This window comes from Mobula hypostoma, chromosome X1, assembly GCF_963921235.1.
Source record: "Mobula hypostoma chromosome X1, sMobHyp1.1, whole genome shotgun sequence".
Taxonomy (NCBI): domain Eukaryota; kingdom Metazoa; phylum Chordata; class Chondrichthyes; order Myliobatiformes; family Myliobatidae; genus Mobula; species Mobula hypostoma.
Window position 1 is genome coordinate 24,614,848 of NC_086128.1, and position 117,018 is coordinate 24,731,865.

General features: G+C 45.8%; 1 protein-coding gene across 2 annotated transcripts; it reads left to right on the forward strand.

Moving 5' to 3' along the window:
• The first annotated feature begins 414 nt into the window (after positions 1-414).
• On the forward strand, positions 415-72,877 carry LOC134340463 (activin receptor type-1B-like). 2 transcript variants are annotated; one of them, XM_063037757.1, is made up of 9 exons: positions 415-613; positions 46,600-46,830; positions 49,888-50,133; positions 53,677-53,907; positions 54,655-54,822; positions 58,283-58,439; positions 62,499-62,623; positions 63,938-64,068; positions 64,676-72,877. In XM_063037757.1, the coding sequence occupies exons 1-9, from the start codon at positions 553-555 to the stop codon at positions 64,799-64,801; spliced, it is 1,476 nt and encodes a 491-aa protein (XP_062893827.1). In that variant the 5' UTR covers positions 415-552; the 3' UTR covers positions 64,802-72,877. The 2 variants fall into 2 exon arrangements, with proteins under 2 accessions (XP_062893827.1, XP_062893828.1); XM_063037758.1 differs by lacking the exon at positions 46,600-46,830.
• Positions 72,878-117,018: the final 44,141 nt, after the last annotated feature.

Sequence of the window (117,018 nt, forward strand, 5' to 3'; positions counted from 1 at the left end):
TTGTGACTCCACTCATGAAAAGATGAAATTAAAATGAAAAGGGAAACTTGTTGAGAAAAAGCAATATCCTTAGCTTTTGTAAACATAACAGTAGTTCTAATATCTAGCTCTTTTTGTCTGCCCATAGACGCTGCCTGAGCTGTCCAGGATTTCCTGTTTTTATCTCAGACTTCGGCAATCTGCACTGTTTATGCTTTCATATTATTGTTTCCGTAATGCGCAAAAATTGCGAAGAAGCAACTTGCGCATATGAAAGTCTATGCGCACACTGTCGCCCCCGCATCGCCTCCCCCAATTTTTTCCCACAGTCTCTGAACGTAGCGGCGGTGAAAGGGTTAAGATGAAAGATCCGCTCTAAAGCCGCCTCCTCTCCCGAGCACTGCCTCTCGCTGGCTATTTGTGAATGCATCGGAGGAGAGGGAGAGGGAGAGGGCGGAGTAATCCCTTTTGTAGATTTCACTCAGTGAGACGGTTCCGTATCTGGTTAATTTCAACCTACCTCTGGTCAATTTCATCCACGCTGCATCTCTCAGGCAATGGAAAGCTGCAGGAATGGCTAAAACGTACCAGTTATGTGTGGTCTTTTTGCTCCTGAACATTAGGACCGGAGCGGGTGAGTACTACCGGAGTTCACCTGCTGTTAGAAGCAGGGCGTTCGGTTTTATTTTATTTATTTATATATATATATAATGTTTAAGCGACTAAAATGTTTATTTACATCGCTACCGTCGCAACATGGCGCCCGGAGTTGGATACAATGTTGTCACAAGGACTGATCGTTTCACTGGCAATATCTCGTGATCTAAACCTTAATAAGAAACAAAAACAATTTGTAGCCGAGATTTCAATGGATTCATTCTAGTCGGTAACTCGTGTACTAGTTGACGGCTTTCAAGCTCTTATTTACATTTTGAAAAATAATTTCGCTTTCTTTTTGTGTATATCTTGCCCTCGTTTTGGCCTTCAGATCCTTTTCTGCCCTATGTATCGATTATTGGTGATACTGGGCATTTAGTTTATTGATCCGACTTTTTACAACCCCCACACCCTCTCTCTCCCTCCGCTGCCTTTCACATGTTAACAAAAGCGACAGGTACTAGAACCAGTGGCTTTGGCTGGCCTAGTTTAGGTCCCGATCTCAGCGAGCGTCTCATCAAACCCTGTTCGCTCACCATTTCTGCGTAAGCCACTTTTCCAATGATCATAAAACAGGTTGCTGATTTTAATATAGTTCTGAATTTAACGAGTTAAGGAGGCACCCGATAAACTTGACTCGGAAGAGAGGGGACGAGGAAATTATTACACCAATCTCTTTACTGGAAGCCTCGCTTCAGTGCATGCGTTTCTCGCTCTCTTCTCCCCCCCCCCCCTCACTTTCTCACTTTCTCTCTCCCCCCCCCCCACCCCCATCCTGAATTTGTAGTGAGTGTCCTGGTCTGACCCCGGACACTTTGTACTTGGTTGAGTAAATTTGTAATGATTTTGAATTGTAAACTCTCCCCTTCCTCCTGTCTATCTCGTCTCCCCATTATAAAGCAAGTGATGTTGGGGCGTGATAATTCCAGAGCTGTGGCTGCCGTTCTTTTGTTTATGAACACGGGCGGCGAGTATCTGGTTTCAGGGTGGGATGGTGTTATGCAGGATCTGATGGTCTCGCTTGTGGCTTCGTTCGGCAGCCAGAAACCCAGAGTTTTTATATCTAAGGATAAAGCGGTTTCGGCCTGGACGTGGAATGAAGAGGTCAGTTGGACTGTCCCAGCTGAAACAGTAACCCAACCGAGACCAGGGTGGGGAGCTGTACGTCACACAGGCCCACTGCGGGGGAAGACGCCTCCGGTTTTTGCCATTGGTTGTAGAGACAGCACCCGTTTAATATTGTCAGGATGGGGAGGGTGAGTTGGATTGATAAGAGGGGGGTGTGTTTTGTTCATGCCTTGGGTTTGCAATTGAACGGCAAGAGGATGAAACCGCTCCTCCAGTGTTCAGGCATTTAAAGCCAGGCTCCCGTTAACATTGCTAACTTTCCGATCAACCTCGCTGCCCGGTTCTCGGAGGTGTACAGGATCCCATTCTCTTGAGGTGCAGTATCTGTGTAAATCGCTGCCTGGGTGGGTCCTGTCCTTCACGCGATGCTGTTACCTGGATCTCGTTGTGAGTCCAGCCACACACCTTCGTGGTATGGAGTCAACTGAAAGTGAAGGCTTGCATCTTGTTGAATCACAAGTTCGTCACGAACCTGAAGAAGCCTGGCTGTGAATAGATGGGATCTGAGTACCGGCATTTGTACACCACATTTTTCTTCTTAAGCACTTCACGGGAAAGCAGTTTTGATGATGATGTTTGATGAGCTACATGGGACGTGAGCAAAAATAGAGGTCAGGAGGTGAAAGTGGAGGAAGAAGCAGTTAATGTTTCAGGTCGATGATAAAAGGATCTCCACCCGAAACATCAACTGGCCATTTTCCTCCACAGATGCTGCCCAACCTGCAGAATTCCTCCAACGTCCTGTTTGTTGCTGCAGGTTCAAACATCTGTAGTCTTTTGTGTCTCCAGTCTTTTGGATCAATGGCCTTTGTGTCATACAGCACAGCGAAGTTATGATACAACTTCATGAAACACTGGTCAGACCACAGCTGGAGTAGTGTACAGTTCTGCTCACCACACTATAGGAGGGATGAGAATGCAGAGGAGATTCCCCAGGATGTTGCCCGGGATGGAGTCTTTCAGCTCTGAGGAGAGACTGGGTCTGTTCTCCCTGGAGCAGAAGAGGCCAAGAGGGGTACACATTCAGGAGGGGCATAGATGTACTGGATAGACAGAGATCTTCCCCATGGCCGATTGTCCAACACCAGAGAGCATTGTTTTTGGGGAAGTAGTAAGGGGTTTAGAGGGGACTTGAGACAGAATTTTTTTTTGCCCCCCTGAGGGTGGGTGGAATCTAGAACACAGTGCTTCAGGTGGAGGTCAGTGCTTCTGCAAAATTTAAGACATATTTAGATGAGTAGAGGGGCTTCCTTGGTTATGGATGACCTGACTTGTGCAAATTCTCCCACACACTTTCAAGCTAGCAATAATAATAAAATGTTTCATGCTATTAATGATAATATGAAATCTGTTTTGTGGCTGTAGTACAGTGCAAGAGAAAGTAATTCCTTTAAGTTACAATATAAATAGTGCAAAAGAAGAATAGTGAGGTAGTGTTCATGGGCTGCTCAGAAATCAGATAGTAGAGGAGAAGAAGCTGTTCCTAAAGTATTGAGTGTTGGTTCTCCTGTACCTCCTTCCTGATGCTAATAACGAGAAGAGAGCATGTCCTGGGTAGTGAGGGTTCTTAATAATGGATGCTACCTTCTGAGGCACTGCCTTTTGAAAATGTCTCGATAGTGGGGAGCGTTGCCCGTGATGGAGCTTGTTGAGTCTGCAACCTCTTGTGATCCTGTGCAATGGAGCCTCCGTACTAGGTATGACGCGATACGATAAGGGTAACTGTAGAGAATGTACACTTCTGACTTGCGGAGACATGAGCTTGCCGAGAGTTCTCAGGAATGGGACTCTCGCGTAACTCAGAAAGCTATGGGCTGTGTGCAGGAAAATGGGAATAGTGCAGGTGGCCTGACTCCAATGTTTTCATTGTTGGATTTGCTGGTGTTCAGATGCTGAAGGCTAAGGAAAGGATCCTACCCGGTGGAGACTAGGCAGCTGAATGCACAGTCACCAAGGAGCCTGACTTTGGAGGTAGTGACAGAAATGGGGGACGAGATGAGCGCCTGATGACTGCGGGTGCAGCTGAGACCTTTATCCTGGAAGAGTGCTGGCAGCTGCTGTGCAATTCTTCCTTCTGGAGTTCTTGCTAGATATCTGTTTGTTCTTCTGAACTTCGTGCTCTGCTTGCTGGCCTTTATTTTTGCAGGGGTGCTGCTGCTTTTCTTCCCAGTCCCGGCACCACTGGATCCTGTCGAATTTGTCAGTGGAGGGGAATGCAGCTTCAGGCCATCGTAGCAATGATGGTGACACCACTTGTCGATTGTTGTCACAATACACTCTCTTTTCCCTCCTCCAGTTTTCTATCCAAAACAAAACTCGGGATGAGATTCCAAAACACTGTGAGTGCCACCTTGAAATACAGTTTCCTTTTGAGAGTTTGAATTGAATTCCATGCAGCACTGTTTGAAGTAAATTTAGAGTCCTTGAAAGTGAGTGTATAGGCTGTGGAATTAGTTGAGTGTTGGGGTGAGTGCAGTTATCCACGCTGGTTAGGGTTGAAAGGTAATGACTGTTCCTGAACCTAGCAGTCAGAAGAGAGTTGCAGTAAATAAATAAATAAACAGTGCAAAGGAGGAATAGTGTGGTAGTGTTCATGGGTACATTGTCCGTTCAGAACTCTGATGGCAGAGGGGAAGAAGCTGATGCTAAAATATTGAGTGTAGGTCTCCAGGCTCTTGTACCTCTTTCCTGATGCTGGTAGTGGGAGGAGGGCATGTCCTGGGAGGTGGTGGTCCTTGATGATGGATGCTGCTTTCTTGTGGCAGTGCTCCATGTAGATGTGCTCAGTGGAGGAAAGGGCTTTTCCTGTGATAATCTGGCTGTATCCACCACTTTTTGTTTTTTCTGTTCTTGGGCAAAGAGTCTATTCTACATTAATCTTTGTTTATTTTAAACTATTAATATATCCTCCTCTTCCCCTCTGACTATTATTACTCTTGAATTCATCCTCTCAATGTTCTACTATTGTTGCCACTCCTTGCAGTAGCCGGTCCTCCCTAGTGTAATCTTTCTTGATGCTATTCTGAGAGACAGCACAAGGTTGGAAGGATGCGACCTGCTAATGTTCTGTCAGATGTTCTTGAGCAGCTTAAATAGACGCAGCGTAAACGCTTGATCTGCGTACCATTATCCTTTCTTGAAATCCTAGTGTCAGCCGAGTGACAAGATTACTTGTTGCAAGCGTCAAGATAACCAAGCCCTGCAATTAATTACACCAGGAGATTCTCTCTGTATACTTTGTTCATCTAAAATTTCCCTCCACTTTTGCTCGTTTTCTTTTAAACTGGTTGGCATCTCCTCAAAAGAGGGGACCTGGCAAGCAAGTCAGTGAAATTATTTTCTGGCACGTAACAATGTTGCTTTAGAAATCAACAAAGGTTGCGTGTTCTTTATTAATTAGTACCTTCCCTGTTAAGGCATTTATTTTTTTTCTCTCTGGTTGTACAGAGTTAGGAAAAATTAATGCACCCTGGCCCTTTATCAGTAATACATAGCTATATCTAACCCATTGATCTGATCCTGATACCTGATCATTCGACCCGTAGCAAGTTCTTGTACTTTGTCCTGAATTGATTTGGAAATGCTACTGGTCACCAAAGTATCACCATAAATTGAGGTTTCCAAACACCTGATGCTTGAAAGCAAAAGAGCTTTGTTTACTACTGACGTCCAAGGGAATCAGAATCAGGCTTATTATCACTGATATAATATATTGTATGTCATAAAATTAGAGCAATACATAAAATATACTTTAAATTACAATATGAAATAAGTGATGCAAAATATTGAGGTGGTGGTCGCGGCTTCATTAACCATTTAGAAATCTGATGACAGCAGGGAAGAGACTGTCCCTAAACGTTGACTCTGTTGAATCAGTCAGTGGAGAATGCAGCTCAAGTCATCAGAGCAGTGAAGAGCATGACCCAGTTCATCCGGCACTTTGTCACACTAAATTCTTTTTCTTCAATGTTCATTCCCTTTTGAGACCTGAATCTGGAGAAGAGACTAATTGCCCAAGGTGATTGAGACTGGAAGGGGGAGGGGTGTGGGCCTCATTTATCCTGCAACTTTTCAAAACCCTTCCAAAGGAATCCACAGTCAATGTTGCAATGGGTGAAACACAGCCAATATGTACACCACAAACAGATCATGTGTGCTTCAGTAACATTGGCTGAGTGTTAAAATATTGGCCAGAACACTTCCCGGTTGTCTTTTGGAATGGTGTCAATGAGTTTTTATATATGCCTGAGAGGGTAGACAGCTCCAATCGGAAACAAAGGAGATTCTGCAGATGTTGGAAATCCAGAGCAATGCTGGAGGCAGTTAGCAGGTCAGGCAGCATCTGTAAGGGATGAAGAGTTGCCGTTTTGGGAAAGGAAGGAAGTGTGATAAAACCAGAATAAGAAGGTGCGGGGGAGGGAAAGAAGTACAAGGTGGCAGGTGATAGGTGAGACCAGCAGAGGGGGACGGTAGGTGGGTTGGGGGAGGGGATGAAGTGAGAAGCTGGGAGATGATGGGCGGAAAAGGTAAAGTTGAAGATGGAATCTGATGGGAGAGGACAGTGGACCATCGGAGAAAGGGGAGGAGGGGCACCAGAGGGAGTTGATAAAGCAGGTGAGGAGAAGGTGTGATAGTCCCAATGTAATGTCTCCTCTGGAAAACAGGAGTTCTGATGCAACTAATTACACCATGGTCTCCCCCTGTCTCCCATGAGCACTTAACTTGAAGACTACCTCGGTCAGACAAGAGAGCTGTTAGAAGAGAATGAGGGGGTGGGCGAGTGTGTAATGAGTGTAGTATGAAGGGTTAATGCTTAAACAGACTCCCAGGTTGAGCAGTATTTATGAATCCAGTTGGACGTTGGATTTCCAAAGGTTCTGATTTAGCCTGGATAACAATGCTACTGTTCAGATTAAAGTCTTCCGGTGCATTGGGTATAAAATCGGTGAAGGACATTGGAGTCACTTGCCCGCAAGAAAGAAGCTTTCTAGCTGCTGTTGGGCAATTGAAATGCTGATGCTAAGATGTGTTAGCAATCTGATACCAGAATTCCATGCAGCATGCGATGTCTTGTGGTTGGTCCAGTGCTTGCAAAGTAATGGAACCTCCTTGGTTATTTGTTTAATTACATCCAAAATGAAGATTTCTGAAATGTGATAACCCTGTCATATGATTCCCTTAACCTCCAGCCGCTCTAGCTAATCTTTGCGCTTCACCCAATATCACCAAAAATAAGTCATTGTTTTTTTTCATTGTTAAAGAAAATAAAGCTACTTTATTTTTTGGTGAGCCTGCTTTGGTGAGCTTGGAGTGTGTGGTAGAAATGCAGGCTTTACCTTGTGGCAAGACAATGAGTAACAAAGCATGAAATGCCAACATGTGCCCCTCTCTGTTAGGTTTGCCCACGCAGGGGCTGAGGAGTAGTCATTTTCAGCAGAAATTCTGATTGATTCCTTGCCTTGTTGGGGCACCGATACCACCTGCTCGCACTCTGCGGACATGATACTCACTCTCCACTTTCTGGCCTTCCCTCTGGAAAGGGGGGCAGTACCTGGATCCTATTTGTCGGTGCCTCATTGGCTGGCCAATATGGACGCTACATTCTCCAATGGAACAAGTGAGGCAGTCCATTCCCACTCTTAGAGCTCACTGCTGTTTGGTGGGGATAGAGAAATAATTCATTTTCCCAGCACAAAGCATCACTTTGTCCTTCCCTAACTTCCTCTGAGAACATGAAGTTGCCTTAAACCACTGCATTCCTCTGGCATGAACCTGTGATCCACCAGGAACCAGTGATCCCTGCCCTTCTCAACACTTCTGAGACCTGGACCACCTACATAGTGGTATCTCTTTGGTACTTTGAGATGCCTAATATGTCCGCTTCCCTCACTAGATTCCATGATCTATTTGCGTCTTCTATCAGATTTCATCATCTGCAGCCCTTCGTCTCCTCCACCTATCATCTCCCAGCCTCCTCTCCCTCCTCACTTGGATCCACCTATTGCCTGCCACCTCTTGCCTCACTCATTCCCTCACCCCTCTATCTTGACTATCACCCCTCAGTCCAGATGAAGGGTCTCGTCCCGAAATGTCAGCTGTCCGTTTCCTTGTGTTGGTGCTGCCTGACCTGCTGAGTTCCTCCAGCGTCTTGGTTTTAGCTATTGGCTGCCCAATTTGTTCATGTACCAGAGTCCTGAAGCAGACCCTCTATTTTGAGCTCTGTTGTGGAAAGATCTAACAAGACAAAGGGGTGATGATGTGTTTGAAGCCTCCTCAAATATTGCAATACCCCCACTGACTCCTGGAATTCTTTGACCCATGGCGACTTAAAAGTGGCGAAGAGGTGATTCATATGGAACCGAGAACCTCTAGGCAGTGTATCTCTGTGTAAGTGGCAGAACAAGTGGGCCATCTTGCCAATTACCTGCTCCCTTTCCTATCTCATAAGGCTACTTTTGGCTCTTCTGTGGATCTTGAGAATCTGCTTAAGGGTAACATGGGTTAGTTGGTCTACCTGTTTTCTATCTAATTTATGCTCAACACAAGCCTTCAAGCCCTATATCAGGTCATCCTGTCCTGCATCTTGCTCATGATTCAAGATATTATCCTCAATAAATCCTAATGGTTATGGAAGTTTAATAAATATTCTCCTATGGTCCTCATCTCAACATTCCATTAGTTTGCTGTTGGGCTCCATGGAACCCATTCAAAGAAAACATCAAACACCCTATGCGTAAAAAAAGAACAAATCGCACAAACCAAAAAATGAGTGGATAACACACAGAATATTAAACATCAAACCGGAGAGCCCTTCAAACAGTCTAGGAATGTTCAGTGTAGTTCAGTTCAGTTCAATTTAGTGCTATGTTGTTCATTGACTGTAGGCCACAGAAACAGTCTGCCCCAATCAAAATTGTGCAAAATAGCAATTCTTTAAAAAAAAAGAGTAACCAGACACCAGGAATACACATGAAGTGCAAAGTCCTCTTAAAAATGAATCTAACCCACTAACCTCGCTGATCAATTGTCCAAGACCCATGACTCCTTCCGGCAGCAGCAGGGGGTGGGGAGAGAGAGAGAGATATCTATCAAACTTGGGCAAGTGGCGCTGAACACCCAGTCGCCTGGTGCTCTCGTCCTCATTGATTTCAATCTTGCTTGACGCTTTAATCAGCAAGTTGGTGGAAGTTTCTTTATTCTTTGGAGCACAGAAGGTTGAGAGGGGACTTGATAGAGGTGTTTAAAATTATGAGGGCGATTGATAGACTTCATGTGGATAGGCTTTTTCCATTGAGAGTAGGGGAGACTCAAACAAGAGGACATGAGTTGAGAGTTAAAGACAAAAGTTTAGGGGTAACATGAGGGGGAACTTCTTTACTCAGAGAGTGGTAGCTGTGTGGAAAGAGCTTCCAGCAGAAGTGGTTGAGGCAGGTTCGATGTTGTCATTTAAAGTTCAATTGGAGAGCTATATGGTTAGGAAAGGTATGGAGGGTTATGGACCGAGTGCAGGTTGGTGGGACTAGGTAAGAGTAGGAGTTCGGCACGGACTAGAAGGGCTGAGATGGCCTGTTTCCATGCTGTAATTGTTATATGGTTAATTGGGACCAGTCATAGGTTTGAGCAACGCCATTGGGCCACACATTCTGTTCTCAAATTCCCTCAGAGACAGCAAGTGAGCCAGATCACTCAGCCCAAAAATACAGTATCCCTATTAGAGTTCAATTGGGATTGTTTCTTTGGGTGACATGGTAGTTTAGCCAATGAGGTTGTACATTCTCCATGTGATGTATGAGTTCGTAGGTTAATTGGTCACGAGTGTAATTGGGTGCCGTGGGCTTGTTGAGCTGAAAGGGCCTGTGACTGTGCTGTATCTCTGTAAATCTATAAATTTAGCTACGTTAGAATTAGCTCCTTTATGTACATTATTAATACAGAAGACTAAATAGTTAAAACCTGGGCAGATCAGCTGTGATTGTGTTAAATGGCAGGGGAAGCTTGAGGGGATGAATGGCCTGCTACTTTCTTGTGTTCTTTTGTTCCCCACATTGCATGCATTTGTTTCTACAGCATCTTTCATAACATTAACAGCTGTGTTAGTATGACGGATGATGTACGAGGGGTGATTGATAAGTTTGTGGCCTAAGGTAGAAGGAGTCAATTTTTGAAAAAATGTGCTAGACATTTATTTTTCCTACATTTACACACTTGGTCCAACAGTCATGGAGCATACGGATCCCTTTTTTGTAGAAGTCAGCGTCTTGGACCTCCAGAAAGTAGTCCACAGCAGGGGTGATTGATGAGTTATTAACTTCAAACTTTCTGCATTTTCACTCAGAGTTGAACTGCATGTGCATGTAACGAGAGCTGTATAACTCATCTCCTTCTACCCACGGCCACAAACTTATCAATCACCCCTGCTGTGTACCACCTGGAGGTCCAAGACACTCTCGTTACATGCGCGTGCAGTTCAACTCTTTGAGTGATAATGCAGAAAGTTTGAAGTTAATAACTCATCTCCTTCTACCTTAGGCCACAAACTTATCAATCACCCCTGCTGCGGACCACTTCTACAAAGAAGGGATCCGTATGCTCCACGACCGCTGGACTAAGTGTGTACATGTAGGAGGGGACTATGTTGAAAAATAAATGTGCTAGGTTTTCTAAAATTGACGCCTTCTAACTTAGTCCGTGAACTTATCAATCACCCCTCGTATAAAATGAAATCAAGGTGGCTGGGTTACTCAGCAGCATCTGTGGAGAGCAGTACCTATTTGGATCAAACACCCTTCATCAGAATTAGAGAACGTTGGGGGGAGGTGAAAAGATCACAAAGGACTGTGACATGGCGTGAGGGGTGAGATGGGAAGGATAAAGGAAAGAGAAAAGACATGAATCGAGAGGAGATATAAATGTCAGTGGAAGTTGTTGGAACTCCCAGAAGGCTGAAATATGCCCTGTTGAAACATGAGGAACTTTTTTTTGAGCTTTTTGCTTGTCTCATCATCGCTCCTTTTTGGCTGATATGCTTTTGCAAAAGCTGCCTGACTGGAGATATATTTCCTGACATTTTTGTTTAATGCGCTGTTGACAGTGAAGCAGCCCCCCTTCCCTTCAAACTTGACATCCCACCATTCTCCCACCAAAGTCCCCCAGTAATAGGAACAAAGGGAATTCACAACATAGTCACAGTTTTTGTTTCAGCATAACATGGGTGCTTTAGAATTTTTCAGAATATATTTGCTGTGCTAGATTGTTTTATTAAATGATGTCATTGGTTGTATAATTCCACCACCCCCTTTACCTTCACCCTCTGGTCTGAAGTACATTGTGCCTGAGGGGGATCAGTGGGGGTGAGGGAACAACTGTTAATGTTTGTCTGCTGGTTGATGAAGTGCTTACTTGTCCTGTCTATGTGAAATCTCCAGGCTAGGGTTGGAAGTTCTCACTTGGTTAGTGTGTGCTGGGTGTGGTCTGTCAACCTACTGTAAATGAAGTGCTGATTGTTCTCTGTGTGACCTTTGTAGACTTGTCATTGTGGCTTTGTTGGAGTTTGGGATCAACAAACAGAATTAAAGAGCTGGGGTGACCAAAAACATGTCTCCACGCCAAAAAAAATACTGTTTTAGATGGGTTCATCAATTCCAAGAGTCTCCCACGTTCTGTCGGATTAAAAAGTGTTTTTTTACTTAGTCTAGGATTACCTAGTCTAGGAAAAAGGTCAATAAACATTTTGTGTGGGATGCAGTCTAAACAGGAAACATCTCAGTGGTGGTCTGCTCTTCCCAGAAAGTGATAACTAAAAACTTGCTGTTGAATGTTTTAATATGTTCAGAATCGGGAAGTTTATTAGATTTGACATGTATTGTGGAATTTGTTTTATGGCAGCAGACCAGTGCAAGACATACTTATTACTATAAGTCTTCAGTGTGTATATATCTATATCTAAAAGAGACAAAAGTACTGAGGTGGTGTTCATGGACTGTTCTGAAATCTGATGGTAGAGGGGAAGAAGCTGGTACTAAAATATTGAGTGTCTTCATGCTCCTGCACTGCCTCCTGATGGTAGTAATGAGAAGAGGGTAGGTCATGGATGGTGATGGATGCCACCTTCTCGAGGCATGAAGGTGTCCTCGGTGGTGGGGAGTCTGGTGTCCATGATGGAGCTGGCTGAGTCTACAGTCCTCTGCAGCTTTTTCCAATCCTGTGCAGAGGCCCCTTATCTGAGTAGCCAGGGCGTCAAAGGTTATGGTGAGAAGGTGGGGGAGTGGGACTAAATGGGAGAATGGATCAGCTCATGATCAAATGGCAGAGCAGACTCGATGGGCCGAATGGCCAACTTCTGCTCCTTTGTTTTATGGTCTTACGACAGCTGGTGATGGAATCAGTCAGAATGCTCTCCATGGTACATCTGTAGAAATTTGCTAGTGTCCTTAGTGCCACACCAAATCTCCTCAAACTCCTAATGAAGTAAAGCCAGAGGCACGGGCAGGCTTTCTTTATGATTGCCCTTGTTCCACCCTTGTTCTCAAGACTTGTAGTTACAACTGTCCCACCTCCAACCCACCCCAGAAATTCTTTCAGCTCCTCCAACCTTTCCAGATTTCTGTTCTTTAATTCTGGACATGTCCCAGGTTTTAATTGGTGTCCATGCCTCCAGCCACTGCAGTCCTAAGCTCTCTGGAATTCCCTGCAGCATTCTTGCCCTTTTTCTTCCTTTTAAGATTACTCCACTTTTTGCTTTGAGATGCCATTTTAATATCTCCAACTTCAAGTGCCGTGAGAACCCTTCAGTCCGCTGAAGGAGAAAGTGGTTTTGGCGCTTTGAATGTGCACCTGGGTGTTGACAGGTAACTTAGTTGGTTCATCTGGTGGTGGTGGTGATTGTACAGAAAGGAAGGTCTTAAAGGTGGTCTGCGGTGATAATGGTGTAATACCGATGATTAGTGATGTGTTGGTTTAGCTGGTGTCCCACTTCTGGAAACAGACACATCTAGGAATTGGGGCCCATTGTGTCCATTCTAACCATCAACCACCCAATTTGCACTTACTCCATGGTACTAACTCCATTTCTTCCTCCCCACATTCCCATCAATTCACCCAGATTCTACCAATCACTTGTATACAGTACTAGGGGACACTTTACAGCAGGAAATTAACCTGCTGATCCACACATCTTTGGAATATGAGAGGAAACTGGAGCACCTGGGGGAAACGCACACAGTCACAGGGAGAGCGTGCAAACCCCACATAGACTGCTCCTGAGGTCAAAACCTGAGGCTCCACTGTCCCAATATGAATGGGGAAAGGGAATGGAAGGGTAGGGGCTGGATGTTGACTATTCAAAGTTCCTAGTAAGCATATTATCAAAATGTGCATATCAAGTTCAAGTTTACCGTCATGTAACTGTACATATATACAACCAACAAAACAGAGTTCCTCCGGACCACCGTGCACTCACAACATATATCACACACAGTGCATAAATCAAAATATTACCACAAATAAGTTAATAAAATATAATTCAAAATACATGGAGCACAGATAAACAGTATACAGTTAAACAGCCCACTGACCTAATCATTAGTCTCACAACCTGAGGGATGAAGCTGCTACCCAGTCTGCCAGTCCTAGTCCTGATGTTTCTGTACCTCCTTCTGATGGTAGTGGGTCAAAGAGATTGTGGGATGGGTGGTGAAGACCCTCAACAACGCTCCTGGTAGAAGTCACAAATCGGGGGAGGGATCTTGCAGTCCGATGCCTTGCACCTTCTGTCCCACACAATGATGCAGCCAAAGAGGAGACTCTTGATGGTGCTCCTGTAGAAAATTGTTAGAATAGGGGAGCCTTGCACACCTCAGTCTCATCAGAAAGTGTAGGCACTGCTGTGCTGCCTTGACCAGTGAGGAGGTGTTGTGGGTCGAGGTTAGATCGTTCGTTATGTGCACACCGAGGAACTCTGTGCTGTTCGCACTCTCCACAGCAGAGCCATTGATATGCAATGGAGAGGGAAGTGATTGACCTGTGCCTTCCTGAAGTCCACAATCATCTCTATTGTCTTGTCCACATTGAGACTCAGATTGTTGTTCTCACACCATTCGACAAGCCTCTCTACCTCCTCTCTGTATGTCAACTCATCATTGATGTTGATGAGACCAACCTCTGTAGTATCATCTGCGAACTTGATGATGCGATTACCATATCGGATAGATTATAATACCCTAGCCTGAGATTTTTTTTTGCAGGTGTTTACAGGAAAAAATGTGATTGAATTTTCTGAAAAACCACAAATAACCAAATATTTAGAGTATTGTGAACAGTTTTTGGCCCCATATCTAGAGCATAGGACATAGAAATCTATAGCACATTACAGGACCTTTAGCCCACAATGTTGTGCCGACCATGTGACCTACTCTAGAAGCGGCCTAGATTTACCTTATCGCATAGCCCTCCATTTTTCTAAGCTCCATTTACCTATCTAAGATTCTCTTAAAATACCCCATTGTATCTGCCTCTACCACTATCGCTGGCAGTGCATTCTACGCACCCATCACTCTCTGTGTGGAAAAACTTGCCACTAACATCCCCTCTGTACCTATTTCCAAGCACCTTAAAACTGCCCCTTTGTGTTAGCCATTTCAGCCCTGGGAAAAAAGCCTCTAGCTATCTAAGAAAGGGTGTACTTGCATTTCAGCGGGTTCAGAGAATGTTTACAAGAATGATTCCGGGAATGAAAGGTTTAACGTGAGAAGAGTTTGATGGCTCTGGGCCTGTACTCGCTGGAGTTTAGAAGGATGTAGGGGGATCTTATTGAAATCTACTGAATATTGAAAGGCCCAGATAGAGTGGATGTGAAGAGAATGTTTCTAATAGTGGGGAGTCTAGGAGCAGAGGGCATAACCTCAGAATAGAGGGACAGATGAGGTGTATTTCTTTAGCCAGATCTATGGAATTCATTGCCACAAATGGCTGTGGAGGCCAAGTCATTTGGGTATATTTGAAGCTGAGGTTGATAGATTCTTGATTGGTAAGGGCATGAAAGGTTATGGGGAAAAGGCAGGAGAATGGGGTTGAGAGGAAAAATAAATCAGTCCTGATGGAATGGAAGAGCACTTGAGGGGCTGAATGGCCTAACTCTGCTCCCATGTCTTATGGTCTAAACAGACAAAGACTGACAAATGCCTAATGTGCAAAAGAAGACAAATGGCGCAAATAGAAATAATACTGAGAACACAAGTTGTCAAGAGTCCTTGAAAGTGAGTCTCTAGGTCACACAATTAGTTCAGAGTAGTGGTGTATGAAGTTAACCACTTGTGCTGGGTAGCCAGAATAATGCATATGGTCCTGCAGTTCAGAAGGCTCTGTGGGAATCTTTGACCTTGATCAACCTGGGGCACTCAGTGCATCTCAGTCTGAAATGTCGATAGTTTATTTTCCTCTGTCAATGCTGTTTGACCTGTTGAGTTCCTACAGCATCTTTTTACGTGTTGCTCTAGATTTCCAATATCTGTAGAATATTTTGTGTCTCTGTGCATCTGTTGGCCGAGTCATATGGGATCTGGCTCGCTCCCTTCCCACCCACACTCTCCTGAAGTGGAGGGACCTTCAGAGCCATTGACAGACAGCTTGCTGCTCTTAAGTTGTTTAATATATCTGATGGTTAGAACTGGCAAAAACATTGTTTTGATTGAATTATTGGAGAAAAAGAGTTGTGTAAAGGCTTCGACATTTAAAAACTTTGAAGTAATACAGTACAAGTAAATGAGGTCTGCAGCTTTGTGTAAAACTGAGGATCAGAAAGTGACATACTTCAGTCCCTCTGGGCTCAATTTCTGGACTTAGTGGTGAGTTCCAGGGACTGTGTGGTGATCAGGGGAGTAGAAGCATGCGCTGAGTGAGCTTGTGAGGAGCAGATAGTCATCAGGGAGTCCAGCGTGAGGAGCCTCACTTTCACTTTTAAAAAATGATATTTAAATTCCTTTAGATATCCTGACTTGATATAAGTGGTGCAAAATTCATTTTACAGCTAATAAATGATGTGTGCAGCCAATTTATAACAAGTACCTGATGACAATTGGATAAATTAATATTTTTAAGGTCGGTCAGTGATTTTAGATACGGGCCAAGACAATGGGATGAATTCCATTATTTTGCATCCACAGGGACTTTTGTTTAGCATGTCACTCAAAAGGCAGCACTTCCAAAGGTGCAGTGCCCTAACACCATCTGACTCTGAAGTGAAATTGCCAACCATGGAGCCATAGCTGATGCATCTGGTCAATAAATGTATGGCTGCAACACACCAAGGCAGTCAATATTTGCAATTACTCCACTAAATCTGTTTGAATGTGCGATCACAGATCAAAGCAAGGCCAGGCCGGCAGCTTTCTGTCATTTCACCAGTGGGTCTTCCTGTAGTTTACACAGTGAACAGTAGGGCACTGAGGAACGTGGTAGAGCAGAGGGATTTGGGAACACAGGTCCATAATTCCTTGAAAGTGGCGTCACGGGTAGATGGGGTCATAAAGAGACCTTTTGGCACATTGGCCTTCATAAAGCGAAGCACTGAGTCCAGGAGATGGGATGTTATGTTGAATTTGTGTAAGATGTTGGTGAGGCCTAATTAAAAGAATTGTGTGGAGGTCTGGTCACCAACCCACAGACAAGATGTCAATATGATTGAAAGAGTAAACATCCTTGTAAATTTCCTTTGTACAAGGAGAAGTGAGAAATCCTCACTGATGTCTTACACAACTTCATACTGTAACATCCCAACTTCTGTACTCAATACAACACACATCAAAGTTGCTGGTGAACGCAGCAGGCCAGACAGCATCTCTAGGAAGAGGTACAGTCGACGTTTCAGGCCGAGACCCTTCGTCAGGACTAACTGAAGGAAGAGCATACCCCGTTTGCCAGCTCTTGGCTCCATCCCTCCCCCTCCTGTCTTCTCCTATCATTTTGGATCTCCCGCTCCCCCTCCCACTTTTAAATCTCTTAATAGCTCTTCCTTCAGTTAGTCCTGACGAAGGGTCTCGGCCTGAAACGTCGACTGTACCTCTTCCTAGAGATGCTGCCTGGCCTGCTGCGTTCACCAGCAACTTTGATGTGTGTTGCTTGAATTTCCAGCATCTGCAGAATTCCTCGTGTTCTGTACTCAATACTTTGACTTTCAAAGACCAATGTGTCAAAAACTCACTTTACGACCTGTGACATCATCTTCAAGGAATTATGGATCTGTATCACCAGATCCCTCTGTTCAACTGCACTCCTCAGTGCCCTACTGTTCACTGTGTGTAATATAGGAGGAACCATTGGTGAAATAATAGAAGGCAGCCAGAGAAGAATCTCTGATCTCTCCCCACATTCAAATTTGTACTGTACCTAGTGAAGTTCTGACTGCTGTTGTCTTGTTGTTTTCAAGTTGTTACGTGGTCCTGATACAGGGTCTTGATCCAAAAAGTCGACAACATTCCTCTCACAGCAGATTGTGTGTTGCTCCAGGTTCCAACATCTACAGTCTCTTTAGTTTCCCTTCTTCCCCATCTACGTAACCTGTTATGGCCTTCCAAGATCTCTGCCTTCCTCCAACTCTGAACTCTTGACTATCCTTAAATTTGATCACAGCACTGGTGGCTGTGCTTTCAGTTGCGTTGTAATTCCACCCCCCACCACCCATTCCCTTACTGAAAGAGCCACTCTGCTTCCCTCACTCTCTGTTACTGAGCTTTTAATCCTCTCTTCTAGTTTCCCTATCTGACTCGGTGTCAAGTGTTCTGTGACACTCCCATGAAGCATCCTGGGGAATTTTCTACATTTAAGGGCCAATATAGAAAATCATTTATCATTACTGTATAGAACAGAATGGGCTGACTGGCCCTTTGACGTAAATGCTATGTAGTCAAAGCCAAGAAGAAATTTGCAGTCCAACAGCAGAGTGTCTCTTTAGCGTAGGGTGATAAATCCATTAATGTTAAAAAGCAGCTTCTGAGCACGAACTTAACTGTGAACCTTGTTAACTGCCTGGAGCCAAAGTGCTGGTGGAATTTCCAAATTCTGCTTTGGAGGAGTCTAATCCTTTAAAAACCCAGGCTAGGTTAATGTGCAAAGGAAAGAACTGTTTATTGTTGTGTAATCCTCTTGATATTACTGACTACCCTAATTTTAAAAAAATGTAGTCATATCCAGGAATTGGTGTTTGGGAGTAGACTGGCTGCTATAGCAACTAGTATTGCTGATGTGCCAGCTGTTGAAAGTGTGGGAGCAGCCGGAATTTCTCAACTGCATGTTTACGTATTTGCGCTCTGCTCACCATTTCCTGTTCTGCTCCAAGTGTTGCCAACTCTTGCCCAGAGGCCTCAGATGCTTTAGCAGGTTGAATAATTGTGTTTCGTGTCTTGGCAGCTACAGCAGTGGTGAAGGGGCTTCAGCTACACCTAGTCTTATTATTTGACCCCTGCCCTTCCTCTAACCAATGAACTGTGCATCTTTATTTTCCAGTCAGAGGTCAATTGGCAAGGGGGATGTTAACTCTCCAAACTGGCTGTCTTCCTGGAGGTTTCGCGTGGCTTCTAAGAAGTTGCCACCATGTCCTCCCATTGCCTGTTGGCAGGAGCCCCAGCATCCTTGTTATCCAGCCTTCTTAATTATGGCTTGTTAATAAAGTTGTGGACTTCACCCATCAACTCTGATTGTCTTTGTAATCAAAGTTTTTGGAGGAAAGTTAAGGGGGGGATAGGGTCGGGGGGAAAGAACCATAATTTTTGTTGTACAAGTAACCCAAAAGAATCAATCAGTCATTAAAACAGTGTCCTGGGGATGTGGCCGAGGAGGAGCATTTGGGTTGGTATTCTCTCACCCCCACCCATTGCCCAGATCTTGGGGATTATTGTTACTCAACTGAAACTGGCACCAAACCAAGCAAGTTCCAGTTGGGGCTTGTATTTGTCCCATCACTATACTGGACTTGCTGTGGCCATCCAGGCCACCATAGACTTGGTGATCAGTTGGGTCACAAAAACATTGAGTAACCCTCCACTCAAGTGGATTACTTGAGCCCTTTTGAAATTTGGCTCCTTCCCTTTTTAAAAAAAAATTCTTGGGTGCCTTCATCTACTGGGGTTCGTGGAGTAACACTGAGGCACAGAAGGCTGTGGTTTCAAACCCTGCACCAGAAACACATCCTCAAAAATATCTAGGCTGTACTAGGCAGTGCTGCTGCACTACCACAGGTGAGGGTCCTACCTTTGGAATGAAATGTTAAACTGTGTCCTGGCCAATATCAATCACCCAGTGTCACAAAGATGTCTGATTCTTCCTGTCATGATGTGAGCAGGATCTTTCTGTGTTGCTTGCTTTGGGTCACTTGCGTCCTTGCAGCAGGGCATCCTAAGGTTGTGAAATGTGCTATTCAAACACAAATCTGCCTCTTTCCCTTCCTGAAAGGAAACCTAGATGAATCTTCGCTCCATGTTGATGCCTTTTGTTAATCTGAATAAATTTGAGCTACTCAGAGAGGAGGTCACTGCCGTCAGCTGTTTAATTGGTCAGAAATTTTAATTCGAGATATGTAGTGCTTTACTTTAGATCTCTGTGGCTGTATTTGAAGAGGAAGGGGTTACTTTCCTAACACTTCCATCTTTTGTGGCCGCTTTGCCAGAGGTGATTTACTACTTACCTGACATCAACACCTCTATCAGTCAACACTGGAATTTTTGCCAAGACTGACTTCAAAGCCCGCAACGGCCTGTATCTTGCTGGCATGTGTACTCTGCAAGAGTCTGGCATTCCATCAGTCTCTTCAAAAACTTTTCACCTACTTCTTATTAATCTTCTAATTCTAGTTTTGTGCAGTCAGCCTCTGCCTAGAAAACAAGTTGCAATCAGGCCATCAGTTAACAGTGGAGGGATAAGGGACTGCAGGAGCTCGGCAGGTCGAGCAGTGTCTGTGGGGATGGGTGGCAGGAATTGTCAAAGTTTTGTCTACATACACTCCTAAAGTGGGGTTTTGACCAGCTGCATGACTGCCTGGTGTGGAGGCTCCAATGCACAGGATTGCAAGAGGGTTGTAGACTCAGCCAACTTATCACGGGCATATCCCTCCCACCATCAAGGCCATCCTTAAAAGGCTGTGCCTCAAAAAGGCAGCATTCACCATTAAAAGCCCTCTGCATCCAGGCAAGCCCTCTCCTCATTACTACCATCAGGGAGGAAATACAGGAGTCTGAAGGCCCACACTCACATGTTTTATGACCAGCTTCTTCCCCTCTGCCATCAGATTTCTGAACGGTCCATGGATACTATCTTGTTGTTTGTCTTTTGCACTATTTATTTATTTGTTTTTAAAATTGGGTTAGTAATATCAAGAGGATTACACAACAATACACACTACTTTCCTTTGCACATGAATTCAAGTAATTTCATGACGTACCGTATATCAGTGATAGTAAACCTCAGTTTTAGATTCTAACAATTCCGTTCCTTCCATAAATGGTGCTCAACCCGCTGAGTTGCTCTAGCAGATTGCTTCTTGCTCCAATTTACTGTGCCTGATCTGAGTTTTTTTAAAAATTGCGTAAAGTGATACTTCTGGAGATAGCACTTTCTATCTGCACAGCCATTGGTTCAAGTGACCTTGAGATGAGTTCCATATTTCTTCTGGTGTTTGGGTTCTGATGTTCTTGGGGTTTGGATTTGGATTCTGTGCGGAGAGTAGTTATGGATTTTGTTCACCTGTTCTTGTATTCTGCAGTTGGTTTTGGCAGAGGTAGATGGAGGGGAAGGGGGAGGAGAAAGGTGTCGAGACAGCACACTGGAGCCTGATTGAAGGCAGTAGGGACCAGAAATGTTTAGCATCTTTGTCCTTTTGTCAGTGGGGGAGGGGAGGAAAGAAGCATTTCCTCGTTTGGTGTGTGCTTACAGCTTTTCAATTTGGAGCTGACTGATGCTGAAATCCACGATGTTGTTTCTCCTCTGTCTCTCCTCCCCTACCCCCCACCCCCCAAATCTTCCCAACGCTTAACCCAACTGGCCAAGCGAGTAACGGAAAGATGCTTCTATAGCGCCCTTTATGGCCGATGTCTCAGATCATTATCGTACAGTGCCCAGGTTTAAGGTAGTAAAGCATCTCCCACAAGTACCAGTGTAATATTGACCAGATATGGAATCTTTATTTTGGGTGATTATGGTCGAAGGGTCTGTGCTTTCAGAAGGAAACGTACCTGGGTTTAACACCACCGTTGCTATTCAGTGAAGACTGTGACAGATACTTGGTGGTGAGATGAAGGTGCAGAGGTCTCTTACTGTGAAGAGCAGCACTGTTTTGGCAACATGTGGACTGAGAATGAGAGGAGAGAAGGCTTTCTTCCGTACAGGTTTTCTTGTGTACTGGGTTAAGGGATTAGACTTCATTGTCTAATCTGACCTGGTTGTATTGGCACACATGCCTTTGGTGGCCAGTGCCCCCAGGGGCATTTGGGTGGCAGCCATGTGGTAAAGGTCAGGGAGGGATGAGCCATGCGCTTGGGGTGGTGATGATCAGTCACAGTGAGGTCAAGGTCATGTCAAGTTCAAGAGATGATTGCTGCTGCTTTTATGAATGCCTTGCAGCTGACAGACCGCCCCACCTACCAAATCAGATCTTATTCATTTTATAACTTGTGGTGATGAGATTTGAGCTTGTTGAATTGCATGCCGTGGTTTCCCTGAGGTGATGGAGTTACATTGAAGGCTTCAACAATAGGGCAGACACTTCGCTCTCAATTGAAGCATTGTCACAGGTAAACAGCACCCATCATCCAAGACCCCCACTGTGCAGGCCAAGCCACCTTCTTGCTTCTACCACTGGGTAGACCCCTCCAGGTTCAGGAACAGTTATTACCCTACAACCATCAGGCTCCTTAACCGGCGTGGATAACTTCACTCACTGCTACTCTGAACTGGTTCTACGACCTACAGACCCACTTTCAAAGACTCTTTGCAACTCGTGTTCTCAGTATAATTTTCTTTGCAGTTTGTCTTTTACACATTGGTTCGTCCATCTGTTTATAGTTATTTGTAAAATTCTATTGTATTTCCTGTAAATACCTGCAAGGAAAATCATCTCAATATGGTAGCATACTTCATATGTATTTTTTAATTAGTTTACTTTGAAATTATCTCCTTAATATCCCTGCATTAAGTACCATGGGGAAATGAATGTTCAATGGTTTTGTTTTTGAATCTGACTGAAACTCTATGATTTCTTGCTTCAGTCTTCCTTCTCCGATACTCACTCCCCTTCTCATAGCACCTTCCCACACAAACACAGGTGATGCAATATGCCCTCTTTTCACCAGTTTCTTTCCCAATGTCCTATAATCTGAGCTACCTTTCCAAGTAAAGCAGAAACTCACTTGCTCTGCTTAGTTGGTGCTCTACACTCGGTGTGTACTACATGCATTGTGGAGCCTCCAAGCAGGTGGGCTGACAATTTTGCAGAACAGCTCAGTTCTCATGCAACACCAGGCCATTCTCTCTTACTGCTGCCATTGGAAGGAGATGCAGGAACCTTCGGTCCCACACTTCATCAAAGGCACATCCCTCCCGAGGAACAGTTGTTATTACCCTTCAACCATTGGGTTCCGGAACCAGTGTGGATAACTTTACTCAGTTCAACACTGAACCGATTCACAACCTATGGACTCCCTTTCAAGGACTCCACAACTTTTGATGTAATACTATTTATTACTTATTGTTTTTTTTGTACTTGCATTTTGTCTTTTGCATATTGGTTGTTTGTCCATCTTTGTGTATAGTTTTTCATTGATTCTATTGTATTCCTTTGTATCTACTGTAAATGCCTGCAAAAAATTAATCTCAGGATAGTACATTGTGACATATTGTGCACATACGTTGATAAAAGTTTACTTTGAACTGCTGGAAGATCTCAGTGGGACAGGCAGCATCGCTAGAAGGAAATAGACAGTTGCTGTTTTGGGTGAAGACCCTTCATTTAGACTAGTGTGTCTTGCCCCTTGTATTGGGGCAGAAGAAGCAGACTTCCTTTGCCTAATTTGATGTACTCTCCTAGTTCTGGCTTCAGGAGCATATGTTATCATCATCTTCCTCCTCCTCCATTTACTGACTGTGCCTTCAGTTGCCTTGATGTCCCTGGGCTTGAGCCTTTGTAGTTCCTTCTGCAAACATTCTGCTGTCCTCATCTTCCCCATTCTCCCTTTGGAATTGATAGGGACAAGGATTTTGGTCACTTGTCTATAGATGCCTCCTGAAGTAGCCCAAATAGCATTCTCAATCAATGTTTCTGTGAAACACTTCAGGTTGCTTCCCACCCCCCTGTGTGAAAGGCAATAAGTCAAATTGAGTTGCTTGTGAGATCTCTCTTTGAATTGCACTCCCAGTCAGCAGATCCTTGGCCTTTGACCCAAAGTGATGTTGACGGGCAACAAAAGGAACAAGAGCAGTTAATTGGGTTTAAAGGTCATTAGTTTGGCAAGCTACTTATTGAGGGGGTCTGGCGTGTCATGGCCCCGACCTTGTAACTGCTTTTCTGTCTGTCGTTTAGCTGCAGAGGTGGGTACTTTTCAATCATCTGGACCCCTGCCATTCCAATTAAAGCCCAGTAGTTGTAGGCTCTGCTCTTCCTTGGCTAACACCGAAGCACTTTGTACACAGTGTTCTGCATCTGAAGAGCATTCCTACACTGTGAAGTACAGGCTCATCCAAGAACCTGGTGTCTCTCCAATTTCACTGCTCTGGGCAGGCGAGCTTCTCTCTTTTTTTTGGTTGTTCTGAAGGTTTTGGGCGAAGTGCAGCAGAGGGTGTGTGGGAGACTTTCCACGTAGATCTGTTCTATGCACCTGTCTGCTTTAATTACATATATTTTTAATTGTAGCTTCATAGTGGGTGTGGGGGAAAAATAAAATACCTTAAATGATTTGATCTGAGGGAAGAAGAGAGTGGTATAATTATAGACTGGCCTTTTGAGTCTTTGGCACTTTGGCAAAAACTTAATTGCCTCTGGGGTCATCAAGTGCAAACATGTTGGGAGATCCCACACTTGGACTCTTGGTGCTGAGCACAGTTCATCTCTCCATATGGGTATGGGGTGGGGGGAGGCGAAGAGTGGGGAAATAGGGGCAATGGAGAAAATGCAAAGGCAGTTTCCAAAACTGACAGCAAGAACTTCAGAGTGGTGCTAATTGGGATGGGGGAAGAGGCAGGGTTCTGGAACAGAAGAAGTAACTAGATGTATCTCTATTGAAGCCAAGACGAGACTAGTAATCATTGATAATTCTTGAAGAAAGTTGAGGAGAAGTAATTTTACCCAGAGAGTAAGAATGTGTAGACTCTCATCCACAAGGAGCAGTTGAAACTAATGGGTGATGAAGTGCGATACAGGAGAAATGAATTGGTGGAGCCAAACAATCCGCTTCTTGAATGCCTGGCTATGGGATAACATTGGCTAGGACACAAGCTTCTTGCTGCTTAGTAATCCAGAGGCTGGCATTGCACACCTGGTTTGTCACCTTGGCAGGATTGAGAAATTGGAAGATGAATCTGCAGGGTAAACATTGCTAGCAGAATCTAGGAGGAAGTAGATGTGTGTAGATGTGGAGTAAATCTGAGAGGGGTGCATCTGTGTGTGTGTGTCCACCCTCCCCCACTCTCTCCCTCATGCGTGTCCCTGTCTGTCCTTTTGACCCTCTCTCTCTTTCACTCCCTCCCCAATGAAACTGATTCCAAAGGGTTCTCAGTGAATCTTTTTTCCCCTCTTATTACAGCAGGATATCAGCCACTTCTGTCCGACTAGGCAGAGCCAACACCATTGCTATGGCAACTGTCTAGTAGGCTCTTCTCAGCTGTTGCCATAATTGTGCTGTTTAGCCCATCCCTTTGCAGTGAGGAGTCGGCAATGCTACAAAAGCCCTTTGCAAACCCCTGCTTGCTCCGAAACGGAATTTTTCTGAAGGGCATTTATTTTGTGTGTTTTTTAATTTCTGGTCAAAACTGAATAAAGGAAGGCTTTATCTGCTTGTCAACTGGGTGCTTTTTAATTCTCTGCTCTGCCTACAGGTGATCCCCAAAATTGCTTTTTGGCACAGGGCACAGTTTTATGCCACTGCTGTGTGGCCCTGGGGTGGACATTGGAGCTGGCCAAAGCTCTATTGGTGCATGTAACCCTGACCATAGAAGTACCAGGCAATGCCAGTCTCCAAAAAGAGAGGGTAGAACCATTTACCCATGACATTACATATGCCAAGTCCCTCACCATCAACATCTGGAGGGATGGGGTCACATCTGCACTGTGGCTGTAAGAGGAGGTCAGAGGGTGGGGACCCTGTGGTGAGTGATTCCCCTCCTGACACCCCAAGGCATTTTCATCTACAAAGTACATGTCAGGAGTGTGATGGGAACACACTCCATTGGCCTGGGTGAGTGCAGCTCCCACAACATTCGAGAAGTTCGATGCCATCCAGGACAAAGCAGCTTGTTCAAATGACACCCCATCCACTCTGTCCCTCCCCCACCTGCAGCAGTGCACACTGTATGCAAAATACACTGCATCACAGTAACTCACCCAGGCTACCCTGACAGCACCTCCCAAACCCCACCGCCTCGATCACCCAGAATGACAAGGGCGGCAGGTGTATGTGAATACTACCACCCACAGGTTCCCTTCCAAGCCACATAACTGTCCTGACCTGGGAACATATGGCTGTTGCTTCACTGTCACTGGGTCTAAACCCTGGAACTCCTTCTCCCACAGTACTGTGGTAGCACCCTCACCATAAAGACTTGTCACCTTCACCTTCTCAGGGAAACGGGATTTGTATGAGATTACACAGTGCAGAACTAGTCCATTTTGGCGATTATGTTCCACTCAAAGCCCCCTCCCATCTTTCCCTATCTAAATTTAACAGCCTGGCCCATTCCTATCTCCTGCTCCCTGTATTCTTGCCTACCCTTCCCTTAAATCAAAGTTCAAATTAAATTTATTATCGAAGTACATGTATGCCACTACATACTACCTTGAGGTTCCTTTTCTTGCAGGCATTTACAGGAAAATAAAGAAATACTATAGAATTTATGAAAAACTATGCATAAGCAAAGACTGACAAACAACCAATGTGCAAAAGAAGACAGACTGTGCAAATAGAAAAATAAATGATACTGAGAACTTGAGTTGTAGAGTCCTTGAAAGTGAGTCTGTAGGCAGTGGAATGAGTTGAGATGAGTGAAGTTATCCACACTGCTTCAGGAGCTTGATGGTTGAAGGGTAATAACTGTTCCTGAACCTGGTGGTGTGGGATCGAAGGACCTTGTATATCCTGCCTGATGGTAGGGAGTGAGAAGCAAGCATGACTTGGGTGATGGCTTCCTGATTGCTGCTTTTTTTATTGTGGCTGTGCTCCATGGTAAGGAGGGCTTTGCCCGTGAAGGGTCGGACTGTATCCAGCACTTCCTTTGACTTTTCTGTTCCTGGGCATTGGTGTTCCAGTGCTGTGAGGCAACCAGTTAGGATGCTCTCCACTGCATCCACAGAAATTTGTCAAAGTTTTAGGTGACATGCTGAATCTACTTAGAGGTACTGTTGTGCCTTTTTTGTGTGTGTGTGATGACGCTTGCATGCTGCTCCCAAGGCAGAACCTCTGATATGATAACGCTAAGGAATTTGAAGTTACCAATTCCACCTCTGATCCTCTAATGGGGTCTGGCTCATGGGCATCCACTTTCTTCCTCCTGTAGTCGGTAATCAGCTTCAGCTTTTTGGTTTTGTTGACGTTATGTATGAGGTTGTTGCTGTGGCAGTATTTTGAATCTCCCTCAATTTTTCATAATTTGTAACATGTTTAAAAAAAAAGCTGGTATTGCGTGTGAGAGTGAGTTTCATAGTTGTATTGCTCTGTGTGTAGAGTTTCCCCTGAATTCGCCAATGGACTTATCAGCGGTGGTCCTGTAGAGACATTTCCCTCTGGTTCTACTCATTCCTTTTCTCTCCACTTAGTTTTACAGCCTTCTGTTGGGTCACCCACCCCCTCCCCTCTCTCTGGGATGGTTATTAAATGGTGACCTTGACAATGATACCCAAAGTGAACTTGAAAAGAGTTCATGGTGAATACTGAGTGTGCAGTCAATACTAGGCCAGCACAGAATGTTGAGTAGAATTTGGGTGATGTTCAGTGAAGCTTCAAAGGGGAAAAACCTTGCAGCTTTGTGCGTAATTTTTTTGCCTGTTGCAATATTTCTGCCCTGTGGGTGTGCCCGCTGCCACACTGGTCCACCTTCATGCCTCCTGTTTGCTTCCTGCCCACAGTTCGAGCCTTGACTCACTAGGAGTGGTTAACATTCGCCTTGGTGCAATGTGAATTTTTGAGCAGGGTTTTCAGTTACTAGCCTCTTTTTTTTAAATGTCACTTCACCCAGCCGGTTCTGGGAACATGCCTGAATTGTGCATACTGAGCAAGCCTTCTGAGCTGAAGTCAGTTTCTCTGGAATGATTTGAAGGTCTGAAGGAGGTCTAACTGCCTGTCTGCCACGCCAGCCACCATGTCCGGCTGGGATCCCATTCCTCTCTCTCCTAGTAAACTTTAGAAAATTAACATGTGGGGCGGAGGGGGAGGCAAACAACCTTTTCAAAGTCTCATGATTTCGCACAAACCTGTTTGCAGAAGGGTTTGTCATTGCTTAAGCTGCTAAGATGTGTTCCAACAGGATTGTGTTGTCGGTACTAGCAAACAATGAGTGCTTTCCTTGTCTGCCAGCAACCAAATGCCATGAATATTCTTATCACAAACGAGAAAATCTGCAGATGCTGGAGATCTAAGCAACACACACAAAATGAGCTTCCCGTAATGCCACCCCTCCCCGCCATTCCTAATCCTCTTCTCCGTCTCTCACCATAGCTCCTTGCCTGCCCATCACCTCCCTCTGGTGCTCCTCCCCTTTTTTCTTTCTTCCATGGCCTTCTGTCCTCTTCCATTAAATTTTCCCCTTCTCCAGCCCTGTATCTCTTTCACCAATCAACTTCCCAGCTCTCTCCTTCACCTCTCCCCTCCCAGTTTCACCTGTCACCTTGTGTTTCTTCCTCCCCTCCCTTCTAACTCTGACTGCTCGTCGTCTTTTCTCCAGTCCTGCTGAAGGGTCTCAGCCCGAAACGTGGACTATACTCTTTTCCATAGTTGCTGCCTGGCCTGCTGAGTTCCTCCAGCATTTTGTGTGTGCTCCATGAATATTCCCGCCTGCCTTCCCCAGGTATTCCGGCTGAATTTCCACACTGGCTGATCTACTGTGGCCTTGCAGCACAATTCCGCCACGTTGGTATTTATCTGGCCTATCTCTTACGGGCCATTGCTTAGGAGAAAGTTGCTTTGCAACATCGCAAGCTTAATTCAGTGCGGTTTCTCGTGATTGATTCCGTCTTTTACTCTGAGCTCCTCTTATCGCAGGTCAGATCGGCAGGGAGCAGCTTGTTTATTTTTGTTCCCCACATGATTGCACGATGTGAAGTCTGAGTCTGCTATTGTTTCTGTTTAGTGCCACCAACTGAGGAGGAGCAAGTGGATTCACAGGACCTTTTTAAGTAGCCATTGGCTATGTGTGAAGAACACATACAAAATACTGGAGAAACTCAGCAGGTCAGGCAGCATCCATACAGCGGAATAAGCAGTCGATGCTTTGGGCCAAGACCCTTCATTAGGGCCCTGCATTGTGTCTCCAGGTTGTGGGGAGGTTATTGAGCTCGATGATTTCCCACTGCTGGTCAGTGTGTGACCTGAATTTCTCACCCACAGAGTTGAGTTCATCTGCTGAATTCCTCTGGATTCCTTTTGGCACCTTGTGTACATGAGGTGGCATTTTTGCCATTTCCTTAGCATTTGTCTGTTTCTTATGAGGCTGATGGAAAGTGTGCTTTCGAGCCGGATTTGAACTTGGGACCGTACGCCTCAAAGTCCAGTGCTGATGCCACTACACCACGGTCCAGCTAATGCAAACTCTTGTGCTTGCCTGATTTTTTTTTACACATTGTCCTCATTTGGGGTGCAGTGGAAGGGTTCATAAGCTGGCTGCTGTTGTGATGAGCTGCAATGTTGTGGCATAAATAGGGCAGAGAGTAGAAAACTATTTCCTGTGGCAGATGTATCTAAAACTAGAGGCCGTGGGTTTACAGAGAGAGGAGAAAGATTTAAATCAGGGGTGCCCAACCTGGGGTTCACAGACCCCTCGGTAAAAGGTAAGGCTCTGTGGCATAAGAAAAGGTTTGGAACCCCTGATTTAAATGGAACGTGATGGGGACTATATTTACCCTCCCAGAGGGTGGTTGGAATCTGAAATGCAGTACCTGTGGGGGTGTGGAGGCAAGGACTCTCAAAGAAGCAGGACCTTTGGCCTAACTCATCTTTGTTGACCAAGTTGTCTACTTGAGCTAGTAGCATTTCCCTATGTTTGGCCCATATCCCCTAAACCTTTCCTATTGTGTACCTATCCAAGTGTGTTTTAGATTGTACCCACTTCTGCCACCTCCTCTAGCTGCATATTTCATATGCTCACCACTCCCTGCGTGGAAGGAGTTACCCCTCAGGCCCCCTTTAAATCTCCACCTCTCACCTTCAATCTCTGCCTTACTTCTGCCCATCATGGCTTATAAACCTCTGTAAGGTCATCTCTCAGCCTCTTTTCCTTTGCCCCAAGGAACACAGTCCCAGCCAATCCAATTTCTCCTTCTAACTTGGGCCTTCTAGGCCTGCTGCGATCCCTGGTATCTGAGTGGGCATCAAGACAAAGAAGGCCACAGACTAATTGCTCATAAATGGGTTTGGTGTAGATGGATCAAAGAGCCTGCTTCTGAGCTATGTCACTCTATGACTCTCTGTATGGCTATTACTGGTTTATTCTGCATGGTGTGAGACTTTGTGGGTTTATTCGGCCTCCAGGTTGGTGGTTTTGGGTCACAGGGTGTGGAAGCTTCTCATGGCTTTAAGGCCTGTTGTTGCCTTTGTGTAGGGCCTCAGAGGAAAGGGGGAGAGCTGGAAGTACATAGGACATGAATTGGCAGGTGTAAAGAGAAAAGGTTAACAGTTCAGATGGAATCCCCTTTTCTTTTTAAAGAGTTGAGACCAGTCTAATGCTTGTTCCCATTGTTCCTCACTCTCTTCATTTCCAGTGATGGGGCCTGACCTTAACTTGAACCAAGTCCTGCTCACTTTTCATTCCTGTGTCCTCTGATCAATGATCCCATGCCACCTATTCCCAAAGTTCATATTCCTGGGTGGTATCATCTGCTCCTACCTCCAGAGCCTCCGTCAAGAAGACATGTCCTGAAATTCATGCTCTAGCCACAGCACCCTTTGCTGTTTTCATTCTGTGTCTAGGCTCAAGTCTCTGGATTTCCCTCATTAAGCTTGTCCTCTACTACTTTAAATGCAGCTCTTTCACCAATACATTTCTGATTTTAAGCTTCTCTGTAAAGCCTTGGGGAAGGAATGTTGGTTTTGAATTTTGATCTGTTCCTTTGTGCTAATGCAATGAGTTCTTTTCAACACAGCAAGAATTAAAAAAAAGTAATTGCAATCCAGATGTTCACAAGTTTCATTTTGTTCCAGATTTATAAATTGTGAGAAAGCTGGCTTTGCTAATCTATTCTTAACCAGAATTCCATCCATATGCTACCTCTGCTTTTGCTCAAGTGTGTGACTCTGAGCCCCCTCCCTTGGACGTGTGTGCGCGTGTGTGTGTGTTAGTGTAAGCCCAGTATAGCCAATGGTATTGTTGTATGGTTAGGGAATGTGCTCCAATCAAGGAAAGCCAATTAAGTTAGCATCTTGAGTAAAGGGAGGCAAATGCTGGGATCTGGAGCAAGAAATCTTGGGGTCCAGGTCCATAGATCCCTCAAAGTTGCTGTGTGAGTTGAAAGGGTGGTTAAGAAGGTGTATGGTGTGTTGGCTTTCATTAGTTGGGGGACTGAGTTCAGAGCCGTGTTGAGCCACACTCAGATTACTGTGTTCAGTTCTGGTAACCCCGTTACAGGAAGGGTGTGGAAGCCATAGAGAGGATGCAGAGGCGATTTACCAGGATGCTGCCTGGATTAGAGAGCGTGTCTTATGAGGACAGGTTGAGTGAACTGGGGCTTTTCTCTCTGGAGTGAATGAGGATGAGATAGATCGAGTGGACAACCAGAGACTTTTTCATAGGGCAGGAGTGGCTAATATGAGGGGGCATAATTTTAAGGTGATTGGAGGAAAGTATAGTGGGAAGTCAGGGGTAAATATTTTCTTTTACACAAAGTGCTGGCTACTTGGAGTGCCCTGCCAGGGTTGGTGGTAGAGGTAGGTAAACTGGGAAAATTTAAGAAACTCTTAGATCGGCACACAGAAGATAGAAAAATGGAGGGCTGTGTAGGAGGGAAGGGATAGATTGGTCTTGAAGTAGGTTGTAAGGTCAGCAGAGCATCATGGGCCGAAGGGCCTGTACTGTACTGTTCCATTTTCGAAACCAACTGGGAAAAACCCTTGAGTAGCTTGTACAAATTCAGATTTAATTTCAAAACGATTGTCCGTGTGGGATCTTGGCAAACAACAAATGTGTGTAAATGATTGAGATCAGTGAAGTTGCATTGGAAAGGTAACACAAATGTTTAAAGGGAAGAAGGTAGGTGTGCCAGTGCCCTCAGTGGGAAGTAGGAATAAAGCAAAAAACATTGGTCGCAGAAGCAAACAAGATGGGAGCAGGCTCGCGCAACGGTTCTGAAAAGTCAGTCGTAGGGCATGGAAACAGGCCCTTCAGCCCAACTGATCCATGCTGACCAGGATTCCCATCTAACCTTGTCCTATTTCCCCATGTTTGGCCCTTGTCCCTCTTTCCTATCCATGTACCTGTCCAAGTACCTTTCAAATGTTAATGTACCTTCCTCTGGCAGCTCATTCCATTACTGACCCGCCTCTGGGGGTGGGGGGGTGGGAAACTGCCCCCTCCCCCAGCTGCTTATTAAATCTGTTCTCTCACCTTAAACCTATGCCCTCCTAGTTTTTAATACCCTAACCCCCCAGAAAAAATGTGTGCATTCACCCTATCAATACCCTCATGATTTTATACACATCCATAGGGCCACCCCTGAGTCTCCCTACACGCCAATGGATAAAGTGGCAACCTTTCTCCATAACTCAGTCCCTCAAGTCCCAGCAGTTCCTCTACACTACTTCCAGCTTAATGGCATCTTTTTATAGCAGGTTGACCAAAACAGAGCACAGTATTTCAAACGTGGCCTCGGCAATGTCTTGTAAAATCGCACCATGACGTCCCATATTGTGTACTTAATGTCCTGATTACTGAAGGCCAGTGTGCCTAAAGCCGCCTTCACCATCCTGTGACACCACTTCAGAGAACCTCCTAGGTCCCTCTCTTCTACAATACTCCCCTGGACCTTCTATTCACTGTGAAAGTCCCACCCTCATATGGGCAAAGGCCAATGCTGAATCTTTCACCTCTCACTCAAATGTCCACCCACTCGTCTGCAGTTCAATGGATGGCAGCAAGGGAATGCGTGCCTAACGTGAGCAGTATTGGGGCGTTGGTGAAAATATGAAGGTTTTTGCTTCCAATCTGTATCAAGAGATTTCTCTTGTTTTCTTCTCTCTTCCCTCCTTCTCCCTTTCCCCTTGCTGGTCTGTGCATAAGTGCAAAATGAACACAGAAGTGTTATTGTTGCCTATTGCTAGCTACTACAGCTGCATGTCCCTCCTGTGTCCTTGTCCAACTCTCGTCTCAGCCCTTCGCGCCTCCCTTTCTACTGGCTGCCTCCCTTCTGCTCTTTCAGTTCAGATGAAGGGTCTTGAGATGAAATGTCAACCGTCTATTTTACTCCACAAATACTGCTCAAATCAAGGAGTTCCTCTGCTTCAGATTCCAACATCTAGTCTCTTGCATCTCCACTTTGTTATGTAGTCGCTGACTGGGCCCGAGGTATAAGAAGGCATCTGCTAATAGAGCTAGTAACACTGGACAACAATTTTTTTGGAAGTTTTGGTTTCTCAGAATTTTTTTTGTGTTTATGATAGATTGCTTGAAGCTGTACACAAATATAATTTCAGACTACTTGTATCACGTAGGAATTTGGAGAAACCAAAAATTAACTGTTAATTGAATATAATGCATTTAATTGTATAACAGTGCTGACACTTTGCAATAGTTCAACTAAGCTAAAAATGCTTTGTTGATGATTTTTGTTTCTACTCAATGTCTGAGGCTTCTCGCTTAAGTGTCCAACAATAATCAGCCAGCATTGATGGATTCCAGTTGCCCTGATACTGTTTCTCCATGACCGCAATGTCATGGTGAAAACGTTCACCATGTTCGTCACTGACAGCACCAAGATTTGCAGGGAAGAAGTCTAAGTGGGAAGGCAGAAAACGAATCTTTAGTGACACGTTGCACTTCACGGTTTTGTGTGCTTAGAGCATGTTGTCAACCAGCAGCACGTAGTTTGATGCTCTGTAGTTGCCAATTTTCAAAACTCTCAACAACATCCTTGAATGACTTCCATGAGATTTTCTCCAGTCCCAGTAGAAGTTCTTTGAATTGCCTGACATCGATGACCATTTTGATTTATGGACCAGCAAAAATGCCTGCCTTAATCTTGACATCAGTTATTTTGATTGAATTATGGATTGAAATAACAAATATAGGTGATACAAAAAAAAATGGTGTGTGATAGGGAAATTTCGTGGTGACTTTCATGATCAGCAACCCAAATTACATAAGGTACTTCCTGAATACTTTTGGGTGTAAAATCTTTGTTGTCCGGTGATAGCAGTGAAGTGTTTTGACTGCTGTGCGAGGTTTATGGTTACCATAGCAGGCACACTTACACCAGCTGATGGTTGCAGACCCCTTCCGATGCTGGGCTGGATTGACTTTGCTGGACCCGAGGTGCCGAGCTGATTGGTTGGATGAGAGGGAAGTGCATTAGACACTTGATGCCAGAGGGCATTTAGCATCAGTGACCAAAGCTGCATTTCTGCTCTCTTGATGCTCTTTGTAAGCGACTAGGGAGTGAGCGATCACTGCAGTATACAGACACTTAGGATGAATTACACCCTTTAATGTAGAGCTGTGTGCTAATGAGTGGTTGTGAACATGTCCGTCTATATGGTGCCTTCAGCCTTGAAGCACGTCACTTGCATCCAATTAATTCGCGAGCTGCAAGACTTTGAGGCAGCATTTTGCAACAAGCAGGGGCTGGAGGAGTGGTTAACTGGTGTTGGACACAGCAATGTTGCCAGGGCACTGGCTAATGTGTGGTGCCTTCAGCTGCACCCCCACCCCTCCCTGCTCCTCCTGTGCAGGGGCAGATGCCCTGTAGTATACATAGGAGCCATGGCTTGAGTTATATTGCAGGGAGAAGTTTAACGCACACTCCTTTGGAATGAGCAACGTGAATGATGGCTGATATTGTTTGAGATGGCAGCGCCGCGGACTCGGCCAGCTTCATCGTGGGTACAAGTCTCAAAGAGGAGAAAATCTGCAAATGCTGGAAATCCGAGCAACAAGTACAAAATGCTAGAGGAACTTAGCAGGCCTCCTTGCTGGTGATCAACACTGGTGCACCTCAGTGGTGTGTGCTTAGCCCACTGCTCTACTCTCTGTATACACATGACTGTGTGGCTAGGCATAGCTCAAATACCATCTATAAACTTGCTGACGATACAACCATTGTTGGTAGAATCTCAAATGGTGACAAGGGGACGTACATGAGCAAGATGTACCAGCCAGTTGAGTGGTGCTGCAGCAACAACCTTGCACTCAAGGTCAGCAAGACCAAAGAGCTGATTGTGGATTTCAGGAAAGGTAAGGCGAGGGAACACAAACCAATCCTCATAGAGGGATCAGACGGATTCTGGCCAGGCAGCATTTATGAAAAGGAGTAAAGTGTCAATGTTTTGGGCTGAGACCCTTCACCAGCCTGGCCTGCTGAATTCTTCCAATATTTTGTGTGTTGCCTTGGGCGCAGGCCTCTCTGTCAATGAGGAAATATTCAAAAGGCGATGCCTCAGGAAGATATGCCTGCTTCTCATTACTGCCTTCGGAGAGACGAGGTACAGGACCCACACTCAACGTTTCAGGAACAGCTTCTCTGCATCAGATTTCTAAATGATCCATGAACACCTCATGCATTTATTTGCTATTATTAGAATATGGATATAGTTATTGTAATAATGAGGGTGGGTTGAACGAGCTAGAGCTTTTCTTTTGGAGCAAAGCAGGATGAGGTGTGCAAGATGAAAGGCATAGATCAAGCGAATTGCCAGGGACCTTTTCCCAGAATGGAGATGCTTAATACAAGGGGGAATAATTTTAGTGTGATGGAGGAAAGTATAGAGGGGGTGTCAGACACGAGTTTTTTTTTTAACACATAGAATGGTGGGTTCGTGGAACACCCTGCCAGGGTGGTGATAGAAACATACATTTAGAGACATTTAAGAAAGTCTTAGATAAGCATGTGGATGATAGAAAAATAGAGGGTTATGTAGGAGGGAAGGGTTAGATTGATCTTAGAATAAGTTAAAAGGCTGTCACAACATTGTGGGCCAAAGGGCCTGTACAATGTTGTTATATTCTGTGTGACTTGTAATAATTCTTTCTTTCATTGTACTGCTGCCACAAAACAACAAATTTCACAACATATATCAGTGATAATAAACCTGATTCTGCTCACCGCCTCTTTGCAAAGGTCTCTTTTAGCACGGCTACCATGGGATGTTGATGGTGTGTCAGTGAGGCATTCTGTACACAATGTGGGATCTCTAATTATAAACCACTTAACTGTAAGTGGTGTTCTGCCACGTGCTGTGCTCCTAAACACATGAATAGTGCATCACTTATAGATTTTTTTTTATTAATGTTTTGTCAGGGACTAGAATATTTTCAAGTGTTGCTGTCTACACTGAGTACTTTGCTGGTCGGCTGTACGGTGTGAGAAGCACTACTGTAATATTGTGACCACAAATGCTGTTCACTTGTTTGTCCTTCCACTGCCATCTCCACCTTTTTCCAAGGCATCTGATACCTGAGAACACTGGAGTAGTACCAAGATCGTTCTCTCCGCTGGTATAATCAGTGTACGTGAGAGCCAGCAAGCCCTGGGTGATAATCGCGTCAGTACAAGTTGCCTTGGTGCCCCAATCAATTTCTGCAAAGTCGGTGTGTGAAATTAGAAAAGCTAAATTCTTTGCTGATTTGCAAGTAGTTTTAAGCCTTGAACCTGTCCCGCCGAGAATGTGTCTGGCCTACTTTCTGCCAAAGGACGTGGCGCTTCTGTGAGATGTAATCCTGGCTTTAGTGAAAGAGGAACCAGTGCAAACCTGCACCAGTCACAAGGCCAGCAAATTCACAGGTTAATTGGCTCTTTGAGACTCCACTGACTAAGCCCCCAGCAAATTTACTCTTGCATTAAATTTCCTCACAGACTTTGGTGAATGGACAGAAATTGTGTGCTTTCTTCCTAGTCAGAAGGTTTTTGAGTTCAAGTGCCACTCCAGAGACCATTATGTTACCTTTCCCTGTGCTCCCGGTGCAGGGCTGAGGGAGGCGGAGGCTGCGTCTTTCAGCTGGACTGCTTTGAGGTTTTGTTTGGCTTCTCGGGTGGACGTACTTGATCCCACAGCACTTTAGAGAAGAGTAGAGCAGTTATCCCTGACCCATTATTTATCCAACTGTCATCATTTAAGAGACTTTCTGGTCATCCGTCTATTTGTCAGAGCATGTTTTTCACAAATGGCTACCGTATTTCCTCCATTGTAAGTGACTACATGTTAAAAAGAATTAATTGACAATGAAATGCATTGGCACATCCTGAGTTTGTGAAAAGTGCTCTATGTGCAGCTTCCTTTACCAAGAGCTGCCTAATGGGGAGAGTCCAAAGTAAAGGAAGTATACAGTTACCTTATAATTTTAAAGTCAGCTGTTTTTTTTCCCTTGCTCATCCTGAATGGGAGAGAGTGCACGTGCTTGCCCTCCTACGTGCACGTACCACACGCTTGCTTGCTTAATGATTTCTACAGGATTCTGGTATCTGTCCAAGGCCACTCCCAATTCTTGTTTTCTTCAGTAAGTGCCAGTGCACTTGTCAAGTTGATCTGGAAAAGCTGTGTGGGTGTTGTTGCCGTCAGAGATTGCGTCTAATGTAGGGAGTGCGCATGCGCACAAGCACTCACTTTGCCAACAGTCAGGTGTGCGATTCCTGCCTTTCTGGTGTTTCGGCCAATGGACTAAGTTTAAAGGTTCTCAAATAAATTCTTGGGCTTCTAGCCAGGTACAGGTATCAATTTTAACCGATGTTTCGATGACAAACTCTGCTATCTTCAGCAGGGTTGATGCCTGGGTACGTCTAGTCTGGTGGTATTTGTACTCCGTTGTTTGTCCCTCCTGATTGCTTAGTCCTCATCCAATCAGGTTTCCACTCTCCCACCTTGTTTACAATAGAATTCCAGTCCTTTCTTGGGGCGAGACCTTCATCTTTCTTAAAATTCTTTTCCTCTCGTTTTATTTCAATGGCTGCCTTTACCAGGCGGTCCCAAAAGCCATTGGAAAGGCACAATAATTCTGTGCCGTCGAAGTCAATCCTAGGCCATCACGAATTGTGTTCTGCTACCCCCTATTTCTCCAGGGAATGCAAATGGACACACCTCCTGTGCTCCTTGGTGCGGATTTTCACCGTGCATCCTGTCTGGCCAATATACACTGCTCCGCATTCACAGGGAATCCTGTAAACGCCAGCCGTCCTGAGTCCCAGGTCATTAAAAGTCCTCATTATCACCTCCTTTACTTATCAACACTAGTAACCTTTGTGTGCCTGCTTATCTCCCTCCAGGAGCTGTCTCCACCCTGCACCCTCCTCTTTTTCCCACCTTGCTCCAAATGCTCTCACATTTTTGTTTCCCTTTGCCTCTGTCTATCCTTCACCTGCCATTGTCTCCCACACTTCACCTCTCCCCAACTCTTCCCCCCGCCCCCAAACCAAGCGCAACCCACCCATCATTTTGAACCCCTCCTCAGCCTGCCACTCACTCTGGGCTCCTGACTCACCAGTCCCCCTCTCCTCTATAACTGGACATCTCCCCTCTCCAGGTCTGGCCTGAAATGTCAATAATTCGATGCTGTAGAAGCCACTGTGTTCCTCCAGCAGAGTGTTTGGTTAGCCTCAGCGCTGTACTGCTGAGCGGAAGAGATTCCTGGCCAGTGCGCATGGGATTCTGCAGGTGCTGGAAATCTGGAGCAACACACACAAAATGCAGGAGGAACTTGGCGGGTCAGGCAGCATTTTTGGAGGGAAATGGGCAGTGGGCATTTCAGTCTGAACCCCTTAATCTAGCATTTTTTTCTGTCTGATCTTGGCAAGGTAGTGGTCAGTCTGCCAAGATCTGCACTACCTTGTCTGCTGGGATTGGCGTGGAGAGCAGTACTTTCAGTGGGGTAGGGGGTGAGTGAGAGGGAGTGGTGAAGTCAAAACAGTAAATCTGTCATTGGCAGCAAAAGATGAAAATGGGGTGGCTGGTGTGATTTAAGTGCAGACTATATGACAGGGGTACCCTGAACTTGCTGTCCAATATTTGGACTATTTTGGACTTGCCAATGTGCACTGTTGCCCAATATGCAGAGAAGAAGGAGGACTTCAATCTCTGAAGTTATTACAACTGCATCTACTTTACTAAAGTTTCCAGTTCCCTGAAGCTGAATCCCATTGATGGGTTTTGCATGAGATTTCTAATCTTTCGTTGCTCTGCCCACTCTTTTTCCCCCCCCCTCCCCCAGTTCAGGATGAGACTAGTCTATTCTGTCATTATTCTTTGTCTTCCTCTCCACACAACCTATTAGTGCACTTACCTAACAGCTGCCTGTTGCTCTTGGGTGTGGAGTGCTTGGTTTTCATTACAGCGTCCCTGGGCCTTTTTGGTGAGGGGTGGATGCCAGACTTTCACCACTTGTTGTGTAAGCGACGCTTGGCATCAGCCCTGACCTTTGAGGTAGAACTAGCCTCTGGTCGGGAGGTTGCGCCTCTCAAGCTATGCAAAATTACGAGGAGTAAATACAAGGAGGCTTTTCCCACCGAAGTTGGGTGAGGCGAGAACGAGAGGACATAGTGAAAGGTGAAATATTTAAGGGGATCCTGAGGGGATCGTCTTCACAGAGGGTGGTGAGGGTGTGGAACAGGCTGACAGCAGATGTGGTGGATGCAGGTTTGATTTCAACATTTAAGAGGTATTTGGATATGTACAAGGACGGGAGGGAATGGAGGCTTATGCTCCAGGTGTGCGTTGATGGGACTGGGCAGACTAATAGTTTGGCACATACTAAATGAGCTGAAGAGCCTGTTTTTGTGCTGTCGTGCTCTATGCCTCTCATGATCTGACATCATGCGAAGCTATCGATTTCGGTAATCCCATAGTGTTCTGGAGCTTGCATCGTTCTGTCTCTCGTCTCTGCGATCAGGGAGCAAAGTGCACATTTATCGTCAACGTGCAAAGGAGCATGGGAGTATTTTAATGCCTGCCTTTAAAAACCTTTTTCCTTAGGGGACCGTTCCCTCCTTTGCCGCACTTATTTACTGACTGCAGAAGAGAAAGGAGCTGAGCCTCCTGCCTGCTCGGCCATTTGCCATTCTTCGCCGCTCTTCACTCTCCGGTCTCCGTAGTACGGCGCAGAGGTGTGACAAAGGAAGATATGGCTTCTTGACTTCTTGGCTTTGGCTAGCAAAAAAATCTAACTAGTTCGTTGACATTTGTAGAGCGTTGTGATTCTGCACCAGTGCCGGTTTCAAAAGAGAGAGCTTGTGTTTCTGTTGCGTCTTTTTTTTTTGGTCAGAACACAGAGCGGCACAGATCAGAAACAGGCCCTTTGGCCCATCAAGTCTGCGACAAATTAAATCTCCTGCTGGGGTGTGATTCATTTCCCAGCATTCCCCATCAAAAGCCTCCTAAACACCACTATTGCATCTGTTTGCACCACTGCACCCAGCAATACATTCCAGGGACCCACCACTTTGTGCATTTTAGATTGAGGACACTCAGTCCTCGTTTATTGTCATTTAGAAATGCATGCATTTAAAAAAAATGATACAACGTTCCTCCAGAATGATATCACAAGAAAACACAGGACAAACCAAGACTAAAACTGACAAAACCATATAATTATAACATATAGTTACAACAGTGCAAAGCAATACCGTAATTTGATAAAGAACAGACCATGGGCACGGTAAAAAACAAGTCTCAAAGTCCCGATAGCCTCATCATCTCACGCAGGCGGCAGAAGGGAGAAACTCTCCCTGCCATGAACCTCCAAGCGCCGCCAACTTGCTGATGCAGCACCATTGGAAGCACCCGGCCGCAGCGGACTCTGAGTCTGTCCGAAAACTTCGAGCCTGCGACCAACCCCTCCGACACAGCCTCTCCGAGCACCATTTTAAAAACAAACCTTGCCCCACACATCTGTCCCTTCCTTAAGTTTGTTAGTAAGGTTATTATATTTGGGGCGGGGGGGTGGTGGTAGAGGGGATAAGCTTCCGATTACTTATTAAAAGCTCCCAATGGCGTGCGATTCAAATAGCCTCTGACAACCAAGTCCAGCTCCTTCATGTGTGACTTAGCTACTAAGCTCGGCGGAACCATTTCTACTGACAGGAGAAGGGGCACAGGTGGGTTACTGCCACCTTAAAACCATTCACTTTGAGCAGATGGGGGGTTTGTCAGCTCATCTAGAAGGAAAACTCTGATCTCAAACCTCTGCTGCCTTGTGGTTCATGGGGAAGGCCTCAGGAATAAACCCCAAGGGAAAATTGGGAGCTGTGGTCCTTAAGGCAGTCCTGCGTTGAGTTCTGTGCTGACTGGCAACTCCTGTAATGCCGCAGGTGCAAAACTGTAATGTCTTCCCCTCATCCCCCATGCATGCTCTATTATACTTTTTTAACCTGGGTGAAAAAAAGATCCTGGTTGTCTACTCAATCTATTTTTTTTTAAAAACGGTAAAATTCCTCTCTGCACCAATTTGGTGTATCAGGCAGCAACCTTGTTTAGTGTTTGTCTGTTTTATGAAGCCGAGTTGCTAGCTGAACACTCAACCCAGCACAGATGGAAAGCGTTCAAGGAGCCAGCCAGCTTCGAACCTGGGACCTCTTATTCTGAAGTCCCGGTGTGCATACCACCAGCACAGACTCGATCTTACTTTCATAAGCTTCTATCAGGTCTCTCCTTAGCCTCCAATGCTCCAGAGAAAACTGGAAATTGCCCAACTTGCTGTTTGTGCACTAGCACTCTAAACCAGCCAGCATACTGGTGAACATCTACACCCTTTCCAAAACCTCCACATCCTTGCTGGAATAGGGCAACCAGAACTACACGTGCTATCACGAAGGGACAGATGCCAGTCAGGACACTGGGTGGTTAGCTCCTTGGCTCTACGTACAAGTGTGGAGTGCTGTGTGATTTTGTTTACTTGTGAGGGCAAAAGGGACTTCTGTTTCATCACAATAAAGTTGTGCTTTTTGGCAGTGTGGCATTCCCTCTGTGCTGCATCGAGTGTATCACGGGCAGTTCTACGGCATGAGACTTGGACCTATGAAATGAAAACAGAAACACCCAGCCAACCCTGTTTCTTTCTCCACAGGTACTGCCTCACCAGCTGAGTGTTCTCCAACACATTATTTTGTTTTCATTTCAAATATCCAAAATTGTTTGCTTTTAAAAATTTCACTTAGACTTGTACCTATGACCTGAGCTAAATTGTTACTGTTTGTAATTCCCCAGCGCCAGTATATTGAAGTATATAAAGTTATGAACAGCATAAGCTCGCATCTCCCTCGCCCCCTCCCGAGTGGAAATGTTAAATAGTAGCATAGCTTTAAAGTGAGAGGTAGGTGGGGGGTTAAAGAAGATTTGAGGTACTTGGAATCTGCTGCCAGGGGAAGTGGAGGAAATAGCTATGAAAACAAACCAGGCTTGGGTATAGATCTGAAAACCCAAAGTCTACTTTGAACGATATTTCCCTCAACTTGTGTAATATTGCTGGTTTCCCTGTCTGCAGTGCCCTAAATAAACTCCGATTTTAAGCCCTATATTGGTATCTATGGATACTCTCACTATAGGGAGGTTATTTTGTACCCACGTACTCTTCAAAAACTAGTTTACTGCTCTGTCTCTGCAGTGAGATTTAACTGCCAGTGCCCACTGCTTGGCGATGGTCCCTCCCCACCAAGGAGATACTTCCATCTAACAAAGTAATTTAAACAGTTTATTTTATTTTTAATGATACATGTTTAAATTCAGACACATAGTTCTTAACATATATTTCGCACTCGGAGTATTTCTCATTTATAAAAGATTTGCAAATTACAAAATATTTATAAACTGCAAAGGATTTCCAAACACGGGTACAATTCTAACGAACCAGAAGAACATACCAATGAGTTGCAGACCAGCGAGTCATCTGTCGCAGAATCGGAAGGTTGAGGAATGAATTGTAGTTCCCCTTTCTGTCACTCCTGTCTTTCTGTTGTTTTATTTGTCATTCCTAACAATCCCCAACGTTTATACTATTTTCTACTAGATGACATAATCTGTTTTCCAGACACCAATGCTGGGGCAAAGTAACTCACGCAGATGGTCTTAAAAGCATCTGGTGACAGAGATCTCAAACATCCACAATTAATGTTGACCCCGAGTCCACAAATATCCCAACTCGTAACTATATTTGATGTGCCGAGTGACATAACCCCATTATCTTGTGTTTGGCTCATGGAGACGAGGAATCCTGGTCACTTCACTTTACAAAGCTCTGATGTGCTGTGTCGTATGACGTGAGCGATCATGGTCTTTCCATGACATTGATAGTTCTCGGCAAAGTTTTGCACAGAAGTGGTTTGCCATTACCACCTTTTATAAATTATTATAAATTACTATGATTACACTGCACATTTAGACAGAGACGTAACGTAAAGATTTTTACTCGTGTATGTGAAGGATGTAAGAAATAAAGTCAATTCGATTCTTCTGGGCAGTGTCTTTACACTGCTCTTCAGAGATTGTCTGCCTGGCGTCAGTGGTCGCATAACCAGGACTTGTGGTATGCGCCAGCTGCTCGTGCAACCATTCTAAACCTGCTCCCGTGGCTTCACATAACGCTGATCGAGGGCTAAGCAGGTGCTACACCTTCTCCAAGGATGACCTGCAGGCTAATGGAGGGAAGGAGCGCCTTGCACTTCCTCCGATAAAGACGTATCTCCACCCTGCCACCATTAAATTGCCTGCCGTGGGCTATCAGGCTGTACTTTTAACTTCAAGCTGACAGCTGCTTGCAAGTTACATTAAGAACTGGAGCCTGGTTCTTGCTTACCACAAAAAGCTGAGCAAAGAATATTTGTTAAAAGATTAACTTTATCACCAACAACTCTGACCCTTTGGAAAGGTCATTCTGCTGTGCTAGAAAGCTGAGTTTATCAGTAAGCCTCTTGGGCCTGGAAAGCAAATATCCATCAGACTTGCACAATGTTTTATTTTTTGTCATGTAATTTGTTAATTTAAGATCATATGATTTTTTTAATTGCCCATGTCTGTAATGTTCTGTGCGGCTGCTTCAAAAAATCTAATCTTTATGGCATTTATGTCCTTGGTTTGTCTGCCCGTGGTAATAACCTGGAACTTCAACTTGAGTTTAAATTGGTATGGTTGCCATAGACATGGTGAGCCCCTATCAGCTCCCCCACAGTGACAAAAGAAAGGAGTTAAGTAGATAGGAGGTGGGTGAAAAAATTGTAACCCTGCCTATTATCCAGTCCTGCTGAATGGATGTTAAAATCTGGAATGTTGGAATGTGATCCAGCCTTTCCCACTCTCGTAGAGTTATATAGCATGGGAACAGGCCCTTTGGCCCAACTGGTCCATACCGTACCAACCAAGGTGCCCCTCTAAGCCAGTCCCATTTGTCCACGTTTGGCCCATATTCCTCTAAACCTTTCCTATTAATGTGTTCATCTAAACATCTTTTAAATTTTGTTATTGTATCCACCTCAGCCACGTTCTCTGGCAGCTCATTCCCTATACTGACCACCCTCTAGGTGGAAAAGTTGCCCCTGTAGGTCCTTTTTAAATCTTTCACCGCTCACCTCAAACCTTTGCCCTTTAGTTCTTGTTCCCTTTCTCTGGGGGGGGGGGGGCCACTGTGTGTATTCACCCTGTCTGAGGCTCTCATGATTTTTATATGCCACTGTAAGATTACCCCTCTTCTCTCCGAAGCTCCAAAGAATAAAGTCCCAGCCTGCCTGTAAAGCTCTCCCGGACTTCAAGAACTGGCAGTATTCTCATAAATCCTTTTTACATTCTTTCCAACTTAATGATATCTTTTCTATAGCTATGTAACCTAAAGTGCACACAATAGTCCAACTGTGGCCTCACCAAATGCAACGCAACATCCCAACTCCTGTACTCAATGCCCTGACTGAAGGACAGCATGTCGAAAGCAACTATCATCACCCTGTCTACTTCTCATGCTACTTTCAGGGAACGATGTACTCTTCGGTCCCCCTGTTCTACAACGCTCCCCAGTGCTCTGCCATTCACTGTGAAAGTCCTAACCTGGGGAGGGTTTGCAAAATGCAACGCCTCACACTTAACCGAATTGAACACTATTTGGCAATCCTCGGCCTTCTTACTCAACTGATCAAGGTCCCCCCTGTAATACTTGCTAACGATATCTCGTATATCTTGACTTACCCCACCCCGTTTGGGTTCAAGAACCAGCTGGAGGTGGGGGCTGAGTGGGGGAAGGGTAGTCATGGCTGGAGCTGTATCTCGCCCCTCATATCAGATGCTCAAGACCATGTCAAATGCAAATGCTGTACTGCTCCCCAGGAAAACCGGTCTGGCAGCCTTTTCCTGTTGTGTCCAACTTCGGATACAGCAAGTCTGAACCGCGCAGTCTTTGGCCCAGTGCATATTGCAGAACCCCTCCGTGTTAATGCTTAATGCTTGAGTGCTTAGCTGTCAACAGGCAGGATGTGTAATCAGTTGGCTTTTATTTTGAGCCCAGAAGGAACTTGCATTGCCAAATAGCAGCCACGATCCTGCCATAGAAAACAAAGTTGTGTGGAGTGTCAGTGATGAAGTCTCCCAAGGAGCCAATGAGATGAGGTGTTATTTACTTAACTTTTGTCACGATTCAGGTGTAGGATCTCTTGTAATTCTCTCTCCTTAGGAGGACCTGTAAGTGCCTCGGGCCTCCAATGGTCAGTTAGATTGAGGCTGTTCTGGGTCTCGAGAGACAGAAGTTGGTATCATTCAACAGTGCCACCAGCCTAAGTTTTGTGAGCACCGGAGGGGAGTGGTGCACGGTTACCCTGGGGGTAGGGGTGGGGGGCAGGTGGTGAGAGGGAGTGGAAGGCATAAGAAAGGCAAAAGGCAAGTGTATGTGAGTCAGCCGGGCTTCATCTGTGGTGTGCCTCAGATTCTTGAAGCTGTCCAGCACAGAAACAGGCCCTTCAGCCCATCAAGTCCATACAGACCACCAGAAACATCAATTCCACACAAATTCTCCCCACTTTCCCATCAGCTCTCCCAGACTCTACAGTTTACAGCGGCCAACCTCACATGCCTTCTGGATGTGGGAGGGAACCAGAGCACCGGGAGTGGGAGTGTTGGTGAGAAGTCCACACGGTCACAGGGAGAAAGAATGTGCACACTCCACACAAACTGTGCCCGAAGTCGGCATTGAACCAGGTTCTCGGCCCTTATGCTCTACCCGCTGCACTGCCATAAATCCAGCCTGGTTTGGGGCTGCTGCGACTCCAGATCTCCCAGTGCCCGTGATCAGAGAGCCTGTGTCAGGAGGGTACACAACCTCGTGGTGGTTCAGACTAAGTTGCTTCTCATGCTTCAGCGCGAAAGCAGTTTCTGCCTCCTGTGGTGCAACACGGCAATTTCCGCGCATGCATGCCGCAGGGTGGGATTGGCATGTGTGGGGCTCTGTGCTATCTGGGTGCAATCAGCTGGGCCATGCTCATTGCTCTTGGGAGAGTTGCAGCTATGTTTCCTGGGGCACTGCGGAGAGCTCCAACAACCGGCACTCCTCCAGAAATTATTTGCCCTCGGAGACACGAGAGACTGCAGATGCTGGAATCTGGAGCAGCACGCAAGGGCCACAGTTTGGGGTCCAGGGGAAGGGTCTCACTTCAAAATGGCGACTGACCATTTCCTTCCATAGACACTGCCTGATCTGCTGGTCCCCCCAGCTTTCAACATGATGTTCAATTATTTGCCCTTGCTCCCTGTCAACTGTATCCATTCATCTTAATAGTGTTGCCTTTGGCTAAATGTTGCCATGTGACAAGGCTTGGGAACAGCACTGTGACGCATGGGAGCCGAATTGTGTTTTTCACCTTTACAATGACATTTGACCCAAAATGGCATCTCTGGCCTTGGTGGAAATTGATTCAGGTTGGAGTCGCATTTGGCGTAGACGACCAGAGTCTGTCGCCCATGGAGGTTGTCCCTCAAACTAGGGGTTATAGGTTAAAGGTGAAAAGGGACAGGTTTATAGGGGACCTGAAGGGTAAATCTTTCACATAAAGGATAGCTGGTATCTGGAAAAACCTGCCAGGCAGGTGTAGAGACAAGAACAGTAGTATTCAAGAGAAATCTGGACAATGGGAGGGCATAGAGGCAAATGGGATTAGTATAGATAGGGATGCTGGTCAGCATAGATCCCATGGGCCAAAGGGCCTGTTTCTATGTTGTACAACTCTGTGACTCTGTAATTCACCTAGGACAAGTCTAAAAGCTTCTTTTTTCTTCTTTTAAGCGTTGAAGTGCTTTTGTAAGAATTGTGTGAAGGAAAACCAAACTTGTGAGACAGATGGGGCATGCCTGGCTTCCCGCTCCAGAATTGGGGGTGTTGAGCATGAGATCAGACTGTGTGTGTCCCAACGAGACTTGGTCGCGCCCATCTACTGCCGGAGCGACAAAAAGTATGTGACCACCATCTGCTGTTTCAAGGACTTCTGCAACAACCGGGAGATACCTCCTCCAGAAGGTGAGTACCAGGGCGGCTACTGCTCATTAATCCCCAGCCTGACCTGCCCCTACCCCTCACTCTTTTTCCACTCCCCAGGTTTGGCCTGCAGTGAAACCTGACTTACACTAGGGCCCCTGCACTGGCAACACCTCTTTCTCCATGCTAACCTAGTTACATCAGCCCCAGAGGCTGAAAGATGTCATGTTGGGGTGGCTGGGTGGGGGATATGGAAAGGGTTTTGAGTGTTATCAGTTCCTGAGGGCATTTGTCATGGCAGTCTGCCAGGTTGACGTTTGAGTGCTCTCTGGGAGAATCTTGGTTAGCTGGACCTGCCTAGTTCTCCAGACATCAGGGCCAATCGGAGACTTCCTTTGGCCCAACCTATGAGGTGACAGGTTTAATGTGCTGCCAGTGCTCCATCTCACTTTGTGCCCCAAGCAAACTGGATCTCTGCATGAAAGTTGCCAAGTGGAGTGAATGGGAGCCTCGGTCGCCTCTTTGCTGTGACCATGCTGTGCGCAAAATGGCTGCTGAGCTTCGCACAATAACAGCAAATGCGCTACAAAGTGCTGCGTTGACCACAAAGCACTCTGGGAATCCCCGGAGACGCAAGGCGCTAAATAAAGGCACCCTCACTTCTTATCCCTGCCCTTTCCTGAGCTGTATTTTAGGAGTAACCATCTGCATTGGTGTGGAGGGACGGAATTCTTTCTTTATCCCCCTCTGAAGCAAACAGGCCGAAACTGTAATGATTCAGTCTCTAGACCTGACGTAAAATATGATGCGTGTTCTCTCTCCAAGGTCCTTAAAAGCAGGCAGGTCGAACGGATTTTTCTCAGGTCGTTGACCAAGTTTGGTTGGCTCTGTTGGACCTTGAGAGGACTGCTGTTATGGGCCTGGTTTAAGTTTATCTCACACTTGCATCAACTTTCTGGTTTGATGTTCACTGGTTATGCTGTTCTGACATGGACCAATACAGCAACGAATGATCTAGACCATTGGACCATCTCAATAGAGATTCTGAATCCAGTCCATTTTTTCTCTGGCTGCTTTGAGGGGGGAGGCGTGGGGGTTGCAGGTTGAATAAAACTATAATTGGTGGGTCAGCCGCGGATGAGTGAGTCTGGGTCCCTTGTTGGAGTGGTTGTTTGAGGTAGCCTGCTCCAGCTGCTCGCCTATTTTATTTAGAGAGAGAGAGTACGGTAACAGACCCCTCTGGTTAAATGAGCCTGCGCCACCCAATTGCAATAATGTGACTAATTAACCTACTAACCCATACGTCTTTGGAATGTGGGAGGAAACCGGAGCGCCCGGAGGAAGAACATACAAACTCTGCAGATAGTGGCATGAATTGAACCTGAGTGGCTGGTGCTGTAATAATTTCATGCTAGCTATGGTGCTACCATACCGTCCTCTGTCCTTGTGCATTGTGTTGAGGTTTTAAACCTGAACTCCTCTCTCCCTCCCCTCCCCCCCCCCGCCCCACCGCCACCATCCCCTAGATTTGGGGCCTGTCGGTGGTCTCAGCATAAAGTTCCCCGTCAGCTCCCTATCACTGTCCATGAATTGACTGGCATCGAGAGAGTGGGGTAGGAGCAGATGGACTTAAAGAGTGCAAAACACTGTGTGCTATTCCTCATCGAAGCTTTTCTCTTTGTCCTGCTCGGAGCACGCAGCCAGCAAGCTGCCTACATTGAACGAACACTAAGCCCGTGCTGCTGCTGTGTTTTGCAATCGCAGCGCCCCCCCTCCCCCCCCCATGTCACCCTCCAGAGTGCCGAGCTTGTCCGCTTTCAGCCTGAGGGTGCACACCTTTCTGTCTCCTCTGCTGAGCCACTCCCTGTGAATGAGGCACTACCAAGCCCCAGCAGGCATCTATTGCAGCTCTGCGACACTTCTTGTCTGCTGAAGTCCACCTCATTTCCCCCACCCTCTGCTGACTGCCTTGATGTGGAACAAATGCGACAGGGGGCTATTTGACTTTAATTGCTTCACGGCCAAGCCTGACCTCTTTTCAATGGAGAGCTGTCTGATTTTTTTTTCTTTCAAATCTCATTTTTCCCAGTTACTGGAACACACTTGGAACACAGGCCCTTTGGCCCATGGTGTCTGTGCTGAATGTGATGCCAAATTAAGTGAAGTCTTTTTCTTCCTGCAGATGATCCATATCCATCATTCCCTGCATATCCATGTGCCAAGCTGAAGGCTTCTTAAACATCATTATCACATCTGCATCCACCACCACCCTGGGCACCCACCACTCTGTGTGTAAAGAAAAAGGGATTTCCCTTTCGTCTTAAATGCCTGTCCTCTAGTATTTGACAATTCTACCCTAGGAAAAAGATTCTGGCAGTCTGCCCTTGAGTTTCATAAATTATCTGGTCTCCCTTCAGATTCCGATAATTCAGGGAAAACGTCTCAAGTTTCTCCAAACTCAACTTGTAGCTCTGCCCTCTAATACAGGCAGCATCTTGGTGAATCTCTTCTGCACCCTCTCCATGGTCTACATGTCCTTCCTGTAGTTGGGTGACCAGACCTTCACGCAATACTGACCAAAGCTGCTATGTGACTTCCTTACTCTTGTACTCAGTGCCCCAACCAGTGAAGGCAAGCATGCCATGGACCACCTTTACCACACTGTCCACAGGTAGAGGGCTATGCTCAGGAAGAAAAGTTGGCAAGTTAACTTTCCATATTGCTACTTGGCTGAATGAGATGTTTTGTTGGTTGGAACTTGGGACAGTAGGTAAACAAGCCATACCTTCTTTGGATTCCAGTAGATGCAGAAACCTGCTTTACTTGGAGTCCCCCAGTCCGACTTCTTCATACCTATGGTGGTCTTGAGTTAGTGGGAGCAACTTTTCAGTGCGAGTGTAGGAATGCTGACAGTGTGAGAGCTTGGCTTTGTATGTTTTAAGAGCTGAATGTGGAAATGGTGGAATTGGGTTATTTTTGATCTTGAACTTGCCTTGGCCAAGGTTGGAGAGGAAGATGGCCAGTTGCAAACCAAGAGTGTTTTCTTTTCGTATGGAAGTGTTGTAGTCAACTAACGGGTTTCCTCCTTTTCTCCACCAGGTCAGAAGAGTGATTTAGATGGCTGGGGCCCCGTGGAGCTGGCGGCTGTGATAGCTGGCCCAGTGTTCCTTTTGTGTGTGGTGCTGATGGTGGCAGTGTTCCTGTGCCATTACCACCACCAGCGAGCCTACCATGACCGCAACCAGCTGGACATGGAGGAGCCTTCCTGCGATCACATGTACATCTCCGAGGGGAAGTCGCTGAAGGACCTCATGTTTGATATGACTACCTCTGGATCCGGATCTGGTAAGTGTCCAAATAGGGGTGGGGGGGTGGGCTGTCTTGGCCTCTCTTAATCCCTGCTGCAGGTTCCCGTTCCAGAATAGTTACTAAATAGTTTACCTACCCAGCTATTGATTTCTCTAGCGAGACAGCAGAGACTGAAGATGCTGGAATCCAGAGCAACACGCAGTCTGCTGATGGAACTCTGATACAAATCTTGCCCGTCCAGACTTTCCTCTTAACAACCTTTGCCCAGGGATCAAGTCGAGTAAACCTTCTCTGAACTGCCTCTGGCAAGCATGTAACATTGCACATTTAATAGTAATTTAAAATTTAAACACTCAAATTTACTAGTTGTCTTGTTCATCCACTGGTCCCACCCCGCTGCTTTTGTCAACCAATTCCCCACCCAGCCACAGAGCTCACTGTGACTCTGAATTTTACCGCCCAGTTAGCTTGAGATGTAGAAAGGAAAGGTTGTCTGTGCTGATCCTATTCACCCCATTACTTGCCCCTCTGTACCAGTGTAGAAGACCCCTCATTAGAACTACTGGGGAGGGGCTGCTGTAACAGAGGTAATGCTTTTTAAGTAAGGTGTAAAACTGAAGTCCCATCATGGTGGCAAGATGCCATGACGCAGACTGACCATCTCTCTGGTATCCTGGCCAATACTAGTCCCTCAGTATCACCAAAGATAATGTAGTCATTATCACATTCCTATTGTGAGATCTTGCTGTCTGTGAATTGGCTGCTCGGTCTCCTATGTTACAACAGTGACCATACCCCAAGTACTTTATTGACTGTAATAGGATTTTGAGGTTCTATTACATCATCCTTCTATAGACGCACAGTGAAGAGTATCCTGACTGGTTGTATCATGGCCTGACATGGAAACACCAATGTCCAGGAATGGAAACGCATACAAAAAGTGGTGGACATAACCCAGTCCATTACAGGCAAAGCCCTTCTCACCAATGAGCACATATACAAGGAGCACTGCCACAAGAAAGCAGCATCCATTATCCAGGACCTCCACCATCCAGGCCGTGCTCTCTTCTTGCTACTGCCATCAGGAAGAAGATACAAGAGCCTTGGGTCCCACACCACCAGGTTCGGGAACAGTTATAACCCTGCAACCATCAGGCTTCTGAACCAACGTGGATAACTACTTTCACCAGAACTCTGAACTGGTTCCACATCCTTTTGAGGACTTGCGTTCTCAGTATCATTATTTTTATTTGCAGAATTTGTCGTCTTCAGAAGGACGCAGGCTGTAAAAATAGGGGACAAGCTCTCCTCTACAATCACTCTGAGCACCGGTGCCCCACAAGGCTGTGTACTCAGCCCCCTACTGTACTCACTGTACACCCATGATTGTGTAGCCAAGTTTCCATCGAACTCAATATATAAATTTGCTGATGACACAACAATTGTAGGCCGTATCTCGGGTATTGATGAGTTTGAGTACAGAGAGGAAATTAGGAACCTGGTGGCATGGTGCGAAAACAATAACATGTCCCTCAACATCAGCAAGACGAAGGAATTGGTTGTTGACTTCAGAAGGAGGCGGACCGCACGACCCAATTTACATAGGTGGTGCGCAAGTGGAACAGGTCAAAAGCTTTAATTTCCTCGGGGTCAATATCACAAATGACCTGACTTGGTCCAACCAAGCAGAGTTCACTGCCGAGAAGGCCCACCAGCGTCTTCACTTCCTGAGAAAACTAAAGAAATTTGGCCTGTCCCCTAAAACCCTCACTAATTTTTATAGATGTACCGTAGAAAGCATTCTTCTAGGGTGCATCACAACCTGGTATGGAAGTTGTCCTGTCCAAGACTGAAAGAAACTGCAGAAGATCGTGAACACGGCGCAGCACATCACACAAACCAATCTTCCGTCTGTGGACTCACTTTACACCGCACGCTGTCGGAGCAGTGCTGCCAGGATAATCAAGGACACGACCCACCCAGCCAACAGACTTTTCGTCCCTCTTTCCTCCGGGAGAAGGCTCAGGAGCTTGACGACTCGTACGGCCAGATTTGGGAACAGCTTCTTTCCGACTGTGACAAGACAGCTGAACGGATCCTGACTCGGATCTGGGCCATACCCTCCAAATATCCGGACCTGCCTCTCGGTTTTTTTGCACTACCTTACTTCCCATTTTTCTATTTTCTATTTATGATTTATAATTTAAATTTTTAATATTTACTAATTTTAACTATTTTTAATATTTAATATTTGTAATGCAGGGAGTGTGAAGCGCAAAATCAAATATCGCTGTGATGATTGTACATTCTAGTACCAATTGTTTGGTGACAATAAACTATAAGTCTTTTGTTTGCTGGTCTTTGTTTATGAAGAGGTTTTTCATAAATTCTATTGTACTTTATTTTTCTGTGAATGCCTGCAAGAAAATGAATCTCAAGGTAGTATGTGATGACATGTACATAATTTGATCATAAATGTACTTTGACTTTGTGCTTGAAACACCTTTTTCTTTTTTTTAAAGAAAAGGGGGGGGCGTCAAAGGTTATAGGGAGAAGGCAGGAGAATGGGGTTGAGAGGGATAATAAATCAGCCATGATGGAATGGTGGAGCAGACTGAGTGATCTGAATGATCTAACCCTGCTCCTTTATCTCACGGTCTTATGGTGAAGGGCTTGTTGAGTCCTTGCGCAAAGCTCAGTAAAAATGCAGCCATGCAACATTCCCTATTTCTGCAATGCTACCCAAGTCTAGTGTCTGCTCCCTCGTTTCTGGGTGGTTGGTAGGTAGGTGGGTGGGTCCCATGGGTTTGTGGCGTCCCATACTGCTGTGTGATCAGATCTATCCCAGTTATGAAAAGGTGCCTCTGTCACACGGCTTCCATCGGCGCCAGTTCTCCACTCTTCCCTTCTCCCTTTTAACCCCCACAATGTTTCCAGCTCCCAGTCCCTCTTGGCTCTGCTGACACTTGTCATTGCCCCTGCAGTAGCCCAGTCTTTTGCATGCAAAAGTAGATGGTGAATGTGGTTGGCCATTTGCTCATGGGGTGATGTCCCTATTGTCAAGGTTATGCTCGTATGCGCAAGTCCACGTGTGCACAGGTACAATGGAAAAACTTGTGCAGCAGCACCACGACTACATGGTACCAGATAAGCAGCAGTCACAAGAAAAGATTATACATAACTTTTACAAGAAGGAACTAATTGGGACAAAAAAAGGCAAAGTGATTGAAGTGTTGCCAAATTGATTCAGTGATTATGGTTGTGCCAGTTGGTTCAAGAACAGAATGGCTGAAGGAAGGTAACTGTCTTGAATCTGCCATTGTGGGGCTTCCAGACTTCTGCACCAGCTGCCCGATGGGAGCTGTGAAAGGATGGCATTGCCCAGATGATGGGGATCTTTGGGTGTCACCTTCCTGAGGCGGCAGCACCTGTAGATACTCCTGATGGTGAGGAGGCCTGAGCCTGTGATATATTGGGCAGAGTCCATAACTCTCAGGTGATTCGCTTGTGTCCATGTGTACGATGACATGTAAGTGCACATTGATTGTTGATGATGTCTACTGTTCGTTCTCCCTGCAGGCTTGCCTTTGTTTGTGCAGCGTACCATTGCGAGGACCATAGTCCTTCAGGAAATAATTGGCAAAGGGCGCTTCGGGGAAGTGTGGCGTGGGAAATGGAGGGGTGGCGACGTGGCTGTCAAGATATTCTCCTCCCGGGAAGAACGCTCCTGGTTCCGGGAAGCTGAGATCTACCAGACAGTCATGTTGCGTCACGAGAACATTCTGGGCTTCATCGCAGCAGACAATAAAGGTATGGTGGCTTATTTTCCCATTTACTTTGTGTTGGCCAATAGTTTGGTTTGGGTGATGTGTGTGTGTATGTATGTTTGCGTGTGCGCATGCTAATGACTAGGACTGTGCTCCCACAACACTCAGGTCAGATCCTTGTGCAATGCAGGGTCATAGACAAAATGGATTGAGTGGTGTAGAAAGAAGGCTCTGAGTTTCAGTGGCGTGTGGGATGGTATTTCAGTTAAACAGTCTTATTTTTTTCCATGGATTCCATGGATTTTGCAATGGCAGAGTGTTTGCTTCAACAGTTATTCTTTGCCTTTCTCAATAGCCTTTAATGTAAATTACATCCTGAGATATCTCATCGCAGTATTCCCTAACACAACTTGACTCCAAGAAGTGTGGCTGTTAGGCCTTGTTGGTTTGAAGACTTGGTAATGGGGAAGGAGGAGGAAAGAACCAATTTCGAGCCTGAAATCCAGAGTTGGAGACCCAGGCAGCTGTAGGCATGACCCCCAATAGTAGACCAATCAGAAAAACTGCCGAGTTGTATCCGCATTTGTGGCATGAGCACGTTTGGAAGCTGTAACTTTTAGTGCCTGCATCCATGTCTCTGATATAAACGGTAGAAAGTTGAGAGCCTGTTCCCCGTGGCACACCACTGGCTCCATTTTGGAAGCGAGGCGACTGGTGTTCTCTCCATGCTGCTGTGTCGCCTTTTTATTTCTTGTTGTGCTGCTTTCAATTTAACCTTCTCCATCCACAGATAATGGTACGTGGACACAGCTGTGGCTTGTGTCGGACTATCACGAGCATGGCTCTCTCTTTGATTACCTGAACAAGTATACGGTCACTGTGGAAGGGCTCATCAAGCTGGCACTCTCTGCGGTCAGTGGACTGGCTCACCTGCACATGGAAATCGTGGGCACTCAGGGTAAGGGCGTGATGTGCTTTTAACAATGATTCTACCTCTGTGAATCAGCTCCATAAGTCTGCGTACTTCTACCTGATACTGTTTTATTAGTGTTGAGCCGAAGCTTTGAGATGGGTGTGACCCGGTGAATGTGCCATTAAGCTAGGGGTGCAGCAAAAATATTCAAGCCTGCTTTGGAGGAGAATGTTCAGAACAATATTGGGATCCCATAGAAACCAACACAATTCTAACGGGATTAGATGTTGGAAGGATGTTCCTGGTGGTTGGGGGGGGGGGGTGGTGAGGGTACCGGTGAAGAACAGGGTCAGGCCACGGAAAGGATAAAGGGTAAATCAGTTTCAAATATTTATTCCCCTGGAGTGTGGTGAACCAGTGCAATTCTCCACCACAGAAAGCAGTTGAATTGCAGGAACTATTATTCAGAAGGAGTTGGATATTGAAGGTCCGTTTTATTTATAACATGTACATCAAAACATACGGTGAAATGCGTCATTTGCATCAAATTAAAGCAACAGGGATTGTGCTGGGGGCAGCCCGCAAGTTTTGCCACTCTTCTGGCACCAATGTAGCATGCCCACAATTCACTAACTCCAACATGTATGTCTTTGGAAAATGGGAGGAAACCACGTGGTCAAGGGGAGAACGTATAAACTCCTTATAGACAGCGGGGGTGGGGGGGATTAAACTCTGATCTTACAGTTGGTAGTACACTAACCGCTATGTTACCATGCTCGGGGCTGGAAAGGTTAAGGGATACAGGGAGAATGGTGGAACAGGGGACTGAGAGTGGAGACAGGAGAGACTGCAGATGATGGAATCTAGATTAGCAAACAGACAGCTAGAAGGAACGTGGATTCAAGTGGGTTGGTTGGCATTCTAGGGTGAGAGACTGCATTAGGACTGAGAGCGAAGAGGGGGAGATGGACAGTATATAGAGATGAGAGGGAGAGGCTGGCCGGTGACAAGTGGATCCAGGTGAGGAAGAAGGTGATGGGGCTGGAGGAGAGAGGGGTGGAGTTGGGAGACAGTGGGCAGTAGGTAAAGAAGCAAGGGATGGGTGTGTTGTGGGGGGGTGGGTGGCACGGTAGCTTAGTGGTTTAGAGCAGCCAGCTGTAAGATCGTGGTTCAGTTCCTGTAACTCACTGTAAGAAGTTTCTGTGTTCTCCCCGTGACTGTGTGGGTGTCCACTGGGTGCTCTCGTTTCTTCCCACATTGCAAAGATGTAAGGTACACTTTCTCTATAGCTGCTACACTTTATTCTTCATTGTCATTGTTTTATCTTGTTCTTATCTCAATGCAGTGTAATGATTTGATCTGTATGAACAGTATGCAAAACTAGCTTTTCACTGTACCTTGATACATGCAGCAATAATAAGTCAATTTAGCTAGACCAATACTTTTAAAGATATTGCTGTTGTCCATTATTGGCAGCCAAAGCTGTGATCTCAGGAATTCCATTCCTTGATTTCCCAGTCTTTCTGAGATCTTTTTCAACCCTTCCTATTTGACTTGAACCTAATATCACCTGCTGGTTCCTGGTTTTTCTTGCGTGGCTCTGTGTCAAATTTTATTGAATACTACTGTGAAGCACTCTGGGATCTTTTACGCATTTGAAAGGTGCTATAGAAATACTAATTCTTTGGTTGCCATGGTACCACTGGCTGTGGCTCTGGAATCATAGCTGGAGTGGTGAAAAGTGACTGCGGCAACAGGCTTGTAACCAGCTTTTGCAACAGGGTAAAAGTATTTTCTCTCGTGCTCAGTGGTATACACGCAGAAAGAACTTCACAACACTACTGAGGGATGACTGTTTTGCACCTCCACAGCTAATCCGTGCTAAGACTAGTATCATGGAGCCCAACCATCATCATCAGTGACCTTTCTTCCATCATGGGCTCGGAAGTGATGATTCCATCCTGTTCAGTTCTTTTCACAGCTCAGTAAATGAAACACCCCTGTCTGTCAGCAGCAAGATTCAGATGATGTTCAGATACTGGCTGATATGTGGCTTGTAACATTGCACCTCCATCCAAACGTCAAATCACCTGCCCTTTGCACTCAAGGGTACTATCATTGTCAAGTGCCTTCGTTCCATCTACTACAAAAGGTGGGCCTTCCCGGTGGCCACTTATTTTAATCCTACTTCCTATTCTCATTCTGACATGTCAGCCTGTGGCCTTCTCTACTGCCGCAATGTGGCCACTGTCGGGTTGGAGGAGCAACACCTCATGTTCCGTCTGGGTAGCCTCCAACCTAATGGTAGGAACATCGATTTCTCTAACTTCTAGTGATTTTTTTTTCCCTCCATCCGCTTCTCTCTTTTTCAATTCTCCATTCTGGTGCCCCTCTTCCTTCCCTTTCTCCCATGGCTCACTCTCCTCTCTTACCAGATTCCTTCTCCTTCAGTGCTTTATCTCCTCCAACTATTACTCCCAGCTTCTCACTTAATCCCCCTTTCTCCCCCCCCCACCTGTTTTCACCCATCACCTGCCAGCTTGTACTCCTTCCTTCTTATTCTGGCTTCTTCCCCCTTCCTTTCCAGTCCTGAGGAAGGGCCTCAGCCCGAAATGGCAACTATTGATTTCGCTCCATAGATGCTGCCTGACCTGAGCTCCCCCGCCTTTTGTGTGTTGCTCTGGATTTCCAGCATCTGCAGGATCTCCTGTGTTTATTGCATTGTTATCACAAGGTCACACCATCAAGTCACTCAGTTCAAGCCAGCCACCAACTACCCATCAACAGTAAACAACGTCACTGAGTGCAGGAGAGCTTCCTGGTACCTTTCGCAGGGGTGTTCACGGACAGAATTGGACACTGCCGCATGCTGGCAAATGTTTTGTCATCGGCAGTGGAAGGCAGGGTGGCCAGTGGTGGAATGATGTAAACCAAGAGTAAACACAGGGCCAATCCTTGGAGGAAGACAGTAAGCTCAGGCTTGTCAGTTGCAGAACAGAGTAGGGATCACATGGACCAAGCTCCAATGGATGAGTATCTGGAAAATGCAAAAATGGACTTGAGGTTGGACTTGAAGTCCAGAGGTGATTGGGGGGGGGGTGGTGAGGGTCAGGATGTGAAGGTCACTGGGTAAGGTTTCTGCTTGTGCAGTGTAGGGCACCTGTGTGGAACATGTGTAATCACAGGCCGTTCAGCCCAAATGTTCTGTGCTATACTATGCTTCAGAGCCAATGAAATTTCTTCTGAAGTATCGACACATTGGGCACAGGGTTGCCTCCTTGTGCACAGCAAGCCCACACAAACGACATCGTGATAGCCAGACAGTCTGTTTAGGTGGAGAGACAGAGTGGTCCAGAGATGGGGGCGGAGTGTGTGGGGTGACAAATACTCCTACCCTCCATTCCTCTCTCTCCTCCCCCCCCCCCCCGCCGCGTCTCGCATAGTGAACGTGTGGATTTTAGTTTTTGCATGCACTCCCATTTCAGAGCTAGCTTTGTCTTTGCAGGCAAACCAGGGATTGCCCATCGTGACCTGAAGTCCAAAAACATCCTGGTGAAGAAGAATGGCATGTGTGCGATAGCAGACCTGGGCCTGGCTGTCAGGCATGACTCGCTGACCGACACCATTGACATTGCCCCCAATCAGCGAGTGGGCACAAAACGGTAACTAATTCCCTATCGTTTTCACTTCCTCCTCCCCGTTCACCATAAGAAGTTTCAGTACTTGATTTAAATGGGCGGGGGGGGGGGGGAATAATTCTCTTTATTGGTGTCATAAAGCAGGTTTCTGTAGCAAAGTACATACATTCACAGGTTGAACACCAGTTGTGGCTGGCATGACAAGTCATGCCATGTGGTTTGTGTGCCAGCTTGGTGGACAGTAAAGCCAAAATTGTGGTAGTTCGGGTGGCAGAAATTCCCCCTCACTGAAATTGCGAATCCCTACCAAAAGATATGATCACAGAATAGGTATTTGCTCTTGTGGAATTTATGTGAGCACAAAATACCCAGCTTAGATATGTGCCCACAAAACACCCAAACTCAGAGTGGTGAGAGTGTGGAGTGAGCTGCCAGTGGAAGTTAGGGTTAGTTCGGAGGTGAGAGGGCTATAGAGGGCTGTGGTCCAGGTACAGGTTGATGGGACTAGGCAGAATAATAGTTCAGCACAATGGGCAGAAGGGCTTGTTTCTCCATGACTCTAAATAAATACAAACTGCCAAGGAAACAACGGTTTTTGTCAAGAGTTGAACAAAATTGTGATGCAGATGGTTCTCATAGAGCACAAACTCGTTAGTGTGATAAAATGCCAATGTTGTTACATTGTCCTCTATAATTTTTGTGGGAAGGGGCTGGTAAAATCCTTATCACTCAACTTCCAATGCCTTGTGTCTGTGAAAGGTCAGCGGATGGCAAAAGAGAAGTCCCGTCACATCGTAAATTCCCGAGATGAAGTTTGCTTGGTTGGGCCCATGTCTGAGAAACTCCAGCCCTGTGTAAAGGCATGGCAGTTACTAATGTACTTATCTGCAACGGCTTCTGAGTGAGTTCAGCCTCGTCAGGTGATTCTATCCTGACTTTTGGGTGTGGGAGTTTATTCTGGCTGAATTGCTTTGGAATAGGTGTAGCCCTTTTCCACTTCTCTGTGGAAAAAGAAAAATGGAGGATTAAGTCTGAATGAGGTCTTTAAATAATGAAACAAGGGGAATGTAGAGACAATGATCCTGCTTTTGAGGGAGTCCACAACCAGAAGCAGTTAACAGTTGGCTATTGTGGAGAATGTGATCCGTCATCCAGGCTTGTTTAGCTGCACGCCGCCTTTTGGGGAGACATTCTTCAGCTGCCATTTGCATACAGTCCTTCAGGTTTGACCACAAGAAGGACACATCTAAGTACAAGGAATTGGACCAACAAATAAGAGCAGAACGTGCAAAAGCTGGAGAACAATGGTTTATCCAACGGTGTGAAAAGATAGAGACCATGGACATGTTGCATCATTCAAGGGATATGCATAGGGAGATTGCAGAGATGACCAACAGGAACAAGAAACAATCAAGGACGGGCATTATTCAAGACAAGGACGGGAACATACTCATAGAATGACAAGGTGGAAAGTAGATGGATGGAATACATTAGGGAATTGTGCTATGATGCTAGAAATGATTAAGTGAGTGAGAAGAACACAGAAGGTTTGGAAATTTTGGTAGCGGAAGTAAGAGCAGCCATTGGAAAGTTTTAAAAACTGGTAAAGCTTGTGGTGTAGATGGTATTACAGCCGAAATGTTGAAATGCCTTGGCGACTCGGAGGTTGAGGAGATCACGAGGCTTTGCAATACAATCTACTCAACAGGGAAGTGGCCAGCAGTTTTTGTGGTGTCAGAGTTTGTCATGATCCTAAAGAAAAGAGCGAGCACACAATGCTTAGACTTTAGAACTATAAGTCTTATAAGTCATGCCTCCAAGATCTTGTTATTAATACTTCTAAGCAGAATAAAAAGGACAGTTCTTAATGAAATTAATGAGTGCCAGAGCGGATTTATACCAGGTAAGGGTACCCGTGAAGGGATTTTTTCAATTTGCGAATGATTGTGGAACGAGGTCTAGAAAAAAAAGACATTTACATGTGCTTCCTGGGTTACGAAAAAGCTTTTGACCGAGTCCATCACGAACAGCTGGTCAATTGCCTGAACTCACTGGGGCTGGATGGGAAAGATGTTCGACTGATTGCGAGTCTGTACTGGCATCAGAAGGCAGTAATAAGAACTAGTGGTGGGAATTCACCGGAAGTTGAGATCCAAAAAGGGGTTCGCCAGGGCTGCGTTATCTCCCCTTTATTATTTAACATTTACTCAGAGGTAATCTTCAGGGTGTTGAACGATGAAGCTGGTATCCAAATTGGTGGAGTGACGGTGAATAACTTGAGGTATGCAGATGATTCAGTGTTGTTAGCCGAGACTGAGGACGAGTTACTCAGAATAGTAGATAAGATGAATGCTGAAGGATAACGATTTGGAATGAAAATAAACGCTGCAAAGACGAAGATGATGGTAGTATCACGGAAGAAAGAAGTCCCCAAAATCAATATCAAAATTAACGGCGTAGGCATAGAGCAAGTCAAGAAGTTTGTGTACTTGGGACAGATGGTCACAGAGGATGGGAAATGTGATACAGAAATTAGACGAAGAATTGAGATTGCAAGATCAACGTTTTGGAGCCTGAGTGACATGCTGTGTGGCAAGAGGTTGGACTTTGGGCTGTGTTGTAGAATTTGGAAATGCTACGTCTGGAGCAGTCTGTTGTATGGAGTCAAATCGTGGACCTTATGCAAGGAAGCGGAACGACGACTGGAGGCATTTGAAATGTGGTGTTTAAGGAGAATGCAGAAAATTAGATGGGTGGTGTAGGTCAGTAACATGGAAGTGTTGAAGAGAGTGAGGAGAGAAAAGGAGTTGCTGAAGAATGTGCAGAAAAGGAAGCTGGAATATGCTGGACACTTGTTAAGAGGTGGTGGGCTGCAGAAATTGTTATTGGGTGGAATGATAGAAGGAAAGAGGGAACGAGGAAGGCAGCAAACCACTTGGTACGATAATGTGAGGCAATGGACTGGGTTGGGTTATGCTGAGGCCAGAAAAAGAGCGCAAGGTCGAAGAAGATGGAGGTGCATAGCCGCCAACCACGGATTCAGGACGGCACCCACTGACTGACTGACTATTGTGGAGAATTCTGGACCAACCTTTTTCTAGTCGGAATATTTAGCAGTGTTTTTTGCATACTGCAACAGAGAGGGATCAAATTTGGCCCATCTGATGGGATTGATGATGAGGGGCATTGATCATGTGGATAGTCAGAGGCTTTTTCCCAGGGCTGAAATGGTTAGCACGAGAGGGCACAGTTTTAAGGTGCTTGGCAGTAGGTACAGAGGAGATGTCAGGGGTAAGTTTTTTTTACACAGAGAGTGGTGAGTGTATGGAATGGGCTGCCGGTGATGGTAGTGGAGGTGGATACGATAGGGTCTTTTAAGAGACTCCTGGACAGGTACATGGAGCTCAGAAAAATAGAGGGCTATGGGCATCCCTGGGTAATTTCTCAGGGAAGGACATGTTCGGCACAGCTTTGCAGGCCGAAGGGCCTGTATTGTGCTGTAGGTTTTCTTTGTTTCTAACTGTATCCATGCTAGCTCCCAACAGCACAGAAGCCGACCCTTCAGCCCAAATGGTCTGATCATATCGGTCCCATTTCCCTCTCTTCCTTTCCCTAAACCTCTCCCCTCTCTCATGTCCATCAACCTCCCCTTTTGATTCTCTCTTTGCCATTGGGGACGATCTGCAATGGCCAATTTAACCCACCCAGATGTGCGTATTTGGGATGGGGGAGGAAATGGGAACACCCAGGGGCAGGGTAACCTCGCAAAGTCATGGCAAATATACAAACTCCACACAGACAGCGCCCAAGGTCGGGATCGAACCTGGGTCTCGGGAGTGTGAGGTTGAGCAGGCAGATGATCTTTATGGAGACACAAAAGAGACTGCAGATGCTGGAAAATTGGGAGCAGCGCACAAAATGCTGGAGGCTTCTGCCCTCTTTCCACTCCTGATGAAGGATGTCGACTGTTCATTTTCCTCCATAGATGCTGCCTGACCTGCTGAGTTCCTCCAGCGTTGCGTGTGTGTTGCTCTTTGTTTTGTGATTCTGCCTTTCAACTAACCTGTGTTTTCTCTTTTGAAGGTACATGGCTCCTGAAGTACTGGATGAGACAATCAATATGCAACATTTTGATTCCTTCAAATGTGCTGACATTTACGCCCTGGGGCTGGTGTATTGGGAGATTGCCCGGAGGTGCTCTGCTGGAGGTACTTCACTGCAAGCTGTCGCGCCCCCTCCCCCTGCCCTTCTCTCCCTTCCCCTCCTCGTCTTCTGATTTGGCAGATTGTAGGCCTGCTTGCCAGGCCGTCAGCACCAGGAGTTTGGTGCACAGCGCTCTAGGCCGCAGTACTCCATTGTCAGATTTGTGCAGCAGAAATCAGTGGTTGAAGCTTACTCCACATTTGAGCTCATTCAGCCCCTTCAATCTTTTCGGCCGTTTAGTCAGATTATATCTGATCTCTATCTAGACTCCCAGCTTCCTGCCTTTTGGTTTTATACTCTTCAGCCCCTGGTCTAACAAAGAGCTCCCAAAGCGTTTGGCAAGAGGTGCCTATTTTTCAGAAAGCCTGGTTCTGGTATTGCATTGACGCTGTCCCGAATTATGTTTTGACTCAGACCTGGGTCCGTGGCTGTGACTGCAATTATCCTGTTTCATTATGGGTAACCCTTGTGGTGTTCCAGTCGGGTCTTTGCCTTGCAATGGGGAGGATAGGAATGGTGCTGCTGACCTTGAAGCTTACCCCTATTACTTGGCATTAACGTTGGCAACCTTCAGGATTGGCCTTGACCCTAGAGCAGGGATTCCCAGCCTGGGGTCTATGAGGGCCTTGCTTAATGGCATTGGTCCATGGTGTAAAGGTCGGGAACCCTTTGCCCTCGAGGAACTTGGGCAGTTGTTCAAAGACCAAATGGTCGTCCAAGTTGATCAACCAAGGACCAGGGGAGAAATGGTCTTTAGTTTCACCTTGTTCTAGGAAGGGCGTCATTTAAGCTGGAAAGAGTGCAGAGAGGAATTATGAGGATGTTGCCAGGACCTGAGGGGCTGGGCCATGGGGAGAGGCTGGGCGGGCAAGGACTGAAGATGACCTTGCAGAGGTGTATAACATCACAAGGGGCATAAATAGGGTGAATGCACAGTCTTTTTCAAAGCTTTATTTGTCATGTGTGTGTCGAAGTGTACATTGAACTGCATTAATTGCATCAAATCAAGTCTGAGGATTTTACTGGGCAAGTGTCACCAAACTTCTGGCGTCAACCTAATATGCACACAATTCACTAACCCTAACTGTACATCTTTGGACTGTGGTGGGAGTGGGTGGGGAACTGAAGCACCTGAGAGAAACACTGTCACAGGGAGAACGTACAAACTCCTTTCAGACAGCAGCCAGGATCAAACCCCAATCTTACCGCTGGCGCTGTAAACCAATTACACTAACTGCTACACAGCCAGGGTTGGGAAATCAGCGTTGGATTCTAGAATCTACAGCTTTTGCCTTATCAAGTTAACTTTTTGAATCCAGGGGCCCACGAGGATTACCAGCTGCCATACTTTGACCTTGTGCCCTCTGACCCCTCCATTGAGGAAATGAGGAAGGTTGTCTGTGAACAGAACCGAAGGCCAAGCATCCCTAACATTTGGCACAGCGGTGAGGTAAGCATGCTAGGAGGGATTCCATTCTCTGGGAAGTCCTTGGAATCCTAAACACCTTGGTTCTTGGAAAGGCATATGTAGCTGTTCATTAATGTAACCCAAGAGGCCATTTTGACAGCCAAGGCATCTCACAACAATGAGCTCTTTTCCATTCCTGAGAACAGCCCTTAATAATATAGCAATGAGATTAATACGCACAAGACTCTTATCTGCGGTGGAATTGGAGGGAAGGGTTGCTCTTCAAAAGCAGGCAATCTGCCATGACCTTCTCCACAGCACTTATTGGGGATGGAGTCTATCAAGTGAGATGTACAGTACAGATCACATTCTCTCCTTTCCTCGTCACTCCCACTACCCCCCCCCATCCCACAACTATGATTTCCCTGCCATCAATCAATTAGTTTGTGGGATCTTTGTGTGGCAGTTCTCTTGTGCAGTCTCTAAGTGGGCTAACTGAGGTGGGATGTAGATGTTTACCGTGTCTGTGAGCTCCTGGGAAAGGCCAAGGGGAGGGGGCAATGGGGCACCCTGTTGGCATGCGTAATTGGAAGCTGGTATTTGCATGCGATGACGTCTCTTCCCTTTATCTACCCATCTCTGAAACCAGGCGTTACGAGTCATGACCAGGATCATGCGGGAATGCTGGTATGCCAACGGAGCAGCCAGGCTGACTGCTCTCCGCATCAAGAAAGCATTGTCACAGCTAAGCATCCAAGAAGATGTGAAAATGTAAGGATGGGGTGTGGGAAGCAGGGAAACATGGCACTGGAATTAAACCAACACCATCCTCCACCTGGCAAAACGGCTGCAGAGCAATGTCTACCTCACAACTTAGAGCCGATCTGCTGAAGTGTTGACTGGAAGCATATCCTGTTTTCTTAAGGGAGAAGGGGGTGAGAATGAGGTGCAAACTAACACTACACTGAGTATTAGAAACTTGTTGTATATCAAATTTAGTACGAAATTGGTGGTATTCAAAATGAGGGACAAGTACTCCCTAGTGCAGGGGGAATGTAGAACTGCTCGTGACTAAAAATTGGCATCTGCATGTTTGATTCTGAGCGAATCCTGCAAATAGTTGGCTTGTTTTGAAATTGCAACTTGCCCTTTTAAGCAGTGGGTGCCCCTGAGTTCTGTTTTTAAATTTTACTTTAGTCATTTTTTAAAAATGAATTTTAAGGTTCATGTAAGAAATGGAGAAGATTACTTCCTCGTTTTTTTTAACTGTGTATATAAAACCAAGTCGAGTTGCCAGGTAGGAGAGAAAGGAGAAGCAGTTATTGAAACTGAGCCTCTTGTGTTGCTTATTTTAATTGGTTTTCAGGTGGTTGTATAATACAGGTTGACTTTGTACCAAGAACAATCTTTAATCTTTGGTGCAGCAGGGAGGACTGATCTGGCAGTGTTGATGATACATGGAGTCAATGCATCCAGGTTTTTTTGTTGTTGTTAGATTAACTGGGATTGGCTGTGTGACTGTCCAGGCTGAAGATAAGAATCTGATGCCATTGCGCAAACAGGGCTTCTGGGGTGGAGCAGAGTTGACCTTTTCATATCCTGCTTTTGAAAATTTTTACAAAATTGCAGGATTAGCTCCCTTCACATTCAAAAAAAGATCTCTGCACTGTCGTCAATGTGGTTCAAAGTAACATTTGGCACCATTAAGTGTAGGTGCTGAGCCATCCCAAAGGTTGCCTGGCCATACTGTGCCAATTTACGAAGGGGATCAGTTTGAAGTCATGGATGGGGTAGAGCTGCTGTCTCAATCTCAATGTAGACCTCTGCTGCTCTCTGCGTGGAGTTCGCATGTTCCTGGTGTGTGTGTGTGTTTCCCCCACATTGCAAAGGCACGCAGGTCAGCAGGTTGATTGGCCAGTGTAAATTGCCCCTAGTGTGTGGAGGGTGGGGTTTTGCTGGGAATGTTGAGGTGAATAAAATGGGATTGGTGTAAATGGTTGCTTGATGGTCAGCATGGACTCAATGGGCTGAAGGGCCTGCCTCTGTGTTGTATGACTCTGACAGAGCTATTAGCTTGTATGACTAAACTGAAATTAAGCTAATACCTCAGGCAGATAGTCATACAACACAGAAACAGGCCTTTGGCCCACTGAATTCTCACCAACTATAAAGTACCCATTTACTCAATGTATTAGTACCAAAATGCTTCATAGATGAACAGCAGCTCCTGGGCAGATGTTAGAGACTGAATGATTTAAAGAGAAAGTTGGGACATTTATTTCTCTCTGAGTTTCCCATATCGAGCAAGAGATGCTGTTGAAAGCGTTTCTGTGACACTACTGACGATCTGGCTGTTGGCATAAAGGTTCTTGCACTAAGGAAGCCACCAGTGTGGAGCTGTTGGTGGGTCAGGGCCTGAGCCACAGTCCTCAAATGGTGGGGTGGGTTGCTACTGACTCCCAAGTGGCAAGATGCTGCTGTATGTCCCCGAGTCCCCGCAGTGGAACTGGTCTGTTCGTGTTGCACCAGAGGGCATGTGGGGGCATCTCATGGAAACAGGGCAAAATAAAGGGTTTTCTCTCCCCTCTTGCCCACATTGAGCGATGGAAGGTGAAGGTATTGAAGGTTTGCCAATTACTTGTAGATAAGGCCCGTCAGCTTGCTTGGGGCCCTGGTTCGAGAGTAAGCACTCCACCACCTAAGCCCTCTTGTGTTCCATCGGCTCTCCAGATATGTGCCCAAGGAGGTAGATTCCCCCTTCTCCAGGACTTCTGTGCTTGAGTCTCCAGAAATGAGGTTTAGATCTTGGTTTCTCTTCTCTGGGGCCCCCCCCCCCCCCCAGAGCTGCAATCTAGCTTTTTTTTATTTGTTGCGTAACTGACCCAACAACTTTTTAAAAAATTTGTTTTATGGTTTTAACTGGCTGCTCTTAATATGCAAAATCTGGAGGTGGGGGTGAGATTGCGGGAAGATGCTGGTTAAAATGTGACGTGGCAATTTCGCAACTCCAGCATGTGTGGTGGAGGAGGAGGAGGAAGTGGCAAACAGGTTTTTTTTCTCTCCCCCTCTGCTTGCGACTCCGAGCTTTTTTATTGTCGTCTTGTTTGTGCACCCTTTTGGGCTCGCTCCAAATGTGAAGTATGACTGACAAATAAAGTGTGAGGCTTGGCTGTGCTGTTAGCTTCAGGCAACTTGCCAGTGACACCCATGGGAGGCAGTCAGTGTAGCACACACTCCTGGCACCAGAGGGTGCTGTTTGATGGACTTGGGACACTGAGTTGCCTCCGCTTCAAACCCCCTCCCCGAGCTGAATTTTGCTATTTGGAACAAACTGATTTTAATCGTGTTTCTCTTCCTCCCCGTTGTCTCTGCCTTCTGACACATGGTAACCTTAGCAACAGCTTTCCCAGCCCTCTCCTTAACACTTGTTCAAATGCCAGCACTTTGCTCCACGGGGCAGGATAAAGAGACTGAGCCAAGATGATGTCTCCTGCAAAGGTGACAACACAATCTCATTGTTTATTCTTTGTTTCCTCTGGCACTACATCTTTGACAAACACTGGCTCAAACATGCAACATTTTGATCCACAACACACTGACTGAGCTGCACCTAGTCTTTTTTTTTGCTTTCTTATTTCTATCAATCACTTGGGCTTGAAGAGGCTGTCCATCTCGGAGACACTACAGAATTAAGGCTGTGGTCAGGCAATCTTTTGGTTTTGGTAAGAGGGTATGACTTCTGATCAAATCAGCTTTTGTGTAAATTTGGGTCTTGACTTTAAAATGTGAGGGTCTTGTGTCCATGTCAAGTCCCTCTTGCAACTCTCTCACCAGGGCTTTGTTAGGGGAGGAAGGTCTCCAGTTAAATAAAATTACCTGGCAAACAGCGATGGGTGTAAACATGGTGGGATGTGTTTTAACAATCCGCCCCCCCCAAAAAAAACTGTTATAGCCAATCAAGCAGCGTTGATTACATGCCTCCTCTTTGGTTTACACGCACACACAGCAATTTTGCCACCTCAGTAGCTTTTAAGCTCTTTTGCAGATGGTACAAAGACTCCCTGCTGAACCTGGCCTGGCACTGAATACCTACTTGGAATGAAACGGGATGCCAAAATAGATTGGCATGTACTGCAAGTGGGAATCTCTTTTATTGTACTCGAACTACTGATTTCCTGACCCATCCCCAATCCCTATTTTTAAAAAAAAATTACCTCACGGTATGCAAATAGAAATTGTTACAATTGTAAATACTTTTGTTTTGATGTGAATCTTGATATTCTCGAGCTTGTATTTTGAATTTGACTTGCTAGGTATGTTTGTAACTAACTGCTGTTGTATAAACAAATGGCTTCATCTCTGGATATTTTTTTGTATGGGGCCTCTGTGCTGTTGTGGCTGGTGACGGTATTTGTAAATCTGTTTCTACACGCTGCTAATACAATTTCAAATGCTGCAGTCTCAAACAAGGATCCACTGTGCAAACAACTGGCTGATTTCTTGTTGGGCATGTTCACTGGTGTCCAGGCTACTGGACACTTGCCTTCGGTCCAGTGTTCCTTAATTTCTATAGGAGAGGCTACGGTCATCCTGAAGTACAGCTACACTCCCAGGAATCAATCCCCACATCCCAAACTCTCCCAGTGAGCCCATTCCCTCTGCCCATACACTCCTGAGGAATTGCTTCCACTACCCCATTCGTTTTCCCCCATGCCCTGTACTACCCGGGGGGGGGGGGGCCATACACTCCCTCCACCATTCTGTACATTGCCAGGGGCTCAGTTCATGCACTCCTGAAGAGTTAATGTGTCTCATCGACTCACTTCTACTCCAGGCTATTCAGTCAATCAAGCTGGCTCTGGATTCCATGGGATTCTGGTTGATCCAGTCCTGTCTCATGTCACTCCACCAATCTACACTCCCAGTGATCAATCCCACCATCCCATACACTCCCGGGAGATCATTCCCCTGCCCTGTACCCTCTCAGGAAGCTTGTTTTCCCTCCTGCCTCCCCCCCCCCACCATGTACCCTTCCAGGGGAGCTTGTTTCCTCCCTGCCCCATACCCTCCTGTATACTCTACCCTGTTGCACATTTGTACTCTGCCTCCACTGCCCACCCACCCCTCTGCACATCCGTGCACCCTCTCCATGTCCTCAAAATCCCTTAACATCCAAAGAACCCTATAGGCAGTGGATAACTCTTTGGGGTAGAGACTCCATTTGACTCGTTCCTTCCCACTCCCCAAGACATTTCTCTCCAACCCTTTACCTCAACACCTAAGCTCGACTCAATCCCAGTGATTGGTTTTCCCAGCCCCTCCCTGTTAGTCAATTTTGCCGTGCTCCTGTTGCCCTTTCCATTCCGGAGGGGATCACTTTCCCCAGCTCTTCCTGCAGACTCTCATCCTGCTGCCATCACTTCCACAAGGGGCCAAGTATTTCAGAAGAAAGCCAGCATCCTCTGCAGCCCCTGAGATGGAGGCTTGATCTTTTGATTGGCCACTCCCATTGCTGAAAAGGGTTCAAGTTCACAGCTGTTTATATTAAAAAACAATCTGAGCAGAAAAAAGTCGAGTGCCAATGTGTTCAGAGTGCCCCCTATTAGCTTGTATGTATGTGTGTGCAGTGTTTACACGGCCTCTTCATTGAATTTTTGAAGTGCTATTCATGGGTGAATCCTGGTAGCCTGCCTAAGCTTTTTATGCTTGCAGGGTTGGGGGAACATATCCTATCAAGACTTAACTCTTGTCCCCATGTAATGTGGGACAGTGAAAGAGAACCCAGGTCTCCTCTTTCACACACTGTCTTCCCTAACCCCCTCCCCCCCGCCATGTAGCTTGGTCCACCCGTGTGTCATCCCCTCACCTCAATTGTGGCTGCGATCTGACTTGGAAGGTGTGAGGTTCAATGTGTACTGGGGTAGCCAGTTCTAATTGACCTGGGAGATAAACTAAAGCAGAGGGAGGAGCATTTGGAAAGGTAGTTGCATTTGTATGGAACCTTCCATTACCTCAGTGCAGAAATAGCTGTGAAATGGGATTGCTGTTGTAATGATGTGAAAACAGTGAATTTGCTCTTGGCCACCTACAGTAAGGTGCACAGTCAATGAATTGGCCATGCTGAAGCTTGTGGTGGGTGACAATTGGCCTGAACACTGGGAAGAACTGTCCTGCTCTGAAACAGCCCAATGTGATTAACCACAATGTCCACTTGAAAGGGTAGATGGAGTCCGAGTTTAACTTGCTCTTTGTACGGCCTGGTTTAAGGTCCAAGCCTGTGGTGTGCGGCCTAAGCAGGATTCAAACAATCACAGAATGGTTAAACTCACTCAATTCTACTTACAGGTACCCCTGTTTGACACATGACAGTGGTAAGCAAGACCACCATCTTGCTCTTTACTAGTTGCTGGTAATCTGGTTTGATAGCAGCAACGTGGTCGTCAATGTACCCAACTCAACTAAGGTTTTGGCCCATCCCACTGTGTCTCAGAACTAACTGGTGTATTTTGATTCATGTATTACAATCTTCACAGTTTATGATCAGACTTGCAAAGTGTGTACATATTGGGAGAAATAAAGATGAAATTTTTTGTTTGTTTTTTTTTATTGTTGTTGTTGAGCCGTTTATTGTAAAATCATCACCGAATCATTCTGCGCTGCGTAGGATACAAGAACATAAGGAAATGAAGCAAGAGTATGCCCTTGTGCTTGCTCTCCTATCCAGTAAGGTCACTGTTGGTCTTTTACCTCAACACTAATTTCACTTCCCCTGACACTTAACTGCCCTCTTTCACCACTCTGTGCTGAAGAAATGCTCTCTTGAGACTGACTCATTGGTTGAGATACTGCCAGCCAGGGGAAACATTGTCCCTGCATTTACCCTATCAGAATATTGTACAAGAATGAGAGGAGATCTCAGCCTGGGCCTATGCTCCCTAAAGTTTCCTCACAAACAGCCTGCCTTTGCAGGAATCAATTTGTTGAGCCTTTGCTGCACCCCATTGGTAGACCAGCCAAAATGTCTCACCAGGACCTGATTATAAATAGCACAAGATGTCTGTTCTTGCTATAAAGTGTTACTGCACAGAAACAAGCCCTTTGGCCCAACTCATCCACACCAACAAAGTTGTCTGGCTAGACTTGTCCCATAAGCCAGTGAGCCCGACTTTAGTGGTTAGCAAGATGTCAGAGATAATGTTTCGGAGTACATGATAAAAAGGGCAAAGTCAGCATGGTTTCCTCGAGGAATTCTCTGAGGAAGAAGTTGACAGGATAGAGAAAGGAGAGTCAGTGAATGTTGCGTACTTGAATTTTTTTTCAGATGGTCTTTGACAAGCTGCCACATAGGAGGCTGCTTCACAAGATGAGAGCCCACATTATTACAAGAAAGATGTGAGCTTGGTCAGAAGATTGCCATCTGCCAGTCAGCCAAAGCATGGGTATAAAGGGGGCCTTTTCTGATTGGCTGCTGGTAACTAGTGGTGTTCTACAGGGTCTGCTACTTTTCACATTGTATGTTATTGATCTGGATGAAGCAATTGATGGCCTTGTGGTTGAGTTTGTGGATGATACAAAGATAGGTGAAGGGGCAGGTAATGTTGAGTAAACAGGGTGTCTGCAGAAGAATTTGGAGAGGGTGGGGAGAATGGGCAAAGAAGTGGCAGATGGAATATAGTGCAGGGAAGTGTATGGTCTTGCAGTTTGGTAGAAGGAATAAAGGCATAAACTATTTTCTAAATGAGGAGAAAATTCAAAAATCTGAGGTGCAAAGGGACTTGGGAGTCTTCGTGCACAAGGCCCTGAAGGTTAACTTGCAGGTTGAGTCAGTGGTAAGGAAGGCAAACGCAATGTTAGCATTCATTTTGAGATGACTAGAATATAAGAGCAAGGATATGCTGGAGTTTAGAAGGATTGCCGGGGTGGGGGGTGCGCGTGTAATCTCATTGAAACCTACAGAATATTGAAAGGCCTGTGTCGAGTGGGCTAGGAGAGGATTTTTCCTATAGTGGGAGAATCTGGGACCAGAGGGTGCAATCTCAGATTAGAAGGATGTCCTTTTAGAACAGAGATTAGGTAGAATTTCTTTAGCCAGAGGTTGGTGAATCTGTGGAATTCATTGCAACATACAGCTGTGGAGGCCAACTTGTTGGGTATATTTAAAGTGGATATTGATAGATTCTTGATTTTTTTTTATGTTTTAATAGGGTTCAGGGGGAAAAATAAATCAGCCGTGATTAAATGGCAGAGGAAACTCAATGGGCCAATGGCCTAATCCTGCTATGTTTTTTGAATATAATTGAAATTGCCTTCCTCTAGCAGCTCATTCCATATACCCACCACCTTCTGTGGAAAAAGTTCCCTTTAAAATCTTTCCCTTGTCTCCTTAAATCAGTGCCCTCTAGTTTTAGTCTCCCCTACCCTGCAAAAAGGGCTGTGACTGTCAGGTAATGCCCACCCCACCACTGAGCACATCAACGTGAAATGCAGTTGCAAGAAAGCAGCATCTATCATCGAGGAACTCCACTACCCAGGACATGCTGTCATCAAAAAGAAGGTACAGGAGCCACAGGACCAGGTTCAGGAACAGTTATTAGCCCGCAACCATCAGGCTCTTGAACCAGTGGGGATAACTTCACTCAGCCCATCATTAAACTGTTCCCACAACCTATGGACTCGCGTTCAAGGATTCTTCACCTCATGTTCTCGATATTTATTGCTTATTTATTTATTACTATTACTTCTTGTGTTTGTGTCTTGCACACTGGTTAAACGCCCACAATGGTGCAGTCTTTCATTAGTTTTATTATGGATTTATTGAGTACGCCCTCCAGAAAATAAGTCTCAGGGTTGTCTATGGTGACATACATGTACTTTAATAATAAATTTACTTTGAACTTTAAATCTGTTTTGTACTCTTTCTAGTTTAATGAGTGACCAGAACTGTGCAAACTACTCCATATGTGGCCCTAGCAACATTTCGTACAGCTGTAACATGATGTCTTCATTCCTGTACTTTACATCCAGACCAATGAAGGCAAGCACGTCTGTCACCTTTTTCACCACCCTGTCTACCTGTGTTATTGCTTTCAAGGGGTTATGTACTTGAAATGCTGGATCTCTGTTCTACAACACTTTTACTTTGCAAGTACTGGTTTGTCTTACTAAAATGCAACACATCAGATTTATCTGAGTTAAGTTCCATCTGCCACTCCAGGATCTATTGACCCAATTGATCTAGATTGTGTTGTAAACTTAGTTAACCTTCTTCACTGTCCAACACACCATCAGTTTTCATCTGATCCACAAACTGGGGAAATAACAGGTAGGGTAGACAAAGGAGAGTCAGTGGATGTTGTTTACTTGGATTTTCAGAAAGACTTCTGACAAGGTGCCATATATGAGGCTGCTAAACAAGATAAGAGCCCATGGTGTTACTGGTGTTTCTAGCATGGATAGAGCATTGTCTGACTGGCCGAAGGCAAAGAGTGGGAATGAAGGGAGATTTATCTTGTTGGCTGCCAGTGACTAGTGGTGTTCCACAGGGGTCAATGTTGGGAACGCTTCTTTTCACATTATATGTCAATGATTTGGATGATGAAATTGATGGCTTTGTGGCCAAGTTTGCTGACAGTACAAAGATAGGTGGAGGGGCCGATAGTGTTTAGGAAGCAGGTAGCCTGCAGAAGGATTTAAGACAGAGTAGCAGAATGGGTAAAAAGCAGCAAGTAGCATATAATGCAGGGAAGTGTATGGTCATGCACTTTAGTAAAAGGAGTAAAAACATCGTCTATTTTCTAAATGAGAGATTTCAGAAATCAAAAGTGCAAAGGATTTGGGAGTCTTGTGCAGGATTCCCTAAAGGTTAACTTGTAGGTTGAGTCGGTGGTAAGGAAGGCAAATGCAATATTAGCATTCTTTTTGGGAGGACTAGAATATAAAAGCAAGGATTTGATGCTGAGCTCTATAAGGCACTGGTTGAGCCCTCACTTGGAGTATTGTGAGCAGTTTTGTGCCCCTTAGCTAAGAATGAGGCCCTTTGTTAAGAAGAGTTAACCAATTTCACGACACATGCTGGTGATAATAAACCTGATTCTGAATTCTGGACATTGGAGAGGGTCCAGAGGAGATTTATGAGGTCTATAGTGGAATAGGACCAGAGGGCCTCAGAATATAAGGACGACCCTTATAAAGAGGAATTTCCTTAGCCAGAGGATGATGAATCGGTGGAATTCATTGCTGTGGAGGCCACGCTATTGGGTTTATTTAAGTAAGGGCATCAAAGGTTACAAGGAGTATGGGGTTGAGAGGGATAATAAATCAGCCATGATAGAATGGCCTAATTCTGCTCCTATGATAACCTACTAATCATGTCTGCTACATCCTCATCCAAATCATTAATATGTGAGAAAGCCTCCTGTAGTAGATATACAGTTTGTCATCTTGTCTGCTTGCTGAACCTGTGTAAAGGCCACCCAATACCTAGGAACTTCTAAACTGCCACCGTTTTTAAAAATATCTTCACATTCTTTTTGGAGAATTGGAGCTTATTTTCCACTTTTTAAATGAAATTGGGAATTTTTTTTGTTCCACCTAACTTGCTGATTTCCTCCTGAGTGCCCTCTGAACCCTTCTTCCAGCCCAGGCTGCCAAAATCAGATTTGCTGAAGGCCTTTAATCTCATCACTACAAGACAGTGTCCTGAGCCCCAACCATCTTCAGCTGCTTCATCAGTGACCTTCCTACGAACAGAAGCGAGATGTTTACTGGTGACTGTGGAGTTGTGTCCTCTTTGATGTGATGCCATTCAGACAAGGGCTCATGGGCAGTGGCTGTTGGTTTGAAATGATATCACCATCATAGAGTCTCTCACCATTCACAGCCTGAGCTAGGGATGGACTGGCAGTCACACAAATGCAGTGGCTACAAGAGCAGGTCAGTGCAATCACTCAAGTCGTGTATGATGTTTGCTTCAGGAAGCTGTGGAGGCCAATCTGAGATCCACATATTGTGAGGGGCTTCCTGACCTCCCAATCTCGCCTCCTTCGCCACTTGCTAATCCCCACAGGACTTAATCCAGGATGTTAGAGTGGATTGCTTTAATGGAAATTGCCTGTGTGTGACTTTGTTTAACATACGGAGACCATAAGACAGAGCAGAATTAGGCCATTCAGCCCATCGAGTCTGCTCCGCCATTCCATCATGGCTGATCCCAGATCCCACTCAACCCCATACACCTGTCTTCTCACCAAATCCTCTGATGCCCTGACCGATCAGGAAACAATCAACTTCTGCCTTAAGTATACCCACGGACTTGGTCTCCTCCACAGGTTCTGGAATAGATATTACCCTAAACAGAGTATATTACCCTATATCCATCTGGCTCCTGAACTGGCACAGATAACTTCACTCACCTCAATTCTGAACTGACTCGACAACCTACAAGTCTAGACTCAATTTCAAGGACTTTACAACTCATGTTCTCAGTATTATTTTCCCAAAAAACAGAAGCAGAACCACACACACGTGCACTCAGTTGAGAGAAACAAGGCAGGTTGTCTGTGCTAAACCCAATGTAAGCAGTTCTTTACCAAGAATCTGTCGAGACAAAGATAGTGCTTGCATTTTAGTGTGTCTTACAACTATTTATGTATGCATCCTTTGTTTCTGAATAGAGGTGGCAGTGGGTGTGTTGGGAATCCTTACTCTGGCTAAACTGGGTTGAGAACCAAACAAACTGTCCTGACCTATCAATGAGTGAGTTCTACGTGGGCAAGGAAAAGCAACGTTGCTGATTTGTTACTCAGACATGTTCCTACCCATCCCTTCTGTTCTCCCCTTCTTTCCTCCGGCACTGACTGGAGCTAGGGCTCAAAACAGTTGTCTGTAAATTAGTTTCCCAAAGGAGAATCTGTCCAATTCACGTGGAGGCAGACAGACTTGACCAAGTGAGACACACGTTTCTGCAAGTTCATTGCCTCCCAGCACCAAACAGCAATGAGACAGGCAGAGAATGGGAGGGATATAGACCACGTGCAGGCAGAGGGATTGGTTTAGTTAGGTGTCAGAGAGTCATGGAGTACTACAGCACAGAAACAGGCCCTTCAGACCCTCTAGTCTGTCCCAAACTGTTACTTTGCCTGGTCCCATTGACCTGCACCTGGACCACAGCCCTCCATACTCATCCCATCATGTACTTATCCAAACGTCATTGGTGTAACTTGTTCAATGCAACACTATGAGCTGAAGGGCCTGTTTCTGTGCTATACACTCCCATGTTCTGTGAAATCTGAAGCAGAAAATCCTCTCGCCTCATCCACTTTTTAACAGCCATGGGCCATTAGAGATTAGTCCCGAAAAGAACATAGAACATTACATCATGTACAGGCCCTTCAGCCCACGATGTTGTGCTCACCTTTTGACCTACTCCAAGATCAATCTAACCCTTCCCTCTGACATAGTCCTCCATTTTCTATCATCCATGTGCTTATCTAAAAGTTTCATAAATGTCTCTTCCCACCCCGGTCATTCCCTCTTCTCCCCTCTCCCATTGGGAAGAGACGAAAGCTTGACAATGAACACCACTGGGCTCATGGACAGCTTTTATCCCACTGTTGTACAACTCTTGAACAGACCTCTCAAATGTGAACGATGAAATCTTGATCTCACAATCTACCTCGTTATGGCCCTTGTACTTTGTTCATTAACCAGCACTGCTCTTTCTCTATAACCGTAACACTATATTTTGCACCTATTTTCCTTTTACCATCTCGACGTACTTGTGTACAGAATGACTTGTCTGGAAGACACGTAAGCTACTGGGTTTCACTGGATCTCAGTTCAAGTGACAAGAATAGACCAATGCCAACACCAGAATCTCTGAATGGATAAGACTGGGTGGTGTTATGTGGCCGGGAAGGGGTAGTTACGTGCATACTACTGAAGGTGCATAAGATGATGAGAGGCATTGATCATGTGGATAGTCAGAGGCTTTTACCCCAGGGCTGAAATGGCTAGCACGAGAGGGCACAGTTTTAAGGTGCTTGGAAGTAGGTACAGAGGAGATGTCAGGGGTAAGTTTTTTACGCAGAGAGTGGTGAGTGCGTGGAATGGGCTGCCGGTGATGGTGGTGGAGTTGGATACGATAGGGTCTTTTAAGAGATTCCTGGACAGGTACATGGAGCTTAGAAAAATAGAGAGTAACCCTAGGTAATTTCTCAGATAAGGACATGTTTGGCACAGCTTTGTGGGCCAAAGGGCCTGTATTGTGCTGTAGGTTTTCTATGTTTCTGTCCTAGTTAAGAGCTTGCTCCCTTGCACGTGTGATGTGTTGCGACTGGAGAGACTGCGGTACGGATGGCAGGGGAGATGGGGATGGTGAAATCTGTGCAGAGGTATCACTGTGATGAGTGGGGAAAGGAGGGGCAATTAAGGACAATGGGGGGTGGTGTAGTGAAAGATTATTCGGTTCTGGAAAAGTGAAGCAGGAAAGAGGAAGGGAATTCAGGATACATGGGAATCTAAACCACCTGGGAGAGATTTAACAAAGAAGAGAACAGGATAAGCTGATCGGGAGGGTAAACTCACTAAAGATGAGGTTCTGCTCAGTGTAGAGGCTGTGGAAAGACGGGAGAGCTGGTATCTCATGGGTGAGCGTTAATGCTTCCCATAGATATAGTTGGGGGAATCGAGAAGTCCTGACGGATTTGGCGCCAACAGCTATTGCTACTTTATTTCACAAGGGTGAAGGGTGAAACAGACCAAAATGCACAGTGTAAACACAATAGATTCTGCAGGCACTGGAAATCCAGAGTAACACAAACAAAATTCTGGAGGAACTCAGCAGGTCAGGCAGCATCTATGGAAAGGTATAAAGAATTGACAATTCCACGTTAAGGGTCTCGGCTTGAAATGTCAACTGTTTATTCCTCTCCATAGATGCTGCCCGACATGCTGAGTTCCTCCAGCATTTTGCGTGTGTCACTAAAATGCACAGTTTTACTTTATACTTCACTCAGTCTGGGTACTAGGAAGCAAACATATGGTTGAAGTTTGACAGCTTTTCTTTGCCTGTTCAGCTTGAGTCACTGTGGAGAGTGTGAAATGAACAATTGTGACTGATGATTTCATCAGGAATTACTGGCTGCTCTGGAGAGATTTTGATGGCATGCAAAGGTTTATGAATAAATTAAGTCAAATCAAGTTTATTGTCATCTTACTATATACATGCATACTGTCAAACGAGACAATGTTTCTCCAGATCAGGATGTAAAGCACTGTAGTTCACATAACACACATATAGCACACAATAACTTACGAAAGCAATAAATGAATTATGCATATATAAACAAAGTAAAGTGCATACATTAAATATTGTAGGGTACAATATAAACTATCCTGCGACACTACGAATGCAATGCAGCAGGGAGTTCAGAAGCCTAATGACCTGAGGGAAGAAGCTGTTTCCCATCCTGACCGTTCTTGTCTTTATGCATCGGAGTCTCCTGCCTGATGGTAGAAAGTCAAAGAGGATGCTGGATGGACGGGTGGGATCCTTGATAATACTAAGGGCCCTGTATGCGTAGTGCTCTTGATAAATGACCCTGATGGATGGTAGGGAGACCCCTGTGATTCTCTTGGGTGTTCTCACAGTCCTCTGTAGGGACTTTCAGTCCGATGCTCTGCTGCCCCCAGACCAGAAGGAGATGCAACTTGTCAGGGTGCTCTCAATGGTGCTCCTGTAAAATTCAGTTAAGACTTTGGGGGAGGTGGGGACTCACTTGCTTCAATCTCCTCAGGAAATGGAGGCACTGCTATGCCTTCTTGTTCAGGGAGCTGCTATTAAGGGACCAGGTGAGGTAATCTGTGATGTGAACTCCCAGGAACTTGGTGCACTTAACTCTCTCTATGGAGGAGCCATGTACTCACAGAGGAAAATGGCTCCTCTGCACCTTCCTAAAGTCCACAATCATTTCCTTGGTCTTCCCCATGTTCAGGCTTAGGTTGCTCTTCTCACACCGGTCCACCAGCCGCTCCACTTCCTCTCTGTACTCCGACTCACCATCATTGTTGATGAGGCCAACCACTCTTGCGTCATCTACCAACCTGATGACACAGTTTGAGCTGGATCCTGCGACACAGTCATGCGTCAGCAGTGTGCAAAGCAGTGGGCTAAGCACACAGCCTGGGGGGGGGGTGGGTGCAGTGTTCAGTGTAATGGGACAAGGGACATTGCTGCCCACACAGACTGATTGTGGCCTTTCTGTTAAGAAGTCCAGTATCCAATTGCAGAGGGCAGTGTTGAGACCCAGCAAGGATAGTTTCCCCACCAGATTCTGGGGTATGATGGTGTTGAATGTCGAACTGAAGTCTATAAACAGCAGTCTGGCATATGAGACCACATTTTCCAGGTGGGACAGGACAGAGCAGAGGGCAGAGGTTATTGCATTGTCAATGAATCGATTTGAGCAATCAGTGAACTGGAAAGCATCCAATATAGCCATGAGAAAGGCTTTAATGTGCTCCATGACCAGCTGCTGAAAGCATGTCATAATGGTTGATGCTAAAGCCACCGGACAATAGTCATTTAGGCAGGTTACTGTCACCTTCTTTGGCATTGGAATGATGGTTGCCACCTTGAAAACCGAGAAGACAATGGACTGTTCCAGAGAGATGCTGAATATATTCGTCAGCACCTCAGTTAGCTGGGCTGCACAGTCTTTCAGAACCCGATCTGGTATGTTATCGGGCCCTGGAGCTCTGTGTGGATTGACTCTGGCCAGGGTCTTCCTCACCTCAGCTTCAGCAGACAGAGCTTAGCCATAAAATCACAAATGCCATCGTCTGAAATCTGATGAGGATAAACTACCACCCACATTGCCATAGGAGATGCTTACCATTCCTTATTGATCTGTGTATCAGAAGAGGAATTAAGTTCAAGTTCCCAACAAAAAACACTGCAGTAAAAAGCTTTTGGTCCAAGAACTTGCCTCTTTCAAGAAGTTAATATAGCTTGGAACATGGAGGATGTGCTTAGTTCAAGGCCTAGTGTTCAGGCTCCTGTCATTGGCAAATCCAGGGTCAATACCAAGTTCAAAGGCCAAAGGTCGATTGGAAGTCCTGAAGTCAAAAGCTGATTGCTGAAGCCCTGAGCCCACTGTGAGTCTGCTGGGGAAGATGAAGCCCAGTGTCTGTGTATCTGTGAGTCCACTGGAGGCTGGAGTCCAGAGATGGCCTGTCCTGGGGTTGGAGGACTGTGTGCGTGTGTGGGTGGCAAGAATGGGGCTTGTTTGCTGCTGTTGCTTTGTTGTTTGTTGTGTCGAGCATTGTGGGCATGCGCAGCCCTAGGCGTGTTGGTTGTTAACACAAACAGATTTCACTGTATGTGATTTAAAATATGAATCTGAATCCCCACTCACTCCAACAGCACAGTCATGAGTTTATAGAATGCATACTGTAGAATGGGCACTGCTATATTTTCCAACATGAGAATATGATGCTGAAAGATTTTCCTTCATATATTTGATATGGGTCTCACTGCCAGCATTTATTGCCCATCCATAATTGCCCTTTAGAAGGTGAGGGTGAATCAGCATCTTGAACCATTGTGGTCCTTCTGGTGAAGGTGTTCTCACAGAGCTGTTGGGGAGGGAATTCCAGGACTTAGACCCAGTGAGGATAAAGGAATGGTGATATATTTCCAAGTCATGCTGGTGTGAGGCAGTTACCGCCCTTGTCTTTTTAAAGGAAGGTTTCAGTTTTGGGAGGTGCTGCTGCAGCAGTCGTCTGGGTGACGGTGGTGCAGTTTGCAGGTGGATGGCGTGCCGATTGAGTAGATGAAGTTGAGCTGCTCGGGAGTCATCGGAGCTGCACTCACCCAGGCCAGTGAGGAGTGTTCCAGCACACTCCTGATTTGTGCCTTGCAGATGGTGGAAAGGTCTTGGGATTTCAGGAGGGTGAGTCACTGAAGGGTCCCCAGTCATCTTGCACTCCACGCCACCGGACCCTGAACCCATCTGTCAAATACCATGTGGTGGCTGCCCATGCATCAGCCTCCCTGAGCGCAGAGGGACTTAGGAGTCCTCATGCAAGACTCCCATAAGGTTCATTTACAGGTTGAGTCTGTGGTAAAGAAGCCAAATGTAACGTTGGCATTTATTTCAAGGGGAATAGAATATAAAAACAAGGAGATAATGCTGAGGCACTACAAGAAACTAGTCAGGCTGCTCTTGGAGTATTGTCAACAGTTTTGTGTCCCATATCTCAGAAAGGATGCATTGCCATTGGAGAGAGTCAGAGAAGTTCATGAGGATGATTCCGGGAATGAAGGGGTTAACATGAGGAGTGTTTGGCAGCCTTGGGCCTGAACTCACTGGAATTTAGAATAATGCGTAGGGATCTCATTGAAACCTACTGAATGTTGAAAGGACTAGATAGGGTGGATATGGAGGAAATGTTTCCTATGGTGGGGGTATTCAGAACTAGCAGGCACGGCCTCAGAATTGGGGGGCGACCCTTTAGAAGAGGTAAGGAGGAATTTTTTTTAGCCAAAGAGTAGCAGATCCCTCCACAGTACCTTCCACAGAGTTCGACCGAATCAAGGAATTCTGTTGGAAAATGAGTGGCGTTAGCTCCTTCACTTATGACATTGAAGGAATAGTATTCCTTCATGATTCCAGGGAAGCGTCTAATGCATGTGAAGTTTATTTTTCACATCATTTCATTGAGAGGAACCAAGATAGAATTCCTTGAGAACAGTTCTGCAGGATTATCAAATGTTGGGTAGATGAAATCAATACATTCTTCCGTAGTTTTTGCTGGCAGAATCATATCTTCAGGTAATTCGATTTCATCGTTTTCATTTTTCTCAATCTTGTCTTCTCCAACATCCAATAAGAACTCAGAATAACGTCCTTCTCCCTCACTCAATCGCATGTTTCTCTTCAATTGAAACTTGATGAAGCTTCTCCATAAGTAGGATTTTTTTATGCATGAATTCTCCACATCAGCATCATTTCCTTGTTTCACAACTGCTAGAAGCTGACGGAAATCGCCACAGCAAAATGGTTAAAATACCCCCGAAGGCCTCATTCTTGCTGCATACGTCACGAAGAGTCCAGTCCATGGCTTCGAAGCTCTCCCTCCTAATCATGGGGCACTCATCCCAGACAATAAGCCTCGCATTTCAGAGTAAATTTGCAGTATTGGTGTTTTTATCGGTGTTACAAAGGGCATCTTCATTGACTTTGAGGGGTATCTTGAATCTTGAATGCGCTGTCCTACCACCAGGCATCAATGTTGCTGCAATACCGGATGATGCTACAGCAATAGCAACACCTCCGTTTCCCCTAACTTTAGCGAGGATCAAGTTGATGATAAATGTCTTGCCCATTCCTCCTCGTGCATCAACGAAAATCATTGAAGAGAGATTCCTTTCCAAGCAGTTGCGCACATATTTATATACTTCTCTTTGCTCATTATTCAATAGAGGGTCCTTCTGTGAAATAAATTCCTGCTGTTTGTCTCTGTTGTATTGCAGTTCACGCAATAATTCCAGATTGCCAGCACTTTGAGTAATTGTACTACTTCTTGGTGTCGGCAAGTTATATTCTTCAAGCGTTTTGCCCAAGGTCTCAAGTTTCTCTTGAAAATACAGAAGAGCTTGTCCCTGATGCCCCTCATCGATCATGATGTTAGGATCATTGATAGTTCTCCTCTCCATTGGTAAGAAATCTTCAGACATTGCATTCTTGAACCGGTTCCATAATTGCTGTGGATTGTTGATTGCAGTGTTTGTTAGCAAGACGACAAACAAATCTCTCATTGCTCTGGGCATTCTTGTTCTCTCTGCTTCTTCCATAGTTTGCTGCCAATGATCGTCAGCTTGCAACAATCCTCTCTCTCTGCAGACGTCTTTGAGTAACGGAAGGATATCTCCATCATGTGTTTTCAATGATTCGAAAGATACTGGTCCCTTCATGTGATGAAGAAGTCGTCTCAAATAGTAGAGGTCACCACTTCGTGGAGAAATGGTGTACACTCGACCCAGAACATTTGCTTCAAAAATGCCGGAGTACTCCTCCACTCTTTTCCCCATTCTCCTTCTTTCCCATCTCTTATTAGTCCACGTGTAGAATCTGGGAATATCTGCATAGTACAGGGTTCTTGCAAATGGATCACGAGTGCAAAGATCCATGAATTCCGTTAAAGTGGTTCTTGTCATATCATTATTCAGTTGCACAGCAGTATTATCTCGAAAGAATACTTGACGCTGTTGGGGAAGGTGCACATGAAGGCAAACAACAGCTGGTTCCCTCTCGTGAATTGGAAATCCAAGTATCAATCCGACAGCTTCAGAGGGCCCGATATATCTGCCTGTCAAATACTGTGAGATTTCGTCTTCTCTATTCACTCCAAAAATTGCCCAATCACTCCCCTTCATGGTGTACTTGATGACGTATTTGATGGACTTGACAGATGAGTCTATTTCTACATTTAGATGACAATTTTGGAGACGTGCATGCCTCTCCTCCTCTGTCTCTTCTTCTCTCATCTTTTTTGTCCTGACTCTTTGATCCTGGAATCGTATGGCTCTGGCCTCATCCGATTCTTGTTCTCTCCCTCTCCTTGCCACTTCTCGACGACGTTTGGCGTAATCTCTTGACCATAATGTCCCCCTTCTCTGTCCACGTGGCATAATTAGGCTTACCATATTTTTTTGCCTTAATGCTGGATAGAAGATATGAAGCAGTAACACCAAAGCCTCCAGGATGCTGATTCATCTTGATGATGTGGTTGGCGCTCTCCTAGATGGACGTGATATAGTCACCGCTGTCCTTTGACTGCAGCAAAGGGTTTGATGGGTGTTTCAAAGTACTTCATTACAATAAGATTTAATTATCTCTTATTGATGGGTTGCGGTTTGATCTGTCCCAATCCTGCACATGCTGATGGTGATTAGCAGAATGTGACAGCTCAAAATAGAGCTGCCCTGCCGTTTTGCTGTGGTTGGTGTCGCTGCTGAGGCTGGCCGTGCGCATGCGTCGTGGTGTTGCGTCACAGTTTCCATGAAAGCTGGAATCGGGTGTGGAAAGCGAGGCCTGTTGACGAGTGAGCAATTTTATACGAATATAACCCTGACCTTTGCATGCATTCTGTAAGTTAGCGCATTTGAAGTCCATTAAGTCTGTTTGGGCTAATTTTAGTAATGTATAGATTTTTGCATCTATATTTACTCAGAGGATGGACACAGAGTCTGTAGATGTGAGGCAAAACAGCAGCAAAGTTATGGACCTAATGCAGATTACAGTGGAGGAGGTGTTTGCTGTCTTGAGGCAAATTAGGGTGGACAAATCCCCAGGTCTGACTAGGTGTTCCCTTGGACCCTGTGGGAGGAAAGTGCAGAAATTTCAGGGGCTCTAGCAGAGATATTTAAAACATCCTGAGCCACAGGCGGGGTGCCGGAGTACTGGAGGATAGCTGTTTAAGAAAGGCTCTAAGAATAAGCCAGAAAATTATAGGCTGGTGAGCCTGACATCAGTATTGGGAAAGTTATTGGAAGATATTCTAAGGGAACAGATATATATTTAAATAGGCAGGGACTGATTGGGGATAGTCAACATGGCTTTGTGCATGATAAGTCGTGTCTAATCAATTGTAGATTTTTTCGAAGGCAAGGCAGTGGATATTGTCTACATGAACCTTAGTAAGGCCTTTGACAAGGTCCCGCATGGGAGGCTGGTCGAGAAGGTTCATAGAAACATAGAAAACCTACGGCAAAATACAGGCCCTTCGGCCCACAATGTGGTGCCGAACATGTACTTACTTTAGAAATTACCTAGGGTTACCCAGTCGCTTGGCATTCAAGATGAGATAGTAAATTGCATTAGGCATTCGCTACGCAGAAGAAGCCAGAGAACGGTAGCAGGTGGAAGCCTGTGACTAGTGTTGAGCCTTCATAAATCCAAGTACTGAGTACAAAAGTTGGGATGTTATGTTGAAGTCATATAAGACGTTGGTGAGGCTTAATTTGGAGTATTGTGCCCCATATAGGTCACCTACCTACAGGAAAGATACCAAATAAGATTGAAAGAGTGCAGAGAAAATTTACAAGGATGTTGCCGGGACTTGAAGACCTGAGTTACAAGGTAAGGTTGAATAGGTTAGGGCTTTATTTCCTAGAACGTAAAAGATAGAGGGGAGATTTGAGAGAGGTATATAAAATTATGAGGGTAGGGTAAATGCAAGCAGGTTTTTTCCACTGAGGTTGGGTGGGCCTAGAACTAGAGGTCATGGGTTAAAGGTGAAAGTGAATGTTTAAGGGGAACATGAGGGGGAACTTCTTCACTCAGAGGGCGATGAGAGTGTTGAATGAGCTGCCAGCGCAAGTGGTGGATGTAGGATTTATTTCAACATTTAAGAGAGATTTGGATAGGTACATGGATGGGAGGGGTATGGAGGGCTATGGTTCAGCTGCAGGTCGATGCATGTAGGCAGTTTAATGGTTTGGCATGAACGAGATGGGCTAAAGAGCCTTTTCCTGTTCTATCACTCTATGACTATGACTCACCTCACAGTTATCATTAAGCTCCATCTGCCATTCCTTGGCCTACTTGGATGTACTTCTTGTGTCAGTTGGTAAAATTCCATCTTCCACAGAACATACTGATACAATTCTACTCTGGCATCATAGAGAGCGTCCTCACATCAACCATTACTGTCTTCATTACTGGTTCAGTGCAGCATCCTCTCACGATATATGAAAACTCCAGTGAACTGTCAGGTCAACAGAAAAGGTTATTGGCTGCAATCTACCATCACTGCAGGACTTGTATTTGTCCAGGACAAAGGGGCAGGATAAATCATTGTGGACACTACCCACCCAACAAACTGCCTTTTCCAAAAACTCCCTACTGGAAAGCACTATAGGGCTATTAAAACACAAACTTCACACCATCTTAAAAGTTTCTTCCCCCAGGCAGTTAATCTGATCAACCATTCCAACTAGTCCCCCACACCCTCTATTATCTCAGTCAACTGCACTGTAAACACTTTAAACCATTTTTTAATAATGTTGTTTACGTTGTAAATACTGTACATGGTATTTAATGTATTTATGCACATTTTAGTCCATATCTGTACTTTAACATCTAACTTTTACATAATACTTTATTCTTTATAATTGTTGAATGTTGTTGTTTTTTGTTGTGTATTGCTCCCTGGCCAACACACTACAGCAAATTCCTGATACATAATAATATTAATAATAATAAAAAATACTTTATTGATCCTGAGTGGGAAATTCTTTCGTTACAGCAGCAACATTTAGAATACACTTTGCAGTGTGCAGACTTAACTAATAACAACGTACAGAATAATAATGTACACAATAATGTACCAATGTGCAATAATATGCAGTAATAATGTACAAAATAATAAAGCAGAGACCGTTGTACTATGATGTGAGTTCTCCTTATTGCACAGAGATGAACTGTTGTATATGTTTATTGCATTTGGTAGGAAAGATTTTCTGTAACGATCCTTGTGACAGCGGGGCTGAATGAGTTTGTTTGAAAAGGTGCTCCACTGCTTATTCAGTAGGTCATGGAGAGGATGTGCCAGACTGTCCATAATGGATAACAGTTTGTTTAGTGACCTCCTCTCCAACACTAACTAAACAGAGTCCGTATTGTAGCCAAGGACGGATCCAACCTTTTTGATGAGTTTATTTCGTCTTTTTGCGTCACCAGCACCGATGCTGCTCCCTCAACGTAAAGCCGCAAAGAAGACTGCTCTCTACAACAGAATGGTAAAAGATCTCCAACATCCTGCTGCAGACATTGAAGGATCTCAGCTTCCTTAGAAAATCGAGTCTGCTCATCCCTTTCTCGTAAACAGCTTTGGTGTTGGCTTTCCGGTCAAGTCTGTTGTTGAGGTGAACACCCAAGTTTTCGTAGAAGTTTTCGGACTAGCGAGACTGTTGTGAATGATAATGTGAAAACCTGGCTTCAGCTAGGTGGGCAATGGTGTTTGCAATGCAGAGAAACCTGACCCATTTTCACACTCCCGACCCCAAACTCCTGAAGCACACATTCCATTCCGAGCTCAATGAAGGATGAGATTGGCAACCTATGTCCCAAACGTCTCACGTGTGCTGGAGGTAACTATGTCCCAAAGCGTTGGGTCAAATATTGGGCACTGCATAATAGATAAACACATTGACAGACGATTCCATAGTGCAAGTGCAGTAAAACACACTCCTTGGGGAATTTGTTAATTCCTCACTCAGATTTAAATTCAGTTTCATTTATCATGAGTACATCGAACACACAGTGAAATACGTCATTTGAGTTAACAACCAACACAACCAAGGGTGTGCAAGTGTTACTAGACATTCCAGTGCCAAAATAGCTGGCCCACAATGCTTAGCAAAACAGCACAGAACAGAACACGACAAAACAGAACCCAACAAGCATCAAAACAACAACAGCAAAACAAGCCCTGTTCCTCCTTCTCTGCCACCAACCTTCCACCCAGACACACACATGGACAGTCCTCCGATTCCAGGACAGGCCCTCAGTCTCCAGGCCTCTGCCATTAGACTTCAACTTCTGGACTTAACCTTTGTGTTTCTCTTTGTGACTTTTATAAATGGATGAGGAAGTAGAAGGGTGGGTTAGTAAGTTTGTTGATGATACAAAAGTTAGGGGTGTTGTGGATAGTCCGGAGGGTTGTCAAAGGTTACAGCGGGCCTTCGATAGGATGCAGAACTAGGCTGAGAAGTGGCAGATGGAGTTCAACCCAGATAAGTGTGAAGTGGTTCATTTTGGTAGGTCAAATTTGAAGACAGAATATACTATTAATGGTAAGACTCTTGGCAGTGTGGAGGATCAAAGGGATCTTGGGGTCTGTGTCCATAGGACACTCAAAGCTGCTGCGCAGGTTCACAGTGTTGTTAAGAAGGCATATGGTGTGTTGGCATTCATCAACCGTGGGACTGAGTTCAAGAGCCGAGAGGTAATGTTACAGCTATACAAGACCCTGGTCAGACCCCACTTGGAGTACTGTGTTCAGTTCTGGTCACCTCACTACAGGAAGGGTGTGGACACTATAGAGAGAGTGCAGAGGAGATTTACAAGGATGTTGCCTGGATTGGAGAGCGTACCTTATGAGAATAGGTTGAGTGAACTTGGCCTTTTCTCCTTGGCGTAACGAAGGATGAGAGGTGACCTGATAGAGGTGTATAAGAGGTGTATTGATCATGTGGATAACCAGAGGCTTTTTCCCAGGGCTGAAAAGGCTAACATGAGGGAGCACGGTTTTAAGGTGCTTGGAAGTAGGTATAGAGGAGATGTCAGGGGTAAGTTTTTCACGCAGAGAGAGGTGAGTGCGTGGAATGCACTGCTAGCAGCGGTGGTGGAGGCAGATACAATATGTTTTTTTAAGGGACTTTTAGATAGGTACATGGAGCTTAGAAAAATAGAGGGCTGTGTGGTAGGGAAACTCTAGGCAGTTTCTAGAGTAGGTTACATAGTCAGCACAATACTGTGGGCTGATTTCAATGTTCTATATTCCACCTTTGGTATTGACCCCTGAACTAGCCAATGACAGATTCCAAACACCAGGGTTGACCTCTGAATGCTCCAACTCACCAGTCCTCAGGCCTCCTTGTGCCTCCTCCTTGCATGGACAACTGATCCAGGGAAGCCACGGATGTCACCCATACACATTGCTGGCGTTCGAGCATGGAGCGAAGCAGCATTGCCCACATTGCTGGTCTGGAGTGCGGAGCAAAGGCCGAGACTGGAGATGTCCTTCGTCACCTATCTACGTTGCTGGATTTCGAACTCGAAGCACAAAGTGGAGATCTGACCTGTAATCCCTCCACATCATTGTCCTTAAACCCTAATCTGACCTCTAACGCCCCTCTCTGTCCCCAAAACCACTTCTACAAACTTTTTTAAAAAAAAAGTAACTAATCTCTACACCAGTTGCACTTCAGAGAGTGAGGGGCATGAATCTGCAAACATGATCTAAGTATCTTGGGGAATAATGCGTGAGCAAACTCCTCATTCCACCCACATCTCTCCATAACTATAGAGTCTGTAAACTCTGGACTATTGTTGTTTCCTGAGGCAAGTAGCTGTAATGAATTGACCAACAGGACTTCCTTTATCAATTACAAATTTTAAAAGACATTGAGACAGGTACATGGATATTAACGATCTGGAAGAGGGGACCGAGTGTAGTGTATCTAAGTTTGCTGATGACACTAAACTGAGTGGGAAAGCAAATTGTGCAGTCGATACAGAGAGCCTGCAGAGAGATAGGTGTCTGTTAGTCTCGTGAGACCATGGAAGGTTTCCAGGGTGCAGGCCTGGGCAAGGTTGTATGGAAGACCAGCAGTTGCCCATGCTGCAAATCTCCCCTCTCCATGCCACCGATGTTGTCTAAGGGAAGGGCATTAGGACCCATACAGTTTGGCACCGGTGTCGTCGCAGAGCAATGTGTGGTTAAGTGCCTTGCTCAAGGACACAACACGCTGCCTCAGCTGAGTCGCGAACTAGCGACCTTCAAATCACTAGACCGACGCCTTAACTATTTGGCCACATGCCAACACAAGATACAGATAAGTTAAATGAGTGGGCAAGGGCCTGGCAGATGGAGTACACTGTTGGTAAATGTGAGGTCATCCACTTTGGGAGGGAAAATGAAAGAGCAGATTATTATTTAAATAGTAAAAAATTGCAGCACGCTGCTGTGCAGAATGACTTGGGAGTGCTTGTGCATGAATCACAAAAAGTTGGTTTGCAGGTGTAGCAATTTAGAAGAATGCAGTAGGTTAGTCAGGCAGGATTTTCCTTTCAGGAAACCATGCTGGCTTTGGCCTATCTCGTCATGTACCTCCAGGTACTCCATAGTCTCATCCCTAACAATTGCTTCCAACAACTTCCCAACCACTGATGTCAGGCTAACAGGTCTATAGTTTCCTTTCTGCTGCCTCCCACCCTTCTTAAATAGCAGATCACATTGCAATTTTCCAGTCATCCGGTACTGTGCCATTTACCCAGATAGAGTAAATGCAAGCAGTTTTTCTCCACTGAGAGGTGAATGAGAGGTCATAGGATAAGGGTGAAAGGTGAACTATTTAAGGAAAACCTGAGGGAGAACTTCTTTCACTCAGAGGGTGGTGCGAGCTGACAGCGGAAGTTGTGGATGTGGGTTCGGTTTCAACACTTAAGACAAGTTTAGATAAGTACATGAATGGGCGGGGTATGCAGGACTATGTTTCGGGTACAAGTCGAGGGGACCAGGCCGAATAACAACCTGGCATGGCCTGGATGGGCCAAAGGGCTTGTTTTTGTGCTGTAGCTTATGACATAGCAAAGCTAATACTACATTCTGTTCTTAGGCATGACACTTAATCATATCACAATGGCTGTGATTACACTTCAGGTATGTAGCCAGGTCATGCAACAGGCAGAACTGAAATTCAGTGTCTCTTTAAAAAGCTTGTTCAGGAACACTCTCTGTTAAAAGAAAACTGGTGAGATTAAAAGCTTAACCTGAACATTTGATGGCTATATGGAGCGTTCCAAAGTCTAAATTGACAGAATCTCCCTCTGTTACAGAAAGCAGCAATTTTATTGCCCGAGGGGAATGCTGATTTGGATAAGTGATCTCTGTCTCCTCCCCATGGCTTGCTGAGTAAGGGCACCATTCTGGTGAAGCCACTGTACACTTCGATCACTGAGTGTGAAAGAAGCAGCTCAGAACATTGCAGCAGTGGGTGGGGGAGAGAGGGTGGGCTGCCTTGGTGGTTGTAACTGACTTGCTGCAGCCTCGGCGTGAGGCGCCACAGTGGTGCAGCAGGCAGATCCCTAGAGACCCAGGTTCGACCCCGATCTCGGGATATCCAGCACTGTTCATGTGCACGGTCCCACTATGACCACGTGGGTTTCTTCCTTGTCTGGTGCTCCGGTTTCATAGAACACAACAGCACAGTACAACTGCTTCTTTCCTCCCACATCCTAATAATGCGCAGGCTAGCGGGTTAACTGGTTCTCATTAAGTTGTCCCTGTAGTGTATATAGGGTAGCTTGAGCAAGCTAAGGTTTTTCTCTCCAGAGAGTAGGAGGATAAGAGGTGACTTGATAGAGGTGTGCAAGATGATCAGAGGCATAGATGGAGTGGACAGCCAGAGACTTCCTCCCAGGGCAAAAATGGCTTATACAAGGGGGCATAATTTTAAAGTGATGGGAAGAAAGTATAGCGGGGGGGGGCTATCAGAAGTAAGGTTTTTACACAGAGTGGTGGTTGCGTGGAATGTGCTGCCAGGATTGGTGGGAAAGGCAGATACATTTAAGTACATTTAAGTACATTTAAGAAACTCTTAGATAGGTACATGGATGATGGAAAAATGGAGGGCTATGTAGGAGGGAGGGTTAGATTGATCTAAGGGTCGGCACAACATGATGGGCCGAAGGGCCTGAACTGTGCTGCAATGTTCTGTGTTCTGTGGTCTACAGTGGGTAGTGAGTGATAGAACTCAGAATCAAATAAATGGATACAGGTCCTTTCTGCCCAACTCATCCATGTCTTCCTGAAACAGTCCCAATTGCCCACATTTGACCCATTTCCCTCAAAACCTTTCCTATCCAAAAGTCTTTTAAACATCCTAACTTTTGAGTGGCAGGGTGGAGATACATCTCTGCCAAAGGAGATGTAAGGCACTCCTTCCCTCTGCTAGCCTGCAGGTCACCCTTGGGAAAGGTGCAGCACCTGCTTAGCCCCTGATCAGGGTCACGTGAAGCCATGGGAGCAGCTGGTGCATATCACAATTCCTGGTTATGTGACCACTGACGCCAGGCAGACAATCTCTGAAGAGAATCGATAATGTCTGCGGTCACCCGTCTTGTAAAGACACTGCCCAGAAGAAGGCAATGGCAAACCACTCTGTAGAAAAATTTGCCAAGAATAACCATGATCATGAGACCATGATCGCCCACACCATACGAGACGGCGCAAAATGATGATGCTGAACTGTAACCACCTAAACCACTTTCTCTGGCAGCTCTCTCTGCATGAAAAAACTGCCCCTCAGGCTCCCTTTAAATCGTTCTCCTCTCATCTTAAACCTGTGCCCTCCAGTTTTAGACTCCCCTACCTTGGAGAACATCCACCTTATCTACGTCCCTCATGACTTTATAAACCTCTGTATGGTAAAAGCAACACTCACAACACGCTGGAGGAACTCAGCAGGTCGGGCAGCATCCGTGGAAAAGATCAGTCGACGATACGGGCCGGAACCCTTCATCAGGACTGTAGGGGGAAGGGGAAGGGGCAGAGACTCTATAAAGAAGGTGGGGGGAGGGTGGGAAGGAGAAGGCTGGTGGGTTCCAGTTGAGGGGAGGAGGTAAAACCGAGTGGTACGGGGTGTGGGAATTATGAGTTTAGTGGCTGAGGATGGGAGGTCTCCGGAGTTGATAAGGGTGGTGATGCTATGGGAGTCAATGGTTTGATGTTTTTTGGTGGTCACCCTGCACTGTCCTTCGCTCCAGAGAAAGAATTTATACAATAAGTGATATAATATTTATTGATGTATATAACATAATTATATTATATAATTAATGATAGATTTTATATGTAACTCTCAGTTCGGCTAGCGGCTTAACCTAGGGGATGATAGCCTCTGGCCCGGCCAAACTTAAGAAATCTTGTTTGTGTGGATGCTGTGCGATGTGTCCCATTACAAACCAGTACCGCGAAATAACAAACAGTACACAATATGCAATTAAACGACTGAGCTTTATAATTCTTAATTTGACTCTATGGTTAGTAAAGAAACAAAAAAAGAAAAGGGCCCATTCTCATAAAACAGTCTAATGTGCAATGTTGGAGCTCACTGATAAGGCTGCTCGTCCACCATCAATCTCCTCCGATCGTCGCTAACCTTCGAACCCTTGCTCCCAGTCCACTCCATCCAGTGGTCTACCAACTCTCTCCATTCATGTCTTCTCTCCTCATCTCTCCCCAGCAAAAGACCACGAATTCCCAGCTCCCAGACAGACACACAAGAAAGAACAACATCCCACTCATTGGCTAACATGCTCTCTTATCTCTAGTTGTAACCCAAACATTGCTGCTACAGAGAAACCATTACCTCAGCAGTGGAACATTACAGAGAAGCCATTACATTAGCAGTGAAACCCTTACGGCATGTTACACATATGTTTCTTCTTCTAATTTATAGTATATTTTATGTATTGTATTGTACTGCTGCTGCCAAGTGACAAATTTCGTGACATATCTCAGTGACAATAAACCTGATTCTGATTCTGATTCCGAGGGGTCTATGCTGGACGAAACAGCCTCTGGGTCTCATACTTATGGCTACAGAGAACAGTATCTCGAACACACACTTATCCCCACCATTCCTCCCCTTCTCTTTACTCCCTTTACATGAATGGCTGCCTGTACCATGATGCTGTGGTCAGCTTCTTCATCTTCCTTCCAGCCCCTGGTTTCACCCACACACGTAGGCTGCAAGAGCCGCGTGATGTCGGACCGGTGGATGTGCTCTCCACTCATGTTACCGGCCTCGTTCATCGTCACACCTGGTCTGTTCATAATCACAGTCCACATTCAGGCCTAAGCTATGGGGTGTGACTGTCTCCTGGATCACCTTTTCTCCCTTCATGATCCAGCGTATCGTCTGCAACTCAGAGTTTAGGTCAATAACATTGGGGTGACATTTCTCACAATCCAGACCGACCTGATTGCTCAGAATCTCACTGAGCTCCTCTGATTCCCACCCGTGAAAGTTGCAACATATTTCCTGCACTGAGAAAGCAAAAAAGTACCTGCAGGTGCTGGAAACCTAAAACAACAAATCACAGGAAATGCTGAAAATACTCTGCAGATCAAGCAGAATCCGTGGAGACAGAACCCATTATGGTTTTGGGTCAGTGATCCTTCACCAGAACTGGCACCCTTGTCAAGTCTTGATTTTTCTACTTGTGTTGGTTTTATTTACTTGGCTTTGTAACTGGAATTGGAATTGGTTTATTATTGTCACATGTACGGTGAACAGCTTGTCTTGCACACTGTTCATACAGATCAGATCATTACACAGTGTATTCAGGTAGAACAAGGTAAAACAATAACAGAATGCAGAATAAAGAGTCACAATTACGGAGAAAGTGCAGTGCGGGCAGACAATAAAATGCAAGATCATAACGAGGTAGGTTGTGAGGTCAAGAGTCTGACTTATCATACTAGAGTCTTTGGGGAGGGGGTGGAACGGAGGCTGTCCCCGAGCTTGATGGTACATGCTCTCAGGCTTTTATATCGTCTGCCTGATGGGAGAGGGAAGAAGAAAGAACGTCCCAGTGGGTGGGGTTTTTGATTACACTGGCAGCTTTACTGAGGTGGCGAGAAGTATGGACAGAGTCCATGGAGGAGAGGCTGGTTTCCGTGACGTGCTGAGCTGTGTCCGCAACTCCGTGGTTTTTTTTGCGCTCACGGGCAGAGCAGTTACCATACCGAACTATGATACGTTCAGATAGAAACCTTTCTACGGTGCATCGATAAAAATCAGTTAGGGCTGCCAAATTTCTTCAGCATTCTGAGGCATTGGTGAGCTTTCTTGGTCATGGCATTTACATGGTTGGACCAGGATAAGCTATTTTCTAATTAATTAAGTTATTGATTAAGTAGATAACTAATCAGAGTTTTTTTTTTTGTCAATTGTATACAAGTTTTAAATAAAACGTTCTATGCCTGAATGAGTATAAGCTTCGACAACACTCAAGAAGCTCACAGCATACAGGACATAGAAGCCCGCTTGAAAGGCCCCCCATCCACAACCATTCACTCACTCCATCATTGCTGCACAGTGGCGGCAATTTGTACTGTCTACTCTACAGCATGCACTGCAGTAACTCGCCGAGATTCTTGAGACGGCACTTTACAAACCCACCACCTCTACCAGAGTAGGAATCAGAGTCAGGCTTATTATCACTGATATGTTTTGTGAAAGTTGTTGTTTTGTGGCCACAGTGCAGTGCAAGGCATACAAGTTGCTATCAGTTACAAAAAATAGATGAAAAGTGCAAGAGCTAGAAGGGCAAAGGCAGCAAAAACATGGGGAACACCACCCTCCAAGCCACACACAGTCCTGACTTGCAAATATATCTCTGTTCCTTCGCAATCACCGGTTAAAACCCTGGAACTCCCTCCCAAACAGCGCTGTGGGTATACCCACTCCTCAAACACTGCAGGGTTCAAGAAGGCAGTTTACCTCCGCCTTCTCAAGGGCAACAGATGCTGGCTCCACCTGAAAGGCCCATATCTCTCGAACAAATCTAAAAATAAAGTTAACCGCCATACTTGCCTTCTCTGAAACTGCCATAAACCAATTGCACCGGTGATATAAGCCAGTATCTCATTCCATTGCACAGCTGATCGTCAGCCCCAACATTCGCACTCTATTTAAGCTTCTCTACAATGCTCTACACTTCCACTGTACAATGTGCTTCAGAAGAAAAGAACATCTATATAGCACCTTTTACTGTTCCAATAGGTATACAGTCACAGAAGAGCTTTTTGAAGTTTTGTCATTGTAATTGTGTTGGAGGGTTGGCCGGCCACTCGTACACAGTGAACCTCTGACAGCCAGCAAAGTTGTAATCGTGGGAATGGTCGGTTGGAAGTGCTGCCTAATGGGTAAACACCAGGCCCACGACATTGCTGAGAGTAGCCTTGGTCCTCGTTGGCCCTCCTTCCGTGGCAGGCAAAGCTTTGGTTAGGATCACAGCAAATATTGCAGCACTTCCTGTGCATCACACTGAAGTCAGAGCCAAGCTCGAGTGACCTTGCAAACTGATGCTGGCTCAGGCCACAGTGGTACCAACTGAGACAAAGCTGTCAGTACACAGGCCAAAAAAAAACAGATCAGCCAGGATTTAATGGACTAAGTGGCATAATTCTGCTCCTGGTGCTTATGGTCTTATGGACCGCACATCAAAGTTGCTGGTGAACGCAGCAGGCCAGGCAGCATCTCTAGGAAGAGGTGTAGTCGACGTTTCAGGCCGAGACCCTTCGTCAGGACTAACTGAAGGAAGAGTTAGTAAGAGATTTGAAAGTGGGAGGGGGAGGGGGAGATCCAAAATGATAGGAGAAGACAGGAGGGGGAGGGATGGAGCCAAGAGCTGGACAGGTGATTGGCAAAAGGGATATGAGAGGATCATGGGACAGGAGGTCCAGGGAGAAAGAAAAGGGGGTGGGGGTAACCCAGAGGATGGGCAACGGGTATAGTCAGAGGGACAGAGGGAGAAAAAGGAGAGTGAGAGAAAGAATGTGTGTATATAAATAAGTAACAGATGGGGTACGAAGGGGAGGTGGGGCCTTAGCAGAAGTTAGAGAAGTCGATGTTCATGCCATCAGGTTGGAGGCTACCCAGACAGAATATAAGGTGTTGTTCCTCCAACCTGAGTGTGGCTTCATCTTTACAGTAGAGGAGGCCGTGGATAGACATGTCAGAATGGGAATGGGATGTGGAATTGAAATGTGTGGCCACTGGGAGATCCTGCTTTCTCTGGCGGACAGAGCATAGGTGTCGTCTCACCCTGTTACTATAAAAACGTCATCCCTTTCTGTCAATTCCTCCATCTCCACTGCATCTGCTCTCAGGATGAGGCTTTTAATTCTAGAACGAAGGAGACGTCCTCCTTCTTCAAAGAAAGGGGCTTCCCTTCCTCCACCATCAACGCTGCCCTCAACTGCATCTCTCCCATTTCACAAATGTCTGCCCTCTCCCGATTCACCTGCCACCCTACCAGGGATAGGGTTCCTCTGGTCCTCACCTACCACCCCAGCAGCCTCCGCGTCCAACCATAATTCTCTGTAACTTCCGCCATCTCCAGTGAGATCCCACCACAAAGTACATCTTTCCCTCCCCCTTACTTTCCGCTTTCCGCAGGGATCACTCCCTACGTGACTCCCTTGTCCACTGGTCTGCTCCTGGCACTTATCCTTGTAAGTGGAACAAGTGCTATACCTGAACCTACACCTCCTCCCTCACTACCATTCAGAGCCCCAAGCGCTCCTTCCAGGTGAGATGACACTTCACCTGTGAGTCTGTTGAGGTCATATACTGTGCCCGGTGCTCCCAGTGTGGCCTCCTGTATATCGGTGAGACCTGATGTAGATTGGGAGACCACTTCGCTAAGCACAAAGCTCCATCCACCAGAAAAATCAGGATCTCCCAGTATACACCCATTTTAATTCCACTTCCATTCCAATATGTCTATCCATGGCCTCCTCCACTGTTGTAATAAGGCCACACTCAGGTTGGAGGAACAACACCTTATATTCCGTCTGGGTAGCCTCCAACCTGATGGCATGAACATCGATTTCTCGAACTTTCGGTAATGCCCCCCAACACACACGATTCCCCATCTCCTTTTTCCCTCTCTCACCTTATTTCCTTGCCCACCTATCACCTCCCTCTGGTGCTCCTCCCCCCTTTTCTTTCTTCCATGGCCTTCTGTCCTCTCCTATCAGATTCCCCCTTCTCCAGTCCTGTATCTCTTTCACCAATCAACTTCCCAGCCCTTTACTTCACCCCTCCCCCTTCAGGTTTCACCCATCACCTTGTGTTTCTCCATCCCCTCCCCCTCCCTCTTAAATCTACTCCTCAGCTTTTTTTCTCAAGTCCTGCCGAAGGGTCTCGGCCCAAAATGTCAACTGTACTCTTTTCCATAGATGCAACCCGGCCTGCTGAGTTCCTCCAGCATTTTGTGTGTGTTGCTCAGATTTCCAGCATCTGCAGAGTTTTTCTTGTTTGACAGTGGGGTAGAATCTGTCCTTGAACCTGGAGGTGTGTTCTTCCAGGCTTTTGTATCTTCTGCCCGATGGGAGAGGGGGGAAGAGAGAATGTCTAGGGTGGGTGGGATCTTTGATAATGTTGGCTGTTTCACTGAGGCAGTGAGAAGTGTAGACAGAGTTCATGGAAGGAAGGCCAGTTCCTGTGATGTGCTGAGCTGTGTCCACAACTCTCCACAGTTTCTTGCCGTCACAGACCTGTTATGCATCCAGACAGAATGCTTTTTATGGCGTGTTAATGAAACTCGATAAGAGTTGACTTGGACATGCCAAATTTCTTTAGCCTTGAGGAAGTAGAGGTCCCATTGAGCTTTCTTGGTCACGACATCCTGCTGGATCTCCCAGTGGACACACATTTCAATTCCACATCCCATTCCCATTCTGATATGTCTATCAACGGCCTCCTCTACTGTAAAGATGAAGCCACACTCAGGTTGGAGGAACAACACCTTATATTCCGTCTGGGCAGCCTCCGACCTGATGGCATGAACATTGACTTCTCTAACTTCCGCTAATGCCCCACCTCCCCCTCGTACCCCATCTGTTACTTATTTATATACACACATTCTTTTTCTCTCTCTCCTTTTTCTCCCTCTGTCCCTCTGACTATACCCCTTGCCCATCCTCTGGGCTTCCCCCCTCCCCCGGTTTTCCTTCTCCCTGGGCCTCCTGTCCCATGATCCTCTCATATCCCTTTTGCCAATCACCTGTCCAGCTCTTGGCTCCATCCCTCCCCCTCCTGTCTTCTCCTATCATTTCGGATCTCCCCCTCCCCCTCCCACTTTCAAATCTCTTACTAACTCTTCCTTCAGTTAGTCCTGACGAAGGGTCTCGGCCTGAAACGTCAACTGTACCTCTTCCTAGAGATGCTGCCTGGCCTGCTGCGTTCACCAGCAACTTTGATGTGTGTTGCTTGAAATTCCAGCATCTGCAGGTATCCTTGTGTTATGGTCTTATGGAACTGCTTTTCTCTTGGCATCTCTCTAAAACAACAGTATTTGCTTTCATACAAGATGTCCACTAGGGGGAACACTTTCACAAGTTATGCACTGGTGACATAAACCAATGGATAAATTGTGAATTTTATGCTTCTCCAGTCTTTGCCTTTTCCACCTATCGTCTCCCAATTTCCCACTTCATCCCCTCTCCCCAACCCACCCACCTTCTGCTTCATATGGCTTCACCTATTTTGCCACCTTATACTCCTTCACCTCTTCCCACCCTCTTATTCTGACTTCTTCCCCTTCCTTTTCAGCCCTGATAAAGGGCCTCACTGCAAAATGTCGACTACTTATTCTCCTTCATAGATGCTGCCTGACCTGCTGAGTTCCTCCAGCAATTTGTGTGTGATGCACTTTCACAAGTTTACCGAAGTGATTTGAAATTCTACTTTCCCATACTCCGGCCTTGAAATCTCCTTCAGATTTCTCACAATATCCATGCATCAAGGACGGTTGGCCAGGCTCTCAGTTTTATGTTGGTGGTACCCAGCTGTAACATGGGAAAGCGACAGCAGAAGCAGGCCATTTGGCCACTCAAACCTCCCCTCCCACAATTCAATCTCATCTTCTCTGCCCATTCCCCAGAGCACTCACTTCCCTGATCTTTCAAAAATGTACCTACCCGTTCTTTAAATGCCCTTAATGGTCTGGACTCCATGTGTCTCGAGGGCAGAGAATTCTAGAGACTCACACCCCTCTCCAAGAAGAAATTCTAACACACATCAGTTTGGAATGACCATCCCCATTTGTAATTGGTTTGTTATTGTCACACGCACAGTGAAAAGCTTTGTTTTACATGCCATCCATACAGATCAATTCATCACCTCAGTATATCGGGGCAGTAAAAGGGAAAAGCAGTAACAGAATGCAGAATAAAGTGTTACAGTTACAGAGAAAGTGCAGAGCAGGCAGGCAATAAGGTGCTAGGCCATGATGAGGAAGATTGAGAGATTAAGAGTTCATCTTTATTGTGCAAGAGGTTCATTCAAGAATCTTATAACAACAGAGTAGAAGCTGTCCTTGGGCTTGGTGGTATATGCTTCCAGGTTTTTTTTATTTTCTGCACAATGGGAGAGGGGAGAAGAGAGGATGTCCAAGCTGGGTGGGGTCTTTGATAATACTGGCCGCCTTACTGCGGCAGCAAGAAGTGTAAAGAGAGCCCATGGATGTACTGGTATTTGTATTGGTTTATTATTGTCACATGTTGCAAGATATAGTGGAAAACGTTTGTTTGTGAGTCATTCAGATAGATCATTCTGTATATAATTACAATTGAGGTCCTTACTTACTGCCCATTACGCTGCTGGCATTTAGGGCAGCAGTGAAGGTCCTCCATCTCTCTGGTGGTGTTCAGAGTTTCCTTTATCATGTCCATAGCTTCCTCCTGGGTGGAGGCTCAGGAATACCATTGCACTCAAATGTAAAATGATTCTTCATTACTGTTTCTGTAACAATTTTGTTTTACAAGTCAGGGTTGTTAGCCCGGAGCTGAAACCCCAAACCTGGAGGACCGGTGAACCACACTTGGTCTGGCCTCTACCCTTTGACCTGTTCGACATGGGTGGCCCCACCAAAAGCCAAAATGTAAAGCCCTGATTACCAACATGGCTCTCCGGAGGTTTGATCCCTGCTCGGTGTTCTGTACAAAAGGCTGTGCTCGAACTCCTTTCTCTGAATCAGGCTCAAGGTGTCAAGGACACGGCGATGTGTTGGGAGGGGTGCTGGAGTGGTTGCTTTGCGGCTGAAATGAGACAGTGAGAACACTCCAACACCGCTCTGCATTTCAGAGCTCTGTTCACTGCGGTCAGATCTCTGCACGGAGGTGCAGAAGGTGGAGCTGCCGTCTCGGGGCTCCAGAGATCTGGGTTTGATCCTGACCTTGGGTGCAGTCTGTGTGGAATTCACTTGTTCTCTCAGAGACTGTGTGGGTTCCTCCACGTGCTCCATTTTCCTCTCACATCCCAAACATGTGCAGGTCAATGGGTTCAAACAAGAGAAAATCTGCAGATGCTGGAAATCCGAGCAACACACACAAAATGCTGGAGGAACTCAGCAGGCCAGGCAGCATCTGTGGAAAAGAGTGAACAGTCGATGTTTCGAGCCAAGACCCTTAGGCAGGCCAGTGGGTTGTAAATTGCCCCCAGTCTGTGGATGAGGAGGAGAATCCAAGGGCGGTTGATGGGAAAGTGAGGAGAATGGACTACAGGGAAAATTAGGGGGTGATGGAACTGATGCAAATATTCTGACAGCAGCATAGATTTGATGGGCTGAAGGTCTACTTTCAGGCAATGAGAGATGACAGCTCAAGGGGGTTGAGTTATCCATCAAAATTAACACCGACATATAAAAAAAATTGTAGAACAGATGATACAGTCTGGTTAAAGATCTGAGCTTGAACCATCAAACAGCACATGTCAAAGCCATTCAGGCCATTTAGCCTGTGCTAGCTCCTCATAGAGCAAGCCCACTCCCCCGCTCATTCCCCACCACTGACAGATAATTCCCTCTGGTGACGATCCAGTTCACTATTGAAGGCCCTGATAAATCCTGTCTCCACAGCCCCCCCCCCCACAGACACAGAGTCCCAGATCATCACCGCTGTCTGGGTGAAGATATCTCCCCTCAACCTCCTTTGATCCAGGGGGGAACAAGCCTAGTTTCTCCAGTCTAACCCTACAGCTGGGACCACTCATCCCCAGAACCATTCCAGTAGATTGTTTCTGCCTCTTTCTGGTGTCCTTCCTAAAGTGTGGTGACCAGAAATGGATGCAGTCCTCCAGTTGTGTCCGAGCCAGTGTTTGTCCAGGTTCTACGCCACCTCCTTGTGTCTGTTCTTTGTGCCTCTCTCTCCGAATCCCAGGATCCAAACACTTCACCAACCGCTCTCCCAACGTGCCCAGCCACTCCCAAACACTGACGTTCACGTACACCCGGGTCTCTCTCCAGTGTTTGTCCAGGTTCCACGACACCTCCGTGTCTGTTCTCTGTGCCTCTCTCTCTGAATCCCAGGAGCCTGTATATGTTACCCGAGGAGAGTTGGAGAGGTTCAAGGAGGGAATCCTACAGCTTTTGGGTCTCACCAATAGTGGAGTGATTAAAACCGGAAAACCATGAACTGGGTGCGGGATCTTTCTCTGCACCTGAACAGGGTTGGCACAGCTACAATCGGTTTAAACCCCAGGGTGATTTGATGGGCTGGGTGTCTTGTCAATACAGATGAAAAGGAAAACTGTGTGTACAGTGGATCGTTGAGTATTTTTAGCTCAATCCCAGCTGGTGGCGTAGTGGCATCAGCGCCGGATTTCGGAGTGAAGGCTCCCAAGTTCGAATCCAGCTGGCTCCCCAGGCACGCTTTCCATCCGTGCTGGGTTGAGCGTCAAGCTAGCAACTCGGCCTCATAAAAATAAGAAAGCCTGCTAAAAAAACGTCGTCATGACGGCGTCCCGATGACTCCACTCGGAGTTAAGGGCTTTCTTCTTCTTCCTTTCTGTTACAGATTCCTCCATGCACTTTCCCAGGAGAACATGCAAACTCCACACAGACGGTGCCCAGGTCTCCGGAACTGTGAGGCAGCGGCCCACCAGCCATGCCACTGTAGATGTTGTGGGATCAAACTCAACTTCAGCCACTTAAATCCAGGGTGACTTGCTGGTGTGGTACTGAGGGTGTGCTGTATGATTGGTGGGGCCTGGCCATTGTGTCTGTGGATAGAAAGATCCCATTGCACCATGACAAAGAGGGCCCATCCTTCAACCAAAACTATCGAAGCCTCTTATTCAGCCCTGATCATGCTGCATTTTGTGGCATATGGTTGTACACAGCACATTGTAGATTGCAACAGTGGTTGGCATTGCAATGTAGAACATCAGTGGTCTGTAAAATACCTGAGTCAACTAATATTCATTACAAACACTGCCTTTGTTTCAGTTCCACAAAATTAGATTAGATTAGATTAGATTCAACTTTATTGTCATTGTGCCCAGTACAGATACAAAGCCAATGAAATGCAGTTAGCATCTGCCCAGAAATGCAAAGAATAGTGTTATTTACAAAATAACTGCGAATAAAAAGTAAGTGCTACAGCACACAAATATAAAAGTACTGAGACAGTACAATATGGTGCAATACTGCTTAGCGCTGTGATGTGAGGTTCAGCAGGGTCACAGCCTCAGGGAAGAAGCTCTTCCTGTGCCTGCTGGTGAGGGAACAGAGGCTCCTGTAGTGCTTACTGGATGGGAGGAGAGTAAAAAGTCCATGGTTAGGGTGAGATGCATCCCTGATAATGCTTTTCACCCTGCCCAGGCAGCGTTTATGGTAGATGTTCTCAATGGTGGGCAATTGGGTGCTGATAATCCGCTGGGCAGTTTTCACCACCCACTGGAGTGCTTTGCGGTCTGATACAGGACAATTACCATACCACACTGAGATGCAGTTGGTGAGTATGCTCTCAATGGTACAGCAGTAAAAGTCCGTCAGTATCCTGGGACAGAGGTGAGCTTTCTTCATGCTCCGCAGGAAATAAAGGCACTGTTGTGCCTTTTTGATCAGGATGGAGGAGTTCAGGGACCAGGTGAGATCCTCGGAAATGTGGACACCAAGGAATTTGAAGCTTGATACACGCTCCGCTACAGCTCCGTTGATGTAGATGGGGACGTGAGTGTGGCTTCTAGCATGCCTGAAGTCCACAATGATCTCCTTGGTCTTCTGGGTGTTAAGGGCCAGGTTGTTGTCGGCACACCACGTGGCCAGGTGCTGGACCTCGTCCCTGTAGGCCGTCTCGTCATCCCCTCTGATCAGACCAACCACCGTGGTGTCGCCTGCGAACTTGATTATGGAGTTAGAACCATGTACAGGAACGCTGTCATAGGTGAAAAGGGAGTACAGAAGAGGGCTCAACATACAGCCTTGAGGCACGCCGGTGTTCAGTGTGAGAGTGGAGGAGAAGAGGTTGTCTAATTTAACTGATTGGGGTCTGTTAGTCAGAAAGTCCAAGGTCCAATTGCAGAGGGATGAGCTGATACCAAGCTGGCGAAGTTTGGCGATCAGCTTGGAGGGGATCACAGTAATGAATGCCGAACTAAAGTCAATGAACAGCATTCTGACGTAAGAGTTGGGTCTGTCCAGGTGGGTCAGGGCAGAGTGAAGTGCCATGGAGATGGCGTCCTCTGTTGTCCTACTGGTGCGATAGGCAAATTGATGGGGGTCCAGGCTAGTGGGCAGACAGGATTTCAGATGTGATAGAACCAGTCTCTCAAAGCACTTTGCAATGATGGGGCTGAGTGCAACTGGGCAGAAGTCATTCAGGCCCGTGGCAGTGGAATGCTTCAGCACTGGCACGATGGTGGCGATCTTGAAGCTTGTGGGGACAACTGCCTGGGCCAGAGTCAGATTAAAAATGTCCGTGAAGACCCCGGCCAACTGCCCTGCACAGACTCTGAGCACGCGGCCAGGTATTCCATCTGGACCAGCTGCCTTCCGTACATTCACCCTGCTCAGGGTGGCGTAAACATCGGAGGTGGAAAGTGAGAGAGGCAGTTCACCAGGTGGGAGATCCGCTTTGAGGGTGACCTCCTTGTTCTCTCCTACTGTGGTTTGTGGGGATGGCTCACACACTAGTTGTTGCCTTCACTTCAACTCGGGAACTGCTCTATAATATTTTAAACCAAATATCCTGTTCTGTTAGGCGTTCAGCAGTTAGAGCAAGCCACACTTACACACGCACACAACACACACAGTTGCTGGATATCGGATGACTGCACTGTAGGATGAACTCTCTCCCTGTCCATCCTTCCCTGAAGTCCGTGCTTAACACATCAGGTACACCTCCACCTTGTGACTCATGGGCTCTTACAAAACAAAAAGCCATTTGGCCCATTGTGCCTGTACCAGCTTTTTGAGAAGGAGCAGTATGTGCAAACTCTCTGCTGCAACCTGGTGTTAAAGATGATTTACTGTCGACCACAGAATCATTATCAATAATAGTGAGGCATCTGGAAAGAAATGGATCTATCAGGAAGATGCAGCATGGATTCAGCAAGGGCAGGTCCTGTTTGACAAACTTACTGGAGTTCTTTGAGGATATAATGAACGCAGTGGATAGAGGGGAACAGATGGATGTTATTTACTTGGATTTCCAGAAGGCGTTCAATAAGGTGCCACATAATAGACTTATCTGTAAATTAAGGATGCATAGAGTTGGAAATGATGTATTAGCATGGATAGAGGATTGATTAACCAATAGAAAGCAGAGAGTTGGGATACCTGGGTGTTACTCTGGTTGGCAATCAGTGGTGAACGGTGTGCCACAGGGGTCAGTGCTGGGCCTACAACTGTTCACAATATACATTAACGAGCTGGAAGAAGGGACTAAGTTTGCTTCACAAAAAGGGTGGAGCAAAGTTATGATGACGCTAAACGGCGACTCGTTAGCTTGCATCTTTGGAAACAGCTCTATTTCTATCTTTGATATCTCTCTTTCCCCTTTTCAAGTTTATTTTGAAAACCCTGACCTGGAGTTACACTCTGACTTTGGTTCTTTGCGGGAATGGGGCCCGGTCTCAGGGCCTCACGACCGGCCGCTTTTTGATATCCCAAGTACGCAGCCTGGAAGGCAAGTGTGCCTTCGGGGTGCTGGATTTTCGTGGCTCTGGAGACGGGCTGAGTCTGGGCCAATGCCCCTGACTGAGGCGTCATGGAAGGACGTGGAACATAGGGAGCAGTGGGCTAGCTGCCTTGGGTTATTTGTCCAGAGACCTGAGCTATCTGGGCGCAGAGCTTGGAAAAAGCAATGCAACAGACTTTTAACACCATTAATCAGTGAGTTGTTTATTATGTCACCCCTCTCGCTGTGAAACGGGGACACCTCTTTTTCCCTTATTAGGGAGAGAGAGAGAGAGCCTGTGGTATGTCAAATACCGGGTGAACGAGTAGTCTTTGGGATACTGCAAATCTGTGTCTCTATTGATGCTTTGTCGTATGCTTGAATGCTCAGTGGGGGTTGCCGATGCTTTTTTGCTGGTGGGGGAGGGAGGTCATTGCCTTGCTACTGCTTATGCATGGGAGGGGAGGAGCTGGGGGGGTGTTTGGGGTTCTAACATTGAACTGTCATTCATTCTTTGGGGCACTCCTCTGTTTTCATGGATGTTTATGAAGAAAAAGAATTTCAGGATGTATATTGTATACATTTCTCTGACATTAAATGTACCTATTGATACTAAATTGAGTGGAAAAGCAAATTGTGCAGAGGATACAGATAGTCTGCAGAGAGACATAGATCGGTTAAGTAAGAGGGCAAGGGTCTGGCAGATGGAGTACAATGTTGGTAAATGTGAGGTCATCCACTTTGAAAGGAAAAATGGAAGAGCAGATTATTATTTAACTGGTAAAAAATTGCATCATGCTGCTGTGCAGAGGGACTTGGGAGTGCTTGTGCATGAATCACAAAAGTTGGTCTGCAGGTGCAGCAGGCTATCAAGAAGGCAAATGGAATGTTGGCCTTCATTGCTAGAGGGATTGAATTCAAGAGCAGGGAGGTTATGCTGCAACTATGTAGGGTACTGGTGAGGCCACACCTGGAGTACTGTGTGCAGTTCTGGTCTCCCTACTTGAAGAAGGATATACTGGCTTTGGAGGCAGTGCAGAGGAGGTTCACCGGGTTGATTCCAGAGATGAGGGGGTTAGACTATGAAGAAAGATTGAGTTGCCTGGGACTATACTTGCTGGAATTCAGAAGAATGAGTGGAGATCTTATAGAAACATATAAAATTATGAAAGGGATAGATAAGATAGAGGCAGAAAAATTGTTTCCATTGGTAGGTGAGACCAGAACTAGGGGACATAGTCTCAAGATTTGGGGGAGTAGATTTAGGACGGAGATGAGGAGGAACTGCTTTTCCCAGAGGGTGGTGAATCAGTGGAATTCTCTGCCCAATGAAGCAGTGGAGGCTACCTCAGTAAATGTATTTAAGACAAGGTTGGATAGATTTTTGCATAGTAGGGGAATTAAGGGGTTATGGGGAAAAGGCAGGTAGATGGAGCTGCGTTTACGGACAGATCAGCCGTGATCTTATTGAATGACGGAGCAGGCTCAATTGGCCAGGTGGCTGACTCCTGCTCCTATTTCTTATGTTCGTCTGTAATAGCTCACCATTGTGCCTCTGCCCAAAGCCGCTCGATCAAGCCAATACTTAATGTTGGTTTCCCGTAGGATTGGTGAAAACGTGGTTGATGGTCAGGGCAGAATTAATGTAGAATTACCAGCAAATCAGTGGGAATTCTCTGTAGACTTCCCAACAGATCATTTAGAAATCTCTGTGGACCCCAACAGATCACCACAGGTTACTGGTTTGGCTGATGTACCCTCTAATTGTCTCCATCACTGACTTGGACATTAGCGTAATTCCCCATAGTTCAGTGGGAGCACAGATACTTCAGTAACCTTCCCATGATGTGATGTTAGCTCAGTCAGCACTCCTCACCCAGTTGATTGACAGCCCTCCTCCTCCTGTACCATTAACCCCTTCCCGGCTCTTCAGTTTTGGCGAGGCCCATCTGAGGTTCTGCTTGAGATGGGAGCAAGAATGGGAGAGGGCTGGCCGTTCTCCGTAACTGGAAATTTGCCTGGGCATCTGTTTTCTCTGGAGCGTCCTGTGTTTAATGGTTGGTGAGAACTGACGGTGAGGTCAGGCAGTGAGACCGTTGAGCTGTGCTTGCACGTGCCAGCCAGCCCAGAAGCTGTTCTGACTGTGTCAGGCTGCCCTTTCCACCGTGGGTCTCTCAGAGCCCAATGAGCTACCTCACCAGCTAGCATCTGAAAGTGCTTCCAAAACACCAACCACTTTGTTTTTCTGACACCAGTAATGTGGTTGAGGTCGGAAAATGAGTCACAACCTCGAGTTGAAGCTTGACCCTAAAGCTGGAGCTCTCGAGCTGGTTGCCTTGATGTGTGCCCTCCCAGTGTCTGTTATTGGTTCATCCCAAGGCAGTGGGTCACCTTCTAAAGCCCAATCAACCCGTCAACTCACAACTTCCTTTGGAGGCTCATCATTGAAGTAATTAAAACCCTTCTGTATCTTGTCAAGAGGAAACATGTTCAGCTCACTAATCAGGTCCTTCTCGGGCTCTAAGCATAATTGTGTCACGGTTCTGTGTTGCATTTTGTCAAAGATGCCAGCAGCCTGGTTCCTAACAACTTTGAACTCATATACCCTGGTAATTAGAAAGGGAAGGGGTGCATAAAAGCAAAAGGGTTTCAGTATTAAATGAAGAAGGGTACAATCAATCAGTCAGTGTACGCTGAACTGAGTAGTTTGTTAGCCTTTGAATGGTTCTCATTTAATTTACTGGTCATTGGAACCAGATGCTGCCAGCAACACTTCCTCTCAGCTTCAAACACATAGAGCCACCCAGAGTGGCTAAATATAGACCGAGTTCAGCAAGTGACCCTGGTAATTTAAAGCTGATTTCTCTGCAAAATAATCAGAAACACAGCCAGGCGGATTTTGTTCTTCTTTTGCCGTGTCCATTTTTATGAGAGAGACTGAGAGAAAGAAAGAGAGAGACAGAGAGTAAAAGAGAGAAAGAGAGAGACTAAGAGAGGAGAGGGAGAAATGGGACAGATGGAGACAGAGACAGGGACAGTATATTCTTGTGTCCCATTTTGTGCCTCTCTCTCTACAAGTATTGGGCTCCAAGATGAAGGAGCCAATCATTGCATCATAAGGCCTTGTCCCTACACCACGATCCGATGTGCACACGCTGGTGTACTGTACATTGACTCTGCATAGTACAATATACTACTGGGCGTACCAGCAGGCGATCTTGCCAGGCATTTTGTGTGCAATAGGACAGGCTGAGCCAGTGCAAGTCATTCAGTCCTTCTGGCCTGTTCTATCATATCATGGCTGACTTGTATTTCCACTCCACTTCCCGTCTTATTCTGTCTACCTTGGCCTGACAAGATAAAGGAATACAATAGAATTTATGAACAAAGACTGACAAACAACCAATGTGCAAAAGAAAAACTGTGTCCAATCATGACATTGAACTCTCCAATTGTTCCCTGTATCCACACATTGATGTTCAAAGACGTCAGCCATTCGATACTGGTACTATCCCACTAGTACCACCTGACCACAGTGAGCAAGGCAGATGGTGTTTCTGTTCAAACCATCCAAAGGCTGGCACCTCTGATGTGAGCTATTCCTTCACGGCTTCACTGGAAACCTGATAATCTTCTGACTCCCGGCTGGTGGTGAATTGGGGGAAAGTAACCATAAAGGCAGTTCATAGCAGCTGCAGAGACAGAGAGACAGGCGGGTGGCTTCTGGAGAAATGTGAAGTCACTCACTTTAGTAGGAAGGTTCAACTAGTGGGACCTGGGGCCGAGAATTCCAAAGATTCACCTGAGTGAAGAAATATCTCCTCATCTCAGTCCTCAACCCCCAAACCCATTACTCTGTGACTGTGAGCCCTGGTCCTAGACTCCTCAGCTGGGAAAGCCACCCTGCCTCCATCCAGCCTGGAAGAATTTTGCAAGTTTAGATGAGATCATAGAAACATAGAAAACCTACAGCACAATACAGGCCCTTTGGCCCACAATGCTGTGCCGAACATGTCCTTACCTTAGAAACTACCTAGGGTTACCCATAGGCCTCTATTTTTCTAAGCTCCATGTACCTATCCAGGAGTCTCTTAAAAGACCCGATTATATCCACCTCCACCATCGTTGCCGGCAGCCCATTCCACACACTCACCACTCTCTGCGTAAAATCGCCTCTCATTCTTCTGAATGCTAGAGAATACTCTCCCAGTCAACCCAATCTCTCCTCACATGGCAAACCCACCATCCCTGGATCCAGTCTCAAGAATCCTTGTTGTATTCCCCTGAGGGCAGGTACATCCAGGAGCCTTGGGTCCCACAGCACCAGGTTCAGGAACAGTCATTACCCTTCAACCATCAAGCTCCTGAACCAGTGTGGATAACTTCACTCACCTCAACACCAAACTGATTCCACTACCTATAGACTCACTTTCAAGGACTCTACAACTCATGTTCTCAGTGTTTTTTTTAATTGCACAATTTGTCCTCTTTTGCACATTGTTTGTCATTCTTTGTTTAGTTTTTCATAAATTCAGTCGTATTCCTTTAGCTTTTCAAGGTAGTATATGGTAACATAAAAGTATTCTGACAATGAATTTACTTTGACTTTGATCATTTTTTATGCAAGGGGACCAGAATTGTCCACGGTATTCCAGGTGTGGTCTCAACCAGCCTCTATAGGACTGAAATAAGATTCCCTTATCTGTGTACTCAACCCTCTTGTAATGGAGGCTGACATACCATGTCCTCCATAATTGCTAAATACATCTGACGTGTGTACAAGCACACCTTTGAACACCAACATAACATTCAACAAATACTGCTTTTCTTCTGTGTACTACAGTGAATGGCCTCATGTTGTTCCATTCACCGTGATCTCACACACCCTCTCTGCTCGTCCATATTCCCCCGAAGCCTCTTTACATCCTACTCCCTACCCCTGCTCCCACCTTGTTTAGCATCATCAGCAAACTCAGAATTAGGACTTCAGCCAAGTCGTTGACACACGTTCACCGTCACTGAGCTTTCTGTAAAAACGGTTGGCATGGTTAGCACTGCAGATACTGGAACGACCTCATCATTCCAGTGACACAGGTTCAATCCTGACCTCGGACACTATCTGTGTGGCGTTTGCACATTCTCCAAGCGACTGCGTGGGTTTCCTCCTCCGGTTTTCCGGTTTCCTCCCACATCTCCAGGACTTGAGGGTCAGTGGGTTAATTGTCAGCTGTAAATAGTCCAAAGTATTCCAGTAAGACGGTAGTATGCTTGGATGCAGCAACCACTCTGTGTCCTGTACATCTCTTTTACGAGTGCAAGTCACTGCTGGATACTAAGAACATCAAGTACTGCAGGACTGTCCCATCAGTGAGTTGCTCAGTAGCAACGAAGCTGGACTTATTGCGTACCATTGCTGTGTAGTCACCTGGCCCTGTTGCGTACCATTGTGCCCAGGAGGCGCGCAGTCCAAAAAGAGGTGCGAGTGATAGTCTTTTACATTTTTATTGTGATCACAAGACCCTGTTGGACATTGGTAACGTGGAATTCTGCAAGTATGGTTCACTGGTTCATTGGCCGGACCAACGGCAGAGGTGGGGAGGGGGTTTGCATTGCTTTGGATGTTGGGCGGACAAGCCGGTTCACCGGTTTCGGGTGCCGGTGAAAGAGACGCTGAAGCTGGCAGCGTGTTGAATGATAATTAAACTTGAAGTTTGTGGGTGAGGGGTAGAATATGGGAGGAGGACTAACAGACAGGTGCGAGAGAATACTTGCAGGGACGTAAGGTGGGGAAATGGGATTTCTCTGACAACATGTACTCAGTGGGCTGAATGGCCTCCTTCTCTGTCCTTAGGAAATGTAAGAAAATACCCAAATGTTCTTGTATGCAAAGTTAACAAATAGGTACAGCAAGTAATTAGGAAGGTAAATGAAGTGTTAAGTTTTGTTACAACATGTTTAGAGTATAAAAGTGAAGAAATAATAGGAAAATATATCGACCACTGTGGAGTATTGATCTCACCTGATGAATGCTGCTCCAGTGAAGAGGAGATTATTCCACTATTATCAAAGTATGTTTATGTTACCTTGAGATTCATTTTCTTGCAGGCATTTACGGGAAAGAAAAAGAAACACAATGGAATTTTACCAAAAACTGTACATAAACAGACAAAGATTGACAAACAACCAATGTGCAAAAGAAGATTAGATTAAATAAAATCAAAATCAAATCAAGTTTAATTATTATTCAGACCATGCCTGAATACATTGGAACAAGATAGTGTTCTTCTGGGGCCAAAGTGCATAACGTACATTCAAAACAGTGAGAGAGGAAAAAAATACATACGTCGTTATGCAAGAAAACACATGTATAGACCAAACACGAGGAAATCTGCAGACACTGGAAATTCAAGCAACACACACAAAAAATGCTGGTGAACGCAGCAGGCCAGGCAGCATTTCCTAGGAAGAGGTACAGTCGACGTTTCGGGCAAAGACCCTTCTGTAAGGGGACGGGAAGGGGAGGTTGGTGGGGAATGGGATTGCTCTGTGAGCTAGTTTAGACAAGAAGGGCTGACTGTCTTCCTTCTATGTCATCAGGAGTTGGGAGAAAATCTGTTTTCTTTAGCTTACAGAACAGAACTGTTCCTGAACCTGGTGGTACGAGACCTAAGGCTTCTGTACCTCCTGCCGTTTGGTAGCAGTGAGAAGAGCGCGTGGCCGGGATGGTGCCGGTCTTTGATGACGGGTGCTGCTTTCTTGTGGCAGTGCTCAATTAAATACAAAGCACACTGAAGGTTCAGCGGGATAGATCTGCTGAGACATCTCTTTTACCTTCTTCACTCTCATTGCTTTCAGCTTCCCTTCCCATATTTAAACTCTCTGTAACACCATTCATCGTGCTGATCACAGACCTTCACCTCTGTCCATTCCTCACCTTTCACTGCAAGTTTAAATTTGTTACTCTCCAACTTCCCCAGTTCTAATGAACCTGCATTTTCTGTTCTTAATTTCAGATTACCAGCATCTGCAGCCTTTTTTTCTCCTTTTGTAGACAGTGGAAAGAGATTTCTTGCAGTTCTAAAGAGTCTAATAAGGCGAATGGCCATTTAGATTGAGGTGAAGGGAGGTTCCTACACTCAAAAGACTGTGAATTTTGGGAATTCCCTCACTCTGAATCCATGGATATTCAATCACTGAGCCTACATGAGGATGAGGCGGACATACTCTTGAACACAAAGGAAATGGGGATCTAGCGGGAAGATGAACAAGTTAGAAGATTGGGCAGAACCTTTTTGAGCGCTAGAGTAGGTGCTAGGGTCTCAACAGCCATCCCTGCTCCGAGTTATGATGTTCCCAAGGTGACACATTTGAGTTGAGCTGCTGCATTTCATTATTCCAACCTCAATAAGGACTGACAGTCAATTCCTGTGAAATGTCAGTAAGGTCTGGTACAGCGATCACTGGCCGGGATGTTCATTATTGAGTTACAAGGGAGGTTGCGTAGACTTGGACTTTATTCCCTGGAACATAGGAGACTGAGGGGTGTCTTGATAGAGGTACATAAGATCATGAGGGATATAGACAGGGTGAAAGTACATAGTCTTTTTCCCGGGGCGGAGGGGGGGGGAGTGCAAAAACAAGAGGGTAGAGATTTACGATCAAGAGCGAGGGATTGAAAAGGAACACTGGGGGCAGCTTCTTCACACGAAGGGTGGTGCAGCTTTGGTGTAATCTGCTGGCAATAGCAATAGATGGGCATATTAGCAACATTTCAAAGCCATCTAACTAAGTACATGGATAAGGGAGGTTCAGAGGGTGATGAGCCAAACATGGGCAGATGGGTCTGGCCTGCTGGCATGGACGAGTTGGGCTGAAGGCTCTGTCTCCATGCTGAGTGATTCTATGAATCTACGATAGGTCATTCCAACCCATTAGTGCCTGAAGCATTGAACATGTACTGCTGAGGATGACAGGGCAATGATCTCCACACTCCTCCATTCACTGCTTTCTACTGGAGAGGTAACTTGTAGTTGGGAGACTCTGTTTTCCACAGTTTGGTCATGAACCTGGTGGTTCTGTAAGTTAAAAAAAACAGATGTTCTCCCAACTCCTGATGACATAGAAGGAAGACAGTCAGCCCTTCTTGTCTAAACTAGCTCACAGAGCAATCCCATTCCCCACCAACCTCCCCTGTAACCTATTCCCTCCACACACCCATCAGCTCCCTCCACCTTCTACCCCTCACCCACACGATAGGCAGCCCATTAACTCACCAACCTGCGCGACTTTTCGATGTAGGAGGAAACCCACACGGTTGGAGGGAGAACATGCAAACTCCACACAAATAGCGCTGGAGGTCGGGATCAAACCCAGGTCTCCAGAGCTGTGAGAGAACGGTTCTACTAGTGCACCACTGCGCCACCCAATACCTGTCCCATACATTGGCTAGCAGTATAGTTGCAAGGGTCAGGGGCAGCCATGCTTAAAGGAGCACTTTCATTGGTACCAGATGTTCGACAAACAATTGTATTTTCTACAAGAGTATGCAGCATGATAATGCTAACAGACCAACAGTCACCAATGTTCAAAAAGCTCAGCACCATCCAGAACAAAACAGCCCCCATCCCCCATTCACTTCCTTGACATTCCCTTTCTCCACCACAGTGCACCGTCTCCAAAATCTTATCCAGGCCACTCCGACAGCATCTTCTGAACCACCCCAGCATCAAAAAGCACAAGGGCAGCAGACACGGGGAATCACCAAGACCTGCAGCCTCACACCACCCTGACTCAGAAATATAGTGTCTGTGCCCTTCATCGGCACTGGGCTTCAATCCTGGAATTCCCTCCCCAACGCCAACTTCACCAGAAGGACTACAGTGGTTCAATCAGGTGTCTCACCACCATGTTCTCAAGACCAGTTAGGGATGGGCAATAGGTGCTGGCCTGAAGGATGACTCACTAAAGTAAGACTGATCCTTTCCCTCTCCTTGGGGTAGAGCCTCCCAGCCATTCACCACACCTCCTGTGCAACATGCCACAGGACACTCACTGCACTGCTGGGAAGTGGAACCCTTGTCCAGGCGTTGGCAGCTGGCCTCCTGTGACAGTGCTTTGCCGAAATTTCCCACTGCTCCCAGATCACACAGGCTGAGTGGGAAGGGACAGCTCCTCCAGTGCTCCCCTTCCCTACAGGACCTGTTCAAGTCTCATCCACAAACCTCCTACCCTCCCAGTTGGAAGTGAGTCTCTGACCCCTGGAAACTCATGGTCTGTGCATCATGACTTTGGAATTGGGCCCAATGTTTTTCATTCCTTTTGGCAAGATCAGAATCTGGCGAAGGACTTGGAAAACGGAAGAAAATGAGAGGCCATCACCCGTCACAATAATCAGGGTAAACGTACTCCCAGTTTTGTTTGCTGGATGCTTTCTGATTCATGCTGCTGCTCTGTGGGCCCCGCTATCTTGTCTCCTTCCAAACAGAATCCTCACATCTCATCCAAAGCTAAATCTGTGTCCCAGATGTTCAGCTTTCTCTGTTTGTGCCAAACATTTCTTTTCCCCAGAAAATTTGCAAACTCCCTGAAACGTCTATCCAAGAATACATCTCCCATATCTGGAGACACTCTCCTTTCCTATCAGATTCCTTCCTCTCCAGCCCTTTACCTTTTTCACCTATCACCTCCCAGCTTCTCACTTCATCCCCCCTCCCCCACCCACCTACCATCCCCCTCACCTGGCCTCACCCATCACCTACCAACTTCCCCTCCCCCCACCATTTTAATCTGGCTTCTTCCCCCTTCCTTTCCAGGCCAGATGAAGGGCCTCGGCCTGAAACATTAACTGTCTATTCTTCTTCACAGGTGCTGCCTGACTTGCTGAACTCCTCCAGCATTTCGAGTGTGTCACCCCACACCTGGAGAGATTCTTTCAGTATCTTTACCCTCATTTTATTGGTCACTCTCAGCTCAGTTGCAAACACTCCTACTAAGTTGGAAGAAGGCAGAGATGATGAAAACACCTGACCCTCAGTCGCAGGACAATACTGAGGAGCACTACTCTGTCAGATGGACCATCCTTCAGAGGGACCATGAAGCTAAAGGTCTGAGTTGAGGATAACTGGAGGTGTCCTGACTAACATTTATCCCTCAGTCAATGTCACGAGGGCAAACTACTTGAGGATCATGTGTATGTAAATTGGTTGCTGTTTTTCCTATTTTGCAAAGTGCATTACAGTTTGAAGATACTTCCGTAGCCAAAGAGTTCTGTGAGCAGCTCTAAGTTTGGGAGTCTTTTGCAGCTCAGTGGAGAAGTTTTAAACCTCCGGACCTCTACCTCTGTGTCCCTTCCCTGCAGTCATGTTCAAGAATCAGCTTTATTCACCATATACATTGACATGCATTAGGATTTTGTTGTGGTGTGTTGGTCAGACTGGGACATGCAAACAAAAAAAAAACAACATTCAACCGTTATAAGGATAAAGAATTAGATAAAAATGAAATTAAAGTATGGACATGGAATAAAATGTGCATAAATACATAAATAGCAATGTGTATTTACAATATATGCGGCATAATAAAAAAGTGGTTTAAAGTGTTTACAGAGCAGTGATTGAGGTAAATAGATGGGGATGTGGGGGACTAACTGGAATGGTTGATCAGATTAACTACCCGGGGTAAAGAAAACTTTTAAGATGGTGTGAAGTTTTTGTTTTAATAGCCATAGTGGTTAACAGTGGTTTCCAGAAGGGAGCTTTTGGAAAAGGCAACTTGCCACAATGATTTTTCCTGCCTGCTCCTTTGTCCTGGACATTCATTGGCAGACCGCAGCCAATGAATGTAGTTCTCTGATCTGACCCTTCCCTTCCCATTCCTGATGACAGTATCTCCCCATCTCCACGAGGCTGAAGACTGTGGTCAGAGACAACCCCAACACTAGTGAAACTGCGACAAGTGATCCGCCCAGGACTGATTGAGACAACCCTCATTCACCAATCAGAAAATACAAGGAAAGATCTGATGGGGCAAAGTCAGAGCAGCCAGTCCGCGTGACCTGGGCCCACGCATGGAAGCCACAATGAGCTCTTCCTCCTTTCAAAACCAGAGCTTAGAGCCTATACTCTTATTTCCATATCCGTGGAAAGAAACTGAAAGTCTCTTTCTTTCTTTAATAATATGTTGAATACAATTTAGTGTGGCCACACTACAGTTCTATAAGGTTATACCATGACTTCCCTGTCGTTATATAGTATGTGATCAATCCAATAAAGGCCAGGGTCCCGTACACCTTCTTCACTATCCTATGCTGTCACTTTTTGTGATTCATGGACTTGTAACTCTCACCACTCCACCACAGCTGAAGGCGTCTTTTCACCGTCATTTTGCTGTGGGTATTTAGGTATCATTATATCGCAGGCTGCTTGGGTGTGTCAGTTATACACCACGGAAACAGGCCCTTCGGCCCAACTCGTCCATGCCGACTTGACCCCCATCTAAGATAGTCCTATT

Excerpts from the sequence above, each read along its gene's own strand:
- LOC134340463 (XM_063037757.1), top strand. The coding sequence starts at position 553 with ATGGCTAAAACGTACCAGTTATGTGTGGTCTTTTTGCTCCTGAACATT. Across the intron at positions 53,908-54,654 it reads CATCGCAGCAGACAATAAAG|ATAATGGTACGTGGACACAG; the intron begins GTATGGTGGCTT and ends CTCCATCCACAG. Across the intron at positions 58,440-62,498 it reads CAGCGAGTGGGCACAAAACG|GTACATGGCTCCTGAAGTAC; the intron begins GTAACTAATTCC and ends TCTCTTTTGAAG.